This window comes from Enoplosus armatus, chromosome 17 (assembly GCF_043641665.1).
Source record: "Enoplosus armatus isolate fEnoArm2 chromosome 17, fEnoArm2.hap1, whole genome shotgun sequence".
In the NCBI taxonomy this organism is placed as follows: Eukaryota; Metazoa; Chordata; class Actinopteri; order Centrarchiformes; family Enoplosidae; genus Enoplosus; species Enoplosus armatus.
In genome coordinates, this window is record NC_092196.1 from 16,773,063 (window position 1) to 16,915,799 (window position 142,737).

General features: G+C 42.9%; 7 protein-coding genes across 9 annotated transcripts; 6 read left to right on the forward strand and 1 right to left on the reverse strand.

Moving 5' to 3' along the window:
- Positions 1–14,900: 14,900 nt before the first annotated feature.
- Positions 14,901–89,565, forward strand: znf385c (zinc finger protein 385C). The gene is made up of 9 exons (XM_070923335.1): positions 14,901–15,228; positions 69,225–69,367; positions 74,596–74,706; positions 78,962–79,175; positions 84,798–85,172; positions 85,280–85,467; positions 86,861–86,959; positions 87,486–87,575; positions 89,335–89,565. The coding sequence occupies exons 1-9, from the start codon at positions 14,901–14,903 to the stop codon at positions 89,563–89,565; spliced, it is 1,779 nt and encodes a 592-aa protein (XP_070779436.1).
- Positions 89,566–97,191: 7,626 nt separating this feature from the next.
- Positions 97,192–100,354, reverse strand: nkiras2 (NFKB inhibitor interacting Ras-like 2). Of its 2 annotated transcripts, none has more exons than XM_070923143.1 (4): positions 100,324–100,354; positions 99,750–99,866; positions 98,902–99,143; positions 97,192–98,732 (listed from the first exon to the last, which is right to left on the reverse strand). In XM_070923143.1, the coding sequence occupies exons 2-4, from the start codon at positions 99,841–99,843 to the stop codon at positions 98,490–98,492; spliced, it is 579 nt and encodes a 192-aa protein (XP_070779244.1). In that variant the 5' UTR covers positions 99,844–99,866; positions 100,324–100,354; the 3' UTR covers positions 97,192–98,489. The 2 variants fall into 2 exon arrangements, with proteins under 2 accessions (XP_070779244.1, XP_070779245.1); XM_070923144.1 differs by lacking the exon at positions 100,324–100,354 and adding an exon at positions 100,180–100,289.
- Positions 100,355–100,384: 30 nt separating this feature from the next.
- Positions 100,385–107,554, forward strand: dnajc7 (DnaJ (Hsp40) homolog, subfamily C, member 7). The gene is made up of 14 exons (XM_070922902.1): positions 100,385–100,473; positions 101,296–101,384; positions 101,517–101,641; positions 102,493–102,606; positions 102,923–102,997; positions 103,110–103,228; positions 104,033–104,186; positions 104,397–104,561; positions 105,048–105,139; positions 105,292–105,365; positions 105,448–105,594; positions 105,688–105,840; positions 105,993–106,055; positions 106,168–107,554. The coding sequence occupies exons 1-14, from the start codon at positions 100,400–100,402 to the stop codon at positions 106,203–106,205; spliced, it is 1,482 nt and encodes a 493-aa protein (XP_070779003.1). The 5' UTR covers positions 100,385–100,399; the 3' UTR covers positions 106,206–107,554.
- Positions 107,555–107,845: 291 nt separating this feature from the next.
- Positions 107,846–110,843, forward strand: odad4 (outer dynein arm docking complex subunit 4). The gene is made up of 10 exons (XM_070923769.1): positions 107,846–107,971; positions 108,147–108,278; positions 108,412–108,565; positions 108,666–108,742; positions 108,890–109,040; positions 109,247–109,471; positions 109,556–109,763; positions 109,849–109,935; positions 110,133–110,329; positions 110,512–110,843. Exons 1-10 carry the CDS (start codon positions 107,846–107,848, stop codon positions 110,664–110,666), a joined length of 1,512 nt encoding a protein of 503 aa, XP_070779870.1. The 3' UTR covers positions 110,667–110,843.
- Positions 110,844–112,202: 1,359 nt separating this feature from the next.
- cnp (2',3'-cyclic nucleotide 3' phosphodiesterase) lies at positions 112,203–117,364 on the forward strand. Its single transcript, XM_070923366.1, has 4 exons — positions 112,203–112,242; positions 113,849–115,441; positions 115,582–115,709; positions 115,940–117,364. Exons 2-4 carry the CDS (start codon positions 113,887–113,889, stop codon positions 116,402–116,404), a joined length of 2,148 nt encoding a protein of 715 aa, XP_070779467.1. The 5' UTR covers positions 112,203–112,242; positions 113,849–113,886; the 3' UTR covers positions 116,405–117,364.
- A 4,814-nt stretch (positions 117,365–122,178) lies between these two features.
- aclya (ATP citrate lyase a) lies at positions 122,179–136,856 on the forward strand. Of its 2 annotated transcripts, none has more exons than XM_070922421.1 (27): positions 122,179–122,337; positions 123,705–123,827; positions 125,300–125,362; positions 125,474–125,664; positions 127,409–127,488; positions 128,073–128,203; positions 129,416–129,534; positions 130,109–130,245; positions 130,337–130,398; positions 130,487–130,604; positions 130,712–130,866; positions 131,786–131,879; positions 132,205–132,379; positions 132,536–132,704; positions 132,788–132,892; positions 132,998–133,194; positions 133,278–133,359; positions 133,438–133,548; positions 133,669–133,796; positions 133,924–134,017; positions 134,197–134,351; positions 134,442–134,592; positions 134,680–134,823; positions 135,014–135,127; positions 135,230–135,312; positions 135,655–135,731; positions 135,820–136,856. In XM_070922421.1, exons 1-27 carry the CDS (start codon positions 122,179–122,181, stop codon positions 135,912–135,914), a joined length of 3,312 nt encoding a protein of 1,103 aa, XP_070778522.1. In that variant the 3' UTR covers positions 135,915–136,856. The 2 variants fall into 2 exon arrangements, with proteins under 2 accessions (XP_070778522.1, XP_070778524.1); XM_070922423.1 differs by having other exon boundaries at positions 132,238–132,379.
- A 1,739-nt stretch (positions 136,857–138,595) lies between these two features.
- On the forward strand, positions 138,596–141,377 carry LOC139299964 (kelch-like protein 11). The gene is made up of 2 exons (XM_070922926.1): positions 138,596–139,078; positions 139,321–141,377. The coding sequence occupies exons 1-2, from the start codon at positions 138,615–138,617 to the stop codon at positions 140,903–140,905; spliced, it is 2,049 nt and encodes a 682-aa protein (XP_070779027.1). The 5' UTR covers positions 138,596–138,614; the 3' UTR covers positions 140,906–141,377.
- The last annotated feature ends 1,360 nt before the right edge of the window (positions 141,378–142,737 follow it).

The following is a 142,737-nucleotide window of genomic DNA, read 5'->3' on the forward strand; positions in this document are numbered from 1 at the left end:
TGAATATGAACACCACGAAAGCTGTGAGCCAGCTCAGGCAAACATATCTAGTCAGAAGCAGTGTATTTATTTTTGTCATATTTTGACAGAATAATGAGTTTTTGGAACATAAAGAGCATATGGGTGGACAGCAGATGAGTGGATTATACTGCAGGGGTGGTTTAAGAAGTTTCTAGGGATGTCTTACTTTTTTCTTCCATCGCAAATATCATAAATTTAAGCTGCCACAGCTACCATATTCACTGAGAGTCCCCGAGCTGACGCCAAATTCACACACCATGAAGAGGAATAGGCCTACAAAATAACACATGAAAGCAGCACGTGAGCCATGATACACGTATAAAATGCATTATTGTCAGAAGATATAGTTAGCCGTACTTACCAGAGCAGAGTTGCCCACACACATTTAAAATTAGTGATGACATCACATTAGATTATAATCAGAATCAGAATTGAAGTATCTCTTTTATTATTGGTGTTGAATCCATCAGTTAATTAATAAATCAGTCCAAACTAAAGTTTGCTGTCATTAAAGTATGTAACTTATATGGATTATATTGTAAATAAATACATAAGCATGTCCTGCAGCTAGCACTGTATGCCAGAATACAATCAGCAGGATCCCAAAATGTGTGGAGACTCTTTCACCCAATAAGAGGAAGTCAGAGGCAGAAATGTGTTCATTTCTGCAACAGCTCAGTGGCACGTTTCACCACATGTGTAATGTCACTGTGCCTGCCCCAGATATGGAAATGGGCCGTGGCTAAATAGAATCCACCCATGGCGCCTTAAGCACATCATTAGAACGTCTTTGCTGATGAAGTCGATGGAGAAGCTCATTATAAAGGAGACTGTACAGCAGGTAGAGAAATTGTTGGATCCCTTTTAATTTGGACCAGGAGAGGTGTGGAGGATGCTGTCATACTCCTGCTGAATTTCCTGTACAAACATCTGGAGGGCCAAAAAACTCATGTCAGACTTTATTTTGTTGACTTTTCATCAGCTTTTAAAACTGCCCACACATGCTGGCTGATAAGATGCTGTCGTATTTCTCTTGTGGGATGCTTGATCTAGACTTAATTTCTCAATCTTTGCCCTCTTACAGCAACTCTAGCGTGCCAATGTTTGATATTGAATAAAAGGCAAACCAGTATCAGCCCAGCACTAGCTTATAATCCATCCACGCCAGGTGGCCTGGGGGGTTTAAGCTCCAGGGTTTGCTGTTGTCCCAGGGGGAGAGATTGAGCTATGTGGTCTGAAGCGGAAGCTGAAGAGTGTTAGCTGGTGGCTGCTGCTGTTGCACTTGCACTCACTAGTGATCCAAGCAACAGCCCTAAGCCAAGGCCAACTTTCAGAGTGACTGTATAGCCATATATCACGCAGCACCTAAGTATAGTGCTGCTGTGACACCCAGTGACATTCTCACTTGTCACCACTGTATCCACTGATCCATCACACTATTCTAAGAGCGTATCCTGTATAATAGCGAGCGTGGAACAACAACAGCAGCTCATCATTGAGTCACACTCACTGATGACCCACTGATGTGTTAAACTTCTGGTAGCCTGCCAGGTTGGAGAGGTTACTCTGAAGATGTATTCCATTTCAAATGATTGTTACTGTCTCATCGTGCTGTGCTGCCAAAGTTGGAATTAGTAATATGCATCGATCAAACTAATTATTCTGTTTATATGTTCTGCTACAGTACTCTAATATTGGCACCCCATTGTTCAATAATCAGGACATTAATTGGAGCTTATTTTGATTATTAAAAACATTTTTCTCTTCACTTTCTACTTTTTACTCGAAACATAACTAGTAAAGAGGCAATAATGCAAAATGTCCTTGATTACTGTAAATTGCAGTGATCAGTGGTCTTAGAGCTGGAAACTTAAAGGGAAATTCTGGTATTTTTAACCCGGCCTGTGGTCATTAGGACTGCTCTTTGCACTCGCCACCTTGTAGAGATTCAGGAAACGTGTCTCGAGCAACAGTGAGCAACAGCAGTGACAACCAGTACAACCAGATTAAGACCCAGGTCGAAAACTACTGGAATTTCCCGTAAACAACTTTTGGGAGGGTAGGAACATAAAATCTGGGTGAAACCTGGTTTAAACTGCTTGTTTAAGAAAAATTGGATGTTTTGAATGAGAAAAAAAAAGAAAAACGGAAATGATCATCCTTTGATATTTGTTATATAAAATTATAGAAAAGAAAAAATCTGAAAATCTGAGGAAATTTAAAGCAGTTATAATCAATATGTTTACATTAACAATGTAAAAACAATGTGACAGTGTAAAGGGGCTGCTCAGAGAGAGAGAGAGAGATGATATTTTGAATATCTAAGTTTAACCATTACCCACCTCCAAGGGCCTGTTGTCTACACCTCCCTTCTCTTCGTGTACAGGAGGTCCTGTATAATTGTTCACCGACTGTAAACTTGCTCATCAACACCTCCTGGGCTTTCTCAGCTACTGGAAGTTGATCCTCTGCTTCTAAATAGCTGTTAGTATGTTTATTCCTCTGCAGCGGTTTATGGTGTGATCGATGAGCACCAGTTGGCTCTGTCACTACCACTAAGACGGTGATGGAGGGGGCCCTTGATCCTAGCTGTTATCCCAAAATACATTAGGAAACAGATACATAAGCAACAGTGAATTGTCTGTACAGCCATAAAGAGCATGCAAATTCTGTTTACTGCCAAGTGCTGAATAATTGATATGGTGATAAAACTATTTTCCTACTGGAGTCATTTCGGCAGTTATGACTGTTGTGGAGGCAGCAGCGAAGTGTTTTGTTATTAATAGCCCGGTAATTGTGAGTGGCAACCTGATTGATTCACTTCACTTCCTGTGAGAGCAATTGACGGCACACAGACATTATCCCGTCATACACAATCATGCAAATACGTGCTTTCTCACACATGCTAATTTCATGCACACACACTTTCTCAGTGTTAAAAGTGTCTGCTACATAATTAGCCTAGTTTAACAGTGTTAATAGGTTCCTCAGGGTCTTTTTTGCGTGTTGAAAAAAACGAGGAAGATGTGCCAGTGATTGCAAAGAGGAAGGGGGAATTGTGTGTGTGCTGGTGCACGTAGTTATGTGTTGTTGTAGAAATACACCTAGTACTTTTAGCACTACATCATTTCATTACACACATGCTGCAAAATCTTTCCTCATGAGCCTCCTCTGACCCCAGTCTTAACAGGTCCCTTGACCTTCTCACATCAGACAGGAAATTGGCAACATGCTCAAAGGCGTAAACAGGCCCCAATGAGGTTAGTGTGTGCTGTGCCAAGTAAAGAGTAAGACGTGATGTTTAGCTGCTTAAAGACAGCTCTGGTCACAGTGCAAGAAGGAATGTTAAAGGACAAGTTAATTGGCCTGCAGAGTTCAAAGGTCAGACTAGTTTGTCTTTTAACAACGACATGGTTTGAGTTTCTTGTAGACGTCACCAGAAGGACTTGAACGAAGTGTCTGGGGTGTTTACTAAGCATGCGTGTGTGTGTGTGTGTGTGTGTGTGTGTGTGTGTGTGTGTGTGTGTGTTAGCGCAGAAGTCTGTGTGTCTGTTGCTGTAATTGCACTGTGGCACAACCAGTGTCTCCCAGAGTAGCCATGTTTCTCTGCGCTAAAAGATTGCATGTGACCCAGATACCAGACAGAGGTTACTGTAAGCTGATTCATGACTGTGAATGTGTGAATGTGTATATTCATTTTGCTGTTTCGCTGTGACTTCATGTCAGCTCTGACTGCGCTTATTGCCCTGCATCCAAACACGGAACGAGTCTTTCTGTCAGAGCATCACAGGGTTAACAAAGCAGATACACTTCCTCATCAAAGACATGGCATGGATGGTACTCTGATTACAGGAGCGTGCCCAGTGCCATTCACCCTCCATCCTCACTCCCACTGCTCTTCATCTCTGCCTTGACTTTCGGAGTCTCTGCAGAGGCAGCGAAGTGCAGCCGCGCCCTGATTGCTCTGACTTTGTGGATCACAGCGAGAATGCCACATGAAGAGCACAGGCTCAACCATTGCTCACATACGACCATAGACCTGATTATAATCTCTGCCATACATATGCAGCAGATACACAGGGTAGCATGTGCAGTGAAGCTTACTTCTGATGGCACAGAAATGAAAGAAATTGTGGTGTTTTTGAAAGGATGTTCGGCCATTTAAGGTTACTCGAACAAATGGCTTGAATCCAGCTCGTACAGATTTGTAGCTGCCAGCAGCTCATTCTTCACACTTGAACTCTAATATATCCCCTTGCTAAGGATTTATTGACAAAAAGATCTGGATTAGGTCAACCTAGATTAGATTAAATTAGACTACTGGATTAGATCAGAGATGCAGACATGGTAAAGCTTTATGATCAAAGATCTGTAAAGATGAACATTATTGTGAGCGACAAACAGCTGCGACTGAGTAACAGCAGGGATGTACATATGGTCTGAGAGCCGTTTGTGTGTCTTTGTGGTGATATGCAGTAGTGTGTGCTGGGAGGTCTATGGCAGTGGCCAGTATTAATGTGTTTATAGGTCCAACTGAAATGGGCTCAGCAGGGACTATATGCGTCACTACCTTTTATTCACCACGTCAGTCTTTTTACAGCATTGTTCTCCTGTCACCTGGTTTTCTCTCTCCTGGTTACACCGGATGAAGGCAATTCCAGAAACTCATAATATCTTATTTTAGCATGATTACATTTCTTTTCTGCTAGGCCAGACAGTAATACCACTGCATTTTTTTCTTTTGTTGAACTTGTTAAAGGCACAGTTTTTGTTTAAAAAAACACGATGATATATGTATCTATGTAAGATGATATATAATATTATTGTTAGACATAAAATCTATTTGACTTGAAGCTGAAGGACACAGCTTCACTCATGTCAGAAGGGAAAAACACGATTCCAGCTACAATAGTTGCTGCATTGGAGACTCCTACCTGCATTGGGTGTGTGATGATGGTGTGGGGGGTAGTGTGAATCCATGTCTGTGTTGCAGCCTTCTAGTGAAGCTCCTCACCATCAGGTCTAAAGAAGCAGAAAATATAATGTCTTGTCTTAAAGTTTCCAAATCTTTCTTTGTAGTTGTGCTCTAAGTTATTAAGTCCTAAATTGTGTAGAATTAAACTATATTCAAATGTTTTTGCCCTTTTGGCGTCTTTCGGCTCCTTGTTTTGGCTTTCTGACTTGCAACTCTGTTCTTTTCAACTCAGTGTTTGACAGCAGATAGCAGCTGTTCTAACAGCTCTGATGACTCACTGTGCACTACCTGCCCAGCACCAAACAGCAGACCGACAAATGTAGCAACTAGCTGGTGTGAACACAGTTGAGCATTTAGCAGCTAAAGGGACAGATATTTTTTCAGCAAGTGGTGGAATAAAACAGAGCTAAAGGAGCTAAAAGGATTTCTTGTTGGACAGGTTACAAGCAGTTGCTCTGGATTAAACAATATTTTGCTTGCGTGTAGAAGTGATTTTCTGCAGTGTACATACAGCATATGTCGAGCCCACTCTCTTTCACACTCTTCTTATGCTACTTTCAGTTACTGCACTCATCTTCCCACCATCTATGTATATTTATCGCCTCCCTTCTAATAATTTATTTTTCTTCTTGTGTCCCTGTGAGTAGCATGGCAACATAAATAACGAGCACTCGAAGTTCTGGGCAGATAATCCTTCCTCTTGTCGGAGCTGGCACTGGTTAGTGCGACGGGGACTGATGGATGCAGGGGCAGCTTATTGGCAAGGACAGCTTGCATGCCAGCATCAACACCATAGTTGATCCCTGGATAATACGGTTGGATACTCACTCATAGATACCACAACACACACGCACACACAGATAGACATGTGCAGCTGAATCACACTCGCTTACCCACATGCTGAAACAGCATTTCAGCAGCAGCAGAAGTGCTCTTTATCTCCCTTTATTGGGACAGCTCTGCCTTTGGTTTTTCCTCTGAGGCCACTTCCTGCTGTGCTGATGGTGTGTGTGTGTGTGTGTGTGTCCGTTCATCTGTGTGAATGTGCGTATGTTTAGTTTTATGAAGTGTGTCTCATTTGACACAGTTCCTCTATGTTAAGACAGACATTTTGCTTCCTTTCCTGTAAAAATTCAACATTTGATGCTAGACGCTTTGAGTCGAAGTTGCTCGGATGTTTGTATGTGTGCTTGTTGCATGAATACCCCCCTCACTAAATTACATTTGTTTACAATGGAGCAGGCAATTTGTCAGTATGTCTAACCGCATTGAGGGAGACCGACTCAGCTCTCTGTGTCTAATGAATTTCCTCCTACAGAACTAATGTCATTAAGGACAGGTAGGGATGAGGCTAATGCAATCAAATCCTTGCAGTAATTACAACTCTCCCCAGTTTGGCAAAGATACGCTACACCGATGAAAAGAAGCAGCTCATTAGGAGTGCTTGTAAAACATACAGCACTGGCATCAGCGTAGGTGCCTCCTCCCTTGAAGGTGTCATCAGGTAGATCAAGTGAGAGGAACATGAAATGGGTTGAATCTGGCAGCGCAAAATCTAATGGAAGATTTTTTTTCTTCTTTTAGATTGGACCAGTGTCACTGTGCAACATCTTACTCTCTCATCCAGAAAGTGTGTTTACAGTGTGTTTGCAGCATGTCAGGGTGAAAGGAGGAGGAGGGGCGGAGTGAGGTGGCAACTGTGTCTGTGTGCTGCTCTCTGACCTGTTATGGGAAAACAGGTTGGCAGGTTTGATGCGTGATGTTTGTTATATCATGTGGTCACTATGGGAAACATAGGGGTTCTCGTGATAATGGACAATAGAGTAAAACAAAACACAAGGGCAAAAATCTGTTCAATTATTAGCTAAAATAGAATTCAAAATATTTGTTACAGCACAACAGACCTTTGTGATCATACACACTAATGCAGGTGAGGTGATGACGTTGTTTGATAATTCTATGTGTGATGCAGCATTTCTTCCTTGTAGAAGAACATCTGTGACGTTTCTCCTTATGTGTGTGATGCAACACGATTTCAAAATCGGTTAGGATTTTAAAACTCCTGTAGTCTGACACAGCCTTAAGGCTGTCACCAGAGTTTGCATCGTGAAAGCGTCACAGTGACAGTTTTAAACCTGCCCTGACAGATTTAAAGCAGAGCACTGACTTGTGTGGTGATGGTTTGCTGGAAAAGACGAACATGACTGTATTAATGTCATGACAGCAGGCGCCCATAACTATCTCTCCCTCTCTTTGCCAGCTGAGGTGTCTGAATCTGTTTAGGTCACTCTTGCCTAAGTAGTGTGTGGCCAAAACACCGTCTAAGTTATACATGGTTTATAAGAAGCTGTATGAGGGAGCGTCCTGTACACATCTTCTCTGCCCCTCAAGAGAAGCAGACCAGAAACTGTTTCTGGCCACAGATGCCAGCTGATTCACTGTGGTGTACTTTTTATTCAAAGAGTTAGAATCATCTACCCACTTCAAAACATATTAGTGTTTACATGGAGGGAGGAGGGTGTGTGGGTGTGTTTGTCTTTGTGCGATGATACTATGTGTGGTGCAAGCAGGAATGTGCTTGTAGAAAAGGAAGTTCCTTGAGAAGCAATACTCAGTGCTTCATATGAACAGTATGAAAAAAAGGCGCTGCACCTGTGCCCAGCTTCCATCCCTCTTCCTCGTCTGTTCTGTCCTGAAGGCAATCTGTTTCCTCCCATCTCCATCAGTCATGCTATCCAAGCTAGAGCTGCCTCTCTGTTGTCTGCAGAGTGCATGCAATGCAATACCTGTTTGTCACACAAGCTGTGTGGGACAATTACATGCTTTTTTCACTGGAGTGTGGGAGCTTGTATAGGCTCTGCAGATAACTATTGGAGAGTATTACAATAATTGCATCGGTGTTTAGAGAAGGAGATGAGATGATAGGCACGTCATTCGTACTCAGCCCATTTTATCATTTTTAAATATATGCAGGATTAGAGTCTCTTATCTAAAGGCAAAAATCCATCCACTCTCCCTGCAAAAATCTATGTCCAGTCAGTTCTGAATTAATCCCATTCCCCAGACATCTGACAAAGCACACAACACCATCTGTATCTTGAGACTGATACAGCTGCCTATAAATTTATGGTTAAAATGAAAGAAATACCAGCGTAAGGACTTTCCCATAGGATTTGTGGACTGAGATTTTCTGGCATCATTTACAGTGAAAATGAGTGCAGAGGAAGCCAGTGCTAGTCAGTACTAATAATTCTGAGTGATTCTCTGGGCCATGCATGTTTAAGCTAGCGGTGGCAAATGTCCTTGATGCTATTTCTGAATCTGGTCATCAGAATACCTCCCACACCACTGGCGTGGCTCTCAAACCGCCAGCTTTTTGTGTAGCACCTCGGCCAACAGATGCCTCCTGGGACAAAGACAAACACTCATCGTTAATTGGATTTATTCCTGGCTGGGAACAAATTCTTCAACACGTCTTCCAAATATTGCTGTTACTCTGACCATAACTCATAACTGTCATGGGACTGTGTGTTGTTCAGATGTTACAGATGCAGGCAGAAACTGACAACTGAGGGTAGAAGCACTTGCCAGAGCAGACTGTATAATAAATACCTCTTAGAAAGGTTGAATGGGACAATAAAGATTGTGTCTCTTCATCTGTGTGTGTGTGTGTGTGTGTGTGTGTGTGTGTGTGTGTGTGTGTGTGTGTGTGTGTGTGTGTGTGTGTGTGTGTGTGTGTGTGTGTGTGTGTGTGTGTGTGTGTGTGTGTTGTGACTGTGGCTGAGCCTGGGTTTGTCCATGTCTAAGTATATCTAGTGTTGTATGGAACCTCTCCCAGTGTCTGTGGTTACTCCTATTGGGCAGTTCCCCAGTTGAGTTTGTGGTGAAATGTGAACAAGGCGAATATGGGCCTGTTTTCCTGCATGGGCTAACTTTAGCGCGCTTGAGGCAGACGGATGTTTGAATAGTAGTGCAAAAACTGGACTGGTCTGTTGTTTGTGGTTGAAAAGTGAATAGGGCCACACTGGATGGAGTCGGCCTATTCTGTGCTGTGGTTGTGTGCCTTTTGCAAATTGTGAAACCTGGTTTTTGACATCCAATTCTCTTGCAAGGCTTGATTGGGAGCATGACACAAGCACAGGAAGGGAAGTCCAAGGAAATATGTGATTTAATAATAAGACAGGAGAGAGAGGAAGGGCACACAACTAGCACCTGTGAGATTTTGAACACAAGGCAACAGTGCACGTCAAAGGAATGTAAAATACTGGATACTTCAAATGAATAATGCCCCTGTCACTGAAATGTTGGCTTTATTTTTTGCATGTGTAACCCATTTTATCCTTTGTCTAATATAATAATACTAAAAGCAGTGCTAACCTAAAGTGGAACATGTTGCAGAACGCTAAAGCCCTTAAAGATATTAATCTAGTTGATCACTCACAATTCTGGGGTTGGATATCTGATTATTAAATTGCGGCTATATGCATCCGATTACATGCAGATGTTCCTCCTCATCCTTTGATAGACGTACTGTTAAATAACATCCATGAGGCTCATACCATCCTTTCTACATTCTACATTTCCCTATCAAGTGCCACTTCAACTTGCATTTTCAGCAGTTTTTAACAGAATTTCAAAGAAGAGATTAATGTGCACTCCAGAGAAAACATAGCCAGAAGATTGTATGCTCATTTTTCCTGAGTGTATCTATCTTATTCTGCATAATTTGTTACAACAAATGGGGTTTTGCAATTTAGCAAAATCCATGTAGGATGATATGTATATATATATATGACATGTATAGGCTATTGACCATGTTGTTATGAATTTCAGTGTATGTAAATATGAAAATTATGTTTTCTTTTATCCTTGGAAACAATACAACAAGCACATGCATTTGTGTATGCAACCACATTCAAAGAGCGAGAAACAGAGTCTGTCTTTCACACAATTTGAGTCCATTCAGCACACATTAATAGCTGTTCCCTGCGGGCTGCATGCTGGAGATGTGGAAATATATCAGTCTGAGAATGAGCGAAGAAGTGAGGGATAACGAACACAGCGTGTGTGTGTGCATGTGCGTGAGAGAGAGGGAGATATGTAACTGCTCGTTGCCTGCGTAGTCTGCATAGCCCAGCTGGAGTCAGTGGACCACAGACAGAATGGACATGTACTGTCTCTGTACTGAAGGTCGCCTTGATGTAGCAAATATCTACATTCAATGCTTGTCTTCATCTGGTTAAATTATTGCTGCAAGATAAGAGCAACAGATATCTAAATCTATCTAAATAGAAGTCAGCGTCATATACGTTTAAAATCTCAGTTATAGGGTTGCAAGAGTGAAAAATATTGTGGAGGGATTGCCATGACAAGGTACCTCAAAAACGAATGAGTCGCTGTCAGCTCATAGAACGACTGAGGCTAAAGAAGTTAGTGCATGTAAAATTGGTATGTGGACACTGGATGTGCAGGTCTGTTTACTTGTTACGTAAGCTGCCTTTTCTTTATTAGCCTGTTTCTTTAATCAGAAGTCACCCTTCTATCCTGCCTATCTCCTTCTATCTTTTGCTCTAAATTCTCGTTCTTTTATCTTTTCTAATACCCTCTGTCCGATGTGTGTAGTAACCTGCTCAGGCGTACACACATATGCAAGAGCACCCACACTCACCACGTACACGCACAAATGCAATACAGCCTCAGTGATAGGATCAGTGTGATGCTGTATAAATTTCCCCCAGTGAAACGTTGTTGTTTTTTTGCCAGGACACACTGACGCACACTCATGCACAAGCAAACACATGCACCCAAGTAAACACACACACACATACACACACACACACTGTGAACAAATGCCCTCCCTGTGCGCTGCCAAAGAACTGCTGCAAACAAAGATTAGAGAAAACGCATCAATTTATGTGCCGCTGCTTTTTATTTACTCTTGGGCTCGGCCTGAGGGTGACGGGGACTGCAAACACTCTGTCCTGGCTTTCGACTCCTAAACCAGCCGCACTATAGTTGAGTCTTCTTTTTCAATAAGCACAGAACTGATTCCTGTATAATTACACTCATTAGAGAACCCAGCATGGACCTTACATAATCAACACTGATACACTGGACACAAAGACATGGAACTTCAAAGACCTCGGGCCCGTTCTGCAGTTGCAGTAATGACAATACAGCGGTGATGACAGTAATGATACTTTGATAATGCCAATTACACAAGCGCCTTTGTGCTCCCTTCACCAGTCCGTCTCTCGTTTTCCCCTCTCTCACTTTTTCCATATTTCTCTCTGTCTCTCTGCCATCGCTGACCTGATGTAGTGAAGTGCTCTGAGCTCTGGTTGATTGTCAGGAAAGTTTTGATCCTTACCCGTCTGATACATGTCTGACAGTGAAACAGAATATCCTCGCCCGCAGTCATATTGCTTATGGCCCTCACTGTCAGGACTGCTTAATGGTGAGGAATGCTAACTATTGACTATTGACTTTTGCAATAGTCTTTTCTTCTGACTACCTTTTCCTTCACGCATGTGTTCATCTCCTCCGAGGCAGTGTAGTCAGAACCTGTATATGTGTTCTGGCTGCTGCAGTGCTCGTTGGTTTGATTGGATTTCATTTTTTGTTGATTGCGCTTGTTTATATTGCTGAGGTCCATGTGCTCTAGGCAGCAGAGGATAAATTTAGTCAAGTATAAATGCCTGTTTATTTGTGCGTGTTTGCTGAATTGCTTACTCCGTGTTTACAGAAACTTATGTTTGCGATTGTGTCTGTAACTGTACACATGCATTTGTGTATGTGAGGAGTGTGCACATCTGCTTGTGTCTTGCTGACTTCCCCTTTGGCTTGCACTTGTTGTCGGTGTCCCCTTCTCATCAGTGTGATTTAGGAGCTGCTAACTTGCCTGCAGTGTTTGCACTGGCCCATCTGGAGGTCAGTTTCTGCCTGCACCAGGAAGGACCGACGCCCCCATGCCCACTGTGGCCACAGTGGATGGGTGGGGGTGCTCGCCGTGGTGGGCCGGTGGTTAGAGCTGGTTTGAGCTGGGGAAAGTGCAATAGTATTTCAGGATCAGTGAGCAGCAGACATAAGATCATAAATAGAGTTTTTATTGCCGAGCTGCTATGCTGGGTGAGCCTGGGTCTTTCAGCAAGATCACAGCAGTGATTGATGGTTCCCATGTGCCGAGGGAGGAGGGTGTGTGGTGTAGGCAGACAGCGGAAACGGCGGACATGGCAAGGCTGGCAGAGCCTCCTGCCCTCCCTCTCCTCCCCCAGGATTACCCCCTGACAATCTGTTGTCCTGTGTCAGTCTTTCAAGTCTCTGCAGGCTATTCAAGTTTGTTTCTTTAACATTAAATATTCATGCTTAAATAAGCAAAAATCAAAGTTACAAAAATGTCTTTAGGTATTATTTATTAAGAGTCAAATGTCACCTAATCTGCTTCTCCAGGTTTGTGTTGGTGTGGTTTAATCACATTTGATTGCCAGTGAAAAACAAAGTGTCATCAAATTGTGATTCAGATGTTGCGAAATCTTGATTGGCACACAGGAGTATGTGCACAGAGGACTCTGAAATGTGAAATAACCAAAATGGTTCCAACTTAGGCAGAAAATAGTGTGTTCATGTAGGACCCCATCACTCAAGCTGATTGAGAAAATATGTTTGAATGAAGATCTGTTGAAATCAGTTTAAAATGAAAACTAAATCGTACCAGAATTAACCCAAAATAGCACAGTTAGTATTTAAAACAACACTTGTGTAACTTTTTAAATAGTTGAGATTGAAAATATGAAATCCCTGTTAAAAGGTTTTGCTGTTGCTCTGTAGCTCTCATTCAACATGCAGATGGTGTAGCAGGTACAAATACTTTCCTCACTGCCCAGTTTTTGTGTCATTTGTACCCAGTGAATCTCTAAGCTTTATTTACACCAAATTGCACAAAAACAAAAATCACTCTTAGCATCCAAAGCTGAATGTTGTCTGTTGTCAGATCTGTGGCAGACTGATCTCTATGGTAATGATCATGCTTATGCCATTTCTGCACAAGGCCCAAACTGTATCACAAAATGACAAGCATGAGGTTAAGACACACTTTTGTAGCCTAGACACCGGACCTGCTTTTCATCTTCAAAAACATGTGCAGTCTTTGAGATCGTCTTTTACTCTGTTTATGTCAGAGAATGTTTTATGTTGTATGAAGAACCGCCTCTTAATGCAAGGTTGTGAAGGAGGACAGAGGGATGTAATATGCTCCGTATGTTATGTTCTGTAGGTCTTCATTGAGGGTTTTGTTTTTACAACCATGCTAATTTGGGGCGGCTAGCTGAGTAGTTTGGCAGGAGTGTGAGGAGGTTGCGTGGTTAAGGACCACAGAGATTTTTTCATTCAGTGCCAGAGAGCTACATTGCTCAAAGCTTTTGAGAAAACATCTGATGGAGCCTCTTGAGTGCTCCCAGATTGGCAACGTGAATAGCAGCTTTCATGGAGGCTGCTTGCCCTAATGTGTTTTTGAGTGTGTGTGTGTATGTGTGTGTGTGTGTGTGTGTGTGTGTGTGTGTGTGTGTGTGTGTGTGTGTGTGTGTGTGTGTGAGAAAGAGAGAGAGAGTTTTTTCATGCATGTAGGTATGTATGCATCATAGACTCCACTTTACTTTGGTCTGGGTCTGTGTGTGTGTGTGTGTGTGTGTGTGTGTTTGTGTCTGAGCGTTTGGCTGTTTACGTAAATAACCCGAGGCGGAGGCAAAACGCCAGCAGCAGAAATGCACAGCTGGGTGTATTTCAGGGACTTTTTCCAATGGTGATGTCTCAATCCTTCACAGAGCTACTGCAGACCTACCTTTTCATTTATTTATAGAGACAGTAGCTGCATGTGAAACAAACAGCTCGTCTCTCTGACGGTCTGTCCCGGGAAGGCTTCGTCTCTGACCACAAAGCCCTCCATGGAAAAACTGAGGTGTCCTGCTTTCCTGTTAACTGTCTTTACAGCTAGTTGTACACACAAATAGTGTGTCAGCTTAAGCTCCCACATACTTGTATATTTAATGCAGTTGCTGTTGTGTCCGTAATTCAGCCGTTCTAATTTGAACCTCATTGTCAGCAAACATCTTCAGAGCTGTTTGATAAGCCCTAGACTCCCAGTTGTTTTCCTGTTTGCCTATCTGATCCAGGCACCGCTTGGCTGAGATCCTCACAGAGGCAGCGCAGCTACTGCTGCAGCATTTTGGCTGGCAGGGGTGCACAGACAGCAAGCAGGCATGGAGTCATCACAAGTGAAGCAGCTTGACAGAGGGGCCTCACCGTCCTCCGAGAGCCACACTGCAGCACTCTGTCTCCCCCAAGTGGTGCGTCATTGCGCCCCAGGACCACCACCACTTGGACGTCTTACTGTACAGTGTGATCATGTACACATTTGTGCCCAGTCTGTCTTCTGTTTTCTGATGTCTTCATGAGTGTGTGTGTGTGTGTGTGTGTGTGTGTGTGTGTGTGTGTGTGCGTGTGTACAGTGCAGGTGTCACTTTGTTTGGAGGGTGCTGACAAGCATGACTAGCATTTGACAAGAACGGGGTCAGATTGCACACACACTCTCCTCTACCAAGCTTTGGGAATCAGGGGTATTTTTGCCTGTGTGTCCTCTGCGGCTATCAGGTTTTAACAGGCTGGCTTTGTATGCTGGGTGAGCCAGGTCAGGCCAGACTGGGGAAAATGATGCATGCTGTGTTGCACATGCTAATGTTAGGGCGCTTCAAAGGGAGGGAGCATCAGACACGTGTTCTCTGAAAGAACTTTTGAGCATGGAGCGGTCTGACACCTGAGCTGTAAAGTGAACCTCTAAGTGATCTTGGTCTTTTCTCCTCTTCACTATGTTGTCCTCCCATTTATCCTGTCCTCTCCTTCTGTCACAGGTATGAAACGTCCGTTCAGCCCATCAGCTCTGCCGAACACCGAGCTGGACAGTAGGGGGTTTGGTGCCGGGCTGGGAGTGCAGATGGACGGCGAGCCTTGCTGCGATACCCAGGATGAGGGTGCAGTACCAGATGAGCAGACACCAGGGGGCGCCTTGCCTTCTGCACTCAACAGACCCAAAAGGGAGCGAAAGCAGCGGAGCTACACATTGTGTGAGGTCTGCAACATCCAACTCAACTCAGCCGCACAGGCCCAGATCCACTACAACGGCAAATCCCACCAGAAAAGACTCAAGCAGATCAGCAATGGCAAGATGCCAAGTAACACAGGTAGGCCCGGAGCGCCGCCTGACTGACCACTTTGTTTGTTTATAGTCGCAAAATCAGATATAAATGCAGAACACTGGATAAAGTGCTCTGCCAATGGATTTTGTAACCTTGTCTTGCACACTAGGGCCATGCAGATTAACACAATCCCACACACTGCTCACAGTCCACTGTCACCACCCTCTGTGTGCCAATCCTCCCTACTTGTATTCCATACAAGTTAAACAAATTGGATTCTATTTGCTGAAATGTGTTCAGACAGAGCCTTGGGATGAGGACACACACACACACACACACACACACACACACACAAGCGGAGCAGAGCTGAGTGAAGTCAGCAAGTGAGAAGCTAATTAAGTGATGGTTGTGTTTGATGGTTGTGTTCCTTGGAGTGATGCGGCTGAAGTTAAGTTGGACATTTTGTCATTCTAGTCACAGCCTCGATTAGGACTCTGCTCTGGGGGAATCAGTCTCTCAGTTAAGTTTGACTCGTTTACTCTCACTGTCTCTCTTTTGCTCTTTCTTCAGCCTCACCAAAAATATACGCACACAAAACGCTAACAACACACAAATATAACAGTATGAAAGCAATGAGCTCACAGACCCCAGTAAATAATGAATAAATAGGAATTGGTAAGGAGTTCAAGCTCAAATTGCCATAGGAGTCGAGACAGGCCGACTGAGGGGTCACAGTCGTACGTGGCTGTTGATTCTTGACACTGAGAAACGTGGTGATTTGTCTCAGCAAAGCAGGTTTCTGAGCTGCAGTACGCCTGTCTGAATTAACCAATCACATGGCCTACATCTGCCCTCCAGAAACACACACTGTCAACAGCCAACAGCCTCTTAGATCATTTGGTTGGACGCATGTGTGTTTATATCTGTGCAAATCTTTGGAAGCAAGTGAAATAATGTCATCCAGTGGTAGATCTATGTTGTTAAATTGTAGTGCTGCTTTCACATAATATAATGATAAATAATACATTGATGCTCTTGATTATTTTAATGGTGATCAGAGTATCATCCTGTGAGCTCAAAGTGTACACTCCACAGTGACAATGAGTGATCATTATTTGAGTAACATTTCTTGGCATTTTTCAGCGTTTGTCGGGTGAAACAGTTTCTTGAAATAATATGTACATAATTTTGTTGTTACTGTTGGTTACTGTGCAGCAGAAAGAAGAACTGTGTTTTGTGTTCAGAATTGGTTGTGTTAGCCTGTTTTATTATTTTTAATTAGCACTTTCCTTGTTGGGACACTATTATATTACAATAACACGTGCCCATGTAGGGCTAACAGGCTGAAAGTGAGGGATTCCACCCTCTTCATTTACTATCAAGAAACTTTTTCAGTGTTCTTGAGAAGACACTGAGCAGTAGAAAGCCAATGATAATGATTCATCAGTGGCCCTGAGTCTCTGTTTGTCTTTATGTCCTTGCAAGAGATGGATGGGAGATTACTGTCCTCACACTGTCCCCTCTACTCTTAGTGTGAATGAATTACACTGTTCATACTGTAATTCAGTATTTCCTTCCACTGTGTCTTCTTGGGATCAGTTAAGTTCAGAATTTGTTCATCTACTCTCCATAAATGACTATGCAAGACTTTAAGAATTATGTTTGAGAATAATGTGTCTCTAAATCAAATTGAGATTATTTGATTGAGAGGGACGTTTGTTTGAAATGGGCTAAAATCACTTTATATACATAAAGCTGTTTCATTGTTCTTTGTTAAATTCGAGAGAATACATCTAATAAACTTGTCATTTTTCTTGAAAGCAGTGTAATTCTGTGAGTGAGTGAAAAATTGAATACAGACCACGAAGGCTACATGCTATTATGGATCCACTGAAAAGCACATCTTTGGCCTCCATCTACACTAAGCCATTGAGTTTGATCAATAAAACATGAGCTTTTCAAAACATGCTCCATAGTGGCTAAACTGTTGTGCAGACATGAAAAAGAGAGATTTTTGAACATGTCATATAGGAATTATACACAAACATGGCAAACATACATCAACTTGGCATTAATGTTAGGAGGACGTCTTCACGCTGTGATGGCTTCATGCAGGTTTTGTCACTAACATTTTTTGTTTTATTTTGTCAGAAGTCTGCAAGAGTATGAAATATTGATGTAATTCAGGGGTTCTTTGCAGCACCTGAGGAATTTGTTCGGCAGCAGTTATGACAGTGGATCAAATCATTATTTTTGACGTGCTGCATCTGACAATAGACACAAAAAATATGTCAACGACAACACACGGCTCTATTGAAGCCGAAAGTTACTGATCACAGAGGAGAGTACGTCATCGACAGGGACTGTCAAACGTGTAAATGTGGCATTTTGTTGTTTGCAAAGCAAAAAGGGGGGGAAGAAGACATTTAGACATTTGTTGTGAAAATGCTCAGTTCACAGAAAACTTTCAACAGTAGACAGTGTTTTCAGATTTATCTCCATCAGTGAGGTCAAGGCCTGAGATCAGCACATAAGAATTCTGCTTATTCTGAGCTGGAAATTGAGTTTTAGCATTTATAAACAAAGTGCTTAGGTCCGTCTTTTTGGTGAGAACTTCTTCTCCCATAAAACACCCATGGGTCTAATATTTCTGAGGATTTCTTTGCTGGGCCCAGAAAAATATGGATTCATGAAAATAAGGGTTTTGTGCGTTCATGTACATATCTATATATCTATATCTATATACAGTGTATAAATAAATGCAAAAATAAGACACACTCTGAGGTGTATCCTTTTTAGAAGACAAAAAAATATTATTATGTATATATTTATTTATTCATTCACACATAATCCACAGCATTGAAGGCACTCTGTTGGTTCTAATCGGCCCTTATCAGTGGCTGTTTGCCTGATTCAGCATGTTCAGTCTGCAGCAGAGGCAGTCAGTGAGATGAAGCTGTCTGACTGGCTGTCCAGCCTAGCGAATCAAAGATTTTATCATGCAGTAAGTCCTTAATTCAACTCCACAGACAAAAGACTGCAGACTGACCACATCAGTTCAAAGCCAGGCAAACCTTTTCCATTTCTGCATCTTTTTTATCACACTGATTCACAGTGGTGGTAAAATGGTGGCTACTTCGTTTTGTTTGTGTCTTTTCAATGCTGGGTCTTTAGGTTTTCTTTTTGGATTACAAACCGATCAGTTATTTCTTCTCATCGAAGTGCAGAACACATGTACATGTCAGGAGTCAGCTGCTCTGTGCGCGCTGCAAAGTGTTTTATCATTCTGCCTTTGTCGTCTCTAGCTCTTTGAGGTCGACTTGGTGTGTCAGGGTGCTTAGATGCAGCAGACCGGCAAGCATGAAACAAATTTAATGAATTCTATAATATACCAGAAACTCTGTCACACACGCAGGCCACGTGCTATCTAAACTCCCTGTTTTGGTACACCGCTGCAGGTGATGCAGACTGCATATATAAAAGTTTGTGGGTTTGTGTTTATGTGTTGTGTTTGTGTGTGTGTGTGTGTGTGTGTGTGTGTGTGTGTGTGTGTGTGTGTGTGTGTGTGTGACGCAGGGAATGCTGAACTCTTGTGGTGTGCAGATTCTCTCTGACATGCAGTCACAATCACACAGCCTTATCTCTGCTCACCTTCTGCTGACTCCCTCAGGCAGCCAGCCCTGCTGTGTCCTCAGCTCCACCACAGCTTCTCTGCTCTGTGTTTGTGTGTGTGTGTGTGTCTGTATACGTATGTGCGTGTATGTCTGCTTCAGATATTTTTAGAATTCTTAAATGCTGCAGAGACTGTAACTTGTGCTGTGGAAACATAACAACATGCTTTGGAGCATCTGTGTTGATGTCAGCCCACATATGTACAGTAAGGCATCTGTGCCTGGTATGATGTTTATAGGTTTATAGATTCCATGAATAACCAATAGAACATTTCTTCTTTCAAATCAATGTGTGCATGTGTGTTTGTGTGTGTGTGTTACTCCCAGCGAATCGTCTCCATGTCGGTGTGCGTTTCCCTCCCTCTCTGCTTCACTGAGCTGACAGTGGGCTCAGGCTCTTCTCGCTCTCTCTCTCTCTCTCTCTCTCTCTCTCTCTCTCTCTCTCTCTCTCTCTCTCTCTCTCTCTCTCTCTCTCTCTCTCTCTCTCTCTCCCGTCTCCCCTCCTTCCTCTCTCGTCTTCCTCATCTCTCCCTTCTTGTGGCATGTATACTGGACATGTGGCGCAGCCAGTCCTACTGAAAGATGAGCGTGCCAGTGATTAAGTGGTTTCACTCCGTTTATCATGGATAATCATGTGTAGTGAAGCCTGCTAAAAGATCTGGATGGAGAGAATGTCCAGATGTTTGATGACGATGTGACTTCAGGTGTTAATTTATGCAGTTTATGAATATATATTTATATCTTAATGTTTCAACAACTGATATTAAAAATACACTGTGAATGCTGGCTTACTTGTTTTTTATACAAGCACTTTATTATGATAGCAATGATTAATTGATGTTAAAACACCTTTAAGGGAATGTATAAGTTATGGCCAAAAATGATTTTCCATCGACTAAACTGAAGCAGATAGGTTTCCTGAAGATGGAATAAAGCTACTTCAGAAAGACAAAACAAATCCACAAGAACTTTTGTGGCTCCTAATGCTGGCTATATTTCATCCTGTCCAAAAAGAAAAACATTCACAATGGTTGCAATATTTCAATGCCATAGACTTTTTTTTTTTAACCAGAGCAAACACTGGTGGTGGATAGATATTTTACAGATGTTGATATGTCATTGCTTATTTGCATTGAATGTGTTTACATCACTTGCATAATTTTCTCACTAATAAAAAAAACACCTTTCCAACTCAGGCGCTGTGAAACTTTGCAGTATTGAAGAAACTTTGGTTTATTCACAATCTAACTTCAAGTTGAAAAGAGAAATTAAATCCAGATGCTATTTCTTGTTCTTCTTATCTCATTACGTTGGTCTCTCGGAGAATGTCTTGTAGAGACTTCGCCCTCACAGTGTGATCCATGTCATCATATGTGTGATGTGAAGTGACGTGAATTCAGGTTTCTTGATTTACAACCCTTCTTTCACAAGGTTATATCTGTAAAGTTGGATTGTTGTTGATTGTGTTATTTCAAGCATGACAGTTACATCTGATTTTACATTTGACACATTTCGTTGACACAAGCTGCTAACAGGAGTTCTGTACATTGCTCAAGGACACTGAGCAGAAAGACACAGGCAGAATCTGTGACCAGTGTTCAGCTTGTTAACAAAAACCTCATTAACACTTTACTCGTTATTCGCTTCAAAAGCAATGTCTTCGCTTACTAGTTTAACAATATGAACGAATAAATTCTGCTCTTTCTTATTTAGACGAGCTCATCATGAGAGTGAATTGGGATAACAGTAATATTATTAAGTCTCAAGTCTTGTCAAGGGGGGCCTCAAGTCAAGGTCAAGTCTTCATAATTCAAGTCTTCCTGAGACCTGAAAGTACTTTCAAGTCCCTCAGGTCTTTGAATGACACAGCATTTGAACATTTTCTTTCAAGGTAGTATTTTTTACACCGCTGACATCAATTCAAAGGCCTAATAATTAAATATTCAAAGTGATGCATCACTGCATGAGATCTTTTTTTTTTATTAAATGACACTTTCTGTAAACAGCAGGCAACTCAAACACCAATGTACGCCTTCGACTTCACTGTTTGCCTGTGTGTGTGTGTGTGTGTGTGTGTGTGTGTGTTAGCTAGTAGGCACGCAAATGAACATGAAACCCCATTTACTTCTCTCCTCCAGTGTTGCCGTTCTCAGTGGAGATGTTGGGAGGCCTCGGACTTCCTCTGACCCACCAATGAGCAGCAAAGAGTCCAGTCCTCTGAGGGAGACAGGCGGTAATCCTTTATAATTAGCATCGTTATTAATTTTGGCCAAGGACACGCAGCCATATACCCCAAAATATGGAGACGGACAATTAAAACATACCGCGCCCTTGATGGAAATGCCTTTTGCACGTGCACTCACACACTTGCTCATACTCTCTCGTGCGCGCGCACGAACATACACACGGCTAAATTGTCCTGTACTATAAATAACCATCCTTTTCAGAGCAGATGATCCAATGACGACGGAAGGGTGTGGAGAGAGTGAGGGAAGAGAAAAGGGATGGAGAGAGTGGACAGCAGCCTGGCCTGGTATGACCCAACAGAGGCGCCTGTGGATCTATAAATCTAACAGTCTGACAACACACTGTTTGTCCATGTGTGGTTGTTTTCCGTTGAGTTAATCTTCCTTAGCTTTGTGAGGAGGCATAAATGTGTCGTGTGGATGTGTTTTCTGTGAGAGACACGTGAGCAGGAGAGGGAGAGAGAATTTGCCTTTGTTTTTTTTTTTCATTGTCCTCCATATCTCATTTTCCTTTGATTGGTGCATATCTTTTGCAATGTTTGTGTGTGCGTATGTTTATGTAATGTGAGCCTCCTCTTCATGGTTAGTCGTCATCATGGTCCCTGTCTGACTCCATCTCGCTGGCTGTGTTTTAATAAAGCGTGAGGAATTGGATTAAAGGCAAGGATTTTCTGCTTGAACGCATTAGCGCATCTGCGTTTTATTTTTGTGCTGCCTTGCTGTTTTCCTGTTGTTTTCCCGGCAGAGAGTGAAATGACTTCTGCCTCCCCAAGCCTTTGGACTTACAGTACAGGTGCATACAGTACGTTGTCTGTGTGTGGTGTTCGTGTAGCGGCCTCAGTGTCTGTTTTGATTTTTAAACATATTCAAGTGTTGCCTGTCTCTGGTTGGTCTATTTGATGTTTTTGTCAATTCCAGTAAAAGCTTACGGAGAAATTACTATGTAGCTGCTGGTTGTAGGCTATGTCTAATTCCAGAAAACCACTGCTTCCTCTTTATGTAATTTAGGCAAACATTAAAATCTCCACAAACAGCAGTAAATGATCACAACTATTATAATGAAACAATATATAAATGAATGACACAGTAAATTAAAATCACAATGAGGACATACAGGACTTTTCTGTGACCTATTTTATATCTGCATGAGTTAACCATACTTCCCCTCAGTGTCTTTTCCTGGTGTTGGCAGTTGTGAAATGTAATGTGGCTGTGGAGTCCTGCACTTTGTCGCCACCCCTCCACCTCCGATCCCCCCTGCTCGCTGTCCTTCTCTCTCCCTCCTCTTCGCCCCAGGGTGCGCCCCTCTATGTGATGGCAGTTCAAACTCTGGAAAAAGGTCGTCGGGCATACGGGGTCGACACACAGGGCCCAGTGGAGCGAGAAACATGAGGAGTGGCGCTTATAAGGCCGCTGGGAGAGGGGCGCATCTCTCAGAAATCATCCGATGTCTGTGTTTACCCGGGCTCTGACAGGTCGACCGGCTCTGTCTGTGGAGAAGGCCAAGCGAATCTCACTATGAGCCCTTATCTGGCTTGTCTGATCCACAAACACGTATTGCCACATCTGCCGCAGACATATCTGCTAAATGAATTGAACTGTTTGCCAGTTTGCTAAATGTCAGAAAATATCAGTCAGTTTCAACAGTATTTTCTCAGTTCGGTCACCTAGCACGACCTTCACTTTCTCTCTCTCTCTCAATCCTTTTTTATTCTCAATCTGCAAATGATGAGTGTCACTCATTGGGCCTTTTATTGGTACAAACGTGTAGTAAATGTGTTTGTGTGCAGCTCCTCCAACACACGCTGAACATCAGTAGAAATATTGTACATTTGATATAGAAACAACAAAGGTACAATGTGACCTGGTGAGCCTCTCTCTTTTTCTCTCACTCTCTCTCTTTTTCTTTTGGCCAATTTCACCCTCTTCCCCCCAGTGGCTCATTGCAGACAAGCCCATGAAAGGCTTTCTTTCTGGGCAGAGAAGAGTCCTTTTAACCCCCCTCATCTCGCCTCCACCTTAGCCATCCTCTGAGCCCCATCATTACAGGCCTTTAGAAGGGCAAAATTACAGCAGAGTGACTTATTACCAGCTGCATCCAGGGACGGGGATGGAGGTTAGAGAGGGAAAAGGTAGGCCAGAGCAAAGGGAGAGATGGAGAGTGATAAAGCAGATGAGGCAGAGGAACAAGGAAGATGGAGGTTCTAAGAGGGGAAGGATCACATTGGCGAGATAGAGAGTAGGGGTAAAGATTAGAAAGGAGATTGAGAGGCTGGCTTGAATAGATAGTGGGTGGTGTGAGAGAGAGAGCGAGAAGCAGACGTAGACAAACACTGTCATTTACCAAGGGAGGCAGCGCTGCCTGCTAATGGACACATGATATATGGCCCCCGAAAGTTTGCTCTGCTTCACAGTTCCCAAAGTTCACACGTACCTCCCGAGTTTTTGTCTGCTAGCATTGAGATGTTAGTGCATCATTTTTTGGAATTTGATCTAATCTCATGAGAGCCCTCGTATCACATCGAATGAGTGGAATCAGCGGCAAAGTAGTCTGACAGTGTTGGAGCGTTTGCTAGTGCGCAGCATGGTGGACCTCCCGAGACCCTCGCTGTGTCGTACACAAAACTGAAGTAGACAAGCTTTAGTAAACAGATGTAAACTAGGTGGAATGGGATGACAGTGAGAGTGGGAGGAGGGCACGTATGATGCACTAACAAACACAGAAATAGACATCTCACTGGCGTAGATGACAGTAGCACCCACAAAGGAAAACACACTCGCATCCTTGTGCCTTTATTTCACACTGACAAACAGACCTAATTTTTTACATCTGTGTTTGTTCTAAACTGAAAATAAATCACACGATAACACAAACTTAACAAAGTGTTAACACGTACTGTATATGCAGGAGGATACACAGGGATGTAGTGGGGAAGCCTGCAAACTGAGGTTACTGTAGCGGTGCACTTTCCCCCCTGTGAATGTTTGTTTGGTCGCTCGTTCAACAAGTTAATGTGCAGCACAAGACGTGCGTTCATGTTTGAAAGTTAGATAAGAAGGAGACGCTCACAGAGAAGCTAAAGTTGGTTGTTGTTCAAAGTCTGTGGCTCTCGTGTTGGTAGCAGAAGTAGAGTCCGCTGTCTGCCTGTAACGCTGACGTTACTGCTTTAACCAAATATGGTCTAAGATGAAACGATTTGATTGGCTGTATGGAAACAAGTTCTCCATCTACATAGACACTAAAATATAAATGTCTCGTGATTTAGCAGAATAAAAAGCATTCTATTTAATACCATTGGACTTTAGAAACACAAAAAGGATTTTCTTTATTGAATTAAATTAAATAAAGGAAAGTTTTTTTTATATAGCCCAAAATCAATCAACCCACAATCTCTTCAACATATGACACCCAATGTCCTTAACATTGATGTATAAATCAAATAATTCATAAATAAAAACAGATAAAAATAAAAGAAGTTGTTCCAAATTTAATAAGGAAAAAAATCTAATGTACGGGAAACCAGTGATTTAAGGGGAAAAACAGCAGATTTTGGTTTTAAAGCCTAATGGTGATGATCTGTATCACTCCTATAAGGACAACACTGAATTTAAACCCGTTTGTGTCCCAACATTTATTCACCTGACTTGTGATCCTACCTACAGTACTGTAAGTACGCCAGTTCTTAGAGGTTTTATGCAAATACTCCCAGTTCTCCGGTGAGCATGGCCTAAAGAGACAACTACATCTCCTCCGGACTCTCCAACACAAACATGCAAACACACACTCACACACACGCACACACACACACACACACACACACACAGCGCCATTTAGAGAGCGAGCGAGGCAACTCATGGATGATTTTCATTGTTATTCATGTATTAATTTATTCGGTCATGGCAGACGTGAAACAGGGCTGTAATATGCAGATGTGGGTTTGTTTCTCGATGAGAATTTTCCAGTCCACTGCCTCTAGCTGCCACTAATAATAAAGACAGGCAAGGAAGGTGGAGGAGGAAAGGGGGAGGGGAGACGGAGAGAGAGAGAGAGAAAGAGAGAGAGAGAGAGGGAGAAATGGGAGTTAAAGAGGGAAGGTTGGAGTTGTCAAGATGCCTCCAGTCATACACCAGCTCTCAAACAAATCCCCCACTCCTTTTTCTCCACACACACACACACACACACAACCAGGCAGTGACCAGGTGTGTTCTTGCTGTGAATGATCTTGTCCTTGACACGAAGGTGAGCATGTAGAGTTGTCCTCTCTCTATTGTTGACAAGACGCCTGAGCAGCTGCAGGCTGTTGCTCCTCTGTCTTTAGATCAGCAGTCAAAGCTGATTTTAAGTTAGTTAGTTAGTTAGTGTAACAACACATTAAGATACGAAGCAAACACTTAACAATTACAACGCAAGATATGGCTTAAAATTATGCTTAAAAAACTACAGCCAGCGACTTTTTTGAACCCCGGCAACATCAGCCCATATTTCTCAGCTCATTTCTCAAGAAAACAAATATCTCTGCTATGCAGCTGCTAAAAAGCTAATGCTTTTTTATGTGCTGCTTTATTGAAATGCTCGCTGTGAGTGGTGCACACTTGGTAAGAAAATAAGCAGTTGAACAAACTCACTGTGTCACTGCCCGAGACGTAAATAGCCAAGGACTGTAAGACACCCTGTAGGCAATTGGCTGTGAGACATGTTGTTTTCTGTGTGTGTTGTGGCAGTGGAGTTAGTTCCTGCGGGAGGGTCATAGGCGGGGAACATTGCCATGCCGGAGGAGTAATGATGTCAAAGACAAGATACTAACCGGCAGCGAAGGATTCTCATTCTCTTCCCTGCTGAATTTATAAGAGATATTAACCCCCTCCTGTCTGCGTGATTGAGTGGCAGAACGGCGGCTGAAGGAGAGGACGGGGAACGAGGTGCTGGAAGAGTTCATATAGAGATGGATGAAAGTCAAAGCCAATCACGTAGAGGAATATAACTCAGATGTTGGGCTATTTATAATTAAAGAGGAGAGAATGAGAGATGTGACTTCAAAAAGGAGGAGAGGCAGGTGAAAAGAAACTGGATGTACATATGCTGTTACTGTCAGCTAAGACAAATAAAGAAAACGATATATAACCATCATGGAAACCAACAATGCAAATAAAATGTTCCCCAATTAATTTCTTACAATTTTCTTTCTATATAATAACATCAAAATAAAAGGATAGTTGTGTACAATTTTAGAACAGTTTGATATTGTGTCCTTATGCTACTTTTCTACTCTTGAATGGGAGCACATGTAACTGTGTAATTTCCCCCCCGGGGATCATTAAAGTATTTCTCATTCTGATTCTGATTCTGATACATGGATTGTATATGCTGAACCTAAAGGGATAGACAATAAAATATCAACTTCCTTAAAAAGGAATTTAACTTTGAAAAGTTTGATTACAACTGTGTAGCAATACTGCAAAGTTGTCAGAGTAACATGAGACCGCAAACAAACGAAGCTCCAAAGAGCCTGAAAAACACTAAAGATGCAAACAAATCAAAATGACTTAATACGTCAAGGGAACAATTTCACAACAGCTTTAACACAAAGGAACAGAGTTGCAGAGAGATGATGAACATACAGTCAATGTGTTTTTGTCATGATGTTATTTTGTCTAACAACATTTTCTGGCAAGTGAAGGGTTCACCCTTAGTACACACCCAGTGTTTTACTTAAGCAAAAATAAGACATTAATTGTCTATTACAAGCAACAGCCTTGCATTGCAAAATCTTACTTCTTTTTTCTTGTAAACATGCATTCAGTGTTTCTCACCAAAATGCATTGTGTGTCTTTGAGGTCTGAAGAAATGTGTTGAAGGCATTTCCTTCCTCAAAAAACATTGCAAAGCTAATTTTGAATATTTTAAGTTGTGTATTGTTTACATCAATGTTTGCGAGCTAACAGTCTTCCTCTACACCGTCTTTGCCGGGGCATAGGTGGGTTTGTGTCACACAAACAAAATGCGGGGCCCACTGTAAAAACATTATCCATACCGCTAATAGTTGTTAAAAATTCCACAGGGTTTTTAACAGCGAAGTATATTAAGATTGTCAAGAGTTATATTAATATATTATATTGTATAATGATTACTGATGCATAAACATTCAAGAGGCATAATGTATTTTTCTGCAAATTAACTTTTACTAAAATTGTCAAATAAATGTGGAATAAAAACCTCAAAATTGTACTTGTACTGTACTTGGTTACATGCCACAGCTGCTACAAACAGAAACCTCACAGCATCCATCAAGCCGGCTGACGTCTTGTTCTCCTGTGATTTGTTGACACACGCATGGCTATCTGGAGCTGAAGCCCACAGGCAGGCACCCAGGCCGGAGTCCAAGCTGTGTCAAATCAGCAGAGTCTTCACCAGAGGCCAAATCTGTAGCGTATAATTAGCTTTTAATCAGCACCCTCATTCAGGCGAGCAGTAAAGATTAGCCCAGCTTGGGCTCTGCTTAAAATAAGCATTCATAAATGCGTGTGAAAGCCTCTGACCCATCGCATCCAATCATACACACACAATACCAAGCTCCCTCCCCGCTATGCTCTCTCTTCTCGCTTTCCCTGCTCATGCCTGTAAAGCTCCTCTTTATTTTCCCCTCTCTCTTCTCCTGTCTCTTCTCTGAATGTGTTAACATTTTCCAGGGATGTTGGCCTACCAATGCTCATTTTTAAAGGAAATGTACAGCAACCTCTGCTGCTGAAATGCAGTTCATTGTTTGCCAATGTACAAGGGCACACGGACACGCACTTACACACAAGCCTACACATAGAACAACAAGCCTGACCTTCATCACACCTTCTGCACTGGAGGGTCTATTTGGATAATCCAATATGGAGAATTTAAAGTGAGTGTCTTTATTAAAAAAGCTGCTGGGGTTCGAGAGCGTAACATTTTAGATGAGCTTGTCTCGTCTAATCCCTGCCTCTCTCTGGGGTGAGCTGCAGCATTTATGCCAGTAATGAAGTGCAGTGAGATGAAAGCGTTTTTAATGGGATTTAGTTAAACTGGGACACAAACCAGAAAGTCAGGGAGAGTGGAGGGAAACACGTCCTCATCACCACAGTCAACGTCATTGTTGTTTCTGCGCTCATGCGTGCTGCTTTTATTGAATGAATATGTGTGTTACCTCTCTTTTCTATTGGCTGTGATAAATGTCAATCACAGACCTCCTGTTGCAAAATTGTAATCGTATTGCTCCTGTGGATTTTCTTTTCCTCCTGTTTAATTTTTCCCATCGACTGTAATTTTCCTCCTTCCTCGCTCTCTGCTCACACGCCTCACCCCTCTGTTGGTCGACAGTGAATAAGGAGTGACTGCAGTATATGTCGCGGGTGCCAAGGGATGACAGGTTGGTTGGATGGCTGGTTCAGGTTCAGTCTCTAACAGTTAAATATGTTCTGATTCAGATCTACATTATGTGTGTGTATGACAAGAGCTCCAGCTGAGATCTGCAAGGTGCAAGACTGTGTGTGTGTGTGTGTGTGTGTGTGTGTGTGTGTGTTAGAGCTTGTTTGCTATACTATAGTGTATCCATGTTACATCGAGGCATTATGTTGTGTGCAGTAGACTGTCGTGTGCACAAAAAAAGATCTTTTGCTGGAAGTTGAGACACAAAGCTAGCAGCCCCAGGCGGTCTCTTTCGTCTATGATCTGGAAGAAGCCACAGACACACACACACACACACACACACACACACACAGCACATCACCGCTTTATTAAAGCACCAAGAGACCCAAACTAGCGTAAAAGGTACATGACTTTGCCACAAAACTCTGTGTACAGAATCGTTGATGCTCCAAAATGGAGGGAAATACATTCAGATTTCTAGGCTGATTATAGTTCATTTAAATCTATAGCCTTTAGTCCAGTTGTCGCCAGTTGTTCCAGTTCAATTGTGCGTGTTTCATGGCAGGAATTGGGACCATTGTTGCCACTGAGGCTGAAAGCAGAACACTGAAAAAGTGGTGTTGTGCCAAAGGTGACAGAATTAATCTATAATCCATTTGATCTGAGTTTCAGTGCAGAAAAACTGCTTGGGTGAGGTTTGCCTTGGTCCTACACATTTCACTAACCTTCAGCTCTTTGCAGAGTTACAAACCTTGTTGCACACATCACTCCACTTACCATTTACTTTCTTCACCTTTTCTACACAAATAAACAAGCAAGGCAAATTGTTTACTGACAAATGTCTATTTCTATTTTGGTAGAAACACTCAATTTTTGCAGGATTTTGGCCACTGCCTGGATGCAGACCTCTAATGGTAGTCTACATGTTCTACATGTTGCTCACAGTGTTGTCTAATGTATTTACCTTTCTGACCATCCAGACTAAAAACAATCGCTGTTGGTGGATGTCAGTGGTTATGTGTGGGGTGTCTGTATTCTTCAGGTCAGTTCCCAGCTTTAGACGTGCCGCCCTACATCTTCTGACACTGCAGACAAAGCAAAATGTGATTTGCATACCAGGAAACAAATCAGTGTGAACGGCTGTCGCAGTGAAGCGTTCAGCCTGTGAGAGCCAGTGTGTGTGACCAGCGCAGAGTCCAGCTCGCTCCAGCCAGCCAACGATCCTGCTGCTGCTGTGATGAGTTTGGCTCATGACCTCCTCGGAGCCGCGCTGCCATATTGGCCCCCCGCTTATTGTTCTGTCAACAGCATCTGTTGGGCCCGATAACAGGATTAGACCAGCCCCCTATAGGCTGGCTGGAGCTAGCCTGGATTAGCCAGCAAGGCCTATGCTTTCATACATGTGAGTGTATGTGAGTGGATGAAATACCACAGTGAAAGAAATGAAACCAGCTCTCATCCAGCAGATAGCGCCTAATTTCATTTTTTTTCCTGCCATATTTTTCCTCTATCAACACGATACTTTCCAGATCTCTTGTAGCACAGAGAGCCTATACTTTATGGGTTCACTGCAAGGTGCAAATTAAATTGAGCATTATTATCTAGACCGATGGATTGAAGGTCATGTTAAGATCCAGTTGTGTGTCGCTCATGAATATTACATGTTTCTCTTCAATTTCATTTCGCAGCAGCCTGGTTTTCCAGGTTATGAACAGTTTCCAGGGTCAGAGAAGCAGGCATACAGATGAATCCCTGTATTAGAATCCCAAGAACAGTAAAGCAGTATGATAATCATCGCTTTCAAACTATTGTCCTGTTTGTTGTGGCAGCGGGCGTCAGGAGTCATTAATCAGAAAATCAGTACAAAAGACAAGCCAACAACAGCTCTTAAAGTCTGGGAGACAAACACACACTCACTCACACAGGTCGATAATGGCCTTGACACCCAGTACGGATGTGAGAGGCACACAGGAAGAGCACGATCCCAGAATACACAGTGGGAATCTCACAGGAGCATGGCAACAACGTCCCCAGCCTCCTTGACTTCCCCCTGGGATACACAAATCCTGCTTCCCCGTCCCCGTGTTTTTCCCCTCTGAGAATATACCTGCCAAAGTGGTCGTGCTCCTGTGACATTCCTGCCAAGCTGCACACCGGCTGATCTGTTTGGTTCCACCTGACCCAGGAATTTGGCAGTATTTTGGATTAAAAGTGGAAGACAGGTTCTCCACTGCATACGAGACCTGGTTTAGTGTGTGTTTTTCCCACGTCTGTGTGTTTCTGTGTCAAACAAACAGGTGAGATCTTTGGTGTGAAAACCAAAAAAAAACAGAGCTACCATCAGTAGCTTAGAACAGAGTAGGGACTGTGAAGGAGAAGCTGAGGAGAAGAGTAAATAAACTAGTTGTCTGTCACGCACCACTCCCCATCCTCTCTTCTCCGCACTGCCTCTCTAATCTCCATCTCGCTCTCCTTCCGGAGCCATAATCAGGGAAAGGACTTCCAGGTGCTTAAAAGATGAAGCTATTGTGCACCTTCATGTCATGACACACTATCATACCGACAGTTTTTGCCCTCCCCTACCTCCATTTCTCTCGAACAGACATGCGCATTGCCATGAAAATTATTTGAGACATTTCACAGAAAAGCTGCTTTCACATTTCCTCTTCCATGCCTGCTTGTCAAGAGCTGCATTTAAAATGGCTGGCAGATGCCACGCTGCAGTGTGGTGATTGTTGGCGTGTACAGTGTGTCACCGCAACTCGCTGTGTCAGGCTGCACCATTCATTTCCGACCAGTCAGATTAATCAGGCACTCTTCAGAGGAGGCCACTGGTCGCCGCGCCTTCATCTCATGCTTTCTAACAGAAGCAGAGCTGAGGAAAAGGCTTAGAAGCTGGTGCAGAGATGCAGTTTTAATCTCTCCTGGCCTCCCAATCCCCCTCCTCATATTGCACACACATTCTCAGTATACTGCTTGCACAATACAGCATGGACTGTATTTTAATTTATAAAACATCAGTCCTTAGTTTTATAAAAGATGCACAGTGTTGAGTTCACAAACATTTTCAGGTCAAAGCCCTTCAAATAAATACGCATTAGGCCATGGATCATTGATTAGATTCTGTCTGATGAATCCCCATCTGAGAAAAGAGTTGTTGTGGATATCCTTTCATACATACCAAGCATGGCAGCACAGGAAGAGACATTTGCTATGTTATGTTTAGGTCTAGGTTAAATCTATTAATCTATTAACTAACAGCAATTATGTTTACATCAGACAATTCTGCAGGTCACGATTTACATCCACTGCCAATGTTCAGTGACAGTGCAGGAAGTATCTGACTTTCATGCAGTGCCTGTAACCCTCTTCAATAAATTGGCTTATATTAGACTCATCCATAAATGCCTAATAGAACAGTCTCCTCCATCTTGTTGACATGTGGAGTTTAAGGCTCAGTAACTCATCTATGGCAAACTGTGAGGTGCCCTTTTAGAAAACCTCCTTTGGGCAGGTGACTTTCAGTCAATATGTGGAGCTCTTTACCCACAAAACTTGAAGTGGATCACACTTAAAAAGACACTGAATGTTCAGCTGTTTATGGTATTTTTATTGTATCATTGTTTGTGTATAGTATAGAGGCCCATCTAGGGACGGGTGTTTCAAACTAGCTTAGGCTATTGTGAATGCTGTGGTCTGGACAATTGGACAATCCTTTATACATGTCCCTATATGACTAAATGTACTAAATGTTATTTAAAGAAATAAAAAGGATTAGCAATGTATGAGATGGATGGATGGCTGGACGGATGGATAGATAGAGTTAGGGCCGTGGTTGTGGCAAAAGCATAATATGTTTTTTTTTGTCCACAGCCTGAGAGGCTGAACTTGGGGCACAGAAGGCTCTGAGGAGACAGAGAGTGAAAACTAATCAATACAGCTACCCCAACATCACTCTCTTACTGCCCTCTCTTCAGGCCAATTAATCAATAATCAATGGTAGTGAATTACTATGTGAGAGGGTGATTGTAGACTACAGTGAGCTTGAGTATCTCTCCCTCTCTCTGGTGTAGTACGAGGAGGGAGCTGTAAGGGCAGGCAGAGAGCTTTTGCAACTTTGAACAAAAAGGCGCTGCCTGCCTTGCTACTCTCCCTCTGCCTCCCTCCCCTGACAGAGCTCGTCTATCTGTCTATTGTCTCGCCATCACATTGACTCCCTGTCACTGCCTCCATCTATTATTCGAGCTCTTCTGTCTGTCAGTCTCTCCTGTGCTCTTCCTCTCCACACTGTTAGCCTGTTTCTGTCAAACAGTTTTTCATTCCGTTTCTTCTCGTCGGCCCCCGCTCTTTATTCAGACACTTGCTCTGTCTCCTCTTAACAGGCATTTTATCATATATAACCACATCTGTCTCTGTGTGTGCACACACCCCAGGCGTGGTGTCTGTCCTGGGTCTCCTCGATGATGAGTTCAGGCACACTCAGGTCCACGTCAGCATGCACACACACGTGCTCGCAGTTACACACACTAACACAGATGGTGTGCAGGTGTAAGATGTGACATAGTCCAGATAACAGGCCATCGCCTCCTCCAGTCCGCATTGCAATATGAAACAGCTGAGGCTGGATTCCAGTGATACAGCTCATTCTCTCACTGCCTCTCACTGTCCCTGCCTTTGTCTGTGTCGTTTCTTTTTTCCTTGTCCTTCCTCGGATATACTTGATTTGTGTCTATCTGCTAGTGGGCCTTGTGCTGTCCCTGGTGATCGTCAGTCATATTTTGTCTGTTATTTGACCCGTAGCACGGCAGCTCAACAGTCTGCAACATCCAAACACTGAAAATGAAATACGCTGCTTTCACTGGTTTTATGTTTGTTTGTAAGCCTGCAATTACTATATGATTGTTTTTAACAGTAATGATTCATAACTTCTACCACAAAAATACAGCCAGCTTTATAATGCACCATTATGAATTCTGGTATGACTCATGCTTGTACTGTAGTGACACAGTTACGCATGCATACACACTGGATTTGCACAGTGGTGCTCACACACTGTTGTTATGTGGTTTGTTCTCTACAGTATGTGTGTGTGTGTATATGTTTGTTTATTTGTATGTGTGTGTGTGTTTATATGCGGAGGAAGGGGGGTGGTGGTTGCAGATTGTGCTCGGTCCAGTAGACCCCTCCTAGTCAGAGCGGAGCTGTCTCAGCTCGTCAGCATTAGACTCGCGTGGCACCCTGATCCGCCCCGACAGTCAGCCACAGGAAATGATGGGACGTGACACCGCCCACAGCACCCATGTGACCCGGCGTGCAGGAACGGGCGGGCAGGCAGGAGGGTGGGGGTGTTGGATGGGATGGAAAAACAGGAAGACAGCGAGGTGATGTGTCCTCACAATAGCAGAGGCAGACACCGTAGCCCTGCCTGGCACAACACAGACAAGACGCACAACACCTTGGCGCACGCACGCACACACACACACCCACACACACACAAACAGACACACAACGACAGTGGGTGCAGGCCACGGCTGCTGTGATATTTTATCCGGTTGAATGGCAGTGAAATGAATCTCAGCATGCCTGGCTCTAGACCTTTGGGATCGTGCCATTGTCTTTAACTCCACATGCCTCAGCTGCTTCAACCAAACACAAACGCATACACAGACACAAACGTGGACACACACACACAAATACACACAGGTGGGTCCAACCTGATTATGGTGTAGACAGAGAAAGCAGGCTCCAGTAAAAGTAATTTACTATGTCTATTATTAACAGACTTAGCTGCAGAGCACCTCATTGATCTAGAAACCAAACGAATCACATACTAACTCAGTCAGTTATGGTGAGTCAGTGTTTTATTGTTTGGTGAGTGATTGCTTGATTTCAATATGCATTTGATTTTTTTATAAAAAAATTCAAAAGCAGAGATGTCAAGAAATACTAAAACATTTTTATTAACATGCTGATGTGAAAAGCTGCTTTTTATACACACAATATCATGACATTTTAAATATACCGGTAATTTCTTGGTATACCTGATGCAGCTGCTCTCATCAGCAGTTTGATGCATTTGATCATTTATTTGTAGATGTTTTAATTCAATTAGATCTAGGAACATAATATGTCAAACCAAAGTCATAATTTTTACCAAAGGTGCCAAACCTTTATTAAAAAAAGGAAGAAGTTATTAATTAAGAGGTCTATTTTTCTGTCTATATGTCATTCAGGGTCTTTCCATGCAGAGTGAGTCCTCCCGGCAGGCCTTCTCAGATGGGGCAGAATGAGGTTATGGGCTGGGTGGGGCTGTAACTTGGCTGTAGTGTGAAGGGAGAGGACAGGGAGATACAGCATGCATATACAGGGTTTTTCCAAGGCCCAAACCCTATAGCCTTTCACGTTTATGACCCCACTTTTACAGATTTTCCAGGCCTACCATCAGGTGCGTCAGACGCCATCATATTTCCAGAGCAGAACGAAACCCCAGTGTTTCCACTGGGCCCAGCCGTGGCTCGCTGCATACTTCGCAGAGGATTTCTTTCCCCCTCTCACCTTCAATATCCTCTCTCATCCCTTTAGATTGAATCACATCTTGAATCATAGCAGTTTCTCCTCTCTGTGCCTCTCTTTCCGTCCTCTGTATGATGGTCTGCTTCCATACTGTCACATTGTGTAAATCTGATGGAGAATGCCAGAAAGCTCCTTTGCTTCTCTGTAATAGTCTGTTTTTACTGTCATCCCTGCAGTAACCACACTGTAGCCACAATCTTGAGTGTAGAATATTTGCCCTGATGCTCCTCTAAAGCACAAAGCCGTGTTCAACAAACTGCACATGCAAACCATGCGGATGTAATGCTTTTTTTTTCATTAAACAAACCAATGCATACAAATGATAAACACATGCGTCCACAAGTGGTTTAGCTGTTATAGTTTAGTGTCTAAGATACCTCATATGGCCCCTTCCTTACTGTCACTTTACCTAGATAAATGCTGACTTTACTGATTGTGAGGACAGTCACTACCCACATTTATTATGTGAAGGCCCTTGCTTTCAGCTCTGAATGGCCTTATCTTCAGTGTACAAAGCAGCATTCTGCCAGTGCAATGACTCTCCTTCCCTTTATCTGAGTCAACGAGCACGCTCACATCCATCGACTGCCTCATTGTATTATTTATTGAAGCCAAACACACAAGCTCTTTCAAGGTTAATACCACTGAAATGTACAAATATTTTTGTTGTGCTGTTCCTAAATATATTCACTCTTCATATATGTATACTCAGACAACCACCATTATCTGAAATTAGTAGCCCTTTGTTTTTACCTTGATTTTACTGATTACCATACACAAATTAAAGTGGAAAAAAAGGTTTAATGAGTTTTGCATTTGTAGCCTTATGGCTATAACAGCTAGAAAATCTGAAAGCATGTGTAGATATTTATGTCGGCTTTTTCTTTTTAATACATTACAGGCCAGGGCACTCTCATCAATATGTGTGAACATGAGCAACCCTGCAAAAACAAGAAAGCAAGAGTCTAATGTGTGGTAATGTACAGCCCGGAGCCACTCCACTGATAATGAATAAGAGATTGATTTTTGGCCTCATGCAATATTTGTCTGTTATAGGAGAGCACTAAAGCGGAAGACCTATCTTTTTATTCAACGTCGGTCAACATGGCTGTTGTCACTGTCATGTTTTCCAAACTCTCATAGAAGTTTTACATCACCCTGACAATACAGAATAAATCAGTCTGTCCATTTCTGCCTTGAAGAAATACTCAGACAGTGAACTATAACTCAAAAACTATGCCGTACGTATCTACAGCCGGCACTCTTGTTAACCCCTCTCGCAACCATAGCAACCACAATGTGTATTTAGATGTATCTGGACAATATTTAATTACCGTCAACATAGTAACAATTGACGCTATTCATGGGCTAAAAATTATTTTGGGACCATGAATGTATTATAACATTTTTATTGACATCTGCCTATTAGATCTTAGATAGACATGTTAGATGTTTACATGTGTTCCTGATGGAAGCACTCGCCAAAAGGTCAGGGGTCGCCTAAAACATTATGATTCATCCTCTGGGGAATGATGATGTCCACAGAAAATTACATAGAAATTCAGGGGGGGTTTCAAGATACCTTGTGTCGAGATGACATGGCAGTGGTACACAAAGGGTTATAGTATGGGACAATGACCTGTAGTTGAAAAAGAAATCACTGTGTTGAGAGTAAGTGTGACTAACAGCCTCTGAAGGAATAAAAACAACTTCAAAACGGCCTTAAAGATTATAGGAACACTCATATAATGTGTTACAGCCGAGGAAGACAACAGCAGTGAGTTGTTTTCCTGCTTGCATTTCAGAGATAGCGAAGCACAGGAGGGGGGGGTCAAGTTCAACACGAAACCAAATGTGTGCAGAAATGTTCACATTATAATATACAACTGTGGGAAGGAGTTTTCACACGGCTCCTCCATTCAGCCAAAGCGTCCAGTTATTCTTGGCAGCAATTACGTCAGTTTGACTGCAGACGCGACTTCTGTTTTCTTCCCCACTTGAAGCACGAAGCAGACATTAGGATTCCCACCTGCCTTTCGTTCCCCTCAGCCGGCAGTTTCCCTCTCCACCTGATCTGTTTCACTCTCCCTCACCTCCTCCTCATCCTGCTCGCCTCCTTCATCTTCCACTTGTGAACCCAGCCAAGGCAACGAAACACATTGATGATTTATTTATGTTAGGGAACCCATCTTCCTCTCTTTCCTTACAACTCCCTCTCACACACACAGACACACACACTCATACACACACTCACACACACACTGTCTCTCCTCGTGTTTGTCTATCTGTGAAACCGTATGTGACAGTGATGTTAAATGGGGCGTCCTCTCTCCTGTTGTGATGAGATTGAATGTGCAGGTGGCAGAGCTTCCAAGCACAACACACACACACACACACACACACACACACACACACACACACACACACACACACACTTATCTCCTCTGCAGTGTCATGCTGAGATGACAGCATCTCCCCGCTCTGGGGTTAACTCACATGAACTAGGTATTTTACACTATCTGCTCCATGTTTGACAGAAACACATTTTAGCAGCCGATGTGTCGAGTGACACTCGGTGACGACATCATCTGCAGTAAGGAAATCTTCACTTTTAATGTATTTTCCATTAGTTCAAGAATTTTAAAGATAGAAAATGATCAGCTCAACATTTCTGCGGTACCCAGGGTTATTTTTGGAACAGTTTATATATTCACTCCCTGCACAGCGACTGTTAGCTGCATACAGTCTCGCCAGCCACCGCCCACAACATTCACGTCTTGTGTTAACAGGGGAAGCCTGGTGAATCAAAACCTTATGTTATCTGTACATGTAAAATCTTACTCATAAGCAGAACTGACAGGCCTGGCCATGTATCATTTACAGATACTCACTGAAATATGTTTTTTTTATTTTCTAGTCAGCATACTTTACAAGGAGTGGGAACTAATGGTTATTCTAATTCTAATTATTATTCATAAATCATTTATTGATGCTTTATAGATCACATATAAGCCATTTGTAAGAACGTCTGGGTTGCCAGGTTGTTAAAAATACCTAACTTGCTTTGTCTTTTTTTTTATCCAGCTCTTTAATTCATCAGTCACATCAGCACTTACCGCCTGTAAAAGAGCTGCAGAGCATCGAACCAAAATACATTTATTAACAACTTATTACTGCAACATTTACAACTGCAGGCGTGATGGATTATTAGAGTGATCCATCTAAAACGACAAAGGAGGAGGATGTTCAGGTGAGTTGTAAATGTTGCAGTAATAACTTGTTAATAAATGTACTTTGGTCCGATGCTTTTTTACAGGAGGTAAGTAGTGGCAAATTAAATGAAGAATTGAGTCGGATAAAAAGACAAAGCAAGTTGTGCTGGAGGAATGGATTTATCACAACCTGGCAACCCAAATGTTGTTCTTACAAAGGGGTTGTTTCTCATTTATAAAACCTTGAAAGAGGACTTTTAACACAGCACCATCAAATCCCAAATTAGTATATTTGGATTTCTATTGGGATTTTATGAAAGTTTCTTCTTGAGAGGTTTAACCTCAGACATATGTGATGTCACTATGTAGGATAACATACTGTACATTTCTTTTTGGCAAACAAAAGAAAAGTATATTTGAAAAATATATCCATATCCTGCATATAAAACATGAAATATTTCATTATTTGGTGTAATAACAAGGCTTTATGCTCATCTCTGTATTCATCAGTTTGCCCTGTTTGCTACTTTTCTACATGTTGGGTTTCAATCATTTAAAAAGTATATAGGAAAATTACGTTTGCAAGCAGAGGGTCTGTGGGACCCCAAACAATGAGGAAGTGAAGCACGCTCAGTATGATTTCCTCATTTCTCTGAGTGAGCAGTCTTTCAGGGACACCAGGATAATATTCTCAGGTGCAAGTTGACCAACAAGCCAATCACCTAAAACTTGGTGTAACCCCTTACTCGCACTGTTCGAGTTGCCTTCGGGTGCTGTTATTCGACTGAGCATCTTACACTGCCTCCCATCAGCATCTGTCTTTCTTGTCCACCCATCTGCAGATTACTTCAGCTCCTCACAGTCAACCCTCTCAGTGCTCCTCCAACCTCCTGTCAATCTTTCTGTCACTTAGTTAGTCTCTCTGTCTGTCAGTCAGTCAGGTAGCCGGCCCAGTCGTTACGCTCTGAGGGTGTTCCCACCCAATGCTCCTCAATTCAGCTGTTTGTTTGTGAGAGAAGGAGGGCGAGAGAGGTGTGGGGAGACAAATAGAGATGGAGAGATTTTGGTCTAGTGAGAAATAGTGAAAAGGAATATGGCAATGAAGTAAGCAAATTGATAGAGGGACTGAGAGAGAGAGGGCGATAGAGAGATGTTAATTTAGATAGAGAGCTTAGTGTCAGACTTTCAAAAAGAAGAGAGTGTGAGAAAGAGAAGTAAAGAGAGAGAATGTCCAAAGTTTACTTTAGACAAACATGTTATTTTACAGCGAGAGAGAAAGAGAGAGCTGACGGGCTAGAGAGAAAAGGGGAGTGAAAGCTGTTAGTTTAGGGGGGGGGGGGCTGAGAGAGCGGGAAAGGAAAATTGTTAGTTTAGAGAGAGAGAGAGAGAGAGAGAGAGAGAGAGTCAGGGAGAAAGATAGATGGCTGTTTTCCTCGTCTGCTGCTGCCAGTCATTACCTAGTCAGGCCTCAGCAGCAGGTTGGCAGAGCGAGCTCTAATTGAGGAGGCTGGTGGCTCGGAACAGCAGAGAGAGGCAGGGCTAGCTTTCCTCTTTGCTTGATCATAAATTAGCCTGTCACTCATTATGCCCTGGCATGTAGCTGGGATCAGAAAACACCACTTCCAAACACATTTGCATTTGTCACAAGTTCCCATACTATAAAGCCGAGGCTCAGAAAAGCCCGGCTGTGTACATGTTGAATATTGTGTTTACGGTGAACACCACGCACATACGCTGTGTCCAGTCAATTTTATAAAAGATTACTTCTGTTCCATGATGTTGCCAGCTGAATAAAGAAGATAATCTACAGCTATGCATCAATATCCATTAACCCAGAGGAATGGCAACAGCATGTGTCTTGTTTAGTAAACTACACAACTCCCAAATCCACATTCCCGCACTTTGTACACACTCGCTTATCAAGAACAGCTGTGTCACTTTCACTACGCTCTTGCTTTCCCGCCGCATATTGGAAAACAAAAAGATGGACTTTGCGGCCTGTCACGCCTTGAAAGGTATTGATCAGGCTGCTCCTGAGAGACGGCAAGACGAACTTCACATCAGCACCAGAGAGAGGCTTTCTGGGCTTTCTGGGGTTTTGTTGCCATCTGTTAATGACTAATGCAAGTCAGGATATGTGAAGAGAATGTGGGCAAAAGAGGGAGGGGAGATGTGTGGGAGGATGTTGTAGAGATGCCCAGATGCCACCGCTAAAAAGATGTCACATGGTGTTAGGCTTGCACGGCGCTGTCATCTTCTCAGGTGACAGCAGCTATCTTCATATTTCACGCTTCCTCTCCCCCCCCCCCCCCTCAGGTCTCATGCCCTCGCTGTCACGCTGTCCCTGAGCACCCAACACCCCCGCCAATCTCTCCCACCCATCTATACCCCCACCCACCCCACAGCCCATCCACCCCGAACCAACCCGGCCCACCGTGGTGACAGCGTCGGCATGCAACAGCAAACACGCACACTGCATAATAATTACAAGCCACTCACCTCGTCTGTATTTTCCACCTTACCTTCCCATCCTCAAAATCACACACACAGTGTAAACAAATGCACATGCAACATTTCTGTACGTCTGTCACATTCATCACAAATCTTTCTCTTAGCTTACAGTGTTGAAATGCAGCATTGGATCCTGTTAGTATTTGCAGGCATAATTGCCAAAATTCCCCATATGATCATTTAAATTTGTGTTGCATGCGAACAAACACACCTTTCCACAGACTACAGAGGCTGATTATCAGCAATCAGTGACTTTAGCTGAGCAGAAAAGAACAGAGTTGTTGGAAGACAACACAATTTTGTTAGACTCGAGTGTGACAGCTCGACCTTCTCTTCTCTCCGGGGTCCGTCGCTCATCACCATAGATACTCGGCTCTCGGCAACTCAGTAAATACCATTAGTTTCAACAAAGTCCACCAGCGTTAACTGCAGATTCACCGTCCCCCCACTCATCAAGAGAAACATGTGGGAGATGATTTGATTTGCCCAGCTGACCTGATATGCATTATAGAGCTTACACTAAGGCAGCTTGAAATGAGCAAGTATGATAAAATCATCAGTTTTAAAGTGTGACAAATCATCGCAGTCTCTCATCTGGGTGAACAGTGTGAACAATATTGGCAAACTTTCCTTCCAACTCAGTTTTCTTCATGTTGGCAAGTCAGTCAATCAATATAGTATTAAGTCTTCAAAGATTCAAAACATCTTAGCTGCCAAGATTTGCCATCATAATTAGTTTTGAACATTTTAACCGTTGGCCCACATTGAGTTGGAAATACCCAGTTATTCCAGTCCTTGACACTGAAAAAGATAAAAGGTTATTCACTGGAGGGACACTAGATCATTTGGGGAAGACACATTTTGCAAAAACGTTGCCTTCATCTTAAGGGAAATCCAATTTTAAGACTCAGAACTACAATAATGCCGGGATTATGTTCCATGGCAACATTTTTCTAGTGTAGAACGTTCTACATTTATGTCCCACGCGTGAGGGATCAGGGAGGGCGTCCAATTTGCAGGACTTAGACATCAGAGACTGGCGTTCACATCCTGAGTTCCAGGTGTGGCCAAGTTTAGGCAACAAAAGCACTTTGATTAAGTAACAGAAAGATTGTGGTTTTGGTTAAATGCTAATGAAGTGAACTACAAGTCCCTTTTTCAGTGATAAAACAAGACCACGATATTTTCCCAACCTCAACCTGGGGTTCCTAAACATAGTCATAAAAAGTTGAATCATGTTTTAGTTGCTACGAGTATTGTATTGCAAGAGTGGATATTGTAGGGACAACAAATGAAATGCAAAAACTTGTGTCAACATTTTGCAAATATGTTAATTAACAATTTTCAATAATTTTCATTAACAATGTTGCTGTGGTATTATGGACCTTAAACAGTCTAAGAGAGATGTAACCATGTATTCCTATTCCAGTGGAGTGACCGACTTTTAACATATAGAACAAATTGCCTGGAACAAATCACCTCGGCTGAGGCTGACTGATGTAAAGCTTGGAGCCTTTCCCGTGTTTCTAATTAGCCCCGGCTCTGGCGTGCCAGCCAGCAGGCCGAGGGTTGGCATGAGGCATCAGGACAGCCCAGCTGCCCCTGTGTCCTCCACTCTGCCCCAGGGGAGAGTTGCTGGGTCCACTGCTGCCTCAGTGAATGGCGAGGAACAGAAACCTGGATTGGAGGCGAAAGGTAGCTCACACCCCACCTAACACTCTGTCAGAGGCAATATTTCATGTTTAAAGGGAACTCTCTGTCAGCAATCTGATCTCTACCACCCGTCACTGCTGCCACGCTCCACTTTCACACTTGCAATGTAGTGGAACAGCACTCTAATTACAGCATGACAAAGTGACTGATAAACAGTCAGTATTGAGTTAGAAAAAGTAAATACACAAGCAGATGAACCTTTTTCGTTATTTCCGGTTGCTCAGTGGATGTCAGAACAATTGAGACACATTTTGAAGGCCTTTTCCCACAATGATCACACAAATACAGCAGCACCAACAGGCATTTCTGCCAAACCAGCAAGTGCAAGAAAATGGAAAAGAGCAACAAGAGATAGAGGCAGAGAGAGAGAGAGAGAAGTGTAACGTCAGATGGATACAGAGTTGTTTAAGGAGAGGAGAGAGAGCAGGAAGGGGGAGAAAGGGGAAAAGAAGGAGAGAGCAGGAGCAAGGCGGAGAGGGAGCAATTAAATGCTGTAATTAAGTTCCTGATAGCACCCTGGGAGATGTGCTTTGGCGTAGCTCCAGGACAGCTTAGCATTGCACCAAGGCTCTTCAACCAACAATCTATGCCTCCACACACACACACACACACACACACACACACACACACACACATGATTTGAACAAACAGAAATTTAATACGAGCAGGCTCTCTGTGCTCTCGAGCCAATTCGAATCCCCGAATATGTGTCAGCTTCACCAAATGATGCATCGACAAGAAGAGACACAAAGGAGGAGCAGACTGGCAAGAGAGATGGCTGCGAGAAACCATCACTTGCAGTCACTCTCATGTCGCTCTCACTCACACACGAGGCAGCTGCCTTGACAAGTGCACACAAATCATCCTTATGAGAGCACGAATGGAAACCTGTCTCAGAAAATATTCTTTTCTTTCCCTTAATGTTTACAGTGTTTCTGCCACCCGACGCTTTCAGTGCTTCCTACAGCACCTGGTGTTTTTATTTCCTTTTTCTTTCTCCACTCCAGTCTTTGGCTGCACAAGAGGACAAACATCAGGGCTAACCTGTGAGACAATAAGTTTGACAAGAAGGCTAAGTTGTACAGGTATGAAGAAAAAAAATAGCAGATAATTTCCTCCTGTCAAGTGAAAAGGTGCTCAGTGAGAGGAGGAGAGAGAGAGGAAGGACTACAGAGGGATGACAAGGAGAGAGGAGTCAGAGAGAGCTAGAGAGCAGAGGAGAGAGAGAGAGAGAGAGAGAGAAGAACCAGTCCATTACACCCAGCCTCTCTCCAGCAGCCCAAGTCCTCGCCTCCTTCAGGCTAAGCGGAGGAGCAGCAGGAGCGACAGGATTTTAACTGAGGATAACGCGCATCAATAGGATCTGAGATTTCTCGGGGGGAAAGGATATCGCAAAGAAAGAGTTGTCACAGAGACAAGAGACGGGAACAAGTCAGTCGGGATCGGCTCCGGCAGATTTCGAGGCTCTTTACAACTACAGGACGCCTCCGGTTCGCACCTGTGCGTCGTGCATGCCCCCCCCCCCCCCCCCCTGTCTCTCTCTCTCTGGGGGTAAAAGTGCGTAAAATTTTGTTCGTTTTTACGCACGGTGACACGAGCCGAGCTGGAGAGACGCGGATACGGTCTTGGACGCACGATGCTGATCGGTAAGTGTTGAACACCTTCAGGACTCTTTACCGGTGATGATGTGGCTCCGCTGGCGGCTGTAGTCATGAAGGGCAGCCGAAATATCACGGCTCAGGTCCACGCGGTGCTACACTTAAAATGAAGTATCGAAAGACAGAAAGTGTATGTCAGTCCAGACACAAAGCACTGTCAGGGACATTAGAAATGCTGGTGATTCTGATGAAGTAACTCATCAGGCGCGGAGCGTTTTGATGGAGGAATTTCGTGTGTCAGTTCTCCGTAGCCTCGGTCATGTCGTCGTTTACACGCCGCTGTGATGGTCACTGTTACGGCAGCAGAATTTAAACTGTATCGATCAAGTTATGGAGATCAAAACAGATCCCGAACTCCAAATGTGTGCATCCTGAGAGTTACGGACACCTCAGCCTCCTTATTCCTCTCCAGCCACAGCTGGAACTTTGTTCTTCTAATGGTTCTTTTGATTCTGCTCCGGTGGATTAATAATGATGTTAATAATGATGAGAATGTTTTTCTCTCTTGTGAAAAGTGAGAAAGGCCTTCAGAAATCTGACCAGCACGTCTTCTCAAACATCAGTCTGTCATCACTCACCGAAATTCAAACGAACGATTAGCTCAGCAAAACCATCAGCAAAGAAACTGATTGTGCTGGAATTATTGGCTATTTGTAAACCAGAATTGATCTGACTGTGGAGGGGGGGGGGGGGTTATGGGAGGTTATACGCATATGGATCAAAGTGAACAGCGAGGACGTTTTTCTTGGGATATTTTTTGCATCTTTTCTTAATAATAAGTAGAGTCTATCAATAAACATTTATTTTCAGATTCCCAGAGGCTTCAGACAATCAGTTTGTTTTTATTAATGAAATTGATTACATTGCATTGACTTATTAAAGTAGGGAGGTTTAACAGGAATTCATCAAAGGTTTTTTATGGGTGGAAAAAATATTCTCGACTATATTTGATACTTTTGATTGGATTTGACATTGGCGTAGCTGGCAATGAAAAACAAGAAAAGACCCACTGAATCCAGATTAGAGAACTTCTCTACTTCATTTGCATAATGAAGTCCATCTTATCTCTGATTATATCAGAAAATGAAGGTGTACATTTCTTTTGTGGAAGCTGAGCTGAGGGATGGACCTGTGCGGTGGCGCTGCCGTGTTTAACCTGAAAACCTGATTTATGGCCGAGGTTCAATCTTCTCGTCCTCTCTCCTGCCAAAATGCAACTATTCTTACGTATCAGCGTTTCTGTAGCTGGACTGAGCTTTGAGTTCTTCCTACCATTTCAGAGACGAAGAAATGTGAAAGTGAAAAGGATGAGTTTATTACAAAGATCCAAAGGGAATACGCTGATAGTCTTGTTTACTGACTTAGATATAATGGTTGTATATTCGTGCACACATACACACACACACACACACACACAGGCACAGGCACACCAGGCCTCTGGATGTGATGGATCTTGCTATAAGTGAGGTTGTGGGGTGCTTTGAGATCGCAGTGCTCTTAAAATGGCTTCGGTGCATGGGCCAATGACTCATGCAAATGGATGCCACATTAGCATTTCTCCAGATATTTACTTCTCCTCCCAAACGGCACCTCCTAATCCTTCCACCAGTGTGGATGGAGGCACACGGGACACCGAAGCCTTCGGCGTCGAGGTGTTTGACTGAAATGCTGTCTTCTGGTCCCTCATGTCAGTGCTCTCTCCCTGTCGTCCTTTTAGCCAGCTCATAAAGCAGCAGCTCTACTGTCAAGTGGAGGCCTAACTACTCACTCCACTTGTCTTGTGCTGATTTCACCTCGGCCATTATGTTGTCTTAAAAGCCGCTTGGTGGGTCACGGGGGAGTTCTGTGGCTGCATCGGCTTCTTTTCAGTATCACATAACAGCCGTTACTTGACGACTTGGCCATGATTATTCACTGCGTTGTTGCCTTCCGAGAGGCAGGGCTCTGTTCCTATTCTGTATTGCCTAGAAGGGTTGAGGTGGGAAAAGTGCTGGTGGTGGGGGCTCGACCTTGTCTCACTTCCCCCATCCATCCTCGACCCCCCGCTGTCCCCCCAGGCAGGGGACAGGTTGTGGGTCTGTAGGAGGGCTGATTATAGGCCTGTCCCTCTGGGAGTGGGTGCCATTCTTCCTCTTCCACTCCTTTTTTATCTCCAGGATCTGAGGTGGGGGGGTGGGAATGCATGGGAAGCAGGGTTAATCTGCGCTAAACAGGGTCCCAAGCTTGATCAGGGCTAATTACATGGGGTTAGGGTTACAGCCTGTGACCATTGAGTGGGGGGCTGGTCAGACCCTAAAAACAGGGCTGTGCGGGATTGATAGAAAATGAATAGAATGAAAAGCAGGTTTGTTTCTAAGTAATACGACAAACATAATGATGGCATTATGGAGCTTAATGTATCCTTGACCTTGAGATGTCTGAGTCCACTTGCCCTTGGTTCCAGCTTTAATGCAAAGAGGCTGGAGGGGTTCCCAAGCAGCCGGGAGCAATCGCACGTCTGTTTGAAGTGGTTGTGCAGGTGGAGGGGGGCGTAAATGAGAGGGTTAATGAAAAGGCAGCCCTGTTTGACTGAGGGTTTTGGTCCACTTCCCACCAACCCCACATCTGCACCACCATCAAACCATCAGTCTGTCAGACGAACAAGCTCTTCCTCGAGAGTGTGTTTTGCTTTTGTCTTTTTAGTTAAAGCAGCTGGGGGCTTCTGTCTGGACTGACTGAGAGTGTGTGTGTGTGTGTGTGTGTGTGTGTGTGTGTGTGTGTGTGTGTGTGTGTGTGTGCATGCAAAAGCAAAGCAGGCAATGAGACATTATGATGAATGGATTTCCTTTGTTCATCTTTTGCAGGCCAGAGGGATCCTGCTCAACCATTTCTACCTTCTCTCTCTCTCTCACACACACACACACACACACACACACACACACACACACACACACACAGTATAGACAAATAACCCACTGCTCTATTAACTCAACAAACACCTCACCTCGAATGACAAATCTGTAGTCAAACTGACTTTTTTATTTTTCATTACCTCAGCTCCTATTAGTCTGTGTCACCTCAGTCAAGACTCCTGTGAGAATGGAAGGAACATCTCGTACCACCACAAACTGGATGATACATTATTTCATATTTATTGTTTCTCATCTTACTGCATTTTATATGTAGTCCCTCTGGTGTAAAGTTCTATCCCACTTTTATGCAGCAGTCGATGTATGTGTGTGGCTCTTTTTCACTTTAATGTGCCAGTCAGCCGTTGCTTCCAGGTAACAGGAAAAATGGGACGTGTCATCATTCCAAAACTCTTTCTTTCCATATTTTTTTTTTAGCGTTGCTGTAGTCACTATTCTTGATCTTGTTTTATCTTTCCCTGTAGAGATCAGTCCAGGAGGTGATGTGCGTTCAAAGGAAGATTCTATTGTTGTATATTGTCAAACTTTGATGTTCAGTGCTTTTCAGGAGTCGTTTTGTGATGAAGTGCTGGTATTCGAACATGAGTCACACCTTCTACTCATAACACAAGCCAGCACACACAGTCTGGTGTTTTCAGGCAACTGTGGGAAAAAAAAGAATATCTGACTCTTCTCTGATGATGTCTTTCTGTGTGATTGCATTATGTTAAAGGGGAGCTCCACCAATTTTACACACCAAAGTCCGTTTACAGGTCTCAGGGAGCACTACTGCATATGTGAAAGTTGTATGAAGCCTTTTGTGGCTCCAGAGGGAGCTGCACAACATCTCATACATTTTGAGCAAGTTTGAAAATGAAAAAAATGTGGAGTTAGAAAGAAGTGAGCGTGCCAGACCTCTGTAGCCCGCTCCTCACCTCTACTTGAGGCCAGCAGCTCAAGACTGCATTAGCTGCTTCTAGCATAACATTCAAACTGTCAGAGTTGAATTGTGGGAAACGTAGGCGACAAGGAACGCATTGAATAAAAAAGACGATATGTCTGGGTCAGCTGCATCGATTTTGATCCTTTTTTTAAACTTTCCATCATGAGTCCGAAGATGTTATAGGAGTGCAAGTCGGGGGAGCACTCCTTTAAATATGGAACGAAGGCCTTGATCTGATTCCAAAACAGGGACTGACACCAACACAGACATTTTCCGTTCATGTTGTATTCTTGAACTTCTCTTGTGTCAGGGTTTTATTCCTGCATTCGGAAAAAGAGAAAATACCCTGAACAAGTTGCTGAACTTGGCTCCTGCTTTATCTCTTTACCAAACTCCTCTGTTGCTGACACAACATCTATGATTAGCTGGATATATACAGGATCGTAACACTTCATAAATCAAAGTGAAATGCACATTTGTATGGAAATGTGTTTGAGTGTTTAGAGTGAATTTTTATGTATGAATTGTATGTAGAGGGAGTCGGGATGCAGGGTAAGTGGGTGGACTGCAGTATTAGCAGACCTGTCTACATGGACCTGCAGGCGCCTTTCAGACAGGTCAAAGGTCAGCAAAGAGCAGGGGTCACTAGTCAATGAACTTACTGAAACATTACCTATTCCACGCTAGTTTCCCCCCCGACCCTCATAGATATTCATGAGATCTTTTTCTTTGTATATACACACACACGTATGCTCTTTCTAGTGGAGGCTATTAATATGTAAGTGTGCAATTTGTGTTGTGACAGAAACTACGTGTCTGCTTTTGCACGTACAGAGTTTTGTATGCACAGTTCATATGTGCCCCCTTTCTGGCCTCGGGCCCCCCTGTGGGGAAAATGCCCGAGTGTGAGTGACAGTTCAAGTTATTTCACTGAAGTGACAGCGTGGGTTTGATTGGCCCGCCTGCTGAAGTGATGGCTTTTGGATGCTGAGAGCTTTAGGCATATGTGAGGCCCAGCGGGAGTTCTGACAACATGAGAAATGATCCCACTCTGCACTCTGCACCAAAACCTCACCACTTAGCCTCTTATTCCTTGGGTGCTGAGGCTAAAGATGGAGGCCATGAAGGGAAGCAGCAACACATCGCCTCCCAGTGCTGCGTGTGTGTGTTTGTGTGCTTTTGAATTCATCAGTCTTCAGCAGCTTAGGCAGCTTTCAACTGAAGTGGCCATGTAGTCCTCCACTTGATGCTCTGACCTTAAATGAGCGAGAGAAGAGTTAAAGGCCTTTAAGAGCAACAGGCTGAAAGATGAGAAGAAACACATAAAGAAAAGAGAGAGCTAGAAACTGAGACAGGTGGAAATGGAGAGGATTGAAACATAAAGGGAATATAACCTAAAAAGGAGATATCCCTCTCATTCTTGCTCTGTCTCAGGTGCATTTCTAAGTCATCAAACCAGACTGTCTCTATAACCACCTCAGCTCTCAAAGCCTGAGGATCAGTGCTGAGAAAGTAACAAAGGCCATCGATTTTACCGTCAACTCCAGCCATCAGAACCTGGTGCCCTGACCACCGATCTGCAATACTCCAGGGTCCAATGCGCATAATAGAGTGCAGCTAGTGTGTAAACGGTGGTAAGTGTAAACAGAAGATGCGGTGATCCAGCTCTAATGCCTGTCTTTGCTCCAGCTCTTTGTTAGCCGTCGAGATGCTGACCTGCGCCTCTACTACACGCCGTCTCATGAGCGTTTAACAGCCCACCGCTCGCCGGATTAATTACAGTGGCCAATCCTTCAAATGCACAAACGCACAAGCACAAATTATATGAGAAATACGAAGACTGCATGCACACACAAAAAGCCAAAAAGGCTGTAATGGCTGTAAATGTGAACAAGAGCGCTGCCCTGCCACCAGAAATAAAAAACAAGATTAAAATCTCTCAAACTGATTTGAATCATTAATGTTTTCTGACTCTGTTAAAGGTTTGTTTACATCAGTAATGTCTAATGTAACAGCAGTAAAAAGAAATCATTTGAGAAACTCAAAGTCTTGTATCTTAAATAATATATGCGAATAGACTTGACATTTATGTGGTCAAAAACGTTGAGGGTTGGGGTTTTAAGAAACGTTTAATTAATTGGAGAAATGCAATCACAATATGTAAATTATTGTATACATTTTACACACAAAAAGTCGAACTCAGCTCTGAATTGCTGTCCCTAAACAACAAATGAATATACATAAATCAATTGACAAAATGCAATCACCAAAACATACCGTTTGCATTTTCTGTGGCCACACGCACACAAAATGCAATCCCCAATATAAATAGTAAGCATTTCCTATACACAAACACACACATGGGGACACATACAAATTGGCAGAGCTTGTGCATAAAAGAACACACATTTCACACATAAATCAAATGAGAAACCACAAACGCAAATGCGTAAATTCTAGCTGGCTTTTTTGTTCACACAGACTCACATTTAAATGCAATCACTGGTTGTTGTGTAATCGGACAGCAATGAGTACACACAGTATATGATTATACATAAATTAGTTGATAAAATGATATTGCAAGTACATTAACACAGCAGGTTTTTTGTGTGTGTAATTATATATAAAACATGTAGAATATGTACAAGCTCTGCACATAAACACATCTCAAATCATCTAAAGCCTGCTGTTTAGTTCAGCTGTCTCATTTCTCCGTGTTGATATTTTGCACTACAAAGGTGTCTGTGTGTGTTGCTTCTGAGTGTGTGTTTGTGTGTGTGTGTTGGCTTGCATCTCTAACAGAAATTGGCATTCTCGCTTCTTTTCGTCAGCACTGAGCTGCCGTGGAGAGAGCCTGACTGGGAATGATCAGCCCTAATGATTTTATGAGAGTCTACATGATTAATGTTGGCACAGCAGTGTGTTTGTGAACAAACCTCTCTCTCTCTCTCTCTCTCTCTCTCTCTCTCTCTCTCTCTCTCTCTCTTCATCCCCTCCCACGCCACCCTTCCTCCCCCATCTCAGAGGGACTCAGAGGGAATATCCAGTCTCAGTGTGTGTGCTGATTTCTGTGGCGCTAGCTGCCGTTCGCCACATTAGCGTGTGACAATGGGTCTCTTTGAAGTGGGTTATTCTAGCGCGGCTCACAGCCCAGCGCAGTGGAGAAGATGTGCCAGCTCACTGTGCAGACAGGGCCAGCTACGAGCACAGGGATAGAAAGAAGGTATAGACGCACACGTGCACGCCTGCACAGACTAAATACCGGGGTCAACACAATAGCTTTCACACCCACATCCTCTAAATTCGCTTTATAAAAGCACTTCCATCTCAGACAAAAAGCCACAAACTCCTCCTCTCAATGCACAACACAGCACCAAATAAGAGCCTGCACCATCCTCCCATCACTTCATCAACATCTATCATCCACCCGTCCTTCCATCCGTCCTCCTCCTCTGTTCCCTCTGTAGGCCCAGTCCAATCTGAAAGCTTAGTTGAGCTCCGTCTCTCTCGGCTTATCTCCAAAAGCTGCCTCTTTCATTTGAGTAAATGCCTTCATTCCCAGCTCCTCTATGAGGAAGCTGATAAGGGATGTCTTTTATCCACAGCAGATAGCCCCCCCCCCCAGCCCAGTGTGGGTGCTTGTGTGTATTTATACGCCTACACAGCATATGCAAAATTATGTGTGAGATTATATTTGTGAGTCTTCTGTGAATGTTTTTTGATATATAAATATATATTTGTGATACTTATATGAATATTCTTTTATGTATGAGAATAGCTGATAATTCTATGGTGTAAATATGCAGCGCATCATGTTTCCAGCCATCGTCTCATGCTGCTTATCATTCAAATGTGACATTTCTATGATTACACATAATCACACAAGACTGCTGCAACCTTGCAGGTGTCTCTAATAGGAAGTGATTAAGTGGGACAAGCTAATCATCGCAGTGCCTCGCTCTCATGTGTGTATGTGCATGTATGCGTTCAAAAGAGGCTGTCTAACGAATTGATTAGGGTTGCAGAGTGGATTTGTTGCCAGGCTTGGAGAGATACAGTTTGTCTGACTCCGTCAAAGCCGTTGCCAGATGCTGCTCTTTTGTCCCGCTCTAACACAACAAATATATCGATTTGCCTTTGATGCCGCAAATGTCACAGTGTTATTGAAGACAAGTGTTCAGAATGCAGAAGTCTGCACTTGACTAAATCTAAATGTATGTATTTTATATCCGTTCCATATTGTGTCTCTTTTGCTCACTGAATCAGTCTCTGATTACAGTCCCAGAAGTCACATCCTGCTGCGTCTTGGACATTGTGTTACGGGAGCACACAGTGTTGCAGCAGGTGGTAGTAATGGTGTTACACTGCTTTTCTCTGATCTGGGTCTTCCTGTAGTGGTTTGGGGCCAGAGGAGCTGCCCCAGCTCTCTCTTAGCCTCAGTGGAAGACACAGCTTGTCTTCTTAGATCTGCATTTTCCAACATTTCCCTGCCCGTTTGGAGCTCCTGCCCTCCCCTCAAGCACAGGCGCTCTGCAGTCGGCTCTCTCGAGGGACATATGAATAAAATTTGTAAAGCTATTGGAGCCAGCGCAAGAAAAACACTCTTCACTGCTCCCCGCGGAGCCCCAACCTCATTGACTTGGGTTTGTTTGCTTGAGGCCAACGATTGTGTTCAGGCTGATCTTAGCGGAATGGCGAGCGCAGAGTCAATGAGAATGATGCATTAGCAGCTCTGCATCTATTAAAGCTGCTTGCTGTGGTTGAAGCCAGACACGACTTTGAAGGGATTTATCAAGCCGCTTACCAAAGAGAGGTGATTGAATTCATTTGCTTACTAATGAGGAGGGATTGCGAATTGTACACTTCCCCAGCTACGCTTCCACCTGTTAAAACCATCTGCAATCAAATCCAACGTTTGTTCTCTATTACAATCAAACCCCTTTTTGTCACCTCATCAGACGCCTTTGTGCCTTTTTGGGACTCAAACCCATTTTATATGTGCTGGTTTTTGTTGTTAAGGGTGGGAGATACCTAATGGGGCCAACTGAGTAGCAGAATTGGTCTTGTGCCAATATATCTGTATCAAATGAAAAAAAAAATGTTACTGACTTATGTCGTTTGAGGACTTTCTAGAAACAAATCCAAATATCTTGAAACTACTAAGCAGCGATACGTTGTTCCAAATAAAGTGTGAGTCCATTCTCAAAGAAAATAGGTTAATTTAGCTCATGTGGAGGTCATACTTTTCAACTCCAAGCCAGTTTAATTCATGTATTGAGGTGATTTTTTTTTTTACTTTGCGTGATCCTTTACAAAACACTCAAGTGTAATCAAGTCCAATCAAACAACTGTGTCGGCTCTCGCTCTCTTTCTCTCAGTCAATCAACAGAATTGATTTTATTAGCGGTAATTGTTCCCTGTTTGATGTTGATGATGTCTTGATTAGTCCTATTCTCTGGAGTGTTGTTGTGGAGAGCATGCTCTCCTGCTGTTGTTAAGGCCAGATTAACGGTAAATCCTCTTTGTCTCAGCAGACGGCAACAGACAGACTGAAGTGGGTTAGCTGAGGCCCGCACAGTCAGACGGGGTTACAGCATGTTAGCAGAAGGTCAACAAAGCTCTAGTTACACCAGTTATGTCATCTACTGATGGAGAAGACTCCCCTGGATGCTGCTTTATAAATATGGGATTGATCCCCATGATTTTAGGACCGTAGCCGTTTGGTAATATTTTGTCCCAGCCCACGCTGTGCCATCCCCAGCTTCATGTTATATCTATTTTATGATACATTCATATCTGTTGAACGTTTTTTTAAGATTTTAAGAAATTATAGCCAAATAAACAGGCTTGATACACAGCATATTGTAACATATGCCACACTGTAAGTAAGCTTTAATTTAATTTTAAAATTTTTGTAATATGAATGAAAAAAACACTGTATAACTGTAACTACAGTTATAATTTACACTATAAACATAACAGTGATGATTCCATTATAAGTGATCAAAATAAATTATAAGGTGTAGAAGGCAAGTCACTAATTAATCATCACAAACACAATTGTTAGATGCACAATAGATTAAATAATGCCTATAAAAATGTTTTGCAGTCTTACCGATACAAATGAGCAGACAAGTCAGTGAGTAATAAATGATATGTGGTGAGAAACGATGCAGACAGGGAAAAAACATATTTCTTTCTCTGAGTGTCATGTGATGTCGAAAGGTGTTACCTCTAATGGGAAACATGGAAGTGAATTTATTGAGGAGTAGTTCAAAATAACATTAATATTCATAGTGTTATGATCAAGACTACTTAAAGAACAGTACTGTTGTGGCTGATTTTAAAGGCCCTGAAAAGTGATGGAGTCCTACATGAACACACTGAAGTCAGAACTGTCTTTCACATGAGAGAAATCTGTGTTTGTGTTTTTCTCTGTGCCGTTCTCACTGCTTTGAAGTGGATTAGTTAGAAAAAGGTGATGTCATCAACGTCTGTGCACCAATCAGAATTTACTCTGTCAAATCAAATCTGATCAAACCAAATCAAAAACCCAATCAGTCTTGATGAAGCAGAAGAGTTTTTGAGGATTAAATTAAACTATAAATAATTACAAAGGCCATTTTTGTTTTGCGGCTAATTTTGGTGATGGACATTTAATGTTATAGAGAAATACTTTAAAGGTGCTTTAAACTAAAAGGATTGTATTGTGGGCATTGCATATTAAACACATAAATGATTAGTTGATAGTTGAATGATAGGTGTTGTAGAAAATTATTTCAGTTATCACTAATATGATGTCATTGTGTCCATTTCTAAACTGGCAAATTAAACACAGAGCATCCTAAACAAGGAAAGCAATCAGAAAGCAACGTAAAGCATTTTACGGTCATTATTTTAGTAGATTTTTCTCTACATAATGTGATATAGTACAGGACTAGATATCGGCAATCCGTGGTATAATAATTTCTACACTGTAAAACATTTTAAGATGGATCAACTTAAAAACCAAAGTCTCACTGCTGCCTTCAAAATGTGTTCAAAGTTGTCTCATGAGTTGTGAAAATGTAAAACCATCTGAGTTAAGTTCACTAACCTTGAAATATTTAAATGTAAGAACAATGCATGCTGGGAAGTCTACCATTTCGTGTGTTTCTTTAGAAACTTAATTTAGTGAGTAGGCTTCAGTACATGTAGAAGTACAGAAGACGTCAAGTCAGACTAACTCATGTCTATAAGTTCTGAAGCAGAAATTTTAAGTAGAATTTACTTGAAATGAATAAAACCTATATTTACACTAAGTTAAGGACAAAAGATTAGTTGATTCCACTAAATTCCTGTATGATGTTTTACAGTGTAGTGTTAAACAGCTACTCATCAGTTATTGGTCCGCCGCCTTCAAGTGACCCCGGACAAATGGAAAGTTTAGGCAGCGTTGCCCAGTGAAGCGGTAATATTACAGTGCTGCGCAAAGGTGATTGAAGTCCTTGTGAGAGTTTCTTTCTGCAGCCAAAACGGTGATGCTCATGCTGCTATGAGTGGTGGAAACATGAGATGCATGCAGTTCCAACAGCAGCAGTTCAAGGCTTACCACCGGCAGACTGAGGAGAAGTCTATTAAATCAAGATTTCACATGATGAGGGCTTAATCTAGTGTGTGTGTGCACATTTACAGTACTGGCTGCTCTGTGGGTGTTCGTCCATCCCAAATGACCCCACAGCTTATTTTCTGTCTTTTCATTGGATCGTCTCCACCGTGCTCCTCTCCCGCGATAAGTGGTAATGCTTTGACGCTTGAGGACACTTGAGCAACTTTCAATCGAGATGAATCTGCCTTTGAGATCTGCCAAGGTCTCTGTGGATGCACAGCTGAGAGAACGAGAGAGAGAAAGAGAGGGCGGTTATAGAGACGGGCCATTTGTAGCTGCTGTCTCAGAGATGTGGTTCCATTCCCACTTTGCAACCAGAGGGGACAGCTCACTATATCATTCAGCCGTTTGTTATTTTGTCTGAAGCAGGAGTTGGCCGAAGGGGAGAAATGTCTGTCTCTTTCCCCAGTTGCCTGAAGGTGAAACCCATGCTTCATTCTGCAGAAAGCGTGTGCGCCTGTTTGCTTTTGCCTGCATTCTTGTGTGTGTGTGTGTGTTCATGCAGATGTCCACATCGATATGCGTTCATAAATGAGAGGCTTATCCTGAGCTATCAGGTGTCAGAGACAATTGTTCAGGCTGAGTGAACCACATTGAATTCCTGTGATTCAGTTTGGTATTTCTTTGGTGTTAAACTAAACAAACCCGACGGGCTGCCCGTGTATTTGACAACATACACCTATTTCCAGCCTCTAGCTTCTCAATTTATCAGTCTCTCCCTGTTCCTTTTGCTTTCAGCAGTGCTCCTCTTCTTTTCTGCCATACCTCTCTGTTACTACATCTCATTTGTGCTCTCATACTGATATTAAAGTTTTCATAGAACTGAAACCAAGTTAGTGTTCGTGGTTCGTGGTGTTTATGGGCTCTGTGTGACCTCGGGCGGTGGGAGATCCCTTTGCAATTCCCAGTGCTCCCCACTGAATCGCAGTGATCCGTGTTTCTGTTGTTTCTGCGCCGGTTATTAAAAGCCAGGGGAAAGGTTACAGTAAATGCCACTCAGCTGATGTGCAGCTCAAGCTTGGCAGAGCTCCCCGACCCCCCTGCCACCCTGAGTCTCACTCTAACATTTTGGGGGAACAGTCATTTCACCTTTCTTGCTTTTTTCCCCTTTCTGCCTCTCCCCCAAAATTGGCAGCTGCATGCCCACTCTCCCTTCAAAAAACCTTCCATGCAGCCAAAGCTAAAAGTCTGCTAAAAGCTGTATTCACTGCCACCGAATTAAAATTAAAAGCATGAAAAGCAAAAGCAGCCCCACACCTTACCAGGCACCTGAGTCTGACAAATTGGCAGTTTCCTCTGTATCATACCCCCTCCTCCTCATCTCCAGTGCTGTCCCTCTGAGCCCCCCCCCCCCCCTTTTTCCCTTGTCACCACTTCTTCCAGACGCCCTGGGAACTCATCACAGAGGTCACGCACCTGTCGCCTGCTGTAAACAGAAAATGAATAATTCAGGAGTCGGCGCTGCTTGACTGCAACAGCTGATGGTCTCTCCGTGACGAGCAAAGATTTATCCCAAGGATTCGCGTTATAATCCTCAGCTGGAATCACACTAATGAGAAACGCTCTCCGGAGAGTCTGAGGACCCATTCTGAGCCAGACCGCATGTCCTTGACCTCTGTGGGTGATAAAGTTGGTTTGAAATGGCAGCCTGTAGTGGCACGAGAAACTTCTGCCTCACACATTTTTAGATTTGCACCAATATAGTGGGACCACATGCACTCTTAAGTGGGCTAACTGTGAACGAAGCATCTCTCTTGGTCTTTGATATTTCCTCCTCTCCTCTCCTCTCCTCTCCTCTCCTCTCTGTCTCCTCTCTCTCTCCACTCTCCTCCTCTCTCCTCCTCTCTCCTCCTCTCTCCTCCTCTCTCCTCTCCACTCTCCTCCTCTCTCCTCCTCTCTCCTCCTCTCTCCTCTCCACTCATCTCCTCTCCTCTCTCCTCCTCTCTCCTCCTCTCTCCTCTCCACTCATCTCCTCTCCTCTCTCCTCTCTGTCTCCTCTCTCCTCTCTCCTCTCTGTCTCCTCTCTCCTCTCTCCTCTCTGTCTCCTCTCCACTCATCTCCTCTCCTCTCTCCTCTCTCCTCTCCTCTCTCCTCCTCTCTCCTCTCCTCTCCTCTCTCCTCTCTCTCTCCTGTCTCCTCTCCACTCATCTCCTCTCTCCTCTCCTCTCTCCTCCTCTCCTCTCTCCTCCTCTCTCCTCTCTCCTCTCCTCTCCTCTCCTCTCCTCTCTCCTCTCTCTCTCCTCTCTCCTCTCCACTCATCTCCTCTCTCCTCTCCTCTCTCCTCCTCTCTCCTCCTCTCTCCTCTCTCCTCTCCTCTCCTCTCCTCTCCACTCATCTCCTCTCTCCTCTCTCCTCTCTCCTCTCCTCTCCTCTCCTCTCCTCTCCTCTCCTCTCTCCTCTCTGTCTCCTCTCCTCTCCTCTCCTCTCCTCTCCTCTCCTCTCCTCTCTGTCTCCTCTCCTCTCCTCTCTCCTCTCCTCTCCTCTCCTCTCTGTCTCCTCTCCTCTCCTCTCCTCTCCTCTCCTCTCCTCTCTGTCTCCTCTCTCTCTCCTCTCTCCTCTCCTCTCTCCTCTCTCTCTCTCCTCCTCTCTCCTCTCCTCTCCTCTCATCTCCTCTCTCCTCTCCTCTCCTCTCTGTCTCCTCTCTCTCTCCTCTCTCTCTCCTCTCCTCTCCTCTCCTCTCCTCTCTGTCTCCTCTCTCTCTCCTCTCTCCTCTCTCTCTCTCCTCTCCCCTCTGTCTCCTCTCTCCTCTCTCTCTCTCTCCTCTCTCTCTCCTCTCTCTCTCCTCTCTCTCCTCTCTCTCTCCTCCTCTCTCCTCTCCTCTCTCTCTCCTCTCCTCTCCTCTCCTCTCCTCTCTGTCTCCTCTCTCTCTCCTCTCTCCTCTCTCTCTCTCCTCTCTCTCTCCTCTCCCCTCTGTCTCCTCTCTCCTCTCTCTCTCTCTCCTCTCTCTCTCCTCTCTCTCCTCTCTCTCTCCTCTCTCCTCTCTCCTCCTCTCTCTCCTCTCTCCTCTCTCTCTCCTCTCCTCTCCTCTCTTCTCCCCTCCTCCTCTCCTGTTTCCCATCCTCTCCCCCCAAGGTAACAGCTCGCAGTGGGAGCTGACCTACAACAGAAATCCAGTTATATTTGAGAGAAATACCCAAGTAGCAGGTAGAGAGGCAGCAAGATGCCAGTTGGTGCTGCCGGGTAGGTGGAGTGATTGCTTTTCACTCCTTATCGCCACACCAGCAGGTGTCTAAGACGTGCCGTACTGCGGTACTCTGAGGGGATTCACAATTATAACACCCTGGCCACCGGCACACTCGTCACCACCACACACACAACTCCCATCCCCACCTCCACCCACCCATTCCTCTGCGCTTCTTTTCTTACTCTCTTCACATCGAGTGAAATCCTGCTGGCCAATAGTAACTTAGGAATCCTGTTATGGGCTCGCTCCTCCAAACACCTGCACAAGCTCTGATAAGAATCCTTATCTGCTCAGCCCCATGTCTCCTCTCTGCACCCAGGCAGAGCAGGAGGGCACTAAAGCTGGAGTGGAGGGTATATAACACCACCATGGGTGGTCACATTGACTCTCTCATTGTTTTTCAACCACATTATCGCGTCTGGTGCGTCATGTTAAGGAGGGTTTGGAAGCACGAGGAAGTAGGCAGCTGGGGCATCAAAGCAAGGTGTTAAATCCTTTGCTGTGGGGAAGTTTTCCTATTTAAAAATACACAGACTGCCTGGCTCGGTGTGCCGCCTGCAGTACAAGGCCTCATATGTAGAATCATCCCTTTATGCCGTTCTCCCATCTTTGTAATTACACATGAGGAATGAGAGGAGACATCTGCATGCCAACACTTTGAGGAGAGGAGGAAGGAGACAACAAAGGGCAGAGCAGCTTCTCACAAAGGCTTTCCAATTTGCAGCTTGCAGCTGTTTCTCTTCAGAGAGCTTGTCGGAAGGCCCGTCCTCTCTCAGCCTGAAAGTGGCTCACAATCCAAATGTTGATTTCTTAGCCGCTGCTGATTGGGGGCCAACGTTTGGCAAACGATGACACTTTTCCTCCTTTGTAAAAATGTGTTGACTGCATCTGAGCCTGACTCTCCTCCTCCATTAACAGGTGTGCAGACGTGGACACAATAAGAGACAGATCATTTGGGGATAACAGTTGCACTACCTGTACTCACACACACACACACACACACACACATCACCTACTGTTCCTGAACAGGGGTCTCTCTGCATCTGTCTTCATGGAGCACCATCTATGCATGTATTTACACAAGCGTTGGAAACTGTGTGCATGTGACTGTGTACAAATATGGAGCAGTTTGTGCACTGTGTTTGCTTGTTTCCTGACATTTCCCCACCATCAGTTCACCTTTGTTTAGCTGCATATGCTGCACAGGATTGAAAACCAAATGAGTCTAATGGATCCACAAGGTACGGCACTGCGACCCGTAAATTAAGTCCCACAGATGTGCTTCTGTAGATTAATCTTCACGCTCATGAGCAATTATTCTGGCAGTGACGCTGAGGCATGAGGCTGATTTGAAACAATTACAGCCCAGGTTGGGCAAAATTAGCTCATTCATTTCCCGAGGCCACTGCTGATTGAGAGTGAGGGCATTTTACAAAGCAACCAGGGGTAATTGGTTTTTAACATAGGCGCGTCCTTCAGCCAACCTTTCAACCCGAGCACGGACACTTTAGGGTTAAATTCTTTCTAATTCCATTAGATAGTAGTTTGTAACCATTTAATATGATCCATGAATTGAATTATCTTTGTATAGCTACTGTGTACTGTGTTACCTACATTATAGAATGTGAGCTAATTTATGCATTACCGCTGTGCTAACCTGCACAGCTGGAGGACTTTTATTACCACAATCGGTCCTGTGCCATAGTTCTCATGTAACTGCATTTCTGTTCCTCGAATAATAAAAGAGCTGTCTCCCACTTCCCTGCTATGTGTTAAAAGGTAGAAACAAAATATTTGGCCCTACAGCTAGGACTTGAAAGGAACAGGAGAGCTTTGCTTTTTTATAGGCAGTACACATTTCCATTAAGAGTTTTAATTGGCCGTAGACACACGCCTGAAAGCGGAATTCAAATTAGGTGTGTTATAAGAAAAGTATAAAACAAAGAACCTGGAGAGGCTGACTGAGTGAGGAAAGAGACATTTTGTGAAAAACAAATTCAGGTGGAATTGGAGGAGATGATCAGCAGGCCATTTGATGGCAAGAAAAAAAATCTGCTCAGGAATGCAATTTACTGGCTCACTGCAAATACAACGTGCTTAGCTGGAGCTCTTATGCATAACAATGGATGTAATAATACACAAGTAATGTACAGTACAATTCTCTCTGCAAGCAGTTTGCTAGTGTCGTTTATATAAATAAAGGGAAGTTTCTCGCCTGCGACACCTAAGAATCTCAGAGAAGGGTTGCAGCTGTGTAAATGAATCATTAATTGTAAAGAGCTTTCCTTCTGTGTGTGTGTGTGTGTGTGTGTGTGTGTGTGTGTGTGTGTGTGTGTGTGTGTGTGCGTGCTGTGAGACACTGTTCATCTCTGATGAGAAATTCAGGAGAGGATTGTTGCACTGCGTTCAGCACAGCTACAAATTCATTTTCATTTCACATTCGTCACAGCCTCATAACCACCTTTATGTCTGTCTCTCTCTGAGTGTTTCATCTCTTGCTCCTCTCATCAGCTGAGGAGTTAAAATTAGAAAGCAACCTCTGTCTTATGCTTAGTTTCTCCTGTACACCACATCCTTCTTCCTTGAGGATCCAACCAGCCCGGCTCGCCCGCCATATCTAATGAATTTATAATGACTTGTCACAGTTGGCATGATGGCTGTGTGACGCTTGGTTGACCAGCCTGATATTTATTCATGTAAAAAACGATGTCGCACTTAATGCCACTTCCACAAATGACTCAATTTGCTGAGGAAATGAACCTCATCCGAGTTCCTGTCAATCCTGCAGAATTCCTAGATCTGGGTTCTTGCATATGTGTGGGCTTGGCACAGCTTTGAATTAGTTTATATTTGTTTTTTGACATGCGACTTCAAGATGGTAGTGCAAGTTAAGATAATGAAAATGGAGACGAGGGCAGCGTTAACTCTCTCAGACAGATGTTTAAACTGTGTGATGAAGATGTGGGAAATGATCAAAGGTAAAATATGACAGTGTTAGTCTGTTATAAAAGTTCAGTTTGTTTTTACCTCGAGGGAAAGGTCCGACAGCTGTCATTATCTTTGTAAAGCAAAGGGAGGAGATTAGGAAAAGTGTGGGTGACTTATTAAAGCTGCTCACCCTAAGGCTTGAACAAAAATAATTTCTTTTCAGATTTTTTTTCTTTCTTTGCTGTTTATCGTCTCGTGGAAGTTCTGTGTACAGCTGCTGCTGCTGCAGAGCAATGGCTGGCCATCGGCACCATCTGCATAGATGAATGTGTTTGATATTTCCCTTCTCCGCCTCTTTTTTCCTGCATAGCATCAGGAATCAGTAGCATCTATGTTGCCAGCCCGTATCCGGCTGCCGCTTAGGGCTTCACAGTGGGGAAGCTGAGCAATTTGTTTCTGGATGGCTCCAGGCTTATCGTCTCTGCTTGACAGATGGGCCTTGCCTCTGCTCAGGTTGGGTTCGGTAGCAACGCACTGCTCGCTGCTTGCCTGACAGAACTCATTATAGACACTCCCCAGGAGAAGAAGCAACTCCACGAGGTCCTGTTACCACCGCTGGACTGCCACGACTCACTACTGAGCCGAACACCGTAGACCCAAACAGACTGCCGAAGTCGTCGTATCTTGAGACATACATTTCAAATTTAGGAATTCAAGTCTGCTAAAAACTAGCAACCTTAAAATATTCATCATTTCATGTCAAAAAAGCATTGTAGCATTATAATAGTAAGAAAAGAGACAAATTACAGATGAAATTACAGTAATTTCAGTCATGTTGCCCTCACCTCTCTCGTACAGTAGTTCTCATAATTGAATTTGAGCCCTAATCTTGTTATTTGTCAGTGCCAGTAACACAGGCAAAGGTTGATATCTTCCTCTGATGAGGCAGCCTCACTGCTGAAGCCAAAGGCTGTATATTGATTTTATTTAAACTTCAATGTCAGGTCATATTTTATTTATTGGCTGTAGATTAGCCTCTCTGTACCTTTATCTGCACTGTGATGGAGCTGCCTGAGGTCTAAATCTGCTTATAAATCTCTTATCTCACTTCATACTTCTTCTCATTTTGTGTTCATCCTCTCATTCATGATGTACTTTACCGGAGCCAGCAGGAGTGCAGATGTCTGGCTGAGTCTAGGTGAGGTTTTGGGGTTGACAGAGAGGTAAACTCGACGGACACAGTGTCTGTATTCCTCTAGAATTGCATGTGATAGAAAAGTTATGAAGTCATCTCCCTTCCTGAGAGTGCTCTATTTTCAGTGGTGGGTCAAACTGTGCTTAGCCTTGCATATAATCAGGCCACATGGAGCAGTCTGCCACCTCCTGCAATCCAGGGAAAAGAGGGAGAAAGGAAGGCAGAAGTACATATGAGAGATTCTTTTAAGAGAAGATTAGCTTAAAATAGGATCGCAGGAAGGAAGTAACAGCACTGAGATTAAATATAATCCTCATAAGGAAAATCTTCACAACCTTATTAGAGATGGACTCCAGTATCTCTGCTGGAAATATCTCAGCCAATGTTTTTATCACGTAGATTTTTGGATCTCTGCTGCTGCTCTTCTCTGTTCACGTGGACACACAAACTGGAGAGGACAAACTGACACTATTCAGACATCAAACAGGGTAAAGTTGGAGCTCTGTTGTGCTCCAATATTCCTCGCACATATTTACCGCATAAACTGTGTCTGCCTGCTGCACACACATTGGAATAGAAACTGTCATGTGCAGCACACGCAGTCATCAACTTACACACTCCAGTACACAATATACAGTCGCAGTGCAGCCAGCACGACATGCCGAGTGACCCAGAAAAAAGAGCAAAAATATAATTCAAATAAACAACTTTAAAGGCTTCAAGGTAAGGTGAGGAAATGCGAGACAGAGAGGAGGGGAAAATGAAAGGCTTCTTTGTAAAAATTTTAAATTGCATGCCATTGAGAATAGTTTAGTACCTTTCTCTACTGCAACAGGAGAGTGGCTTGCAGGAATAAAAGTTAAAAAAAGGTCAATTTGAAAGCAAAAGCAGCTAGAATCATGCATTTATTTGGCCACTTTCCAGGTGTGTGTCTCATATTTAGAATAATGCTGTATGCATCACAATGAGATCATATCTGCAGCTGTAGAGAATCGCGCCTGTTTCATGCAACTGAACTAATCAAATTGGCTTAATTGAGGGCTAATTGAAGTTCTTTCATCACGTCTGCACTGTTTCATCTAATCAGTCCAGTAACATCCTATCTTAAACTCAGGTTTGCAGATTATCATCATACTTGAAGGAGGAGTGGAGAACAGAAGTGAGGGAGGAATGGCTGGGGATGAAGAAGAATAAAAACCGTCAGTCTTTAATTAAAACTGATTGTGGTTAATGCTCTCCGTCCATGCTATAATGGTTCCCACGGTGGCCCTCACACCACCTCCTGATCAAGAGGAAGCTAATTGGCTGTTAAGAGTCACTCTTCTCTCCCTCTTTGTCTCTCTCTCTCTCTCTCTGTCTCTCAGTGGAGTACATTTGGACATCCAGAGGCAGTGCAATGTCATTTCATGCCCTCAAATGGCCGTGAGTCTCTAATACAGCATGAGGCCAATTTACAATTTCCAGGCACAGGCAGCCATTTGTATGCATAGCATGTCTTGGGTTATTTCCTACCTCGGTCGAAAAAAAAGGCTCTATTGGTTGGTTGTTGTAACTAAAAAGCTCCAGTTCTATATTTATGTGGAGCGTTGTAGTTGCCGGCTCTTCCTGCCCTGTCAGATCCAGTCCCATCAGGCAGGGCAGCGGCCTCTGGGAAGTTTGCGGGGTGGCTGGGGGATGGTGAAACAGTGTGGCAACAGTGTGGCAGATGCACAATGAGCAACATCGTGTTATGACTCTGAGTGTGCGTGTCAGGACTAGACTGTATGCACATTTGGTACTGCCATATGAGGACTGTGCTACACATCATCAAAAAGAGGTTATTATGTGTACTTGACAACTGACAAAAGAATCATCCACATGGTGCAGAGTAATTATGTTCATATTGGGCCTGCACTTAGTGCTCATCATTTCACTGATCAGCAATTTCCCTTGCAAATTCCAGATCAACACATTCAAGTCTAGATGTGTAGATATTCATTATCGCAGCTGGATAATCAGATCAGAGGCTTGATGGCAAAGGTCTAACTGACAGTCCAACTGTTACCCAGCAGGCAGTCACAGCTGAGCAGCGGAGATGTGGTGCATAATGCCCTTAAATTCTGCAGAAATCAACAAAGACAATAGCTCTTACCCCAGTGATCCCACAGTCAATCTTCTCTACAGCTAAAAGAAACACAAAACCAGTGACAAAGCCAACTCCATCTCTGGTGTACATTTTAAAATGTTCTTATACAAAGAATTTCATCATGTTTTCTTTTCCGCCAGGCTGTATAGGAAACTGCATAATGAAAGTCATTCTTTCACTGACTTTCCTGTCTCTATTGTGGTTGTTGAAGGATTTAGCAGCAGGAGTCGTCTTGTACCTTATTTTACCTCAACAAGCAGCCTTTTGCCTTTTTATACGCGCAGCATCGTCAAAGTCACGAGTGTCCTCTGGGGTCCACAAGGGTGCATTGCCAGCAGCAGTAGGCTGCAGTGTCCTTGTGTTTTCTGTCTCTGTGGGCTAGGAATGACGGCAAAGAGAGTTTGGCCACACTGGTGTGTAGACCCTAGACCAAGAACAACAAGCCTCCAAAGGCTATGATACATCTTGCTAGCTCCGTTTTGTGCTGCAAACTGTAATTCTGAAAACACTCCACTTATATTTGGAGCCAATCAGTGAACTACTATTGAAACAAGGTGTTGAAAAATGAAAATAAGATGGAACATGATCCCTGACATTTTTTATGGGAACATTTTAAAACTTCTTCTAAAATTTCTAGAAAAGACATATTTTTCCAAAGTTGGAAGCAAAGACCAGAGCCCAAAGAAAGGTGCATTAGGTTGAGGAGAGGCTTTGTTAGGTTTAGGCACAATAAGCACAAACAACCAAGGTTTAGGGAAAGATCATGGTTTGGGTTAAAATTACTACTTCATTGAGGTTACGGGACCTTTATCATCATGGTGACAATAATAAACACAAGGTTAAGGTGAGGGAACGATGGACTTTGTTGCTTTATGATAACATCACCTGACTTCCTCCTTTGCTCCCATCTATGACTGTGGCCACTAGAGGGCTTTGTCACTTGAACGTTTTTGGGCACTTGATCAACTATGAATGACTGATGCTGTCAGTCTGGAAATGTCACCTGTTTTAAGCAAGTTCATCAGAAGTGAAATCGTGAGCTGTCTTTTAGAGACTAGACAAAGGAAGGCAAAAGAAGGTGGAGATCCACTCACCCAACTCTAAGACCCTGCTGTGCCAGCATCTATCCCACATAATTACACTGGGCCACAAATAAAAAGGCAGTTTTCTCTCCTCCCCGACCCTCTCCGTTTCTCCTTCCTGTGCCGCTCAGCAGCAGTTTGCAGGGACATGCAGAGCACAGGGGCGGGGTGGGGGTATTTAGATGTGAGAAAAGGCAATTTGTCAGAAACCTAAGGGAGCACTGGAGTGATGACAAGAGAATTACAGTAAAAGGACTAAAGGGTTGAACGGCTAATTCTGTGATAGTGGAAGAGGAATGAGAAGGGAAGGCTCAGCGTGTTTGCTTGTGTGTATTGGAATCCATTATTTTCTCAGATGAGCAAGTAGAAAATAATTGAAAAATCGATGTTTGAATTCCACAGCCTGGGTGCACCACACAAACATACACACATCCGAGGAGATGCGATGTGACGGCGGTTGTTGTGTAACCAAGCCCAGTGAGTCATGAGAGGGAGGAATGCGTTGTTGTGATGGTTGGAGGAGGAGGAGGCCTGCCTGGGGAAAGACTGGCGGAGACAGTCAGATCCGTTAGCAAAGTCATCTGGGAGAGAGAGAAAGAGGCTGGACATTTGGTTTCAGGCCTTGCCTCAACTGCCAGTGGTTGTCTGGACTTCGGACCGCAAGTGAGGCATAAATAAATCTGAGCCTTGACGCAGACATGACTCTGGACAGAAAGAACATATGTGCACAAAACCACAAACGCATATAAACACATACATAACACACAACATTAAATGAGTGGAAAATGACGCAGTGTGATAGAAGGAGGTTATCAGGGGCTGCAGGCTGAAATTAACCAGCCTTCCTCCTTGCTCACACACACACACACACACACACACAAACACACACACACACAGAAAAGAAATGTGCTTGAACACTCAAAAATGTATGTTGCTTTGCATTAAAGTTTACTCCTACAGGAGGATCACACAAAAACATTATACCTTTGATTTTGTGTGTGTGTGTGTGTGTGCATCTGGTGACTGTTTTTATATTGACTTCCTCCTCACCCTGGGAGCTATTTGTAGGCAATTCTGTGTGTGTGCCTGCAATACTCGTCTTGAACATGCGAGCCGAGCGCACACACACTGCTTTGCTCGCTGTTGTACATGCCTGGATTCGAGCTGGGCCTGCGTGGCAGTGTTATCATCCAAAGAGGCAAACAGCCAGCCCCTGATTTAATAAGCTGCCTAGGGAGTCACAGAGAGGTGGGGAAGCACTATCAGCTGATAACTGTCCTCCCTGCAAGCCCAGCTTTTTCCTCTGATAGCCCTGCCAAGAGAAGACTCAGCTTCTCCTCATTTTCTGTGTGAATGTGTGTTGTGTGTGTGAGCGATCCCCCGCTGGCCGCTGCCCACGTGTTTGTAGGCTTCGTCCGTCCTTTGCTGCATCTCTCTGGGTGTCAGACAGACAGCAGAGGAGAGCCCACAGTTGGCAAAGGCATGCCTGAGCCCAGCACTGAGGAGCATATGCTCAGAGCTTCAGTCTTTCAGCACCCCCACCCACCAACCACACACACCCCGCGTCATGGCTACCAATCCTGCCAAGCCGCAGAAAGACATGGGCCAGACTACTGACAGATTCCCCCGTCTATCACTCCGTACTGTACGACACACGGGCCACACAGCAGTATCATCACCCTTTGTCCAAGAAGTGTGTCCTTTTTGTAACGAGGCAAATAATAAGGATGAGATGGTGGATGGGTGCATGGTGCGCTTGGTTTTCATGCTGGAGGCGGCGGTTTGCGTCCTGTCACACACCTGTAATTAATGTTGGCTTCTCTTCACCATGACTGTGATCATTTCATAACCGTAACAAGTTTTAGTTTTAGTTTGTTGGTTGTTTTAGTTAATTAAGCTAATAATGAATGAAAAAACATTGTCATTGAACATAATCCACAGTTTTAGCTCACGATGTGGTACATTACTTGACCATGTGACTTGAGCAAAACGCAGTTCTTCAATTTTGTTTGTCTTTATTTGAATTTCAGAATTTCACAATAGGTAATTTGATGTTCAACATTTCTAAAACTCTGTGAAATGTTAAAGTAATTTCTTTCAATGATATGATGCTCTGTAACAAACAGAGTAGTACCATACACTATGCCCTCCCAGCTATGAATATATTATCATATTTCACTGACACCAGTGTTTGACCTTTCTCTTTTTCTAATCCACCATCTGACCCTCTGAAATCTGGCACTCCCTCTCCACCTTGAGAATGAGTTGTTTTTTGCCCAATCTTTTCTATTTCAACGCCGCTGGTATTATTTCAAGGTCAGTTATTGCTGTTTTTTGTCTGTGGTGTGTGTGTTATCTCACACGAGTACAGCCGCCTCACCGTGTATGTGTGTGTGTTTCACTAGGGCTCACATGATAGGCATACTTTGAGGCGGCGACGGTGACCCGCAGCTGACATCAATGATTGATCCTGGTGCTGGGATAAGTGCCTGTGCACCGGTGAGCACACCGGCCCACTGAAATGCAGCCAGGCGGAAAATTAGAAATCTCTTCATCCCTGGTCCATTTGAAATCCGATATCTCCCCCTCGCACAGGCACCTTTCCTCAGCCAATAAATCAGTAATTAAATGATGTGTTTGAGTGTGTGTGTGTCTGTACATGAGGGCAGGTGCGTGTCCTTGGGGGATCAGTCCGGGCAGTTGGGGTGATTGAAGCATTAAGTCTCCCCAAAACACACATGTACACCTTCTTACACCTTCTATCGTCTGCATAAAAACAGAAACACACACTTACTTGCACACACTGTCCCAGATACAACCACATGCCCACTCACACACTCGTACACACACATTTGAGTTGTACAATGTGTGTTTGGAGTCAGATGGAGGTGTAACGGCGCCTCTGGTGTCAAATAAATCAAAGTCAGCCCTCCTCTGAGCGCTGCGCCTGACCTTTCGGAAGCCATCAGTGCAGTTCCACTTCTACAATCACACTGGGACTGAAATGTCCCTCATGTTACCGTTTCCCGTTGTTTCTTAACATCTAACATCTATCTCTTTGTGTTGTCCAGGTACGTCAGCCCAGGGCAGCCCCCTTCTGGCTTCCCTCCCTGTCCCTGGACGGCCTCTGCAGCCTCAACTCGACCTCAAACACCTCCTGCCCTTCAGACTCAATGGATCCTCTCCCCTCAGCCTCTTCCCTAACTTTAATGCGGTGAGTGCAATGGCACCTGATAGCATTTAGATAAACAGGCATATTGAGTGGAACCAATGAATCTATGGCTTTTATAAATAAGGACTTTCAACAACAGTGTAGGTCTCTAGCAGAGCCCAAGATAGCCTGCAAATAATACAGAATTAGATCCATCAGAAATATCATGTGTTTGAATTCAAGAAATAAATGTCTTTTATCACTTTGTCTCGTCTCATCTTGCACACTCTTTGAAAATGCAAGGTGTTAGGCTAAATATGTGTTGAGGGGAGTGAAAGCGGTTAGCAAACTATCACTCAATCAGTGGTATTGATTGAAGAACATGGCAACCCCCAACACACATATTAACATCATTTTGTACTCTGGGGCAGTAACAACCTTAATTTTATGGGTCAGGGCTGTGATCCACATGCTGGTGCTAATCTTTATTCAAGCAGGGTTTCACCTCTCAGCATTGCTGTTGTCACCTCAGTATCAGCATCTCTACAGATGAGACCCTTATTACTTTGTTTCGAACGTCAGCATCAAACTGTTGGGTTTTGGAGCTCTGATGCTTACCTCACCTCAGTGCCTGGAATTAAAAGCTTGTATCTTTGATCCTTTACTTACCAGCGCTCTACCCATTGTCGTTTTGTGTGTGTATGTGTGTAGGCACTTGTAATTTCTTTGATCCTAGTTTTACGCTGTGTGTGTGTGTGCATGAAGGTGTGTGCTCATTTCCCTCATCGCATGCTGTGAAACCATCTCCAGTTCTGTGGTCTGTAAATGAAACTTTGTGTGCAAAGACAGAACATGCATTTGCACCTTTTCAAACCAAGCGAAAAAAAAGATGAGAGACAGAGAGAGATGTAGGGCCACACAGACATCTGGCTAGCTGGTTCTTACAGTGAAGGACGTGTGAGGGGGTGAATGATACATAAACATGTGCTGTATAATGTGGATGTGTGTAAGTAGGGCGTCTCCAGTCAGTCCTGAAAAGTGCAGTTTATTCATTTGTTCTGCCGCCCACTGCTTTGGGTCGTGGGGTCGCTTATACTGCTCTGTGGAGGATTGAGCATGCCTAGCAGCAAAGGCAGCATGAAAAACATTCATTCTTCTAACACCCTCATGTATTTATATTAGTGGTGGAGGCAGCAGGGCAGGTCTCTGGTCAGTGTTTTGTCTGTGTTATGCTTATGTTTCAATGGGAAAATTGCTGTTACTATTCTCAAACCAAAGTCTGTGCCTCGCAGCTCTGCTCAAGCCTTCATGTAGTCTGACAAAGATTATTTGTGGCAACCCACAAATTATTTTTAGGCATTATGCTTCCTTATTAGAAAAAATAAAAGTAGTCATATCAGTAACAGTTATTGTAGAAGAAAACGGCAGTAGATTATTAATGAATGCAGCAAGCTAGTGAAAATCATATTTACAGAGTTGCAATGATATTCGGTCAGAACTTGTTAAATAGAATACAACTCGCAGTGGGACGTGAAATCTACCACAACCAGAATGCAGAAATTATGATAACTGTGGAAATAACATCAAATCAGTGTCGCTTCAGTCCCGGGAGGAGATGATTACCCTCCATAACACACAGTCTGACAGCGCAGCTGTGGCATTAATCACAAAGTCCATTCAACTGGGAGCCCCAGGTTCTCTGAGCCCTGATAAGGCACACGTTGTCCCGGACGTGTGCAGGGGGGAAGATGAATGCACCTGTCTCCAAAACTAAATATCCTCCGGTTCCCCTGGTGTCCCTTCTTACATCCTCCCCCTCCTCACCCTCTCCTCGTCTCTCTGTGTGTCTCTTTCTCTCTACCTACCCTGAAACCCCATCATGGACTCAGCTGCCCGGCGCAGGATAAGTTCTGTCTGCACCAGGATGGCGGGGGAGGACGGAGGGCTTGGACAAAAGTCGCATTTATAGCATTCGGTTCAGGATGGCTGCAGACAGACAATGGGCCCATTCTTCAGTTCCTAAAACAAATAGCTGTGTGCAGCCTGCCCTGCTTAGGTGGGACAGAGGGCAGCAGGAGTGGGAGAGCTAGGTTTCCATGGTCAGGCTTCGGCTGGTCAAGGTAAAGACTCCCAGAGGTAGCTTTGAGTCATGTAGAAGAGGCCAAAATAAAGCAACAGAGGCAAAGATAGCCCTGAGGGAGAGATATCCAGCGTGGAGGTTTCAGTGTCAGGTGTGTTTATATTCCCTCTCACACCTGGCCTTGAGGAATCCGTAGTAAACAGACTCCATTCTTGCAGAGGAGGCAGCTGCCTTGGACATGGCATAGCTCTTTTATGTGGTACAGAGGGATCTGATGTTGTTCAGGCTTGTGTATCAGAAAGAAAGCAAGGCAGTGTGCCATCCTTGCTGCCATCAATACAGCAACACTCCTTGATCTTTGGGCAGCTGAGGCTGTCAGCACAGCCACCGGTGTGGGTTCAGTGAGCGGTCTAACTCAGTGTGAGGACAGCGCTCTGCCCAGCCGTCCTGAGTCCCATCTCCCATGAGAGCAGAGGAATGGACTGGGCCAGGCCCCGTGCCAGCCTGGGGAGAGATCCAAGGTGATTGTTATATGTGATACCATGCTGAAGGGTGCCGCAATGAAATCAGCTGTCATCGTGGCATGCAGAGCTTCTAATGAAGCCTCGGCTTTCATTCTGCTGTTTATAGTATGCCGTTCTGGGGACTCTGCAGTCTTTTCACAGACAGTTAAAACTGAATTAGTCTGCCTAAAACCCCCTCCAGAAACATTTCCCCGTGGGCTGCAATGATTCATAATGCCTCAGACAGTCACATTTCTGATATTACAATGAACTCTAACTGCATTAAAATAGGAGCTGTAGTGAGGCTTGTAACAACAGGGCAATACAGTCGAGGCTCCCACAGAATAAAGACTAAAGCCGGATTTATAGTCAATGCGAGGGGTTAACCCCTTGAGCCCCCCATAGGTACCTATGGCGTGGGTTTTGATTTATAGTTGAGCGTCAGATTTCACCCATTGATCACCAGAAGCAGTGTAATGGCTCTGCTAGATGTGCGTAACTGACTTTCTTCAACTTCCTTTTCATTTCTATGTCAGCAATAACAATTTTAGGAGCCATATTTTCAATATTGTTAGTGTTTCGATCCTGGGCACTGTGCATCCTGCCCCACCTCTCTGAATACAGCAGAGGGCTCGGCCCCATTCTTGAGGTCTGGATGTTAAATTAAATAGGGTTTTGAGTGGTGAGAGGGTGGGGGACTTCCATTAATATACTCCACCCTGTGAGAGCAGGGGCAGCCCTGTGATTACTTTACTATGCAATGCGTTAATTTCTGACACACAAAAGCAATTCCACTCCAGCAGAATGTGTCCTGTCTCTTCTGTGTAGGCAATTAAGAGCAAACAGCCACAGAAAGACACATATCTGAAATCAAAATAGTTTCCCATCCAACTTTATTGCATAACAAAAAAGTACTCAGGTGCACAGTAAAGTGACATTAAAAGCAATAGCAAACATTTCCCCCAGACTTTCATCAGTGCTTACAGAGTCATGGTTTCAGGACACTAAAATATACCAGGAACAGGTGCAATCAATGAGTTTAATGAAGTAGAAAGAGGAACTGTTACAACAGCACAGATACAGTAAACAATACTGACAGTAGGCTGTCATGTGAGAAAACCTAAATTATGTTGCTAGACATAAAAATGCTACCCTCATTGCCTCAGAAACAGAAAGTTTAAAAAAAAGAGGAAGCAGGTAAAAAATAATTAGATAAAGAAATAAAGTATCACAATTACCTATGATAATTACCAGGAAAAACATTACTACAGAAGTGAAGATTGGTATAGTATGAAAAGTAGTTGTATGCAAAAAACTGTTCTTATCACTGGGATTGACATATAAAGAGATTTATCTTAAGTAATGATGTGTCTCTGCACACCCACACTTGACCTGCTGGTGAAGTTGGGTGGAGCGATGCTACAGATTACATGAGGTCACCAATCTCAACATACTAATAGGAATGATTCAAATGTAAGTTATCCCACCTTAACTAAAGACGGAGGAAGATGTCAATCAAGCACATTGTGTGCTCACCCCCACTGTCCAGAGAAGACATCTAATTAGACAAATAAGTGGAAACACCTGTGTGAGTGGACTTGACATTGTCAATAAATGTTTTCAAAGATTGAAAAAGAAAAATATTTGATTGCTGTAATAACAGCAGAACACATTATTTCCTAAGTGACCCATCAGGTTTGCATGATAATGGGGGCCAAAGTTGCCTTGAATTTGTATTTGTATAAATCATAACATTTTGAAAAAGAAAAAACGTCTTAGATTGAATAAGGTTGATATCATCTGTGGTGTCAAGAAGAGTCTGAAACAATCTTTTGTTGGAGCGTCGATGTACAAACTCAGCTGAAGTCATCTGAAACACAGTAATTCGTTGGCATGTAGTAGAGTTTAATGAAATGTATGAAGTAGGCCTCTGCTGTGGCGGCCTTTTGTCTCCTTATCCTGTGCATCATAAGAAGCATGTCAATGTGACTCTCATGCACTTCTGCTGTTAAAACGTAACAAAATGAAGCCATTCATGTTGGAAAAGTCATGCACAAAGCTCTGAGTATCACACGCTGTCCTTGCAGGGAGAATTTTAGATATTCTCCTCACATCACAGGGTCACCCAACCTCAAATCACTGAGTGAAGTTATCATTTGTTCCAGATTTATGCCGTAAACCTGCTCAGCTATCACAGTTGGACACTCCCTGCTTGTGTTTTTTGTTCTTAGATTTATTGTATTTTTTTTTATCTTGACTCACGATGATTAACATGTGAGGAGCATTCAGGCCCTCTGGTTACATACAGGGGGGTCTCTAAAACAGTTTCAACAACCTGAACATTTCAACCTTCATATTGCAGGACTGTTGCATTAGACTGCATTAGTTTTAGCTAGCCAACTTTCATCCCCAACAAGGAATTGGTTGTCTCTCTTTTCAGTAGATTTCTCAGCAAATGTTTATTCGTAAAAGATGCCCTTACTCTCTAATTCTGAGGGACTGACACCAAAATATGGCATTCGTCACTAATAACTGAAACGATTTCTCCATTACGTTCTGCTGTTGCTGCTGGAAATAGATTGAATCTTGGCAACGTCACCTCACCTCTGAGGTGACGTTGTTCTGCTGCACAGAAACTTCTCATATGAGAAAATAAGATCTTATAGAACTAATGTTGTTTGTACTGGTCTTTTCTTTCTGTGTCTCAGATGGACCCCGTCCAGAAGGCAGTGATCAACCACACATTTGGTGTCCCTCAGCCCCTCAAGAAGAAACAGATTATCTCCTGCAACATTTGCCACCTGCGCTTTAACTCAACGGTAAGAAATGTTTTACTGGCTTTATGCCTCTGTGTTTATGAGAAAAATGGAGAAGTTGTGGGACAATAAGAGACAGAGAGAGAGAGAGAGAGAGAGGCGACATGCCAGACTGAAATTTACCACATAAAAGCAATCGCTACCAAAAAGTGAGTCTAGCCTCAGAGAACAACATCTCTTTGTTTTGTGCTTCTGCTATATTCTTGAATGTTGTTTTTTGAAAATGTGGCTGTTCCTCAATTACCTCAGCTCTTATCATCTCCACTGACTCAATGTGTTTACTGTATGTGTGTGTGTGTGTGTGTGTGTGTGTGTGTGTGTGTGTGTGTGTGTGTGTGTGTGTGTGAATAAGCAAATGTGTGTATCTCTGTTTGCTTATGCAAAGTGGACCGCTTTCTGCACCATTTGTGTACATTTAAATCAAAAGTTAGTCATTTAGTTTTTTTCTAGTTATGTGTATATTGTATTGTGTATAAAAGTTTGTTTGGTTTTCTTTTCAGTAAAATCTGTATGTGTCTGTCTGTTGTTTTGGTATGAGGGATTAGACAGCAGGGAGAGCCGCCGTTTATCAGCAAAGAGCAGAAACAATCAGCAGCCCCAGCAGGAAGCAGCATTCTCAGCTCCTCGTTCCATTTCTCCCATTACTGCCACCTCTAGCACACACACACACACACACACACACACACACACACACACACACACACACAAACACACACACACATACATACTGTACACTTGGACACACATACACTCACACAGACACACAAGCAAACATCCCGTGACATTTCATGCAAATTCACATAAACAAATACAAAGATAATAGTCCAGAAAGCCTTAAGACATCTCATGTCTGGGCACCATAAAATACACACACACAGGCACACACTTTTTTTTGACTCCGTCTTCAAAGAAGGGCTGAGACACAGGAGACAGGGAGCTGAGGGGGGGAGAGGAGACTCAGACGTGCTCCTCACACACTAGAGCAAATCCCATTCCCTGCCTCTGCACACCGACTTAAAGAGGAGTGTCAGGTCTGACTGTAGCTTTATCTGTCTCTCTGAGAGCATGAATACTTTCCTAACACTTCCATGCACCCTCCTCAGAGTTTGCTCAGATATTATACCGCGTTATCCTTATGCGTAATGCTCAAAGGGGAAATAAGGAAGCTTTCTCTTCTTCTCAGTATAGCACAAATTGACCTTCAAGAGCAACTTAACACCAGCTAAAAGTCTTGTTTTTGCCACCTCCAGTGGTTCAACTTCTCACTAGCTGCAGTGATGTAGAGGTGTACTCCATGTGTTTCAGTGCACTGTGACATCACTGCTGGGTGTGGTTACATGTGCAAAAGAACAACATTTTGACCACACATATCAGTGCCCTAATGATATTTTTGTAATTCTGGGAAATACATGTATCCACTTTCTTGCCGAGTGTTAGATGAGAATATCAATAAATAAATAAAAATAAATGAATATGAAAGTGGAGTCAGCTGCCGGTTAGCCTAGCGTAGCACAAAGACTGAAAACTGGGGTTAACAGCTCGCCTGGCTCTGTCCAAAGGTAACAAATATCCCAAATTGCACCTTTAAACTAGGCCAAGAAATAGCCCAGCACACAACCACATGTTGATTTTGTACAGATTAAATAACGACATATAATGTGTTAATTAGTGAGCTTTAGAGGTGCTGTTAGGGGGATTATGTTTCCTTCAAACAGACTAAACTAGCTGTTTCCCCCTGTTTCCAGTCTTTGTGCTAAGCTCAGCTAACCAGCTGCCAGCGGTAGCATCATATTTACTGTGCAGACATAAGAGTGGTATCAATTTTGTCATCTAACTCTCTGCTAGACAGCAAACAAGCATATTTTCCAATATTTCAAAATGTCAAACTTTAATGTCACACCAGAGGAACACCTGAGTAGCCAGAGCGTCCTCTGGTTGTCCAACTGCTACTCTGTTCAACTCTGTACACCTGGGCCTTTCTGCTGTGAAGCTAAAGTGACCTTTTCAATCCAAAAAAGGAAATATAGCAAATGAAATGATTTGAAGCAGCGTTACTATTACAGCATTTTGCATGTTAATTGGATCATCAGATGTTTCCGTTCTTTTTCATATTTAGCTGTCTGTTGTCTGTCAGTGGCTTTTGAAGAAGCCTAGAGGTTGTTTGAATGTTGTTTCAGTTCCTACTGGTTTCCCATAGATGTTGCCAGAGCTCATAGATTACTATAATCCAGGTACACTGGTGTTGAAATATTGTAAAATAGGCCAAGGACTACAGTATGTGAGAATTGAATTCTTCTCCATATGCATCATGTTTTTTATTTCATGTCTTTCCTCTTGTTCATCACATTCCAAATAAACATATTAGAACATAATTAGGCTACATACTGTATATTTATAGCACAGTGCAGCAAAAGATATCACAGAGACAACTGTGACTGGAAAACTTAGTAAGAGCAATATTTTTTACCACCATTCTACATTGTTTGTGACTTGAGGGGAAACGGTACGGTTAGGCAGCTCAGTGATTGTTAAAATAAGCAAACCAACTGCCATTTTATTTTTATGTCTTTGTTATTATTTTTGCTACAAGCAAGTTATTTTTGGGGTAGAGGATTCAGAGCCATTTCAGAGCTATATGGGGACATGTTCCACACACCCACCAAACATATGTCCATGCTCCAGTTATAGTCCAATGTTTACTTTCAGCCGTAGGATTGCTTAATCACCGGACATTTAAGAACCCCTTAGAAGAGTACTCTATCCTGCTGGCCGGAATGGGGATGTGAAAACCAAAGCTCATTTCACACTTTGTCCCTCGGCCTCAGCTGACACTGAATTGGACGGAGAGGCGGGTGGTGGAGAAGGCGCTGGCTGAATTCGTCACATCACGCTAATCTCTGAAGCCTTTTCATGGCAGATCAGTCACACGATGTGCTGAGTTGTTTTTACAGATGCTTTGACAGCCACATTATTTATAGGCCTCCACTCTAACACATCATTAGGCGCGCTAATGTGAAGTGTACATGTTTAACTCCATCCCCAGACTGCTGGAGTTCACACAGAGCTAACACATGAGACTGGTGGTGTGTGTATGCGTGCCTGTAACCTTGTATCTGTGCACTAACACAAGCTGTAATCTTGTTTATTGCTTATGGGACTTAATGTATTGCTGATACTCAGGTAATCAGAGAAATCCACATTTTGCTCCTAATGAAAAGGTCTTTTAGTCTCTGCATGTATTTATTTCCCACTTAGGAGTCTTCAAAGCTAAGTCCGGTCTCTTTATTCAACTTGTTTGGTGCCTGAGGATTTGCATGATTTATTTCTTGAGGAAGTTAAACTGGATGAGAGCTCGGAAGGAAGCATTGCAGTCTCAGAGGAACGACTTACTTTGCTCCACATGTCAAAGCATGCACCATTTGGGGAAAAAAAAGGCTATTTTATACTTAATCCTTTCATCCTTAATCCATCCATCTCTTTAATATTGAGGATATGACTGTACATATTTGGGGAGATTTAAGTTTTTCACACTTTGGATTTAATTTTGAGCAAAACTCCTCATTCTTTATTGTACTGAAACCGTGGTTGTGCATAATTTTGTGTATCTGGGTTCTCGTTCTGCTCCTTCCCTCTATAACTCTGACGAGAGCTGATCCCGGAGGTTGTTTTAGCTTTTAATGAGTGATCTCTGTATTGATTTCTCTGCTATTCTTATGTATCCACGCTTGCTCTGACAACAGGAGCTTTGTTCTCGGATTGAACAGGGCCGTGAGAATGATGAGAATGTGAAGGTAATCACATGGCGGTATCATGAACCACCCGGAAGGAAATTTGTGTGAACGTGTTTATTGCTGCATCGTAGTCGGTCAGAACGTGTTTTGCGTCTGATTTGTGTTTGTGTGCTCGTGAGTGCTCAGATGTGTGTGACATTAGTATGGATTGCCTCGTGTCTAGGACTTGCAGAGGCTGACTCTCACAGTGCACATTAATAGGGTAGTTGTGGAGATGGGATCCTCTCTCTTGTTGCATATTACACATGCAATTATACCTCTGGCCTCCCAATGTGCCATCGCTGTTATCAGGTGGAAACAGACTCTCCTCAGACTCGCAGCCTGTGTATGCCTGCGAGAGAGCGAATATTCAGGCGTGAATTTTAACATTTATAGCACATGGTCTCTCCGGCAGATAATGCATTGAGTCAAACACTCTTTTTCACTGCTTTTCCCTCTAAACTTGGTTTTCTCTCATTTTCCTGCAGAACCAAGCAGAGGCCCACTACAAGGGCCACAAGCACGCCCGGAAGCTCAAAGCCATGGAGGCCCAGAAGAACAGGCAGCGACGAGCTGGGGAGGCCTCCTCCACAGGAAGGGAGAGAGACAGAGACCGGGAACGAGATCGGGACAGGAGCAAGACGTCCACATCCGAGGCAGCTCTTCCCGCGCTCATGGACACAAGCTTAGTGGAGGGAACAAGTACGTACACAGACAGAGAGATGGGAAGAAAGCAGCAAGAGCATGCTATTTGTAACAGATCCTTCTCCGCCCTTCTACACCTTCTTGGTGATCACTCTATCACGCTTTGGTTGCTCTAATTGCCCCTTCTCTGCTCCATTTCATCTTTCTAAACCCACTCCGCCAATCTCTCACGTCATTGACAGCTTCCAGCCGTCCTTATCTCTTTCCCTTTTCTCTTGTGTTACACCTTGAGATTACATCTTCTGAACACTTTATCCTTCAACGTCTGGCCCTCATATCCCCTCTGTGTTTCTGTGCATTCAAACCTCTGCAATTTCTACCTACACTATTTCCCCAAAACCTCTCTGACCTGGGCCTCTTTTGTGCCTTGTGATGAAGCTGTGGGATGTCTGGAGGCAAGACATGTGTAAATAAAGGGGCTAGCTGAGATGGATCGTAGCCTCACTGGGGTCATTCTTACCCCCTTTGCCTCTTCATTTCCCGTGCTTGACTCCCCTTCACTCCCTCCTGCTCTCTCCTATCTATCTCAGTTAGATAGAGGGGGTAGTTGTAGAGCCAGAATTGGTGCATTTGTGCATCATGAAAAGAACGACACATAGTGCTGGCTGAGTTGAGAGGGAACAAAATAGTGATGAGGCTGACAAATAGAAAATAAAGTTGAAAGAAATCAAAAGCACTCATCTTCTTTTACAAAACGTTGAGATGTTTTCACATTGGTGGTGTAAATATAGACATTTCAACTTTTGACAAAGAAAGAGGAGTGCATTGGTCTTCTCTCAGCAGAATATGAATGTTGACTTTTCCACACGACACGCTGCAACTTTAGCTCGGAGAGCAGGAATTGCTCCGATGGCATTTTGACTGCAGAGTGAGCCCATTACCTTCTCATGTTGCACTTGTCTGGGTCCACACTTTTCATTTATCCGTCCACGGTGATGAGAGTGGAGGAGCGGCAGAGCAGTTTTCCCTCTCTCTCTTCTGCTTTCCCTCCTCTTCCCTGCCCCAGAGAAGATCACTATCTGAGCAGAATTTCAAAATGTGCTTGGGTGCTAGATGGAATATCAGAGAAGAGATATGACGGTACTTGGAGAAGAGAGAGACAGTTTGTACTTTACCCCCACCCCCACCCCCCTCATAGACATGCTCATGTGCATGTGGACACACACACACACACACACACACACACACAGACTTTTTGCCTTGAGCAGTAAGAGTCTCCTTCAGAAAGGAGAAAGTGGACAAAAGACTGGGAGCCTGATAACGCTCTCATCAAATCTCATTTTAATATTCCACCGCTGCAAAGAAGAGCTCTGAAAGAGGGAAGCAGCAGTGGAGACGAAACGAGATGAGTGGAAAATGAAAGATAAGATGAAATGAATGAAGGAGACAGAGAGAGAGAAGGAGGAACAAGAGAGAAAGAGCATGGAGGGAGGGGAGGGGGGTCAATGGAGAGAGAAAGTAGATAAGTCACAGCGAGTTTTTATGCTGTGAATAATTTTACAGTTCCAAGGCAATTTTGTGAGGAGGAACACTCTTTAATAAGCCCAATTGTGTGATTGGCCTAATGTGAAATTGAAATGCAGCAGTGCGAGCCAGTGGTGCCATGCACCACAATGCCAACCTGTAATGGAATAGTGCTCCAAATTAACACTCTATGAAATGAGTTATGTCTGCCATGAAACTGAAGGCTGGTGGGGAGCTGCCTGAGGGTAATGCCCACATTGTCTGCCATCAGGAACCAATAACACACCTGTCGGCTGTTCCTCTAAGCAGTCTGTCTGGCCCAGGATAAACAGACTTTCGACCCACAAGGTCAGCCTCTTCAGCTCCATTGGAGAATCTACTAATGCACATTTAGGTGCAGGAGGCCGCTAACATTCATATACCAGTCACAAATTGCTTTCCAAATGTATTCTGGCAAGTGCCACAGTGGAATGGGCCAGGCAATTAAAATGTAGGGGTTGTCATAACATAGTTAAGATAAATAGCAGAACACTTATATAAATTTAATAGTGGGCCCGACCCAAACGCAGGACCTTAAACTGCTCAAGTACCCACACAACCTCTACACCAATGGGGATATGCTATAGATTGTCAGTTTAAATGTGTTTAGACAGTCATTTCAGCAAATGCCCAAAAACAACATATGTTTATGTTCAGGTGACAAGGCCCTCTAGTGACCTTAGGAGTTATGACTCTTGTCTATTGGGAGCAAAGGGGGAAGTAGTGTGACGTTGTAATGGCTCTATTACAAAGTCCCCAGAGAGAGGAGGCCGGGGCGGATGCCCACAAAATGTCGTTTTTTTTCCATTGCCAACCGACAGTCAACGTTGCTTCTTTTAACCATACCCACAATTAACCTTAACCATATGGTTATTATCGTAACCGTGACGAGAAAGGTCCCCCAACCTTAAATGAAGCAGTTGTTTTTAAAGCAGTGATTTGGAAGGCATTTATGTGTCGTACAGGACCTTAAAGTGCTCAAGTCGAGATGTCCTGTATGTTGTCAGTTTCATTCAAACTAACAACATGTGTCCCATGCTGCCATACTGCTACAAAGTACTACAGTAAAACTTTCCAACAACCCAAACTTTCCACAGATTTTCTGTCATTTAGGGTACCACAACAATTCATACAGACAGGAGGGAGACTGGGAAGAGCAGAGACGACGTTTTCAATCGTACAAAGGGACTAATCGATGCTTATAAACCATGTCCCAGACCAACAAAAGAGGGAGTGAGCACACAGCGAGTGAGCAAGCGAGAGAACAGCAGGCCAGTGCCCAGAGACAGAGGGCCTGCATCAGTCGTGACGAGCATCAATCACCCTCGGCTTTGATTGACTCCGCTGTTGAAACGTCTTCGCGGGCACTCTGTCTGTCACCACAGTAATGATGATTTAAAGCAGGGATTTTTCCCCAGGGAAGTTGTTTATGTTCTGAGGCTGCCTTGGATCAGCGCTCGCTTGCCTAACCGAGTGTATGTGTATGCGAGTGTGTGCATAATGAGTCCAATATTCATATTCATTTGCTGTTTGGCTGTGGTTAAAGTTCTCAGCGGATCACTCTGCTGAATTGAGATCTCTTCAGATGTGTTTACACTCTAAAAGCCCGTCAGATTTAATTGGACTGTTAAAAAATGGACTAAATTCTTTTCATGTTAAGAAAACTGATGATTGTCAGCGTAACATTGATCCAAATATCCATAATTTGCTGCTGTGTAGTTTTGCTCCACAGAGGCTCTGCTGGCACTGCCAATATGCTGGCCTTTGGTCTGACAGCATGCCAATGTTGGTGGCAGTTTCTCTCGTCATGGAGATGGTCAGAGAGGAAGTGGGATAACTGATAGACAGAAGAGGGTGGGAGAATTTTCATCAGTTTAACAAGATTTCTGACTCCAGTCTTCCCAGCCTAACCCAGTGAGCCTTTTCTTATCATGACTGAAGTATCATCTTTTCTTTCTCTTTTACTTGTGGAAATGGGCTTCCATGAGAACAAGAACCACTTTGGTACTGTAGCTTGATAAATGACTGAACATTTCCTGCTTGATTAATGGCTCAATCAGTATAAGCGTAGAAGATTCACTGGTGGTTTTTGGTTGTTAAACTTTTTAAAAAAACGAAGATACCTTACCTTAAAGCAGGCATAGCTGAAATGATTCTTTGCTGAATGAAGTCCTTTATGATCTGAGTCTTTGGATTTTTGAGGGCTTTGATTTCCACCGGCCTCCATGTCTTACTCTGTAAGGTTCCTGCTAAATCCATTGATCAGTATCACTCCCCTCCAGAGACTTCTCAGGTGGCCCGGTCTTTCACATAAGCTCAGGATCATACCTACCCCCGCCCCCCTACGGAGGAGCTCAAATCCCTCTGGGGTCACTCTCATTACAGCGAGGGGACTGTCTAATCTTGCTCCTATATAGGTTCTTTTTCTTTAGCGGGAATGAGAAAGGAAGACCCTTATCTCCAATGATGAATTTACTCTGAGACGTAAAAGGTAAAATCAATGGGGCACAGTTGCATTGAGGAGGTTTGCGTGTGGTGGGGGCTATTCAGCCAGCGTAGTGCACAGTGCTCTGGGGTGAAGTGTGTGACTCCGTCGGGAGGGCAATGGGGTGAAGGGGAGATGTGTAATGGAACTCCAGTGACTTATCGGCTGGGCCCGGCAGTCGATGGGTTTGTTTATATTGACTGAGACTCCGGGTCCACTTGATATTTGAATAGTGAGGGAGAGCGAGGGAGGCGGAAGGGAGAAAGGAGGGAGGGAGGAGGCTGATGGCATTTACTTCTCTTAACCAACGCTAATCTAGTCTGTTCCACATGCTTTAAAACAAAGGCTGATAATATATCAGAAAATGCCACAAAGCTAGCACTTGAAAACACTCTTAATGTTGGCTCCAATATTGTTTTAAAAGAGAAATGCTTATTTGGAGATTAATTCAACCGACTTTATATTTGTCCTCAAAAAGTTAAGTCCATCTAAAAAGTGTTTTGCTGGTTAAGCATGAAAGGGAATTTGTCTTGCTATTTATTCAGGCTCATTGTTTTTTCAGACATCATGTTTTGTTGGGGTTATATTAACTGCGATGGGAAAAGCTTATAATGAGTTATTTGAAAAATGTAATCAACCACTCATTTCATATAAATAAAGTACATTAATCACTCTACAAAAAAAGTAATTTTATTACTTGTTACATTACTTTTGTTAAAAAGCGCAGCTCCGTCAAAGGAGCCTTTAAACAACTCTGACGCATATTCTGTATTTTGCACATGGAGAATAGAAATTGAGGCATTTTATTTTAATGAGCAGCCAATCTACAGTTTGGAGATATTTACTGACTATCAACGCGGTGACTGTGGCACTCATGAAGCCTCTTCCTTCCAGTTGAAGTCTTCGTGCACCCTCCAACTCTGAACAAAGCCAGCTGATTCGTGAATGCAGGCGTACCTGTGGCTAACATTAGCAAGCCAGCTAAGAACACATAAAAGAAACTTTGGTGTTACCAGGAGTGGCATTTCTCCTCTTTTGGTAGACGCTAACTGCCTCCCCACATCTCCAGCCCCTGCAGCAATCTAACATGTACCAGACCCGTCTCTCCACTGAACACGCCGAGACCAAACTGATATGGAACCTGTCATCTCCCATTAAGACAGCGAACAACTCCACCCTCCAAATTATCATCGATTTAATTACTGAATTGTAATCCCTTGGCTCATTGTTTAGCTGTTCGGCCCGCAACTTTACTGTTTTGGTTCCCTCTAACCGCTCTCACAGTGTCAGGCAGCTGTTTCAGCAAAAAAACTCACTGTACACCACCTGTCCAGCACCAAACAGCAGAAAGACACAGTTAGCGAGTAGCTTTTGAACATAGTGGAGCATTTAGCAGCTTAACAGCCAGCTATTTCCCTCAGGAGTGGCCAAAAACACTCCAAACGGCTTCGTAATTGCCGGATGTGTAAATAAGCAGCTGTTTGCTAACAAGTTCCTCTTATCAACTTAAAAGATGATGTGGTCAATGTCGTGCTCAGAAGCTTGTTGACACGGTCCAAAAAATACATTTTTACAGGTTTAAATGACAACAGTTTGCTGATGTTATTATTTATTTCTACCTTTTTATGCAGGTCTTCAGTCTGATCTAGAACCAGCCAATCTGGAGGTAAAGCTCGAGGAGAGTCCCAGGAGCTCAGTCATGCTGACACCAGTATCTGAGGTTTCCTCTGTGGAGTTGGTCACCCTTTCCCCTCCTCAGATTTCACCTTCCTCACAGCTCTCAGAGACCTCAGACACCAGCGCCCCCGAAGTCCCAGAGGCCGCAGAGGCTGCTGAGGCCGCCGGCCCGACCACTGAGTCAGGAAGCCATGCAGACACGTCCAGCACAAATGGGGAGCCACGTACAGATGAGGACAAGGACCCCAAGAAGAGCAAGGCTCACCTCCATTGTCCTGTCTGTAAAGTCACGGTCAACTCTGTCTCCCAACTTGAAGCACATAACAGCGGTAAAAGGCTTTTTCTAAAGGCCTTTACATTTGTTGGCTCTGGTTTTTGGTTAGTCAGAAATTTTGGGGATGTGAGCATCAAATAAAATCTCTACTCTCTCCACCAGGTACAAAGCACAAACTGATGCTGGAAGGCCACAGTGTTCTGCCTCGACGCAGGGGGAAAGTGGTGGCAGCTCGTGCAGGCTGCAAGAGCAAGCGGCTGGGCAGCAAAGGCAGTGTCGGGGTGACCAGCAAGAGCTTTCATTGTGAAGTGTGTGAGATCTTTGTGAACTCTGAGACCCAGCTTAGCCAGGTAAGGGTCAAAAGAAAGAAGAATATTTGGGTTATATTGCATATATTTGTCTAGTTGACCATTTAATGCACTACTTACATTGTGGATTTTGTCATAGGCCATTGTAAAAGAAGATAAGCGTTGGTACAAATGAATGGATGTGGAGTAGTTGTTGATTGTTTAATAAACAAAAAGACAGAAATGTCCATGTGAAGTACTGGCAACATACTAAACCTATAGACCACAGTTGCCTTATTGAACTTTTAGCACCACAAAAGCCATCAGAACTTTTTGGAGTGTAAAGTATAGAGTAGGAGGACAAAAACGGCAAGAGCTATCACTCTGGGACTTCTCTATCCTTCCTGTGCTGTGTGATATGAAAGATGAGGAGGCAGATTTGTCAAGGCATACTAAGTAAGAGTGTTGCTAACCTGACAGGATTTTGTTCAAAAGGGCATAGAAGTACGGTTGACTCTGCAGGGAAAAGCACTCTATCCCAATCTCATCAGGCAGTGGAGAAAATGTTGCATATAATTATCTCACCTCCACAGACAGATGATGTGGCCAAAGAACTAATCAGAAAACAGTCTGCACATAGTTAGCAATTACCTTACACATCAAGAGACCGATATTACACGTTGAACTTCGACCAGACTGACCTGTAATGTTACAATTATAAAAGCTATCACAAATGATGTGTATTAAAATGATAAATATGAATGATGGGATTTTAAAGACCTCACTTAATCCAAGAGAGCATTTTAACCACACCTTGATGGAGGATGCCTTAAATCAAAGCAACGGTTTCATTTACAGCCTCGTGAATGAAGGCATTGAAAGCAGGTTGTGAGTGCTGAGTACATTGAAGTAGCAGCTATTCCACATTAGACAGATATCATCTGATGCTATAACTAACTGCAAAGCTCCTCCGTGAGCAGGGATTTATTTACCTCTCATTATTGCACGCTGCTAATGCCTGCTGCATTTAATTGTCTGGTTACATTGGCATCAAACCAGGTTGGGGAGGTAATTTCTCCCTTTTTGATGTTCATTAAATACTACATCTGAGTGAAGGGATTGTCTTGAAAACTTTGCCTGTGCTGGAGTGGAATGTGGAAAAGATACAGGATATGCTGGCATGCGTAAGCACCCAGGCTGCTTTAGCCTTAAATGCATTCCACCGGTCTTATATAAACATCCCCTTTCCCGGGAGGACATAAGCCTGTTAGTACTGCAGCCAGAGAAGAAGATAGTGTAGCAGCGGTAGCAAAGTAATGTGATGTAATTTCTGTGCACTTCAGTCATACTCAATGTGTATCCATTATTAATTCAGCAGATAACATTTGAAGTTGTTCCACTGTGGTACAACAGATGCTTGTTAGCTCTCTAATGGTATTTCTGCTGGTCTCGGCAGCACATGAATAGCAGAAGGCACAAGGATAGGCTGGCCGGAAAACCACCCAAACCCAAATTTACCCCCCACAGCAAGAGCCAGCCAAGCTCCAGCTTAGCGGTAAGTCTCGGCATAAAGTCACAGACAAACAAAACACTGTCACGCAAAAATGCACGCATGCACACACACACTCAAGGAAGACAAACAAAACATAATTGCCTTTCTCATAGGACATGCCGTACACATGTGCCAAAATTGGAATAAATTCAGTGTAGCTTGTAAACTAATGCATTTTTAAACACCAGTTTTAATTTATCTCCGTTACAGTTAACTGATTTGACCCAGGCCCCGACAGACATACACAGAACTCATTACATTGCGCTCAGGGGCTTCTATGTATCGGTGAGGCAGCATGCTTGTTGTGTGCCTGTACTGTCATAGAGGTTAAGCACACTGTTGTACTCAGTGAGCCCCCTACCCCTGAGACAGGTCTAAAATAGTCCTACTCTCCGCCATTGACCAGCTCTGACAACAGCAGCCTGAATCAGCACTCCAGATTAATCACTTCTCTGCTCCTGTCATATACACACCTCCCCATCTCTCCTTCTCCCCATGCTCCTCCTCCTCCTCCTCCTCCATCCTACAGAACGTGAGATGGAGTGGCTATGCAGGCGTGGCTGTGTCTGCCATGAAGAAAGCGTTCAGCCAGTATAATCTCACCTCCCTCTCCTCGCAGGTCAGTGGCAGGAGAGGCCGAGACTGGGGTGGGATTGGAGCTTTAGATGGCTGAACTTTAGGCCTGGCCAGGGGCAGGGGGACTGAGCCCAGATAATGAAGAAATCATTGATTTATCTTGTTTGTTTTTTTACATGAGGTGCTACTCATTTTACTTTCTGGTGGTGATGTCAATAGAGTTGCGAAGTGGGAGGAGCTATTTCGGGTGCCCCCGGTTTCTGGAAGACAAGATCCCATTCATTTTTCCCAGAGACAATGTTGGGTGACTCACAGTTGGAGCACTTCTACAGCTTTGATGGGCATGTAACTCTCCCATGAAATATCTGGTTCTTAAATAAAAAGTGGAAGGTACAAGGCTGTGGACATAAATATTTCAGGGGAACAGGTAACGACGACTCCCAAGGAACTTTCAGCAGGAAACAGCCAATCACAGAGCTTAAAATTCTGTTACGTGCACCAATAACGGGAAGAGGAGGTAACAATTAAACTGATAATACAATCTGCATCTTCATTGAATTGGTCCATTTTTGATTAATTCAGCAGCTATGATGTTAGGTTTTGTTTACAAATTCAAAGGGACGAAGTGTTTTAAAGAATCCCATGTCTCTATGTTATGTGATATTGAGGATCACAGCAGCTTCCCTCCCACTTCGCAACTCTATGGATGAATGGACATTAGCTCAGTCTGTTGACCCTTTGAACAGTTTGTCGAGATCTGTGGAAAACTGGCAAAAATATCAACAGAGCACTCGAAGATGATTAAAATGTTAATCATCTACAAGAATATGGAACATCTTAAGTACATTTCTGGTGTTTGATCCTCCTCTCAGACCTCTTTGTATCATGAAACTGTTTTGTTTATTAATAGTTCCATGAAAGAGAGGTCTGCATCTTTTGTATATCAAATATTTACCCCCTGTAGGCTTGTTCATAGTTTATAGTTTGTTCCGTCACAGAGGACAACAGCTGTCAGCTTGGACTCACAACAGTTACATTGGATTAAAATGGCAGCACTGAGACAGAGCAAGAAGAACATACTAAAACATTCATAAAAACGTTTGCAGCAAAGTCTCCTTTCATCTGTATATCTGGCATGTTCCAAACAATTGTTGGAAGCAATCGTGTGTGATAATCAAGTGCTGTAGCCTATTTAGCAATTCTGTTGAAAAGCTATTTCCACTATTGCTTCCAAGCTTACGGCTGCTGTTCTCTGTGACAGAGAAAACTTAAAACCTATTTAAACCCAAATATCAAGCCTACAAGGGTGAGTATTTGATAAGAAGGCATGGAAGCTGCATCATGGTTTGAAATGTTTTTGTCAACAGTTTTTGTCAGCTTGGTGGGATACATCAATCTACAGGATCTCATCTAAACTAATACCCATGACTCAAAATCATGGCTGGTGAGAAAAGCATTTCACCTTTGGTTAAAAAGATCTGAACTCATCTTTTAACTTGTCTAGAGCTTTAAAGTTAAAGGCTGCCATTTAACCCTTATCCTGACTGAAATAGGCTAAAGTGTCCATACTGTAGTCCTAGCATTAGCCTATTATGTGTATCAGTCTGAGTGTTCATGCAACAAGCTATCAGGAATCCAGTTGTGGGTGGTATTTATTATGGAGCAATGTATAAAAATGCATTCCTCTGTGTGCAAAGAAGGGCCATGAGTTTGGGAAACGTGCTTTCCCAGTAAACTCTGCCCTCTGCCCTCACTGTGTTCTTCTCTCACTTCTCACCGTTCCCCCTTCCTGTCTTCTCCAGACCAAACTGGCCTTGCAGAAGCAGCTGACCAAGAGCTTGACAACTGGCTTCCTGCCCAGCCCCCTCACCCAGCCAACTCTGTGCACAATGGCAACTAACCCACTGGCCCTGCGCCACCCAGTGGGCACCACCACCTTCATCCAGACCCCCTTCCTGGGCCCCGCACTGTTTCGGCCAGCCCCGGGGCCGCTGCGGGCCACACACACACCCATCATCTTCTCCCCCTACTAAAGACTTGACCCACTTCCCATTTCAGCTCCACCCTAGTCCCTTTACCGAACCCCAGGCCCTCCTTTAGTGTGACCCACATGACAAAGGCCACACTCAAACTATGCAGCCCACCTGACTTACGATGGAAAGAGTGCACAGTAGGCCATTCGGCCTGAGAGCTGTTCCTATCATAAAGGCCAAGATCCCCCATCATGCCTTCTTTCTGCTCCTCTTACCATGACCTAAGGAGCAGGACAGGCCTCCAGACAGTGACTGGTGCACAGAGGCCGCTTTTATAGCCATTTCATGGGTCAACATGGTTTGGATTCTGGATATTATTGTGTAATTTATTAGAGAACAAATATAGACAAGTCTAGATGTATGTTTAGTGTGGTTGCCACAAAATAAGGTCCCTTTACTTGATGCTCTTTTAAAACGTTTTTAACTTATTGGTTTCGGGTTTTATGAAAGGTGGGAAGATCATAGGTCATTAAAGGCCGAGCCATGCTCCTGTACGGCTGGACAAGCCAGTGTCATTGATCAGTGTTTTCAGCTAACAAGCTTAAAGGATCATCTGAAGTCAACTGCTCTCACATATCATCTTGGAAATGGCGATTATCAAACAACTCTCTAGACAAATAACCCTTGTCAACTTAAAACATTTGAAGGACAAATGTGAGTCCTCGTTGTGGGCGGTACTGCATGAGAAGCTATAACTACATATCGTATGTCCGTATAGTAAAACCCCATTTTGCACTTCCAGCCCTCTCCCAAACACAGTTTCCCCGAGAACTTAACTCATACAATTAAAACCTTTCTGTCTCTCTTTCTTTTTGAGTCACAGCCATAGCCAGAGCCCTCCAGGTTTTTTTTCCCTTCCTGTATCCTCAGGATTAAGCACTCATTAAGGTCCAGAAAAGGTCAGCTTGTCAACTTGACTTTGTTTCAATTTGCAAATCTGTCTTCGGAATGATTTTTTTTTTGCTCCAGTGCATCATTCTCGCAATGCAGCTTGAACATTATGTTCTCGCCAAGCTAGCGGCACGAAAACACTTTTGCAGCTATGGATGTCTTACATTGCAAAATGCCATTATTTCCTTCCCCTCATGACTGCTCTTTTCCTTTTCCTTCCTCCTTCACCCCGCTGTCGTCACCTCGCTGTTGCTTTTGATTTTCTGTGGCGTTGTCTCAGCATGAGATGATGAGGAGCAGGGAAAGCCTCCCCCCAACACACAATCACGCAAATAATGAAAACACAATGGATAACTTGAAGACTTGATGGGATTTCAGAGCTCAATGAAAAGTTTGGATGACAGTAGGTGGGGAGGCTGCTCAGCCAGTACATGATTGACATCCTGTTGCAGTGTTTGCGCACAGCGTGGGAGGGAACAAAGCACAGTGCCATGGCAACCACATTAAAAGCACCTTAAAACTGATTTACTTACAAAAGCAATGAAAATGGTGTTGATATTCACCTTATTTTGCTGTAGGTGTATGTTTTTACAGTCCCATGTCAATTTCAGTGAGAATTTTGCTTCGAAAAAACAAAAAAACAATCAGGTGAGAATGATCATGTTATGGTTTATCCATAACTAAGTCTCACATTTAAAGCAATACATTCAGTATGTTTATGTTTATGATGTGTTTTCAGTGTGTCAATGGCTTTATCTATTCTATACTGTACACACCTGTAACAATGTATTATGTACTCCAACACAGCCAAGGGCCCACTCTGAATTCAGTGAAGAGTCATTTGAAATGCGGGGTTGTCCTGACGGTGCTGCCCTTGATGCTTGATGCTCATGGTCAGTCTCCACATGTTTGTGACTCTGGGCTGAGCCGTTTCCATTTATAGCTGCTCTCTCGCTGCGGAAAGGGTGCTTCAGCGCCATATGACATTGCTGTTTCACTTTTCAGTGGAGCAGGAGAAGTTTTGTATGACTTCCACTGAGCAAAACAATGTTACATCAGAGACAAGTGTTTGGGATAAGTGTCACAAGTGCAACATCAACTGTCATATTGCTGTTCATGCCCGTGTGCTGAACCCCCCTCCCCCCTCCCACCCAAGATATCTACTGACACTCAGCCCTCTTTTTGCCAAAAATGGACAGTTGGCAAGGTCTCGTAAGGACTTGGAGCATCATCATCCTTCGTTCAACACTCATACCAAATCATGTTCTCTTAAATTACAGTAATGGAGCAAATCCTATGCATTTCTCATTGTGCAATATGTATAGTTGTCTGTGATGCAGCAGTGCCATCTGTCGTGAAAACCCTGTAATTGCCATCCAGTACTAGTGCTTCTACAAAACCTTTGATCCAATGTCCCTTTCTGTTTAAGGACCGACCCCCAAGTCTTTCTGGGTAAGCGAAGCCACCGGGTCTCTCCCCGCCATACTGACGTGATTCTCCCCAGTCGCACTACTCAGTGAACCAGCCAGCCTTTAATCTTCACTGTTTGTTTGTTTCTATCGCTCAGTGGGAACTCTGACCTAAAGAACTGAAACTTTCTTAAAATAACGAATCTAGAGAAGGCAAATTATATGTAGAAATCATAGAGTAATTATAGAGATTTTATCAGAGTTGCTATTGTTATCTGTATCATAATGAACTGCTATCATAGAAGAGAGTAGATTATGTTATTGTAGGCTCTGTGCGGCATACAGGGAAAGGAAAAATGCTTTGCTTTCTTTTTTTCTTTGTTTGTTTATTTACGTGGTTATGTTGGTAAAACATGTTTTTTTTAAAGTACAAGAGAAAATATTTAAAACAAAAATGTTTTGAGTGAGCTTTTTTTTCTCCTTGTTGACGATGACTGAATTAATAATGTAATTCAAGGCCTTTTTAGACAATATCCTAAAGTCACATTAGGCAGGCCTTCTCAGGGGTGACAGGTTGAGCAAATGCTAACATGACCATCCATTCAGGGTATCCCTCCATAGCTCTAGAGAGCAGGAAACACTGTACGCATGGATGGATTGACAAAAACAAACAACTTACAGTGCTGTACCATAGAGAGGACAAGGGATGGATTTTGGAAAATAAAGCTTTTAGAACTTGTAAGAAATGGTTTTAATGATTATGTGAATGTGTGTGTGTGTGTGTGTGTGTGTGTGTGTGTTTGTGTGTGTGTGTGTGTGTGTTTGTGTGCGCCCTGCGTCAGCAACATCCCAGAAGGCAGTACTTTGATTCAGAGTGATATGTGAGCAATAACAATATGTGTGTGGGTGTGTGAAAAAAAAAAAAGAAAGACTCAGGCAGATGATTGCTAATGAATAAACAGCGACAACATGAATGCTCAGAGTACGAAGATGCCCAAAAACTGCCCTTGCTCTCTGACTGAATGATGTTTAGTACAGCTGAAAAGGGTTCAAAATATCAGTTCAGATAGTCAAAACTGAGCATATGCAGCTCTGAGTCAGGAAACATCCAGATAAAAATGTTATTATATGTGATCCTGAGTTTGTAGGTGCAGACGGTGCTGGCTTCTCTGAAAGTGTGCAGCACCCTCGCAGCATCTGTTCATGTGGCGACAAACAGCTTCTCATTTTCCAGCCATTTCAGGAAACAACTTGTGACAGCAGGACTGGTGTTTAGCCAAGATACAATGATGAAAGCAAATGGAAACAAGTTCAAGCCACTGTGTCAGAGCTCTGTTGCATCTGTGGCACACAGAGGAGTGATAGAATAATATACCTGAGTGGGTGATTGGGTTTAGAGACAGGCTAATCTGCTTTATCTACAGATGATTCTCCACAGATGGCCATTCCAGGGTGCACTGTACTGTGGATTGGTTCTAGCTACTGCAGTAAGATTTGGGACTAAATGAATCCTCCTGAATTGTGGAACAGCAGTTCACTGCTGTACTCAACATCTGCTGTGTGTTTGCCAACAAGATACAGAGTTGAATATCTCTGCTGTGCCGTGCTTCCCAGCGTCCCTAAAGCCAACTTCAACACAGTGAAACCAAGCAGAGGAGGTCTTCCTATGTGACAAACTGTGACTCTTTTATCTATCTCACCGGATAATCATGTGTTTAGCTCAGTTAGTTTCTGTATTAATTTTCCATTTTCCTCATGTATTAGAAGAAGAGCCCTTGGATTATTTATTGATGTTGTCCTCTACGCCTCAGGCCATCACACCAGCCCGTCCTTTGTGGAAACAGTAGATAAGCACGACATCAAGTCCAGCGCCTCCTGTGGTGCCAATCAAAGGAAAGCCATTGGATCCCCGGCACTTACTAAAGCTGGTGATATGGCAGAAGGACATGATGACCTTGCTAAGCTGTGACACTGGTGCTGTATTGATCCATTATCTTATCTGACTGCTCTCCATGGAGGGAGTGACACCCTTATCTCCTGTTGTGGTGGTCAGCCACCGCTCCTCATCTCAAGAGCCACCCTGTATAAACATAGCTTCACTCTGTGGGAGTGGGGGGTTGTAATGTGTATAGATTTATAAGATGGAGAAGAAAATATACCAGAGACATGGCCAGTTTTTGTGGTGCCACATTTAACTTCATATTCATTGTTAACTATCATAACAAATAATGTAACATAATGGCTGGTGGTGGCTATAACAGTACCGTTTTAAGGTACAGTTACAATCATGAACAGTGATTATTAGGTAAGTATCAACTTCTCTAATGATTATTTTGTACATAAAAGTAATTTACCTGCATGCATAATTGACAAAGTAAATAGGTAAATATGCTGTAATTGTGAATATGAAAACATAATTACTTCCTGTAATGAGTAATATGAAGTTACTTAATAATAAAATTGTATAAATCATACACAGATGCGTGTGTGCCACCAGACAGTAATTCTGAAAGAATTAACTATTTTAATGTTTAATTATATTCTGCTGCTGATTTTAATTCAATTCCCAGCATTGCTTTGCATATTGGATACATGGTAATGTTCAACTCTATTACATTATTCCATACTTGTCACGACAGCTCGGTTTTTCTTTATTGGGTTAATTTATGGCATAAATACATTTTTTGTTGCAGCAATATGTAGATTTTAACAGTTTTAAACATACTTGTCCTTATGTCTTGGTAGCCACCACAGAAAAACAGTTCCTGCAGAATTATGAAGAAAATACTGACTGTATGAATTGCGAAGATATTTAGAATTACTCACATGGAAAACACTCTGCAATTACAGAGCCAATCACTACTGCTGTATTGATGCTGCAAATTTGCACCTGAGGGTAAAAAAGCCAAAGAAAGACGAGAGAAGGAGACAGAGGATTTAGTTAGTTGAGCAGTGGAAAAAATCAATTTGTTTTTCAGCTTCCACCGTGTCTTTATTTAGTCCATTATTGGGCTTAAATTGTCTTTTTATTGACTGGTGGGAGACAATGTGTCAACATGTCCCCTGGATAATGTCAAAGGTGTCAAACTCTTTCAGCATACTCGCTGAATGCACAAACTATAAGCAATAACTAAGATCCAATTTTTGCACGGTTCAGGATGCCTTAAGCTTGATTTATCCCCGATTAAATCACCCTGTGCTTTCAGGACAAATGATCTGTCTCTGAGGCTCGTGGGCAGCCAGCATGACAACTAACATTTGACATAACTGATGGCTTAAGGGCAGCTGATATTTCCAGCCCACAGAAAAAATGCCTGATAGCGCAGCGGAAAAGGTGGCACTGCCATTTAGACTGCATGTGTTCACTCCTGTGTAGAATTGTTTTGTTAATCTGACGCTTCATGATGGGGACTGTGGAAAGAGGGTCGATGCAGCAGCTTCCAGGGATAAAGTCTATTTTCTCTCCACAAAAAAAAACAAGGGGGGATAAAATGTTATCTGTTTTATGGGTGCCCTGGGAGAGCTGGGTGCTCAGCTGCAGTCATGGGACACACTGTCATGCCACAGTAAAAGAGTATTACTGGTTGCAACACAAGGGCATCGCCTTGTTGCCCTGTGACTGTGACTAGCAAGTGTGAATTTCTCTTTTGTGGTCAGTGTAGTCTGAAGGAGGAAGAAGGTTCATAAATCACGCTCACATTTTGTGTTGTGAATCTTCTGTTTCTGTTCTGTGCGTCAATACAGACATGGAGTCATTACACAGAAAGACTCTTCCTCGCTTTTATGAGGACATAAAATTAAAAGTACCGTGTACTGCATAGTCCAAATGTGTGATGCAATAAATGAACCATTTTGAGTGGAAGTAACATCAGTGCACTGGCTCAATTCTAGTCATTAAAAAGAACAGGATTGAAATGAGATGGTACATGATAGCACCCTCTGGGGAAACTAAGGTGAGTGTAATATAATTTCATAAATGTTCCACTTGAGGTTTTCTCATTATCTTGCTTTAACCTCTCCAGTCAACATGCCCGTGTGGAACTAGCAGATCAGTTCTTCTGCCTAAACATCTCTCACCTCGTCCGACTGGCAGTTTTCACTACCACTCCCATTGCAAAAAGCAATACATTTGGCTTTTTTTATGGATAAATACTAAAAACGAATTAATTGTTCCAGAAACAATTTAGTAAAATTTTCAACCAATCTTGTTGTTTAGCAGAGATTGTGCTCAGATCATAATGGATATGACTAGTTCAGTTTTATAGGACTGCATTGATGTTTCTGGTTTGCAGTTTACCCCAGCATTTCCAATAATCAGTGAATCACTGGCATGGCAGGGGATCATGGCAGGGGATTGTGTGTTCCACATTTGTATTTTGTCGGCATCAGAAGTCATCACATACGCTGGAGGCAGTTTATTCCGGCACAGTTGACGGTTTTGTCTGCTTCCTGATCTCAATTTCTGTTCTTTTTAAGTTTTAATCTTGAATGAATCAATTAGTGTCTATAAATCTGGTTTTTCTTTCAAGCGAGATAAAAGACTACATTTTAAATAAAATGCCAACACTTCTTTTCCTTTAATAAACTGTCAAACTGACAAGTGTTATCAGTGTTGTTATCAGATAATATGAATGCCTGCATCATGAATATGAATGCCTGCTATGTAATTAAAAACTAACTTTGTAAATATTTTTTCCACCTTTATTTACATAAAGGTAAAAAATGAAAAATGTTATGTATTGTGCATATTGAATTATTTTATTTGTATTTTCATCCATCTTATGGACCCTCATACAACACCAGGCTAATTGGTGTGAGGACAACAATTATTACTGACATCAGATGCAACTTAATTGTCAAATCAGTTCACTTCTTTAAAGATTGTTGTAACCACATTAGTTAGAGTCTAGTGCAGAGATCCCAAGCTTACTGAATGTACACGCATGGGTATTTCCCTTAAAACAAAACTGAGGGACATTTTATCCTTTAAATGTCACGAGAACGTCCACATTGTTTAACTGGACGATCAGAGACATCTACTGGCCATGAAACATACTACAAAGTAAATTAACTGAAATCCAGTGATGGGCGTTGGGTTGATTTTCACTTTTTGAACTGGATACAAGTTTTTCTGTCATTAAATTTGTTTCTTGCCCTTCACATTTGAGAAGGTTACACGTCACAGACACAATTCACCAGATCCCTTTTAGTAAGGTCACTCACAAATGCCCAATAACTTCCACCAGGCAATACAAGTTGTGCTGTATCTAATTACTTCATTCATTTTAACAAAGAAATGTCACTCAAACTTCTGGTTAGGCACAGAAAAAAATGATTTAATTTCTTTATAAAACATGCGTACAAACACCAAGTGAAGACATTTTATGGATACTAATACATAAAAGCTTGATATTCACAAAAAAGCTGCATGTATGATACGTAGTGTTGATAAACTCTGGCACACACACACAGGAATATTCAAGACAAAAGCAACATATTTCCCCTTTTCAATTAAACAAACATTACAAGCTTCTCATATTGTGACTCATGTTGCACCCTGAATAAACAGTTCAATGAATACTTTTGGGTTTTATTTTACAGCTTAGTAAAAAATATACCAGCTTCAAATTCAGCAGTAACTGATTATGTGACCAGTTGTGTTGTTTATACTACGACATTTTACTAAATAGAGTGCTCTAAGTCTTTCATGTGTCGCAACCAGACAAAAGTAGCACCTGAACCTGCAGAAACCGCCTTTCATCTGAACATCTTTCATCTCATAGTTAAATTTCTAAAGCCTGTACAGAAGGCAACATGTGGTAAGGAATGTCAATCATTCACTCAACAACATCCAACAGTGAATCTCAGCAAAGAACATATATAATGTAACAAACCTCCAGATCAACAAATGGCACAGTTACTGCACATAATCAATAATGTATCAATAAAATCCCTTCACCTATTGTATATTTTACAACATGTGAAATTCAGCATTTGTGTGATGCAATAATTAGGTAACAAGTGTAACTGCTGCCATCTCATGTTCCTGATTCACTCTGTGTACACATATAGTGTACATGTAAATAAAATAGTAGCCAGTGTACGTGTGTGCTAGGTCCTAATGTATCTACAGTGAGTGCCATGAGTCTGATATCTTAAAACTCTGGACTGTCTAAGTATAAACTGAGATCATAATGTTGACTGTCAGTAGTTGAAGAACTACATTATGTAGGTCCAAATATGACTGCTGATGTCAACAGCAGAGAATGTGGAAAAATAGTTTGACCATAATCAAACCTAATAAACAAAAACACCTTGGATTTTTCAAGTTCTTTGCTTAAAAAGATCAGTATTTTCACTCAGTTATAACAAAAGTATTTCACCAAAACAAACATCAAATATGGATGCTATACCAATATCAACAGCACTCACTGCACATAAATATCCATACAATCATCCTGCCTTTTCTCTCATCACTACTCCTCCACATTCTCCAAACCAACTCTTACTACCTCCATCCTTCATACTATCTTTTTTTTTTTTTTTTTAGCAAAATAAGTTCCCTTTAACACACCTCTTCTCTCCTTTTCCTCCCTCTTGAACATGACAACAGCGTCTGGTCATTCAGCTGTCTGTAGAACCACTGCCCTTATTCTTGTTGCGACTGAGAGGGAACGTGGACTTGCTCTGTGGCTGGGTCATTTTGCTGGCCAGGTAGACAAAGGGTTCAATCAGTGTGCGCCGGTCCACCACCGACACCTCCCACAGACGCACCTTCTCATTCTTTGCCCAGTTCTGGGCCATGTTAGAGTCAACTCTCTTCTCATCCTGCTTGTCCAGCTTGTTACCCAGCACAACAATGGTCACCTGTGGATAAGGATCCTCCGGTTAGCCCCACATCAGTATAGTCTCTAGCCCTGTCCACATCAGTGCGCTACAACAACAACATTAGCAATGGCAACAGCTATGGCAGGTTGTCTGTTAGGATTCAAAAAGAATCAGGAGGAAACAACATTCAAATATAATATAACCTCACCTCTTTCTTGTCTCTGTGGCGGTCTATGTCCTTCTTGAGAGCCTCCATCCGCTTAAAGGACTCTTTACTATCAACGCTGTAGACAAGTACAAAACCATCTGCAAATGTGTAGTAATGTCGCGGAAACTCCATCCCATCCCGGAGTCCGCGGGTGTCATAGAAACGCACCTGCTCTCGTGTGCCGCGGTCAGTTTCTATGGAGCCAATGTAGATATCCTCCAGGGTCTCCATGGGCTCTGAACCTAAAAGAGGATAAAAAAAAGACAGACACATACAGTGTGATATTTTGCACAAGTATTCAGAAAATTATTTGTAATTAATACACTGTAACTAGCACTTTTACATTACCTTATGTGAAACAAATATCAATACATTTTGTATACGAGAGTCTTAGGCTGGGGTTACAAACTGCAGTCATTTTTTTGTGAACAGAAACCTAATTTGGCAGCTATCATGTCAATAAGGGTTAAGTGAGTACAAATTAACATTTACTTCTAAGTAAACTGGAATGTAGCTCTCTAGTTTTTGCCTTTGTGTTCAAGTTGACTATGACCTGTAATTAAAATAAGATATTTTGCTTGTTCTTTTGCTATTCCCAAATATTTACTGAGTATTAATGATTGTGTTTTTAAATAACATTAAACGTACCAGTCTATCAGGAAGAATTAATGTCCATCAAACTAAACAGTTTAAATATATAATGCCCCTTGAATTACCAACCAACCTGGAACACACTGTTGACGATCTACAACTGTATGTACAGTGCATCCAAGGCAGGTCAACAGTGTTATTTGAACTAATAAATGGAAAAACATGGAGCAGGTTTTATTGTACAGTAAAATGTATACCTGCAACGTGATTGGCATACAGTAGTTGTTCCAACACAGCCGTTTTACCAACTGCAGCCTGGCCACACACAACCACTTTACAGCTTTTGCCCATGACTCACTCTCAGGTCAGAAAATCTGTTTTTCGAAGAAGATACACAGATGGAAAACCGTTGAGTCAAATACTTTTAACTCTGAACTTTCTATTAACGTTAAAGTCAGTACACAGCACATATTGTACTAGACTTGCGTTTTGGGTAGCAACGTTGTTAAATGTGATTCTGTTATGAACAATTGCTAACTTATGACGAATAAATGACAAACCAAAAAAATACGTTAGTCATACTGGTAGTATGCTAACGTCTCTAACGTTTGCTAGCTTCAGTCTATGAAATAAAGAAATAGCTTAGCATTAGCTTCCAGTGAGATACAGAGTCACGATTACACATACCAAGTAGCTAATGTTGTCTGAAACTGACAAACCCGAATAAAATGTGTCTTCAAAAATATAAACACTGATATCGGCTGCCTGTGGGTATATATGTATTAGGTATAAGAATAATTTTCAAGCTTGCAAGCAAACCGTTTTTCTTACCCAACGGACTACTTCCTGTTTACAGTGTACGTAACTGCTGCAGTATGTGGCCCCGCCCCTCCCCATTGACGGCAAAATGGCGACGGAGAACTGTGATGCTGTGAATATGGACCCTGATATGGAACTGCTCAGTGACGAAGAATTAGAAAGGTAAGACAAATTAAGGCCCTGTTGTCAGCGGCTGAAAGACATCTATAACGAAGCCTTATACTGAAATGTGTACTCAAAAGTCATTGCCATGTTAATTTTCTCATCGCACAATGAAAGCCAAGTAAGCGCGCTACCGCTAACTGTTTAGCTAAATTTTGCCCTGGATTGCGCTTGGCTTGGTTGTCCTCCACTTAGCTAGCTGTGTTGGATTTCTGGGTTACTGTCAGGCATACTGTAATATCTATACATCAGCTGTTGCCTGTGGAGAGTAAAAGTTGATCCGGCCGACAGTACTGTTTTGACATTATTGCGATATTCAACGTATGATACTAGCTCTCTAACTAGTTAATGACACTATTCGCTCACTGTGTGGTCGTGATGTAAAGCATGAAAGGCTTCCAAAAAAAGTCATGGCAGTGGCCCACTGCATGGTGTCATATGTTCCTGGCTCAGCTCCCTGACTGCTTCACAAAATAGCTACGTGTTTGATTGGTGTAGACACTTCTGCCCTGCTGGTTTGGCTCTTTCTATGTTTAGCTAACTCAGTGCCAGCAAGCTGTCTGATGCACATTGTCATTCACAATTCTGGACATGCCCTCTTTACACATGGTTTTGAAAGTGATGCTCAGACTTAATGGTCTTTTAAAGAATAATGTTTGCAGACAAGAAGTTCAACAGCTAGAAGTTCAGTAATCTGTAAAACAATCCCAGCCCGTTGACCACCACGTACCTGTATAGAGCTCTGTCCAAATCTGTACTCTTCTCAGTCTGCTAAATTTGCCTTTAACCTTTTTTTCTGTCTTTCTGCCCACTTTTACACAGGGAAGCTGAGGGCTTCAAAGAGCAAGGCAATGCCTTTTATATCAAGAAGGATTACGCAGAAGCTTTCAATTATTATACCAAGGCCATAGGTAATTATGCCCAAATAATTTGGGTCAGTCTTCCTGTTTGTCGATCGAATTATGTTGATTTCGTGCTTGGATAAAAAAAGGTTGAATTCTGTCTGTCCTTGATAGGATATCAATGACTTGTTTTTTATACAGACATGTGTCCGAAGAATGCAAGTTACTATGGAAACCGGGCGGCCACGCTAATGATGTTGTGTCGGTACAGAGAGGCTTTAGAGGATTCCCAGCAAGCAGTACGACTAGATAACACCTTCATGAAGGCAGGTTGTGGGAAACAAACCGTTATTTTCTATTAAAGGGAAAATATACTCTCGTTATGTTTTTATATTTTTATATTGTTATAATGGAGTGTTATTTTGTTTTGCTGCACTTTCCCTCTGCCTGCCTCCTCTACTAATGCTTTGCTAAATGGTTTTCCATATTGCTGTGGACAATGCCTAGAGAGGGGCATGAGCATGTTTATTTTTGATTTAGCAGTAATGTGTGTAAATAACGAAATAAGTAAAATTTGCTTCACAATAGAGTATAATTAACTTGGAAGGTGGTTCTATATAGCCCATAGAAATTATTTTCACACCTTCAAAAAACATGTAAAGGCCCATTAATTATTATTGAAGACACAATAAACTAAAAATGCTTGACCTTGATCTCATTTTGTATTATGTTGGTGCAATTATACCCATCAGGTGTGGAAACTATAGACTAACTGGCTTTGTTGAGGAGATTTTGCACACAGCTACACAAAGCTATAAACAGCTTCTACTTGGGACCATGAACTTTTTAGTGTAGCAGAGCTGTGTACCTGTTCAACTTGTGGAAATTACCAGTTTTATGCATGTATATATTTTTGTTAATAGTGGTATATGGCTCCTAAATACATAAGATATAACACATCCCTATAGTAGTTCAATGAATTATCAACCATTACTGCAGTATTGCTAGCATTATGCTTTTGCAGAAGGGATAAAAAGGTGTGCCACGTAACAAAGAAGTAAGTTAGAGCTTGTCATGGTTTAGGTTTTTGCACACAGTGCCCAACTGATTTCAGCACGCGTGGGAATTGAGGGATGTTATCTATTCAGTTTGTAAACTGTAAGTCTTTTATCCACAGGGCCATCTGCGAGAGGGCAAGTGTCACCTGTCCCTTGGCAATGCTATGGCTGCCAGCCGCTGTTTCCAGAGGGTTCTGGAGCTGGAGACTGACAACAGCCAGGCCCAGCAGGAGGTGAGTTGGCCTCAGTTTGACAGAGCATGATCTGACAACTTGGACTTGATTATCCACTGTCAGATAAGCTTTGGCCAAGCTAGTGCAAATAAAGTGAAATAGTCTGACACTGAGCGGTTTAAGAGGAGATCAACTAGAGTTACTGTTAATTCTCAATTAAAAGGACGTTTTAGTTTTTAGGTTATTCACAGAATTACTGCTGCTTGCATTGACCTGGTTTTACAAGCACTGTGCATGATGTGAGAAATGCAAAGAAATTAATTGACTACTACAGGTCTTACGCATTGTCACTGAATACCACAAATCCCTTTGTCAGCTAAAGAATGCAGAATCCATCCTTGAATATGAGAGAATGGCAGAGATTGGATTTGACAAGAGAGACTTCAGGATGGTAAGCTACACAGTGGTTACAATCTTACTCAATTTTGTTAGATGTGTGGTAGTTCACCAGTAACAGACATGCCAAGCAACACAGACTACAAGTGTGCTGTTGTTGTCTCTAGGTTGTTTTTTGCATGGACCGTGCCTTGGAGTCTGCCTCAGCCTGTCACAGGTTCAAGATACTGAAGGCAGAGTGCTTAGCCCTGCTGGGACGCTACCCAGAGGCTCAGTCTGTTGCCAGGTAAGACAGCATATTTGAAAAATAGTTGGCGATTCACTTGTTTATTGGAATTTATCATGATGAGCTCAGGGTGAAAGCAAAGAAAGACACAAGGGTGTTCATATCATGACACAACAAATGAGTAATCCTATATCCCAGAGCTCTGTAGAAACAGGACAACTATGATATATGACTTGGAAGAAATAATACAGAATGTACCGATCTGAAAGGGCTAGAGTAATTGTATTAAATGTTAGGCTCTGACTGCACTGTGATTTCTTAAGCTGACTCATCTTTGCTGAATACAAGTATGCCAGATTACTGAAATCCATGGGCTGTAACACCTGATGGTTTTAAAAACTAATGCACAACTTAATGTTTTTGTGGTTTGGCACATGGATCTAAGAAGTATAAGCTTGATCTCGAATTTGCTATTACAGAACTGTAAAAATGGCACATCCCTAAAATTGATCATCCCACCGGGTTAATTTGCCTTGAAAATGAAGTGTCTTCAAGAACTGAAGAAGCTGGGGAAAGTCATTCTCACAATTTAAAGCTGGAAATTAATAACTTTGGCTGGTGCTCTCCTTCCATCGTGGATATGTCTGTTACCACATTTACTATCTGTTGCTACACCACTGCATCCTTGTCCACTGCCTCATCACTGCAGTGAAGCATAGATTCCACAGTTTACTGTAGTTTTCAGAACTTTTAAAGTTGATGGCACAAAATGCCCTCTTTGTGACGGGATTTCTCTTTGTTTGTTTCTTTTTATATATGTATGTTTTCTTTTAGTATTAATATTAGTTATTTATTCCTGTTTAGTGATATTCTGCGAATGGACTCCACTAATGCAGATGCACTGTACGTGCGTGGTCTTTGCCTGTACTATGAGGACTGCATTGACAAGGCTGTCCAGTTCTTTGTCCAGGCACTGCGGATGGCTCCTGACCATGACAAGGCTCGGCTCGCTTGCAGAGTGAGTAATTCAGTAGATAAGTGTTTTATAAATCAAATAAAAATGTTTTTTATGAATTCCTATAAATACGACCATTACATCTATGTCCTATGGGGAGCCTTTTCCTCTAAAAGCGGATGTTAACTTAGGAAAATTAACATTGTGGAGTGACATTGCTGTTAAGGTAGCCCAGAGTAGCTTTTAAGGTTGTCCTATGTATTGTCTTCCCAGAATGCCAAAGCACTAAAAGCCAAGAAGGAAGAGGGGAACAAGGCGTTCAAGGAAGGAAACTTTGAGGCAGCCTATGAGCTGTACTCTGAGGCACTAACAATAGACCCCAACAACATCAAGACTAACGCCAAGCTGTACTGTAATAGAGCCACTGTTGGATCTAAGGTGAGGGACACGCACAGGAGAGATACCACTGGTTGCATCAACATGTTGTACATTTTTTGGCACTTTTGACAGCAGAATAATTACTTTTGCAAAGGAGAACAACTCTGTCAAAATACAGAAAAGGAGAGAAGAAAAAGTGTCTGTTAGATGAAGGTAAGGACAGGAACAAACAAAACTGAAAACTATGAATTCTACATTATAACGGTTTGTGGCAGCCATACATAGATACAGTCTCATACAAGTCACCAGCCATAACACACACACACACACACACGCACACACACACACACACCCTCATTTGGTTAGTCATAGGGTAACACAGGCACAGACTTTGCAAAGTTCCCATTCCGTCCGTCTGACATTATTAAATGTTTTTGGTGTCCATGTTGAATTTTATTCCGTCACATTAAGATAACTAGGCCACTACTTTTCTCTCTCTATCTCACATGCCTCACATGGTCACACTTTTTTCTTTTTCTTGGAAAGCTGAAGAAACTAGAACAGGCCATTGAAGACTGCACAAAGGCCATTAAACTGGATGAGACCTACATCAAGGCCTATTTACGGAGAGCACAGTGGTATGTCCATGTTTTCTGATTGGATCATTAATAGAGACAGTAAGCTAAACTGTTTTTGGTTTTCAGATGACAAACACAAGAAGACAATATTATCAGTATCTGCACTTTTATTATAAAGAAACAATAACAGACGTGTTCATACTCTGCTGCAGCTATATGGTCACAGAGCAGTATGAAGAGGCAGTGAGAGACTATGAGAAGGTTTACCAGACAGAGAAGACAAAAGGTGAGAAACGGCTGACACGGCTTTCAGCACTGATATTTCCCCCTTATTCTGTTTGTAACCTCTGTCTTTTTTTATTCTCTAGAACACAAGCACCTCCTGAAACATGCCCAGCTGGAGTTGAAGAAAAGCAAGCGGAAAGATTACTACAAAGTGCTTGGAGTTGATAAGAACGCCACAGAAGATGAGATCAAGAAAGCTTACCGCAAACGGGCCCTTTTACATCACCCAGGTGCTTAACTGAGCAGAAAATGTCCTTTAACAGTAAAACAATCATTACGCAATTCTACATAACACTTTATACGTGGTGTTTTTTTCCCTTCAGACCGTCACAGCGGAGCTAGTCCAGAGGTGCAGAAGGAAGAGGAGAAGAAGTTTAAGGAGGTGGGCGAGGCTTTCAGCGTACTTTCAGACGCAAAGAAGAAGTCTCGCTATGACAGCGGTCAAGATCTGGAGGATGATGGCATGAACATGGGAGGTTAGCACCTGGGCAAGGCTTGGGGTGGGAGGTAACAAGGGGGAACAGATCAAAGTGCCTTTTTATTATAAAACAGCTGTTGTTTTTATGGTGAGCCTGGCTGGAAAATTCTGTGCTGATGTTGATTCTTACTTGCATTTTGTCCCCATCAGATTTTGATGCGAACAACATTTTCAAAGCATTCTTTGGAGGCCCAGGGGGCTTTAGTTTTGAAGGTAATGTATGTACTGTGTGTGAGAAACAATGCTGTTGTACTGTCAACCATTTGGAATGACATTCACATTTTGAGAATACATCAGTTATTCACTTGTTTGTTGTTCGTTTCAGCATCTGGACCAGGAAATTTCTTCTTCCAGTTTGGTTAATTGGAGGATTAGTCTACCTAAACAGTGACTACATCAGGACTTTTCAACAACGTCAAACCCCCGACCCACCATCCATATTTAATGACTGACTGATTGCAAGTCTGATTCTTGTCTATGCCATTGACTGAATGCAACCCACATGCAGCAAATGATTTAAAGCCCGTATAGCAAGGACACCAAGACAACTCAGACTGAGTTGATAGCGTTACTGGTTTTGGATTTGGTTTTCTTGCTTCCAGAATGAAACAAACTCGAAAGTCAGTAATGCTTAGCAACACTGGTCCAAATATTCTCTGGATGTTTGAGGCAGGAGAGATTGTGCAGCTATTGTATCAGAGCTTTTAGGGATGACATCCTGGGGAAATTCTTGAGATGCAACTGAGTATTGAACAAGCTATTATCCGATTTCTCTCAACTTACTGCTGAGCGGGTATTCTCTGCATGAAAGTTAATAACTTGCTTAATGATTTCTGGAGAAAATCACTGAGCAAGCGACACCTCCCCCTTTTGAAGAATCTGTCAGACAGACAGTTGGCTGCTACGAATTCGCACTGAAAACTGACTCTTTGTCATAAGCCAATATAAGCACTTGAGCATTTTTTAAATTCACAACAGCTGGAGTCTAGACCCACACGTACAGTACAGCCGAAGCACACTAGAAAGATGGCAGTGGAGACAGTCGTGCTGGCTTTGTTGCAGCAAAGTCCGCCTCCCTCTTGTTGTCACAGGTTTTATGTTTGATGTTGCCATTCACAGATTGCTGCATTATACATTTTACTGGAATGTAAAGTGTTGATTTGTGATGATAGTTGATTATTTTTTCCATTTTTCTTATTTTCATATGTGTATTTATTGTAAATTTGCTGTCTAATAGAACCATCGGTGTAAGATGAGGACACTTTTCTGTTGTGTAAAAGTTTGGAAGAGGCACCATTTATGAGCATCCCTTTGACACAAATTCAGGAAGATAACTGCTTTGCTTGGTCTGCATAAAATACTGCGCAGAAGTAGATGATGCTCTATGTGTTCCTTGACTGTGATGCAAGTTGTCAAATTTTATGCAATGTAACAGATATAAGAATAGAACAAGTATGACACGATATATGTTTGCTTTTGTCTGAGAAAGTCAGGCACTGTGTGATGATGGGAACCTGGTAATGTTCAGTTACTTCCTGATGAGTGTGTTGTTCTCTTGGTGCACTTCATGAAGCAACTCTTCATGAAGAAGAGAAAAGCGTCCTCATCTTTGCTCTCATTGTTTTTGCCCTTATGGTGAAACCATCCTCTCTTTACCCTTGAAAAGTACCAGCCATGTCAATAAAGTTGGCCGCCTCTGGGTTTCCCCTAAATTGTTTATATTCTTTTGTTTTAGTGGCATAATAGTACTATAACAAAATCCTATCAAGAATAATAATATTTAATGAGGTTGTCAACAAATATACTGAGTACTCATGATACTGAGAAATGGAGTTAGACTTGTAGTAAGCGGGACGAGCAGAAGATGGCGCTGTTTCCCGCTCTCGGTTTGTTGGTGTGGTTGCTAGGATACCGTATGACCGGAGCTGTAAATGGCGTTTCGATAACCTCCCTTGAGTTAAATTGTCTGCAAGAGTTGCTATGACCAGAAAGTTTGCCTAAACATGTCAGACACAGATGGAGACCACGAAGGCCAAAAGCCGAAGGGCGTATTCTCCACTTTGATGGCCGACGGGGATTGGCTGTACCTTAAAGGAGAGTATAAAAAGGCTATAGAGAGCTACACAGCGGTGAGTAACGTTAACTTAGCTAACCTAACGTAACTAGCCAGCTAGGCATGGCATGTTGCACCAACTATCTCCTCGTCCTATGCTTATTAACTTAACTACAGAACATTTTGGAATTGCAATATTTTTAACTAATGCTAATCCAAGCATGCGGGATTGACTTGCTTTTGGTCTTCAGGCACTGACGTTAAAGCCTGATGACAAGACCGGCTTTGTTGGAAGATCCAGATGCCACCTGAAGCTGGGGCAAGCTGAAGACGCTTTCAAAGATGCAGAGGCTTCACTCAAAGAAGACAAGTCATTTTTCGAGGTAAACAGCAGGTTACTGAAATGTTAAAAAAAGAAATAAATATATTTATACTAAACGACAGCCCTTGTTGTAAATATGGGAGAATTTGTGGAAAGTGAAGCCTATAAACATTTATTTTAATGGTGATTTTCAGGGATTGTACCAGAAGGCAGAGGCATTGTACTACATGGGAGAATTTGAATTTGCGCTGGTGTTTTACCACAGAGGACAAAAGCTACGTCCACAAATACAGGAGTTCAGACTGGGTATCCAGAAAGCACAGGAGGCCATAGAAAACTCTGTTGGCAGTAAGTCATTTTGTGACTTAAACTAAATTGTAGTCACACAGCATGTGATCCTCCTCACACCTAAAGTCTAAACCATTTGTTCCTGTATGGCATCTTCTAGGCCCTTCTTCTGTAAAACTGGAGATTAAGGGAGACCTATCATTTCTCCAAAAAGATGAGGAGGTGAGTCTTTGTTGTGTCCCCATTTTAAGTCCTGGAAAAAAGACCCAGTAACAAAGTAACTCGTGGCTTACCATAGATTTTGCAGTTATTTGTATGTAAGGTTCAACCCTGGCCTCCCTTCTCATGCATATCGTTATGTTTCTGAATGACTGACCGGTAAAGAGGGCACAGCCTATTACTGCTATTCAGCATCTGACGAGGGAGAAAAAACAGCAGACCCAGAAGACCCCTAAGAGCGAGAAGACGACCAAACAACTTCTTGGAGAGTTTTACAGTGACAAGAAATATCTAGAAAACCTGCTTAAAGATGAAGGTACTATGTTATTTCACTTTGCCATACAATATTTTACTTTTTCTACGTTTTTGTTTCTCTGCATCTTCCATTCGCTGGCAGATTTAGTACACTAACTGTTTCTCCTCCAGTCGTTACTATTCTATATGTTTATTTAAACCCACCTACAACAATGTTTTTCACTTTGAATAGACTAATATTTAAAACTTTTACACAATGATCTACAGACTTGGTAAAAGGGAAGACGAAGGGTGGGGAACGGCTGCAGGACGTCATTCAGAGCTGCCTCACATACCTTGACACTTGCACCGAGTTCTGGAACCAGGAGAAACCTATCTGTGCACGGGAAAGGGAGCGCAAGCTCATGCAGCAAAAACGTAGCAAGCCCCGTCATAGCGCACCCTCTGAACCTGCTCAGTTTCTGCTGAAGAGCCTGGATGACATTGATGCAGGTACGGCAGGCTTCTGGCTGAACTTGTAGCTGGGTGCTTCTCTGTCTTGCCTAAGAAACACTTAATGTATGTTTGTCATCTTAGAGTTGACATCTGGAAATGCAGAAGGTAGTCTAAAGAAGTCGGAAGAAGTCATGAAGATAGTGCAGCGATGGTCAGAGAAAGATGTGCCTAATAAGAGAGAGGTTTTGGGCAGCCTGCACAGTTGTATTGGGAATGCCTTGATTGACCTGGGAGACATGGATAAAGCGTTAGTCCATCATCAAAAAGACTTGGAGTTGGCTAAACAGTGGTGAGAATTTGAAGAAATTACACATTAAGAGTACATGTATCTTACAGTATTTGATCAAATGTTCAGTAATCTTTCTTGTCAACAGCAAACTCCCGGATGCAATGTCCAGGGCTCTGGACAACATTGGACGGGTTTTTGCCCAAATTGGACAGTTCACACAGGCCATTGAGTTGTGAGTAAATAATGAAATAACAGCTGCACTTGTGTAATATATGATATTATTGCCGTCTTTTGCTAAACATGTTATTTTGATTGTAACAACTTTTAAAATGCTCTTAATGAGCATTGTTTTACATTGAGGTGTGACTATTGAAGATTAGTTTATTCGTTATTATTTCATTTTCTTTTCTCTGTATGTTTTTAATTCAGCTGGGAGAAGAAGATTCCCCTGGTCCGTGGTGGTTTGGAGAAGACCTGGTTGTTTCATGAGATTGGTTGGTGTTACCTGGAGCTTAATCGCCTTGAAGAAGCCAGAGACTATGGCGTCCGTTCAGTTGCTGCGGCTGATGAAATTGCTGATGAGAAGTGGCAGATAAATGCCAATGTTTTGGCGGCACAATCAGAATGTAATAATCTGTTTTTACATAATATTATTAGAAGTGTTCTAATATTTACAAAATCATTTACTGTGACATGTCAGCGTATTTGCTTGATATTTAACTTTTTAAACTATTTAGTGCTGCAGTGCTGTTGTCATGGTACAAACTACAGACCTGATCTCAATCAGTTCCTTTCTGTTTCATCTCAGTGAAACTTGGAAACTTTGAGTCCTGCGTCTCCCACTTTGAGAGAGCCTTGACCCTGGCCAAGCTGCAAGAAGACAACTCTGCCATGAGTTTCATTCAGAAGGTTCCCTTGCTGTCTTCATACACTTCCCTTCACCATCTTTTTAGTTCCACTTAAAGATATTTTTGATGGCTTACATTTATCTTTCTGCTTTCAGGCCCTTGATGACGCAAAGCAACACCAACCACTGTGAGGATGTCCTCAGTCAAGATCTGTGGTGCTTCAGAGTGCTAATTGAGAAAAAGACCTACAGACGACAACAATCAGCAAACACAAGTTGATGGAACAAAAAGAGACCAATAAAAGTTATCTCCCTCAAATGCGCATGTTTTGAGTAATTACTTCTCAAAAGTCAAAATACAAGCAGTCCATATGGAACACAAATAAAATCAGTCACTGGGTCTTTATGAGATTATACTGAGAAGTTCATATTGGGAGCATTAATCTCACAAGGTTATAGATATGAAGAGTAAAAACATGTCTGTGGTGAAGTGTTTAAAAGCCCCTACACCCTGCTCTATCTTTACAGAATTACTTCTAAAGAACAAATGCTATTATTTTCTGTTACAGTCCAAATGTATTTGTGAGGCTGCATTTTTGCCAGATTTCTATTTAAACATCTAGAAAATATGTCACTTAATGTACAAAATACAGAGGAATTGTATCACACACTTTGACACACCCACACACACACTGTCACCTGCCAACCATGAAGTCCCTTTTGATAACTTCAGAGTTCCCCACACAGAGTTGCTGCATCAACTTCCTCTTGTTACACCTCTCTTACATCTGTCACAAGGCATTCATGGTGTGATTTACACACAGATGACTGCTTCTTGCAGGGTTCACACACTGATATCAGTGGATTTGTTGTGTGTAGACCAAAGATGGAACAATTACAACTTTTGGTCATTGTCTGAGATGTTGATAATGATTGTGAGCATAGTAGCAAGCATCTTGAGAAAATGTCCCTGATACATTTCCGTGTGTAAATCTAAACTACTGCAGTCTTTCTGTCTGTGTGTGAGCCCTACTTGCTGTGATAGGAGTGGCATCACATATGAAGTGACCTCATATTAATAAATAGACATGGAGCTGAAAAATGGCAAATCATGTAAAATGGAAAAAATAAAATGTACAGTCTTTATTTCAGCACAGATGTATACCGATATATATATATATACACATACAAACAAGACAAAAAAGAATATAAAATAGAAATAAAGTAAAATAACATCCAACTTTATTCAGATATTGTGCATATTTTAACTGAAAACATAAGAAAAACTTAACGCAACTTCTGAGAAGAAAAGATCAGTTTACATGAGGTGGCGAGGCAAGACATTGTTTTCCATTAAATATTAACATTACATATTATATTTTATGCTACTTTATTCTATTTTTGTAGCCTAGTTTTGATGTTCTACTGGTGATCTAAAAATAAATACATATACATTAAAAAAACAACTCACAACATAGGGATTGTGCAAAATGTATTTATTTATTTATTTTCTCTCTCCAGCGGCGTCCTTCCGGTCTTCAGGGGCGTGTCCGTGGCCACGCCCAGTTGCGCGTTCCCGGGAATTTCCTTTTGAAGCGGGTGCGTGTCTGTGCCAAGGATTGCCTTGTCATTGTATCCAGAGAGAAACGCGTGGTCAGCGGCACCACCGACAGCTCCTCTGCAGCGTATCCGGTAAGCTGGCATTTTAGCAAACAAAGCCCTTCGTGCTGTACGCCACATCTCGAACAGATTATTTTTACGCTGATAGCCTAAAAGAAGTTGTTCCAGTGTCCCGCATCGGCTCGTATAAACATCAAACTTACTTAGACGTGGCGCTGTGGCTGGTGATGTTGTAGCCAGATGCTCGGACTGCCAGGCTAAATTGTTTTTGTCTGGCGTGCTAACGGTGTGTGCACGCCACTCCCCGCCCGGCCACATTGTGCACTTAATAAAATGTAATGTTCAAACAAAATCGATTTTCTCTGTTCGAAACAACATTTGAGCTCACTTCGACACGTATTTTAATCATTCCTGTTCTTAGTTCATTGAATGTATTAATGTATTTAGTCCAAACTTGGCTTAAACAAAAAAAAAAACCATCCCCTCACTCACTGCGCCATTTACTGCCACTGTGCCTCGCTGCCATCACCGATGAGATGGAGTTGAATAGTTATTCATTAACAGTTACAGCCTGAAAGCGTTGATCTGTCCCAGTTTTGCGTCTGTTTGCTTTCGGTGCTTGTGTATTTGTATCTGTAAAAATACTGTGTTTCATGTCTTTGTTGTTGTGTTGTGACTGCTTCCCCTTCTGTCTCATGACACGATGTGGTTTCACACATCTGTTAAATACCGCGTTTAGCAACAAACCCGACTGGCATGAGACACGAGCTGCCACACGGTGGAGGTGGATGCTCTGTGAAGCAATCTCACTTTTCCGCGATGCCCCCATTTTCATAACTGCCCTTTGTCTATGTTTGCTGGGAAGGTCCGGCGCAGTTAATGCAACAATGCAAGGTCTGAATGCAGTATTTTGCATTTGCAGTCATGCTTGTGTGTCTGTATCACTGGACTACTGTCTTTAAGATTTGAACACATGGAAATAAAAATTTGGATGAGCTGTAGTGCCAAAATAATGCCACCACCCGCACTAGAGTACAACACCCCTACCGAACAAAAATGGACATTATAGCTTAAAGTTGTTGTATTGAATTGTTTTAGATTGAATATGATACTGTGTCCACCTCCCGCACATCCAGAATTTATTAAAAATAATATGTACTGTATAAAAAGGATCCACTCCCAAAACTACACTCTTCCTTAAAGCTTGAATATTGGGTAACTTCCTGTTTGCCACAATCTTTAAAAAAACGATTTGATTTTGTGGTCTGAAAAAATGCTGTGAAAGTGATAGTACTTGGAGCGTATTCACAAGTTCTTTCATCTAGAAAATCAGACTGTCAACCATTAAAGATCCAATTTTATCATCATTATGATTAAAACTAGAGCACTCTGCCAAGCCCAACATGTAACGGGGTCCATCAAAATCCATTTCAGTCAGATTTAATTTAGAGATATGTTGTAGCACAGAATCATAATTGGAAAAATGGATACATGAATAACGCCATTCTCCAGTCTTGGTATGTATCCAACATCTTTCTGACATCATTTGATGAGTGTTGGAGTAACTGAATCGTAGGATCCTGTACTTGCTGAAGCTTGAATGTGTTTATAGGTTTGATGAATTCGGTCATCATTGGTCCAAATAAACAGTTTCTTTGTCTTTAATTTTGTATTGAAGGTACATGGTGGTGTGTGAAGTCAGACTTTAAGCCAGACATGGATACTGAAATCAGCGGTGAGGTTTTAGATGCGTCAGAGACTCCACAGCCAGAGGAGACTGTAATGGAAAAAGAGGTTGTGTCAAAATTGGAGACACCAGAGGAATCCACAGAGCCTGAGAAGACACCAGCTGCTGATAAAGAGGCCGAGCAGCTGGCAGTGAATGGTCACGATACAGAAGTCATAAACTTGAAAGAAACGGAGGAGTTGATTGTGACAGAAAAGGTTACGCAGTCTGAGGAGAAAACAGAAATGGAGATTGAGGAGCGCTTGCCCATAGAAATATCTGAAATGGAGTCAGTGCCTGGTGCGGTGGCACCACCAGAAGCAGATGAGTCATCTGAAAAGATCTCTGACCCAGTTGCAGCTTTCGACACAGAACCAGAAAACATCCCGCCTGAACAGCAGCCTGTGCCAGAGAATGACCCAGAGCCTTTGCCTGTGCAAACACCTCTGGCAGACAGTGCCCCTGAACCAGAGCCAGAGAAATTGGCAGAATCAGTTGCAAAAGCTGAACTAAAAGAGCAAACATTACCTGAACCCACCACACTGCAGCAGCCCGTGGACACACAACCACCCAGCCAAGAAGAGAAGGTGTCCGAACAAGTGGAAACTGAAACAGAATTGCAGACTAAAATGGATACTGGAGCAGAAGAAGTTAACAAAGAGGTGGTGGCAGAAAATGATGTCACAGCTGAGCCTCTGAAGGAGGGGGGAGAGGAAAAACCAGCAAAGACTGTGTTGGTGGCAGATGTTTCCCCAGAAAAGCCCACAGACGCTGTGTTATTAAAGGAGGAGGCCTCCGCTGAAAAAGGAAATGTGAAGGTTGAAGCTGAACCGGAAAAATCAGTTGAGTCTGACACTCCGAAGGGAGCTGAGGCGGCCGCAGAAGGTGACGATAAATCTGAGAAGAATGATGCTGAGCTTCAGAAGGAGGAGGATACAGTCCCTGCATCTGGCTCCCTGTCCTTTGCCCTCCTGGAACAGGAGCAAACCAAAGACGCCCTGCGAACCTCTCGTACCCTTGTTGTCCTCAGAGGCCTTCCAGGAAGCGGTAAAAGCTTCCTGGCACGTGCCATAGCTGACGCCTACAAAGACCAGTGCACCGTCGTCTGTGCTGATGACCACGGTGTGAAGCCAGAGAATCCAGAATCATCTGTGGATGGATTCAAGGCTCTGGATGAAGCTGTGGTGGCCTGCTGCAGTGCAGGAACCGCTTCCTCTCTGCTGATAGTGGTGGATGACACCAACCACACCCAGGATCGGCTGGCCCGCCTGGGGGAGATTGCCGAGCAACACCATCTTGTTACCGTCTTTTTGGAGCCACATACTGAATGGAGCAGAGATGTAGCACAGCTGATCAAGAAGACCCGGCGTGGACTAGAGGCGGCCCAACTGGAAGCCATGAGAGGTCCACTTGAGGAAATGTCCCTTCCACTTTACTTTGGCTGGTTTCTTCTCTCCTCCGTCCAGGACAAGGTCAGGTGCACATCAATGGACTTTCTGAAAACGCTGGACACCTTGGAGGCCTTCAAGAAACACTTGATTGACTGTGAGTGTATTTAAAGTTGTGTTTTGGTTCTTTTTTTTACAAAGATGAATGCACCGGTGAGAAATATTAAGTCTTTTTCTTTCTATATCTAAAATCTTTGGCATGACTAAGATGTAATTGACCTTGCCTTGTATTTACAGTCACTGGGAAACCTGAGAAGGAGGTGGATTTGGAGCAGTACTTTCAAGCCAAAGGAACCCTCCATTGCACTGCAAAATTCTGTGACTATGGAAAAGCAGAAGGTGCCAAAGAGTATGCACAGAATCCTGTAAGAAACTGCTCATTTGAATTGTTTACCGATAGATTTTTTTTTTTTTACTTTTGCAGTAAGTGATCATATTAATATAAATCTGGTGATGTTTGTTGGCATGTTAATTTATCACTTTACATTTTATTTCATGCATTGTGTGAACATTTCAAACAGTAACGTCCTAGCAGTGTAATGTTTGATTCGATTAAAATGTGGTGTTGTGATATTTCCTTCTCCCCACTCTCCAGGCTGTTAAAGAGTCCTATGGCTCTTCGTTCGAGCTGTCACTGAGTGCTCTCTTTGTCACTCCTCGCACTGTTGGTGCCAGAGTGTCCCTCACCAAGGAGCAGCTTTTGCTGTGGCCCACCGATGCCGAAAAGGAGGCAGAGTCTGTTGTCCCTGCAGCTGCCTCCCTGCCCCTGGGAAGCCGCGCCCACGTTACTCTAGGCTGTGCAGAGGGTGTTGAGCCAGTTCAAACAGGTCTGGATCTGCTTGACATCCTGGCCCTGCAGCAGGAAGGCCAGCAGGGGGAGCTCGTGGAGGAGATGGAGCTCGGCTCGCTGACCTATTACGGCGAAGGAAGGTGGCTGCTCAGTCTCAGGGAGCCTATCTGCTCCCCAGCCTGCTTCTCCAGCTTCTACGGGCGCAAGGAGCCCGAGCCGACCAAAAAAGAACCCGAGAAGAAAAAGAAGCAAAAGTGCACCATACTGTAAATGGCAAACGTGGGGATGTGTGGCCGGGATGACTGGTGAATTAAAACTTAGGCTTACTCTGTGCAAGGTTTGTGTGTTTGTGCAGTGTTTAGGGTTTCAGTTGTAGCCACCCTAAATCCACAAGCTGTGTGCCTTTTTTACTGTTGATTTGCACCACAACCCAAGATGCCTTCAATCCAGTTAGGCTTGTTAACGTTCAGTATCTTGTTTCACATATCAGTGCCAGAGTTGCAGTACCTGGCTATTTGCTGAGGTGTTAGCTGCGGTTTTAGACTACAGTAGTATAGCCTCCTCCCACAACTCCACAGTTATCTAAAACTTAGCTTTCCTCTTCTATACATGTCAGTTTCTCTCAGTATTCAGATATACAAAAACTAGGTACTTTCATTGCATGCATCCCAGGTTAACGGTATCAACATAGTTACACGTTTCTGACCTGCTAAGAGTACGTCTGCCGCTTCAACAGAATTTGTCTGGTGTTTCCTTTGTCTTAGTTGTAAGTTTAAAAAGATTAGCCGTCATTTCTGTGCATGTGTGTGTGTGCGAGCAGCCTAGGAAGTAATTGTTACAATAGCATATGGGCCAAAGTTATCTATTTGATTAAGTGTATTAGAATGAATGTCATTTATAGAGGTCCTTCCTTGTAAAGTCTTTGCGCTGTGCATAGTTAAAAAGGGAGATTGCTGATGAGTTTGGCATTTGTTTCAGCAGCTTGCACTTAGTACTTATCAAATGCTGTGAATCTCTGTCCATGTTTTGCAATCTTTTCTACTACGCAAGACTGCACCATTGATCCCTTTTATCCTCTTTGAACAGCACTTCATGTATTGCATTTCGATTTGTATCCTCTGTGACTGTAATTTTTGAAGGGCAAGTCCTACTTTGTGTAGCTCTTATGAATCACTATTTTTGCACTTGTTTTGTACACTTAATAAAAAAGAACATGCTTTGCTCCAGTAATGCAATTTGCCGTCTGTTCAGTACTATCAATGCAGTTTGGTCACTAGCATGCAGGCTGATAGCTCGGACAGTTTATCTGCACATGGTCATTTTCTCACAGCCTGCACTTGTAGTTGACCTTGTAAACCAGCAGAGGGCGCTCATCCCTTGTGCAGAGCTGATGAAGACATTTATGGTAAAGTTTTATACATTTAACCTCAATTAGCATCTTGTTCATTGTGTCGGCATTGGCTTCAACACAGACATCTCCCTCAGGATTATTCAAATATTGTATTTTACAACATTGTACCACAGACTGGATTGCACAATTTGTCTGCTCTCCCTTCAGTTTGCCCTTGCATCAGAAGCTGGCACAGTTAAAACATGTATCCTAGACCGCCCACAAGTGATAACTGTCTGCCTGTGGTGGAGAAAGTGCTCGGCTGTAATATCCACACTACATTTAGCTAGCTAGATTCATTAATACTTAATTGATCTTGAGGGACATTTAGGCATCCAGTAGCTTAAATGACATACAAAACACAAATACACAAGAAAATAAGAATAAAAAACAAAAACAGCAGCAGTGAAGAGATATGTAACCACCAGAACTACTACACAGAGCTGTCACTATTATTAGTTTTTCTGACTCTTCTAACTGCTGCATCACTCCTCTACTGTCATTCTCTTATGTTTTGTTATGCACTCACAAATGCTTACATCATTGCATTTGTGCATTATATGATTTTAACTTTTGTAAGGTTTCTCATCAGGTAACAGCCACAGTTGCCACACAATCACTAATTATCACAAAACTGAAGCCTGTTTGCTACTAACGCCATTAACTGGAATAAGTCTTTTTATAAAATGAACAACGAGGTTTACTCTCCACAACATCTTCCAAACTAAAAATCGCTAGTAGGCCAACTGGCCCGGGTCAAGGGCAGGTGGAAGACCATGAACTGGTGGAAGACCATGAACTGGTGCTCCACATGTCACTCTGCTGACCGCGGCTGCAGGATGGTGGGTGTCAAACTGATGTGATGGTTGTGTGCGACATCAAGTGATTTCCTCATTGGTCGCTGTATAGATAAAGAACAATGTCAACCAATCAACGTCAGCGGGGCATAATTGTCCTGTTTTCTCCATGAGTGGTGTGTGCATGGGTGTGTGTGTGTGTGTGTCAGAGAGAGCAGTGTGAAGAAACTAATGATACCTTCAAGTACTCCCCGGAATCTCTTGTTTTGATTTTGTCCAATAATCTGACATGAAATTTGGGGGAAATTCAAGTGCTGCATTGATCAAATGCTATTACAAGAAATCAGAATTCAAAAATGGAATAATTATTCAGATCCTGTATTTAAGTAAAAGTAGCAATACCCCACTGTACAAATAGTCCATTACAAGTAATGCATTCAAAATGCTACTTGTGAAAGTACGTCAGTAACAATAGCAAAAGTAAAAGTATTTAATGCAGACAAATGTAGGTGTTTTTATTATTTTAAATTATATCATATCATTATTATTACTGTAAGAAACATTTTGCTGTTGTAGTTGGTCAAGGTTGAGCTAATTTTAACTATTTTATATACTGCTATAAAATGTTCATCTTTTATAATGCATCATAGTTTATAAGCTCATCATATGCTTTTAAAATAAATCTTTAAAGTTATAAAGTGACTTAGTGGAGTAAAAAGTACAATATTTCCCTTCACTCGGCTAACGTACAAGTACCTCAAATGGATAGTTGAGTACAGTTCTTGAGTAATGTACTTAGTTACATTCAACCACTGCAAAACTGCTTTATGTTTACAATTGCTGCAATGAGTTTACCTCTGCTACACAAGCATTTACTGTATTTAATTATCAAATTCCCGAAACTCATAAAATAATAACATTTTACAAATGTTGATATGTCTTTTAAGCACGCTTACATTTAAATATGATCCATATATGAATATAATATAGAAAACAATATTAAAAATGACTTTTTCCCATTGCTTTATTTCGTGTGCGTCTCACCGCGTAGTTCCAATAATTCCCACTGTCCCTGAAGGCAGCAATAGAGCATGGTGTGGAAAGAACCAATCAGAGGCCAGGAAACATCAGCCAAGCCTATCGGCAGATGGGCGATGGAGACAAAACTCCCAGGAAGCTCTGCGCTGAGGCACCTCTGCTTCCCACAGCCGGCGAGAGTGGAGCAGCACTGCCGAGGAAACTCTCACGTCCAACCACAAAATACTTCCAGAGCCGTTAAAGGAAGAAAAAAAACACAAAACAGGTAAAATACTTATTGTTTTTTGTTTTTTTTTATAAGCATTTACTTTTTACGACTCCCTCCAACTCTCTCTCTGTCTCTTTCTGTGTGTCTCTCTCTCTGACAAAAAAAAGGTAAAACAAGTAGAAACTGCTCAGTCCACCATAACGCACGTTAAAGCTGTACTCTTGCGACATAATGATTATTAAGAAGTCCGAGTAACTAATCACTAAAAGTTCTCTCTGAATGGTGATATGGATATTTGCCAAAATGGCATTGCTGTCTGACCGGTTTGTAAATGAATGAGACAGTTGGGGGACTCGTTTCTCTCAGGCAGGTTCGGTTTTGTAAGTTAGTAGGTCAAAAGTGAATATGATGCTACAACTTTCATCGTTTATGGCTTCTTTTTTCTTTTTTTTTTATCCAACTGTCTGTTTGATTTGATTGATTGTGCACCCTGATTTAGATCCTCCAGCCTCCCCCCCAGCCATCCATCTCCCCCCTGTGTTTAAATATTATTGTGCGTCATCTGAACTGAGATTATCGCTGTTTGGAAGCGGTGATATTTAATACCTCTGACAGGAGAAAGTGGATGATATATGGAACCTGTGTGAGCTTTGGATAAACCATGTTCCTCCTGGAGCCAGCGCTGTGGTGACTCAGGGACGATGATCAATAGTGAGAAAGGTCCATGACAGTCCCATTAATCCATTTAAGAAATGGCTGCCAGGGCTGCAGTGTAGAACAGGGAGTCCTGTTTGAGCCGACATCAGGGCTTTCAGCCTAATGAACCACTTAGAAGAAACAGGCAGGGCAGGTGTGCCATCCCAGCAAGGTTACATGATGCACAGTGGTTGTTGAGCTCTGACTCAGGTGAGGTGGTTATTAGTGAAAGTCGTGGTATTTTATAGCCTTAATAAGCCACATTCCCCAATACTGATGTACGTTTGATTTGAGGTAGAAGCAGTGATAGACAGTCTAACTTGTGGTTGGTCCAGTGTGTGTAACAGCTGGCGTCGCATAAAAGAATCATGCAGAAAAACAACAGGACACTTGAATTCAGTTTGAACTCTTATATTTGTTTGATCTGAGATTAAAGTCAGATCAGATCAATGTGAGAAGGGAATTACTTTGTGCTCGTTATGACCTCTTTTATGAATCCTAATCAGTGAAACTGAAGACATTACAGGCGAGCCAGATGTACATGTTATGCTGGTATTGCAGTAAGTTTGAATCTGCGGGTGGATTCAAACGTAAACGCTTGTTTCTGCAAGATGTTCAGTATATTCTTGCCGATCAGACGAAGCGACAGCAAGGTGCTAGATTCCAGGATGGAGTTTAAAATGGTGTTTGCTTGCGTGTAACAAGGGAACGGCAAACATCAGGGATAGGTTCAGCGAAGGAACAATCCTATTGGCTACAACAGATTTTTGCAAGAGATGTAACTATGAATTACAATGTAATTAATTGACTTGTTTTTCCTGATATCTTGGTTACTGAAGACACATGATTACGTGTCTCCTCCAGAAAAATAACAGCTGTAAAGAGTTTTGATTTCTGAATAGTTTTATAGGACTGTTTATATGACAGTTCTCATTAGTGGAATTTACCTTCACTTCTGGCTTTGGACTGATACTAATATATACTAATATTAGCTGTATTGGTAGGAAGAAATGATTGAGTATCACTGTTTTTACAAACAAACCCTGACGTCCTGTTGTGAGCTGTGTGTGCTGGTCCTGTTGGAGAAGACGGCACTGAGTGACGCTTATGGCCAAAGTGTAAAGGTCACACCTTCTCCCTTTTAACAATAAAATTTATAGATGCTATCACATGTTATTGATTTACTGCTGTCACGTCATCCACTAAAGGAAGTCCATGCACCAAAAATCAATTTCCTATCATTGCATGCCGGTTCTGCTTTCCAGTACTGCTAATAATTGCACACACATTGTCACATCAGATCAACTTGTGACTTTCGTGGATTCTTTTTTCCCTGCAGTTGTAGGCTGCTGGTGGCTCGAGTCCACTTACTACACTCTGCACACTCTCTGCTGTAGCTCCAGCATGAATCTGATTGTTTGAGTGGCAAATAAGAGCCAATTACCTCATTAGTGTGCCGGTCAAACAACCGAGGCTAATCGTGTTGGATTTAGCTTCACTGGCTTCCCTGTCTGTGTCTTGCTGGGTTCAGCATGAAACAAGCTAAAAAAACCTGACTGTGTAGATGCAGGATGGAAGTCCTGAATCTGCAGTTAGTATGTAATCTGATTTTCTAGCAGTCTCTCTTCATTCTGTCAGGGCGTTTCTTTTCCCCAGTGTTTGACACAATTCATGGAAAATACAAATGACAAAGCTGTCTTTCAGTCATCTGATTACCAGACCGTTTCAAACACGGAGTTTTTGTCTTTCTTATTCATAAAGGAGATCTTGAATGAATTCAGAAAGCAGTAAAAACGTGTTGCCCTTTAAACTCCTGTGCTCGTATTCAGCCATCTCTCCACATCTCTCTATCTGCTCTGTATTCACCCATCTCCCCTTCTACACCTCCTCTCAGGCCAGTCTAGCCTAAGCAGTCATGTCGGCCAAAGCCATCTCCGAGCAGACGGGAAAGGAGTTCCTCTACAAGCACATCTGCACATCGGCGGCTATCCAGAACAGATTCCGCTATGCCAACGTGACGGCTGAGACCAACTTTGACCGACTGGCACAAGAGCACCCGTGGCTGCTCACAGAGGTGAGGCAGAAGAACCAGCTGTGAAAAAGTTGCATGCGGATGATGAAGTAAGATTTTCTTGAGCTGAGTGAACAGTCAGTTTGTTATATTACTAATTTATAGCCCATAAATGCCTAAAGCACCGTCTCCCTTAAGCTTGTGGAAAATGATCTCCTCTTTATGGAGACGATTACTCCGGCAGGCAGCAGAGTGGTCTCCTGGCGCTTGTTAGCAGACGTCACAGACAGCAGAGGGATCCAGCAGCTCTGTTATATTCTTGGTGGAAATGCAGAAGAGAACACAACAGCTCTTTTCTCTTTGATTCTTCATGAATTCTCCCTTGCCCTTCGACGGGGAGGTCAGAGTTCAGCTAGGGTAGGATTTCTTGCACAGACGGTTCTGCTTTCAGGTCAACTCTCACTGCTCTTCATAGCGAAGCAGTAGCAGATAGACGGGCAGTAATAGAAGTTAATTGAATTACTCTGTGACTCATCTTGCAAGATAAAATGTCATTCTCCCAGTCTCCCTCACGGCTGAAGGTTTTTATTTAGAAGGTACGAGGATGTAGAGGGCAGATACACGGAGATATGTGCTGCGGTAGAATTGATTAGGAAATTGCATTAACTTTCACCCTCCGCCCCCTCTTTCTTTGCTCACTGGCGAGCACCCAGATACTAATGGGTCCACTGTCATAAGTCATTGTCTTTATCGGACTTGCAAGTGAGAGGAAGCGAGTTCAGTCGGTGGGGGTTAGATGTAATTTTGTGTTTGCGTCAGAGGGGAAAGATATGAGAGCTTCCTACTTGAATAATAATAATTCACCTCAACTTCCAGGTGATAGATAGTATTTGGGAATGTAGGATTTGATGATGGACCCAGATATCTCTCAGTGATGACAGAATGAACAACCATCATCCCTGAAGTTTTATGTGTCTTTGCAGTTTTTCAAATGCAATTATGGAAAACATTTCAGTGCTGGATTCCTGCTTTGTGATTGACTTTGAAACCGGTCTGTTGAATCTAGGCCTGCAACTAATGATCCTTTAACTTTAATCTGCCAGTAATTTTCTAATTGCTGAATCATTTGTCAAAAACAACTGTGATAAAAGCCCATCACAATTTCCTAAAGCCAAAGTCGACAACTTCAGATTGTTTTGTCAGGACAAAACCCCAAAATACTAATTTTACTATGATAGAAAACTAGCAAACATTCACATCTCAGAAGTTTCAGTTCTTCTGTGCTCTGAAATAAACTTGAATATATCAAATGCACTGTGGAGTCTCAGCCTTAAGTGAAAGTCCTCAAAATTACATTTTCACAAGCTGGGCAAAGTGTAGGTGCCTGTTGGTTTTGCTAAAATAGACCATCTTCTATCTTCCTCCTCCAGAGGCTGGTGGTGAAGCCCGACCAGCTGATAAAGAGGCGAGGGAAGCTGGGCCTGGTCGGCGTCAACCTGGACCTGAACGGCGTCAGAGAGTGGCTGAAGTCCCGCCTCATGAAAGAGACGACAGTACGTCATCCACCCTCTCCTTCTCTGCTATGTCTCAGCCAATTACCTCCACCCACCCCTTCTGTTTGAGAGTGTGCACTTTGCTGAACACTCCTTCAATCAATATTACCCCAGTGCTTTATTCAGACCTGCCTCCTGTTGCCCTTTCCTTCACCCTCATGGCCAGTTTTGCATTGATGCATTTGGTTTGTGTTTTTTTTTTTTTTAGTTTTTACCTGATGTATGTTTGCCTAAACAGCTGCCCAGATTGCTGAGGGGTTCAGTATCAGTCCACTGGTAGTAAATCAGTCCAGGCAGCTGAGGCGTGCGTTGCTAGTGAATAAACAGTCAGTCCATCTATCCAGTCAGCAGATCCACAGCACAGCAGATCCATCACTGTGCCGCCGAGATGCGGCTTTGCCTCATAAACCAAAACACAAGTTATGTGTGTGTGTGTGTGTGTACAGATGAGATGAAACTGTCAGCAGCTGCTAGTGGCAGTAAATAAGAAAAAAATGAAGCCACAGCTGTATTGTGGACAGTGTTTCAGCTTGTAGGCTGTTATCTTAATTGTCCTCTAAAGAGTAGAAATATTTAATTAGAGTTTAAAGTTGGTGTGCAGATAAATTACCATCAGATGTACTTTGTGGACAAACACACATTTCTGACCCTAAAAATGTGAAAAAATGCATTAAAGTAGCAGAAATCTGTAACCTAATGCAACCTCTTGGTCCTATAATGGGTAAGAAAGCTGTGTTTCATCAACTGACTACTAATTACTGCGAGTCTACTTTTAGTTTTGTTTAGCTGCCTGTGAGCTTATCTGTTTAGAGGAACAAGTGGCTATGAATAACTTTATTTAATAGAACCACTTTTACACTTTACATATCCTTTCACTTCCTTTCTCTTCATGAGTTATTCATGGACTATAAATAAATTCTTTTTTCTCTGTGAGGCAGTAATGGAGGTGTCGATTCATTTATCTGAATCGGCCACAGCCCCCCCCCCCCCCCCCCCCATCATCACAGTCCTTTTTATTTGCACTCTTCAAAATGACAACTCCCTCTCTCCCTTTGTATTATTTTGCTGTGTTCTCTCCGGCTGGCTGCTCTCTGCCAGTCCCTGGTTACTTTGTGCCTGGTGGCCTTTAACAGACGAACGATGACAGCTTTCACCAAATGAGCTGTGGCTGTGTTAGCGGGGCTTTGCCTGGAGTAATACATAACGCCATTTTCTTTTTCCCTCTTCTCAACGTGTCTCCTTTTTACTTTTGTGCAAAGTGTTGTTTTTATTATACCTTAAATATACCCCCCCCCCTCCCACCAGTACAGGAAGTATGTTTGTGGGGAATGATGCATTCATATGAAAACACCCACAGTCTTATGACCAGTGAGATGCTGTAGTGTCTTTCTAATATGCTGTTTTGCTCCTCTCTGATTCTTTATCTGCTAAGCATTTCATATCCTTAAGAGAATTATTTTGTTGATCCTCAGGTAGGAAAAGCCAAGGGCGTCCTCAAGAACTTCCTCATCGAGCCATTTGTCCCCCATAAGCAGGTAAAGCGCTCATTACACATTGATGTCTAAGTCATCCTCAATTTTTACACTTTATCACTGCTACTAGAGATTAGTTATTGACGTGTGTCATTTTAACGGCCCATTGTTCAGGAGGAGGAGTTCTACGTGTGCATCTACGCCACCCGGGAGGGCGACTATGTGCTGTTTCACCATGAGGGAGGGGTGGATGTGGGAGATGTGGATGCCAAGGCGAAGAAGCTGCTAATTGGAGTGGATGAAAAGATCAGCGAGGACTCTGTGAGGAAAGAGCTGCTGACCCACGTCCCCAACGACAAGAAGGCGTGAGTTAGATGGAAAAAGTATTTGTGGTGCATATTCAAAAGCTTTGAGAGTTAAACCACGAGCTCTGTGATAACATTCCCCACTAAAATCTAATTATTTAAGCTTCATATTTAATAGAATTATGAATTGCTTTTTTGTATATTATATTGGATTGCATTAATCTAAACAAGTGTTCTTGTCGAAGCTCATATGTGCCATGAAAGAATGCATGACGAACTTTTCCAGTGACAAATGAAAGGGATTTTATTTTGAAGCAGTAACTCAGTACCTACTGAACAATGTGTGCCCTGTTAAAGAACATACTCAGATATACCTCAGGCTCTCTAGAGCACAGTCGAGGGTATTTGAAGATCAAAAGACAACGGAAATGTGCAAACTCACGATGATTTGCTTTTGTGACATCTATTATTAATAATCTGTTATATCACTGCCAACGTATTGAGGCAGCTCAATACTAAACTATCAAAAAAGACCCCAAAAAGAAAATGGACATTTTCCATTATATAATTAAACTCCTGACCAAAGTGTGACACAAATGAAGTAAGAGAAAGCACTTTGATATTGGCAGTAAATGTGGGGGGAGCAGGAGGAGATGGGTGGAGGGTTTCCATTAGACAAATGACAAATTCCCTCCTCTGCTTGGCGTTTCTTCGATCAGCCTCCGCCCCCAGCCTTTTTTACAATACATCCACATTCAGAGCACGTCCGTTTATTTTGATGGGTATGATACAGTGCCCCCCCCCCACCCTCCCACCTCCAACCCCTCCTATCCATCTCGCCAGCAGTGCTCTTGTGAGTCTGTCCAGGCTCGCTGTCTTGGCTGACATTGAAGAAGCTCCCCAGAAATCACTCTGCCAACCCCGTCTCACCACCTCACCCCACACACTCTTCTCCTCACGCTGGCTTCGGCCAGTTTTCCTGCCCTCCCATCAGACGCAGACATGGAGCGCTGACTCACTGGGGTTTCGGTCACAGTTTTCCCCCCACGGGCCAGTCGGAGTCCTGACAACAGGCTGACGTGGTTACAAGGGCTCTGAGCTGCCTGCACAACTGACAGGCAGGAGAGGAGAGCAAAATACCGCCCCCCCCCCACTCCTGTCTGCTCTGTTTTGACATGTGAAGGAGGAAGTAAATTAGATTTTTCTTTCTCTACAGCAACGCAGTCTGCAGCTAATTTACAGGTGGACTGCTTCCTGTCCAGCTCGGCTTTAACAATCCTTCACTGATGTTGCCTGTTTTTGTTAGTTTGTCATGGTTTGAATTATAATGACCATGCTGACCATGACCACTGAAAAAACAGTGTATGTGTATGAGTTTTGCATTGCAATGCTGTGAATGTTTGGCAAGTTAGAAGATCTTGAAATGGGCATCTGTGTATTCAGTTAACAAGTTAATGATTACATTTTTACAATTTCCCAGAGCACAAGGTGACGTCTTCAAATTGACTGTTTCGTCTGACCATCAGTCTAAAACTGCAAAATATTAAATTTACAATAATATAAAACCGAGAGAAGCAGAATATACTCACATTTAAGAAGCTGGTAGCAGCAAATATTTGGCACTTAAGCTTGAAGTGACTCAAATGATTAGTCAATTATCAAAATATTTGCAGATTAATTTTCTTTGGTTTCAGCTGTAATGTAATTTATAACTCCTCATAACCAGACATCCACAGATCATTCTGCTGCCGCAGCAACAGACGAAGGATGAGAGTTTTATGTGTTGAATGTTGTCTCTCTGCAGCCTCCTGGCCAGCTTCATTGTTGGGCTCTTTAACCTGTATGAGGACCTGTTCTTCACATATCTGGAGATCAACCCACTCGGTACGTTGGTTTTTGTTTATGTTAATTAGTTTGTTTTTGTCAAATCCCCAAATACATTGATGTGCTGTGTCTGAACAAGCAGTCGTGATGGCATATTCACTTTATTCCAACACAGATTCATAAATATATTATCAGATTATGAAATTGTAAAAGGGACATCAAAGGGAAATTGGTTATGAAAACATCAATGCTTAATAAAACATCATCTTGAAACCAAGAGGCAGAAGTTGATTCTGTCATATTTTTAACACTGAGGGAGGAACCATTAAATAATTCATGCACTTGCTGTTTGATGAAGCCAGTGTGTGTTCATAATGGAGTAATTGGGCTCCAGTACATGTCCTCTGGCAGCTATTCCTGTGGATGTGGTAGGGCTGCAGAGACTGGCTCTCCCTGCTTTGATGTCACACCACCTCTTCCCCATCTTCACTTTCCTTCCACCTCCTGCAGGGACAGCAGGAAGGTTGTGGCCGCCTGTGCCAGAGCACGGTCCTCCATGACCCATTTAAAGCTCAGGCTCTCTGCTAACATAGTGACTCACAGTAGGTGGGTGTTTGTAAATGTTTTTTTTTTTTCCTTCTCAGTGGTCACAAAAGATGGAGTATACGTGCTGGACATGGCAGCCAAGGTCGATGCCACAGCTGACTATATCTGCAAGGCCAAGTGGGGCGACGTGGAGTTCCCTCCACCCTTCGGCAGGGAGGCCTATCCTGAGGTGAGGAGGGACTGGAGAGACGAAGCTAGCAAAGCATCCGATTTCAATCTGTCAGCAACAAATAGCTGATGTTCTTCTCCAAAAAGGAAAAAAGCTTACTGGGGGTGTTGAGTAGGATGTAAATTGAGCAAATTAACAATCTTAGAGGTAACTCAGACTGATTCTTGTCACTTCAAATTAGATTCACAAAATGTCTGTTATGGCCCAACTCTACATTTCTAAGATGATAAGATGTGTATCTCCAAGGCCCACTACGAATAACGTCATTTGGATTAAATTATTTACAGTTAACTCTCAGATGAATGGGGTAAACTATGACCTAGACATTGTTTTGTCAGCCTGAAGAAGATGAACTCTTAGTGGGTTTACCTGCTGCTTCTGCTCTGTAGCAGCCCGTGTCCCAGCTGCCCCCTGTGGAGTTAATGAGGAGGGGCAGTATCAACACACAGCTGTTAATCAGCCTTTATGACTCATTGTGGAGAGGTATGGCGACAGAGAGACATCCTAAAGAGTAAAGGTCGTCTGGGCAGAGACCTGTGCATAAAGAATATGTTGACATCGTATACTGTAATAAGATGTGAGAGGTTTTTTTTTTTAGGCTTACGGTAACATTAAAGACCCATATTATGAAGCTATTCTTAAGTCTTCTCAAAACCTGTCTACTGTTGAAGAATATAATTAAATCACCTGCATGACAGATCTCAATAATAAACATACTGTGGGGGAAAATAAAGAAAGTAGTCTGTAAAGTGTTTGTGTATACAGGACTTCTATTTTTGTCTGATGCATGTAGGAGCTCGTTTGAGACAGACTGTCTGTGTACCAGACGGGCTGGTCTAATTGGACTGCTGTGAGTCTAGAGTGGAGATGAGGGACAGCGGGTGCCTTTGATTGGGAGCTTTTTTTACTCTCAGCCACCAGCTGTGGCCCTGACTGTCACCAACAACCACTGATGCACATCACATCACTCTAATATTTCTACAATATTTCCAATTAATAGCTCTTTAAAACCAATGCAAGCACAGGCAATGACTTGTGGCCAGCTGGAGAGGTGCTTGTGCAAGTCCTGCTCTGATTAAGGCTGCAATCTCACACACACACACACACACACACACACACACACACACACACACACACACACACACACACCCCTACCTCTGTAGCATAGCCTGTCGCTCACCTCTTCATTGACCTTTTCTTTTACTTTTGCAGGAGGCCTACATTGCTGACCTTGATGCCAAGAGCGGTGCCAGTCTCAAACTGACCCTGCTCAACCCCCAAGGCAGGATTTGGACCATGGTAGCAGGAGGAGGTGCCTCAGTGGTGTACAGGTACCTAATCACAGTGCCAGAGCAAGACCAAACTACATAAAACAAAGCCTGAATAAATAAGACGCCAGTAGCCATGTATCTGAAATAATCCAATTGGAAGTTTCCTTCTGGTTGCTTGAATTGTCCCTTGACTTTATCTTCATTACATTGATCACACTAAGCATAATTGGGTTTAGTATGCCGGTGATGCAGTAGTGAGACTGATGGTGCAGCAGCTCAGACGCTGCCCATTCAGCTGGATTCTCAGATCCATTTTAGTGAGAGTCTGGAGGAATGAGCTGTGTCTCCGTCACTCCACCTTCTGTCGGGGGTGTAAAGCATGACTAATTATTCCCTCTGTGCACTGTTAAGTTGTTGTGTCTGTTTGCCGTGCAATATTAATTCAAAACAGATGGGAAAAGTGCATTTTAAGGTTTAGTGCATTCTGAAGTTTAAGTTGATGATAATCTAATTTTCTTAAAACCTTGTTCATTGTTGGAGCTGGAACGCTGGGCTACCACCAGATAAGAGACACACAGCTGTTGTTGCTATTGCTATTTCTTCGGTGTGGGTGACTAATGTAAAACTCTCCCAGTGACACGATCTGTGACCTCGGTGGCGTCAATGAGCTGGCCAATTATGGGGAGTATTCAGGAGCACCAAGCGAACAGCAGACCTATGACTACGCCAAGACGATCCTGTCTCTGATGACCAGAGAGAAGCACCCTGATGGTAGGAGACCTGCTCTGTCCAAACTTTCTGTGTATACTCAAAGTGGTATACACTTTTCCTAAAATGATGTTTCCATCATAATGTTTTCCAGGAAAGGTTTTGATCATTGGGGGAAGCATTGCCAACTTCACAAATGTAGCAGCAACATTTAAGGTACAGCATTGCATAAGTTTATGTAGTGGCCTTAATATTACTTACTCAATATCAAGTTATTCACTGAGCATATGCTCGTCTTTGCTAGGGGATTGTTCGAGCTATCAGAGACTATCAGGGGCCACTAAAGGAGCATGAGGTCACCATTTTTGTCCGCCGTGGAGGCCCCAACTACCAGGAAGGGCTCAGAGTGATGGGAGAAGTTGGTATGTTTATACTTCTGTCTGCTAAGTATAAAAGCATGTGTTGAGTGCATTTTTATCCCCAAGCACCTGCTGATTTTCATACACTTAATTCTGTCTGCTCTCCTCAGGCAAGACCACTGGAATCCCCATCCATGTCTTTGGCACAGAAACTCACATGACTGCCATTGTTGGCATGGCACTGGGCCACCGGCCAATCCCCAACCAGCCTCCAGTTGCTGCCCACACTGCCAACTTCCTCCTCAACTCCAGCGGCAGCACATCGGTATGACACATACTGACTCCACGGAGACAAATAGGCTGTCATGGTGTTGTGTCGGCTCACTGTGCTGTGAATTTACATCATCAACTCTGCCAATAGTGTGGTGCAGTTTAGTGGCAGAGTGAGCAGAAGACCTGCATACCACAGCCTCTGTTTCAGTTATTACTGTCTTGTCCTTCTAGTGAACCAGATTATCAGAAGCCCAATGGCTCTTTTGTATGAGAGCATCGCAGAGCATTGTGCACTGCCCTCACTCAAACAGTCGTGAGACCACGGTCAGTAACGCACTGCGACTGCCCTGAGGCATCCATTAAGACTGCGGTGCATAGTAGGCTTTCAGCGAGTGAGTATGTGTCTGCACATGTGTGCACATACATGCATGTATGTGTTTCTCTTCAAATGTAGTGGTAGATATGATAGAAAAATGAGAAATAGAATATTATATATATATATATATATACTATAGGTAGTAGTACTATAATACAACATAGTACAGATAAGGTAAAAGTATTACAAAGTCTGAAACAAAAATAATGAATTTTTCTAAAATTATATGACCAGTTTTTGTTAAAGCTTTTGTTTTAGAGCTGAAAGTCTCCAGTGTGACGCACTAAAATCCAGTGAGTCATCCTTCACAAAGCTCCACTTGTGTAGTCAGTGGCATGAAAAAATAGACTCACTGTGTAACTTGTGTGGCGGTGATGTCTTTATAAAACACCTGATTTTTGTGGATACCCTGCTCTTTTATCAAGCCCCTAAAACATAAAGGGCCACTGTTTTGCCAGCTTTTATAGTTAAAGCGGATCTGTTCTCAACAGAGCTGTCCTCATTGGCACACAAACTTTTACAAGTATGCATAGCAGAGTAAAAGACTGAATCTTTACACTCTTTTTTTTTTTTTTTTTTTTTTTGTCAATTTCAGACCCCAGCATCCAGCAGAACAGCTTCTTTCTCTGAAAACAGAGCCAGAGCTGAGAGCTCACCAGCCAAGAAGGCCAAAGCTGGAGCTCCTATTGGTGAGAAAACACACACACACACACACACACACACATCACTGCACTGGGAAATATTTGCACTGTGAATGCTGAGGCTTTGGTGTGTTTTCATACATGGGTCCCCGGCTGAGCAGCATGATGGGCAGAAGCCTTGTGATCATGCATGGTTGAGTTTAGGTATTATAGCTCCCCCTTTGGACAGCAGGGGAGCCTGCAGTCCAAACTCAAAGTCCAGCGTACTGATGTATGATGTTCATGTGCACTTGTGTGAAATATTGATTTAATACTAAATATTTGTTTCTATAAAATAGAGGAAGAAATAGTATAATTTTGACCTGGTATTCAGTGTCTATCTGTAACAGCTTTCCTTTCCCTGTAGCCAAGGCAACTACCCTCTTCAGCAAACACACCAAGTCCATAGTGTGGGGAATGCAGACTCGGGCGGTACAGGGTATGATGGATTTTGACTACGTCTGCTCCAGAGATGAGCCTTCTGTCGCAGCCATGGTCTACCCGTTCACGTAAGTGTGCTCTGTCCTTCCTCTTTAGTTTGTGTTTGCTTTGCGCTGCTGTCAGTGTAATGGACCATAATTGTCCATTTAATGTAATAAAAATCTCTTAAGTAAACGGTGCCCTTCACTGTGTGACAAATGCTTTTCTGCACGGCTGCCTTTCAGTGGTGACCACAAGCAGAAGTACTATTGGGGCCATAAGGAGATCCTCATCCCTGTGTATAAGAACATGAGTGACGCCATGAAGAAGCACCCAGATGTGGACGTGCTCATCAACTTTGCCTCTTTGCGTTCGGCCTTTGATAGCACTATGGAGACCATGCAGTACCCACAGGTAATGCACCATCATCCTGTACCATCTGTAAGGTACCTCACTTTAGAACCATTTTGTTAAGTCTTCCTATTCATTGCTTTCAGATTCACACCATTGCCATCATCGCTGAGGGAATTCCTGAAGCCCATACCCGGAAGATCATCAAGGCCGCAGATGAGAAGGGTGTTACAATCATCGGACCAGCAACCGTTCGTCTTGCTTCACTTCTCATTGGATTTACACAATTTCTGTGTTCTTTTGTTTGAGCATACCAGAAAATCTCCATGTGTGTGTGTGTGTGTGTTTTTGTCCAGGTTGGAGGAATCAAACCAGGCTGTTTCAAGATCGGGAACACAGGAGGCATGCTGGATAACATCCTCGCCTCCAAGCTCTATCGTCCAGGCAGTGTGGCCTACGTGTCCCGCTCAGGCGGCATGTCCAATGAACTCAACAACATAATCTCCCGCACCACCGATGGGGTGTTTGAAGGTGTGGCCATTGGCGGGGACAGGTATGTAACTGTCTTTTATCGTATATTTATCGTATGTAAGCATGTGGGTTTGAATTGGTGCGTAATTTTGGACTCTTCTGCAGATACCCAGGCTCAGTGTTTACCGACCATGTGCTCCGCTACCATGACAGTCCTGGAGTGAAGATGATTGTTGTACTTGGAGAGGTGAGGGATTCATCTACACACACACTGGTGCCTGCAGCTTTAAACCGATTTGTTACATCTTGTATCTGTCTTCTTCAGATTGGAGGCACAGAGGAGTACAAGATCTGTGAGGCTATTAAGCGGGGCAGGATCACAAAGCCAGTGGTGTGCTGGTGTATTGGTACCTGTGCCACCATGTTCTCCTCAGAGGTGAGAGGGCAGATGTAGCGTCTGGTGCATTACAGGCCCCATTAGGCAGCTGCATAATGAGATATTCAAGGAATTAATAACCGTTTTAATGACATGTCTGACCCATGTTGCCCCCCCCAGGTTCAGTTCGGCCATGCAGGAGCCTGTGCCAACCAGGCCTCTGAGACAGCAGTAGCTAAGAACAGTGCTCTGAAGGAGGCGGGTGCCTTCGTCCCCAAGAGCTTTGATGAGCTGGGAGAGATCATCAAGTCAGTCATTTATACCTTCAGTTCATAACATAAATAAACATAAATGTTCAGATGAGTTTGTTCCTATTCTTTTATAATGATCCCTGAGCTCATCTTACGCTCTTCTGTGTCTTTTTCACCCATGCAGATCTGTGTATGATGACCTTGTTGCCAAAGGAGTTATCCAGCCGGCTGAAGAGATGCCTCCTCCCACTGTGCCAATGGATTACTCCTGGGCACGAGTGAGTATGCCTCTCAACACACCTGGATGAGATCAGTACGAATCAAGCTTTTAGCTATGAGATGAGAGCAAAACCAAACTGAAACAAAGCATATTGTTTTAAAATGAGATGGCTGGATCAAAACGAATGCATGGAGTGAATTGTTTCCTTTATTCTTCTTGTGTCTGTTTGCCCTTCAGGAGCTGGGTCTGATCCGTAAACCTGCCTCCTTCATGACCAGTATCTGTGACGAGAGGGGTCAGGAGCTCATCTACGCAGGCATGCCCATCACGGAGGTCTTCAAGTCGGAAATAGGCCTGGGAGGAACTCTGGGGCTCCTCTGGTTCCAGAGGAGGTCAGCCTCTTAACTCAGCAGTTGTGATAAACAAACTCTTGAGAAATCCTTGAACCACATGACCATTGTTGTTTCCTTCTTTGTGTGCAGGTTGCCGAGGTACGCCTGCCAGTTCATTGAGATGTGCCTGATGGTGACTGCTGATCACGGCCCCGCTGTTTCCGGTGCCCACAACACCATTGTCTGTGCTCGAGCTGGAAAAGATCTCATCTCCAGCCTCACCTCCGGCCTCCTCACCATTGTAAGACACTTGTGATTCATGTACTTTATTTACTGACCTGCAAAGGTCCACCATGAGCATGTCATATTCCTTTTTGTCACTTTTCAGGGTGACCGCTTTGGGGGAGCTCTGGATGCTGCAGCAAAGCAGTTCAGCAAGGCCTTTGACAGCGGCATGCTGCCCATGGAGTTTGTTAACAAGATGAAGAAGGATGGCAAGCTGATCATGGGCATTGGACACAGAGTCAAGTCGGTGAGTACCACGCCTCCTTACCATACATATGTGTGTCCAGCAACAGAATGATCTTTGAATCAGTTTAGCTCTTTTGTAAAAGAGAGCTCTGGGGCTAGAAATGTCATATAAAGTACTAGAGATGGAGGAAAACGAGATTGACAGGAGGGGGAAGATTTTGAATGAAAGGGAATTATCTGTGCATCCCCAGATTAACAATCCAGACATGAGAGTCCAGATCTTGAAGGACTTTGTGAAGCAGCACTTCCCCTCCTCCCAGCTGCTGGACTACGCTCTCGATGTAGAGAAGATCACCACGTCCAAAGTAAGATTTCATTCACATTCACAGCCTTTATCAAATAGCGGGATACTACATTTTTAAATAACATGATCCTCTTTTCCCTGTGTGTTGATTTTGTCATATTAGAAACCCAATTTGATCCTGAATGTGGATGGCTTCATCGGTGTGGCCTTTGTGGACCTGCTCAGGACTTGTGGTGGTTTTACACGGTGAGCCAATAGATACTGGCCACCTTTACAATGTCTTTTATACAGTTTACACCTTGTTTCTCTTAAAAAGGGACACTTTTACTATATTGGGCCTTGGAGTCATTTTGAGCCAAATATAATAAATAGGTGGAAAGAAATGCTGGGACTACAAGGAATCCTTGTATAGAAACTTTCTATCCATACTAACAATTACTACTTAATGCTGAAATAAAAGCGTCAGCCTGTACTTTACTCATCGTCAATATGTTTGAGTTTATGCACTAAATAAGTAGTATTGTGCTGACATTGTTTGCAGCCATGTTTTTTAAATTCATTAACTCTCATCCTTGTTGTCCACCACAGCGATGAGGCTGATGAGTTTGTGGAAATTGGAGCTCTGAATGGCATCTTTGTCCTGGGACGCAGCATGGGATTTATTGGTGAGTAATTTCTGCTGTAATAATGCAAGATGCAGACACTCTTTACCTTTTTTATGACAACCAATCCCTCATTTTCTTATCTCCTCAGGACACTACCTGGACCAGAAGAGGCTGAAACAGGGTCTGTATCGCCACCCCTGGGATGACATCTCCTATGTGCTGCCAGAACACATGTCCATGTAACCAGAGGGACTAAACCAGAGAGTGTCAGTCTTCTGTCACCTCAGCCGTCAATTCCGTGCCCATACTGTGATCTTTCACCTCAAAGCAGTGGTATAATATAAGGAAGATGTTCCTATTAATATAGCTGTAAATTGCAAATATTAAACAGAGTATGTCTTTAGTTTTGGAAACCTGTTAGTGCTGCAGTTCTGTGAACATTAGTAAAACCTGCTAAACTGTGAAGCTCCAGTCAGACAATGTGTTGGGGAGATTTGAGGATGAATCAGGTATACAAGGGACAGATTATTCAACTATTGACCACCACCACTCTCATGGCTAGTGAAGTGCTGTTATTTACCCCCAGATATTACACCATTGTTGTATTAACCAAGCATGTGTGTCTGTATCCCAGACTATTGTGTCTCTGTGCAGCTCTCTTCATTGTGCCACTTGAGAGTCATGAGCTTGCTACGAGGGGTGAACATGTAGTGCAATAACACCTATGATATGAGAACATACTGTAGATCAGAGCTTTATTCATGTATATGTGTATTAATGGTACAATGTTGTGTAAAGGTTTCTCTAATGTTTTTGACACAGTGGCCAAAATGAAACATCAGCCTGCTTACTGTTGTGGGACCATTTTATGAGTCAGTCCTGGCAGCTGTTTTCCCCAGGAAGTATGCTTTCTTAGCTGCTGGAAAATGTGGGAGTATTTTCTAAAAGGGTTTAAATGAAAGTCGAGTGTTGTTAGTCATAAGAACAAAAAAATAAATATGTAATTTGAGTTTCTGCAGTTATTTAAGTGGACGATGGCATTTTTGCCATAAGCCCCATGATGCAGTTATCGTGCCATCTTCTATGAGAAATTAGCTAGGAAAAGGTTATATATTCACTGTCTTGATATTGTTCACATAAATGCACTAATCCCATTACAATAAACAGAATTACCATTACAATATTTCTGTGTCACCACTATAAGACAAATAATTTTAGCAGTTGAATGCCATCATATATTTTCATATTTTTGGAATTAATTGAGATTGTTAGATCCTGTTGTTTCATTTGTCTGTTAAAGTAGGTTTTTAATGTCATAACATACCCAATGTTAAACATATTGCTCCACCTATTAACTTTTTTTTATTTGCACAAAACCAATTACTGTGACGCAGACAGCTTACACGTCTCACCTTAGGAAATTTGACACACCTTTCAAATAGCTGTTTGTATCTAATGGAGAGAAACTTTATGTGGACAGTCTGCTCATAATCATTAGACTCTCCTCTTCAATCCTCCCAAAAGAAAATTATACATTTTCCCACAATTTATGAGGTCTAAAAGAAAATATGTGGCAGCCAACACCAGTGTCATCTTTTATTTGACTGTTACAAAACCAGAAGAATTCTGTGGACAACCAGAAATCTCAAAATATTTGTTTTTAACTGTTTCAATGTGAGCTGAATGTGCCTCTGTACTGATTTGTTGTATGTTGACAACTGTGTAATTGAGTAAAATAAAATGTAATTAATGTAATAATACAAAGTGTGTGTGCAGCTTTATTTTAGGGTTGGGTTACATTGACCGTTTTTAGATCCCTTTTGAGATCTACAACTCTGCACATCCTTTATCTCTTCAGACTCACTCCAGCTGTTTTAAGGTAAACACAAACATGCTTAATACACACATTATAAAGATTTAAATCTAGAATGCAACTATGCATTGATGTGAATGTCTCTTGACATTTTAACTTGTCAAATACGGGTGTAACTAATAACATGATGATGTGTGCACCCCATCTTACTGGCATCACAGATCCGTCATTATTATTAATTACATCTGTGCTTTTCTTGCTATTACAAGTCATGAGTTGCCTTCTATTCCTGTCTCAATAAGAATATTCAAATGAAAGTAAAATGGTCTGACTTGATGGGTTTTAATGTCAGACCACAAGACATTGACACATAAAAAAATATATAGTGGTACAGTGGTTTAGACGTCCATATCCACTGTAATTATATTATTATATATAGTCTATATATATACACAAAGGGGTCTGGGACTGTGCATTTATTGCAAGCTTGAGTGGTTAGCGTTTCTCTAAACCTGCTGAGCAAACTGCATGCATGTCAGTAGGTTTCTCACCATGTGCAGACCTCAGCTCAGCAGTGAGAACTGACACCTCGACGTCAACGAAGCGGTTACGCCTTTCACCTACTGCGCATGTCAGTGATTATGTCTGTGTTTACCAAGCTGAAGTCGGTTCCTCATTCGTTGTTTCCTGACGTTTCAATCACTTTGACACAAACGGTGCTAAAAGGTATGTTTTTAGCTTCTCTATGAATGGTAGCCTATTTAAAAATAATACCGTAGTCGTTGTGCATAGTTATTAAGTTATTATAATATACATGTAGCTATTTATGTGCGACATTTGACATAACCATTGTAACACTTGTTTGACATGAAAATAAACCCTTGTTTAATTTTAAACTAAACCATACAATTTACAACAGAACAACGTGTCATTTTAGATGACTTTAAACGACGACTTTAACGTTAAACATGTTCCCCTTTAAGTCGCGGGTATGGAGTGTGAATACGAAACGCACTTCGCCGTCGCTCTCTGTTTAGACTCCATGTATGTGTGGCTGCGTATGTCGCCTCCTTTCCTTCACTAGTTTACTTCATTTCCCACCACCTCTCACCTCCAGCGGTGGCAGCAGAATGGCAGCGGCGGCCCCCAACCCGGAGGACTCCACCAGGGGCAGCGGTAGCGGCGGCACCGGCACACCCAGCGCCCTTGCCGGAGACGGGGACGCTGAAGAGACCGAGGACTTCACCTCCTCCTCCCACTGCTCGGAGCTGTCTCGGCGGCAGAACGAGCAGAGGAAGCAGGGCTTGTTCTGCGACGTGACGCTGGCCTTCAGCAGCGGGGTGGCTACCGGGAGCGTCCAGAGCTGTGAGTTTTCAGCCCACAGGTCTGTCCTGGCTGCGGCCACCGATTATTTCACCCCCCTGCTTGGAGGACAGTTCTCCGAGTCCTTGTCCGGACGAGTGGAGATGAAGGAATGGAGCTCAGAACTGGGGCCGGACCCGGATACGGTGGAGAGTGTCATCCAGTTTATGTACACTGGAGAAATACGTGTTAGCACCTGCAATGTCCATGAAGTACTGGAGCTAGCTGATAGGTATGCTCTGTTTACAATTTCATTTCCGTTTGCGTGTCACAGAGAGAGTGAGTGTGATGCATGCATGTGAAGCATGAGGCCTTCTATGGCTGCTATGTTGCCTAAAAGTATTGTTTTTGTGCTCCGCTGGTAGAAAACAAGACTGGCCTATCCAGTCGAAACGGTAGTATTATCTAGTTAACAGGAACTGCTCATTCTCTCTGACATCCTTTCCTGTATCTTCTCTGTTGGCTCTATATTAGGTTCCTCCTGCTGCAGCTAAAGGATTTCTGTGGTGAGTTCCTTAAGAAGAAGCTGAGCCTGACCAACTGTGTGGCGGTGCACAGTCTAGCCCACATGTACACCTTGGACCAGCTGGCTCTGCGGGCTGCAGACATGATCCGCCGCAACTTCCACAAGGTTATCCAGGATGAGGAGTTCTACACGCTGCCCTTTCACCTGGTCCGTGACTGGCTGTCCGATGCAGAGATCACAGTGGATTCTGAGGAGGTGCTATTTGAGGCTGTGGTGAAGTGGGTGCAGAAGAACCCAGAGGAGCGAAGCCGCTACTTTGAGGAGCTGTTCCGTCTCCTGAGGCTGCCCCAAATCAAGCCCACCTACCTGACCAGGGTGGTGAAAAATGAGCAGCTGGTGGCCGCCAACGAGGCCTGTCTGCGGCTGGTGTCAGAGGCAGTAGAGGGCCACGCTATTCGCTTTGAGAACCTTAAGTCAGCTGATATGGAGTTCTGGTCTTCCCACATGGCCTCCTTTCAGCCTCGCTTTGGCCAGAACATGGACGTTATAATGGTAGTAGGCGGTGTGTCAGAGGGAGGGGACTACCTGAGTGAGTGTGTGGGCTACTTCATTTACGAGGACCGTTGGGTCAACCTGCCGCACATCCACAACCACCTGGATGGCCACGCCATCGCTGCCACAGAGTCCCACGTCTACGTAGCTGGTTCCATGGAACCAGGCTTTGCTAAGACGGTGGAACGTTACAATCCTAATCGCAACACCTGGGAGCAGGTGAGCAACCTGACCACACGCAAGCACTCCTTTGGCCTCACCTGCATTAAGGATATACTGTACAGCATCGGTGGCCATGGAAACTTCAGTCCAGGTTTCAAGGATGTCAGCGTATACGAGCCTGAGCAGGACAAGTGGCACAATCTAGAATCTGCCCCCAAAATCCTGCGGGATGTGAAGGCAGTGAGTGTGGAGGACCGCTATGTGTACGTCACGGCACGCACACCTGTCGATACAGATAATGAGGATGGACTTAAGACAGTGACCACTCGCTATGACACAGAGAGCCGCCAGTGGCAAGATGTTGACTCCCTGCCCCTTATTGACAACTATTGCATTTTCCAGATGGCTGTGGCCTCTACTAACTTCTACCACACAGCCTCCTGCTGCCCCAAGAGCTACACAGTGAGGGATGAGGTTGCCAAGCAGAAGATCAGTGCGCGCATCTCTGATGAGATCCTGGAGAGCCTGCCACCAGAAGTTACCAGCATCGAGGGTGCTGCTATCTGCCACTTCGATGAGGACGTCTTTATCATCGGAGGCTGGAAGAACAGTGATGACGTGGACAAGCAGTACCGCAAGGAGGCCTACCGCTACTGTGCTGAGAGGAAGCGCTGGATGCTCCTGCCGCCCATGCCTCAGCCTCGCTGCCGAGCCACGGCCTGCCATGTCCGCATCCCCTACCGTTTTCTGTATGGCTGCCAGCGCTATCCCATGCCCCAGAACCTGGCACGCCAGCGAGATCGCATGCAGCAGATGCAGCAGCTTCACCGGCGCACGCTCACCCTGCGCCGGCAGCTCCAGTCGCAGATAGAGTGCTGAGCAAGTCGTGTCCATCCAGGAACTACACGGCTCTGTCTGAGGATACACTGCAAGCCATCGTTCCGTTGCAGCCATCTTCATCGACCCCCACTCATACATAACACGCAGCGCGTCTTGTGTTGCTGTCATACTGGATTTCATTAAACTGAACTCTGTGCCATCGGCTCTCATGCTGTGTTGTGTTACTGGCTAATTTGTCGAAAGCCATCAAATGTGTGGGCAGGTGTGTACCGAGCAGCTGGTGGTCTGTGAGGAGGGATATGGGAATGTAAACATGTGAATAAGAGTGTTATATAGCAGCCAACAACTGAATATCCTTTTGTCAAGTATGTTGGTATAGATATTGTTTATCTGTTTGTACATAAAAAGTATAAAGCTGTATATGTAAACATTTATATGGATATTTTACATTCCTTTATGTATTCCTGTACTGGGAAGGTTATGTGACATTACTAATGACTGCATTCCTACATTCAATCCAATTCGCTTAATGAAGTCTCATTCCATTGTAACACTGTGACAATCTCTTCATGTAACATCTGTTCAAAGGTCTAACTCTAGCTTATATCATAATTGCTCTATTAGAATGGCTCTGGTTGTTACTGTGCAGCTTCAACAACTAAATATGAATTAATTCAGAAAGGCTGTTAGTCTTAAATTCCTGTAGACTAGTTTGCTTTTAGATTGCAGTTTCCCTTCAACAGTTGCGTTGAGGATATTTCTGTCATTTTTGTTGCTGATGTAATACTTGAAAATCTTTCTCCAGGTTTCTGAAGAGGTGAAATGACGAGAGAACTGTAATGTCGAAAAGATGTGATAAGATGTAATGAAATCATTCCTTTGAGTTATCTTAACTTTGGAACATTCGATTTGGCCACTGCATTAAGCACCAATCATTGGCAATGGCTCAATCATTCCTTTCTTTTGCACTTTGGCAGTCTATTGCTCAGTGTATTCCCATTCATTCAAGAAAAATACATAGAAAATGTGTATATGGGTGAGTGCAAGAGTGTGTATGATTTGTGTTTACAGAGCAGAGCTTCTCTAGAACTGCTCTTTCTGACATCTTATTGTTTGTGAAGTCTTACAGAAGCATAGGGATTTAAGTTGCCACTGCACTTTGACACTGCTTATTTCATTTGTTTCATTTCAGACAAGGTGATTGTATTTTTGGAAATGATTTGTTTTAGCCACCTCCAGCCAGCCAGTAAGTTTTGATCTTCTCTGAAAAAACATGCATTATTTGCAGATTTGTTTCCAAAATTAAATGTCTTGTAAAACCTTGTGTTATTGTACTTCACTTCCAGCTGGGTGTATATTAGAGATCTGCTATGTTGTTCTGTGGTCTTTTTTCACCCTTCAAAGAGACTTGGAAATGAGATCAAATGGAATCGGCTAAACAAAAGGGATTGTTGATATGAATGTGTTGTGACTGATATTCAGAAATTCCCACTGTTCATGCAGCGCCTCTTACAGCATAAAGGTTACAGAGCGCAGAAATGATATTCATTTCCACTTTATGACCAACATAAATCGCACTGCAATTATTAAGTGGAATAAGCTGTGTAATTTGCTTTGCATGTGATAGTCTGACATTGTGTCCTATATTGGATGTAAGAAATGCTAATGTCATCACTTGCATTAAAGTTGTTTTGTAAGACAGATGCTTGCACACAGTGTATTATTACCTGGTTAAAGGAGTTGCTACCCAGAAGTCTTGCTGTAACCTGCATCTACTAAAAGTTCTAGCTGTCAATATGAGAAGCTACAAAGGTAAACATCATGCTTCAGTGGTTACTTGTACTGAAAGCAGGTAGACCACACATTGTAAA

What these genes read in the sequence shown, in the direction of transcription:
- dnajc7 (XM_070922902.1), top strand. Translation starts at nt 100,400, where the DNA reads ATGGCGACGGAGAACTGTGATGCTGTGAATATGGACCCTGATATGGAA. An exon ending in ACAGCCAGGCCCAGCAGGAG is followed by an intron (nt 102,607 to 102,922) that starts GTGAGTTGGCCT and finishes TCCCTTTGTCAG; the next exon opens with CTAAAGAATGCAGAATCCAT. An exon ending in TATTTACGGAGAGCACAGTG is followed by an intron (nt 105,140 to 105,291) that starts GTATGTCCATGT and finishes ACTCTGCTGCAG; the next exon opens with CTATATGGTCACAGAGCAGT.
- odad4 (XM_070923769.1), top strand. Translation starts at nt 107,846, where the DNA reads ATGTCAGACACAGATGGAGACCACGAAGGCCAAAAGCCGAAGGGCGTA. An exon ending in CTATAGAGAGCTACACAGCG is followed by an intron (nt 107,972 to 108,146) that starts GTGAGTAACGTT and finishes TTTGGTCTTCAG; the next exon opens with GCACTGACGTTAAAGCCTGA. An exon ending in AAACCTGCTTAAAGATGAAG is followed by an intron (nt 109,041 to 109,246) that starts GTACTATGTTAT and finishes AATGATCTACAG; the next exon opens with ACTTGGTAAAAGGGAAGACG.
- cnp (XM_070923366.1), top strand. Translation starts at nt 113,887, where the DNA reads ATGGATACTGAAATCAGCGGTGAGGTTTTAGATGCGTCAGAGACTCCA. An exon ending in CAAGAAACACTTGATTGACT is followed by an intron (nt 115,442 to 115,581) that starts GTGAGTGTATTT and finishes TTGTATTTACAG; the next exon opens with TCACTGGGAAACCTGAGAAG. An exon ending in AAGAGTATGCACAGAATCCT is followed by an intron (nt 115,710 to 115,939) that starts GTAAGAAACTGC and finishes CCCACTCTCCAG; the next exon opens with GCTGTTAAAGAGTCCTATGG.
- nkiras2 (XM_070923143.1), bottom strand. Translation starts at nt 99,843, where the DNA reads ATGGGCAAAAGCTGTAAAGTGGTTGTGTGTGGCCAGGCTGCAGTTGGT. An exon ending in GTATGCCAATCACGTTGCAG is followed by an intron (nt 99,144 to 99,749) that starts GTATACATTTTA and finishes ATCCTCTTTTAG; the next exon opens with GTTCAGAGCCCATGGAGACC. An exon ending in GCCACAGAGACAAGAAAGAG is followed by an intron (nt 98,733 to 98,901) that starts GTGAGGTTATAT and finishes CCTTATCCACAG; the next exon opens with GTGACCATTGTTGTGCTGGG.
- aclya (XM_070922421.1), top strand. Translation starts at nt 122,179, where the DNA reads ATGTCGGCCAAAGCCATCTCCGAGCAGACGGGAAAGGAGTTCCTCTAC. An exon ending in CAATCATCGGACCAGCAACC is followed by an intron (nt 132,893 to 132,997) that starts GTTCGTCTTGCT and finishes GTTTTTGTCCAG; the next exon opens with GTTGGAGGAATCAAACCAGG. An exon ending in TGGATTACTCCTGGGCACGA is followed by an intron (nt 134,018 to 134,196) that starts GTGAGTATGCCT and finishes TTTGCCCTTCAG; the next exon opens with GAGCTGGGTCTGATCCGTAA.
- znf385c (XM_070923335.1), top strand. Translation starts at nt 14,901, where the DNA reads ATGAAACGTCCGTTCAGCCCATCAGCTCTGCCGAACACCGAGCTGGAC. An exon ending in ACTTGAAGCACATAACAGCG is followed by an intron (nt 85,173 to 85,279) that starts GTAAAAGGCTTT and finishes TCTCTCCACCAG; the next exon opens with GTACAAAGCACAAACTGATG. An exon ending in TCACCTCCCTCTCCTCGCAG is followed by an intron (nt 87,576 to 89,334) that starts GTCAGTGGCAGG and finishes TGTCTTCTCCAG; the next exon opens with ACCAAACTGGCCTTGCAGAA.
- LOC139299964 (XM_070922926.1), top strand. Translation starts at nt 138,615, where the DNA reads ATGGCAGCGGCGGCCCCCAACCCGGAGGACTCCACCAGGGGCAGCGGT. An exon ending in GTACTGGAGCTAGCTGATAG is followed by an intron (nt 139,079 to 139,320) that starts GTATGCTCTGTT and finishes GCTCTATATTAG; the next exon opens with GTTCCTCCTGCTGCAGCTAA.